Source organism: Heterocephalus glaber, unplaced genomic scaffold, assembly GCF_053883595.1.
Source record: "Heterocephalus glaber isolate CG9 unplaced genomic scaffold, H.glaber_assembly_v1.0 deba00001666, whole genome shotgun sequence".
NCBI classification, from domain to species: Eukaryota; Metazoa; Chordata; class Mammalia; order Rodentia; family Bathyergidae; genus Heterocephalus; species Heterocephalus glaber.
This window is the reverse complement of record NW_028258406.1, coordinates 18,192,125-18,336,303: the sequence shown is the minus strand read 5'-3', so window position 1 is coordinate 18,336,303 and position 144,179 is coordinate 18,192,125. Positions and strand designations below refer to the sequence as shown.

Here is a 144,179-nt window from a genome sequence, read left to right as displayed (position 1 = left end):
GTTGGTTTTTCATAGATAGCCTTAATCTGGTTGAGATAAAGACCTTCTATTCCAATTTTCTGTAGGGTTTTTTATCATGAATTGGTGTTGGATTTTATCGAATGCCTTTTCTGCATCTTTTGAGATGATCATATGGTTTTTGTCCTTGACTCTGTTAATATAGTGTATTACATTTATTGATTTACAAATGTTGAACCATCCTTGCATCCCTGGGATAAATCTGACTTGGTCAGGGTGTATGATCTTCTTGATGACCCTCTTTATTCCGTTTGCCAGTATCTTGTTGAGGATTTTTACATCTATGTTCATTAGGGAGATTGGCCTGTAGTTCTCTTTTTGGGTTGGGTCTTTCCCTAGTTTTGGAATCAAAGTAACACTTGCTTCCAGGAATGAGTTTGGAAGCCTTACTTCCCTTTCAATTTCCTTGATGAGTTTAAAGATTAATGGCATTAGTTCTTCTTTAAATGTCGTGCAGAATTCAGCAGTGAAACCATCAGGACCTGGGCTTTTCTTTTTTGGTAAATTTTTTATTACATTTTCAATTTCACTCATTGTAATTGGGGTGTTTAGAATTCTGTATCTTCTTCATTTAACTTTGGCAATTCATATGTATCTAGGAATCTGTCCATTTCTTCTGTGTTTTCCATTTTATTAAAGTATTCTCAAAGTAGGTATTGATGATTCTCTGGATTTCTGCTGATTCTGTTGTGACTTCCCTTTTTCATTCTTAATTGCATGGATTTGAGCCTTTTCTTTCCTTTTTTTTGATAAGGTTGGCTAAAGGTTTATCGATTTTATTTATTCTTTCAAAAAACCAACTCTTTGATTCATTATTTTTTTGTATCATTCTCAGCCTCCATTGCATTGATTTCTGCTCTGATCTTTATACTTTCCTCTCTTGTGTGGGCTTTGGGTTTGTTATTCCTTTCTTTTTCCAGGAGTTTGAGGTTCTGCATTAGATTATTTATCTGAGTTCTCTCTGTTTTCCTAATATGTGCAGTCACTGCTATGAATTTCCCTCCTAGAACTGCTTTCACTGTGTCCCATAGATTCCTAAATGTCATACTGGCATCATCATTTACTTGTAGAAACTGTCTAATTTCTTCTTTAATTTCCTCTGTGACCCATTGGTTGTTCAGGAGGATGTTATTCAATTCCCAGGTGTTTGTGGGAGTTTTACAGTTTCTCATGTTATTGATCTCCAATTTTATTGCACTGTGATATTATACAGGGGGTAATTTCAACTCTTTTACATTGACTTAGACATGTCCTGTGAGCTAGCATGTGGTCTATTTTGGAGAATGACCCGTGTACAGCTGTAAAGAATGTGTGTTCTGATTTTGTGCGGTGGAACACTCTGTAAATATCTATTAAGTCCATTTGTTCAATAGCTTGGTTCAGTTCTAGAATTTCGTTGTTAATTTTTTGTCTAGATGATCTGTCTATTTGTGATAGTGGGGTATTGAGGTCCCCCACTATAACTGTATCAGTGCTTATTTGGTTTTTCATGTCCATTAATATTTGTTTTGTATAGTTGGGGGCATTCGTATTTGGTGCATATATATTTAGGATTGTCATCTCTTCCTCTTGGATTGTTCCCTTCACAAGGATATAATGACCATCTTTGTCTCTCTTAATTAGTTTTGGTTTGAAATCTACTTTGTCGGCAAATAAGATTACTACCCCTGCTTTTTTGGGGGTACCTTTCGCACGGCAAGCCATTTTCCATCATTTTACTTTCAGTCTATGAATTTCTTTTTGAGTTAGGTGTGTTTCTTGTATACAGCATATTGCTGGATTTTGCTTCTTAATCCATTCTGTTGGTCTACTTCTTTTGATTGGTGAATTGAGGCCATTAACATTGATAGTTATAATTGAGAGATATTGACTCATCCTCGTCATGATGTTTTACTGTTGTTGGCTCTTATTTCTTTTTCCCCCTTTCCTTTTAGTTTCTTACCTTGTCTGGTGGCTTCCCTCTGTTGGGCCTCATGGAGTTGTGATCTTCGTTGCCTTTTTCTAGGATATTGCTTAGAATTGTTTGGAGTGCTGGTTTGATGTTCATGAAATTTCTCAGGTGTTCTTTGTCATGGAAGTATCTAATTTCCCCATCAATTTTGAAAGATAATTTTGCAGGATACAACAGTCTAGATTGGAAGTTATTTTCTTTTAGGGCTTGAAATACTTCCCTCCCGGCTCTCCTTGATTTGAGGGTTTGTGTTGAGAAGTCTGCCGTGATTCTGATGGCCTTTCCTTTATAGGTGATTTGTTTCTTTTCTCTAACTTCCTGTAGGATTTTGTTCTTCTGTTGGGTTTCTGGGATCTTGACTATTATATGTCTAGGTGTAGTTTTTTGATCATGGCTGGGTGGAGTTCTATATGCCTCGCTTATCTGTATGTCCAATTCTCCTCCTCTGTCTGGGAAGTTTTCTACTATTACTTCTGTGAACAGTTTTTTTTATGTCAATTGTACTTTCTCCTGTTTTTTTCATGGACTCCTATCAGTCTTATGTTATTCTTCTTTGCATCATCCAGCAGCTGTTGAATTGATTTCTCATGGTCCCTGACTATTTTTAAGAAATCTCTGTTTTCATGGTCCTTCATCGCAATCCTGTCTTCTATATCTGATATTCTAACTTCAGATTCTCTTAATCTGCTCTGCATGCTTTCAATGGAGTTTTTAATCTTCTGAATATCTGTTTGAATCTGTTTCATGGATTCCATTTCTTTCTTATGTTGGGCGATCATGGTTTCCATTTCTTTCTTATGCTGGGCATTCTTGGCTTCCAGCATGTTTCTGAGCTCATCTGTTTTTTTTATCAGTTTCTGTTCTAGAGCCTCTAATCATGTCTTTCCCTCTGCTCACCATCTCTGTAGTTATCTGGGAGATTATTTCTGCTTTCAGTTTTTCTATAGCCTCATTCATCTATTTTGTTACTTCCTGTGCTACCAGTTCAGGGTGTCCAGGTGGTTGACTATCAGACTTTGGTACCTCATTTCCCCCCAGAAATTGCCTTGTGTGGGGTGAAGTCTGGGTTTGTGACTTGCTTAAATGCCTTCTCTTTTTTGTTTTTTGTTACTGTCCCTGGTTTAGTTCCTGGGTTAATATTATGAAGTTGTTTATTGTAAGTATCTTTGTTAGTCTATTTAAAACCCTTATGGAGCCCGCTGCAGGCAGGCAGGTCTGTGCATGCCCTACCGAGGTCCTGAGTCGCACAGAAGACACGAAATCACCCCGCTGCAGACAGGCAGCCACCTGATTCCACAGTACAAAGACGCAGAGGACACCAAACCACCAGACCAAGGTACTGAGTCCCACTGTTCCTGGCCCAGAGGTAGGGGCTTCTGAGCCATCGTCCCACTGCTCCTGGTCTAGAGGAAGGGGCTTCCCAGTCACCATCCCTCCCGCTGCTCCCAGCCCAGAGGAAAGGGCTTTTGGGCCACCTTCTGTCTCGCTGCTCCTGGCCCACAGGAAGGGGCTTCTGAGCCGCCATCCCACTGCTCCTGGTCCAGAGGAAGGGGTTTCCCGGCCACCATCCCTCCGGGTGCTCCCAGCCCACAGGAAAGGGCTTTTGGGTCACCATCCCTACTGCTGCTCCCAGCCCCTGTCCCACCTCACCCAGCTCAGCGGAGGTAATCCGTGCAGGCACTAACAGCCCCCCGCCCCAGTCAAAATGAGAAAACACGTAAGTAAGTCTCAAAACCAGACTTCCAGATCATCTACAGTAACCCCAAAGGGAAATGAGATGGAACACTCTAATACTCAACCAGCTGGACCTACTGAACTGGCAACAAAAAGGGATCTGGAAAAAATGAAATCAGAAATAATTTCTCAGATAACAGGAGAAATTGTGCCCCTAGTGCAAGACATGATTAATAAATCTAGAGAGGAGCTGAGGAATCTGATGGAATCCCAACATAAGAAACAAATGGAATCCATAAAACAGATGCAAATAGATTTCCAGGACATGAAAAACTCCACTGAAAGTCTACACAGCAGAATGAGCCAATGTGAGGACAAAATTTCAGATATAGAAGATAAGATTGCAATTAGTGACCAGGAAAAGAAAAATTGCTTCAAAAGTATAAGGGAACACGAGAAATCAATCCAGCAGCTGCTAGACGATGCAAAAAAGAATAACATAAGACTGATTGGGCTCAATGAAGAAACAGGAGAGAGTGGAGATGACATAAAAAACCTCTTTACAGAAATAATGGTGGAAAACTTCCCTAGCAGGGGAAAAGAACTTGACATACAGATAAGTGAGGCATATAGGACTCCAAATAGCCTTGATCAAAAAAAACTACACATAGGCATATAATTGTTAAGATGCCAGAAACACAACAGAAGAACAAAGTTCTCCAAGCAGTCAGAGAAAAGAAACAAATCACATAGAAAGGAAAGCCCATCAGAATCACAGCAGACTTCGCAACACAAACCATCAAGGCAAGAAGAGCTTGGAGTGACATATTCCAAGCCCTAAAAGAAAACAGCCTCCAACCCAGATTGATGTACCCTGCAAAACTATCTTTCAAAAGTGATGGAGAAATAAGATACTTTCATGACAAAGAGCACCTTAGGAACTTCCTGAATACCAAACCAGCACTCCAAAGAATTTTACACAATAGCCTAGGAACAGACATTGAGGATCACAACCCCAGGAAGCAAAGCAGAATGTACCCATCTGGCATGACAAGAAATTAAATGTAAAGGAGGAAAACCCAACAAAAAGAAATAGTCATGGCAATGACAAGTCAATACGTTTCAGTTATAACCATCAACATTAATGGTCTCAATTCACCAATCAAAAGAAATAGACTGGCAGAATGGGTCAAGAAGCAAAATCCAACAATATGCTGCATACAAGAAACACACTTAATTCAAAAGGAAACTCATAGACTGAAAGTTAAAGGGTGGAAAACAATACTGCATGAGACAGGAACCCGAAAAAAAGCAGGAGTAGCTATCCTCTTTGCAGATCAAGTAGATTTCAAACCAACACTGATTAAGAGAGATGAAGAAGGACACTACATCCTTGTAAAGGGAAGAATCCAAGAGGAAGAGATGACAAATATAAATATCTATGCACCAAACACTAGTGAACCCAACCATATAAAACAAATACTAACGGACATGAAAAGTCACATATGCACTAATGCAATTGTAGTGGGGGACCTCAACCCCCCACTGTCACAAACAGATAGATCAACTAGACTAAAAATAAGTCATGAAATACTAGAACTCAATCAAACTCTTGAACAAATGAACTTAACAGATGTTTACAGAGTCTTCCACCCCACAAAATCAGAATACACATTCTTCTCAGCTGCACATGGGTCATTCTCCAAAATAGACCACATACTCACACATAGAACATGTATAAGTAAGTGCAAAGGAATTCAAGTTATCCCCTGTTTATTATCAGACCATAGTGCGATGAAACTGGAGATCCATAGCAAAAGAAACTCAAAAAATTTCATAAACATGTGGAAATTGAACAACACACTTCTGAATAACCAATGGGTCACAGAGGAAATTAAAGAAGAAATCAGACAGTTCCTTCAATTAAATGACAATGACAATACAACATATCAGAATCTATGGGACACAATGAAAGCTGTCTTACGAGGGAAATTTATAGCAGTGAATATGCATATTAGGAAAACAGAACGAGCCCAATTAAACAATCTGATGCTGCACCTCAAGCTTCTAGAAAAAGAAGAGCAGGACAACCCCAAAGCTCATACAAGGGAGGAAATTATAAAGATCAGAGGAGAAATCAATGCAATGGAGACTAAGAGAATGATACAAAAAAATCAATGAAGCCAAGAGTTGGTTCTTTGAAAGAATCAACAAAATTGACAAACCTTTAGCCAACCTTATCAGAAAAAGGAAAGAAAAGGCCCAAATCCATGCAATTAGGAATGAAAAGGGTGAAATGACAACAGACCCAGCAGAAATCCAGAGGATCATCAATACCTACTTCCAGAACCTATACGCCAATAAGATGGACAACACAGAAGAAATGGACAGATTCCTAGACACATATGAATTACCAAAGTTGAATGAAGAAGACCTAAAAATTCTGAACAACCCAATATCAACCAATGAAATTGAAAATGTAATTAAAGACTTATCAACTAAGAAAAGCCCGGGCCCTGATGGCTTTACTGCTGAATTCTACAAGACATTTAGAGAGGAACTGCTGCCACTACTGTTTAAACTCTTCAATGAAATTGAAAGGGAAGCAATACTCCCAAATTCATTCCTGGAAGAGAGCATCACCTTGATCCCCAAAGCAGAGAAAGACCCAACTGAAAAACAGAACTATAGGCCAATCTCACTAATGAACATAGATGCAAAAATCCTTAATAAGATAATGGCAAACAGAACGCAGAAGATCATCAAGAAGATCATACACCCTGATCAAGTGGGATTCATCCCAGGGATGCAGGGATGGTTCAATATACGAAAATCAATTAATGTAATACACTGTATCAATAGAGCCAAGGACAAAAACCTTATGATTATCTCCATAGATGCAGAAAAAGCATTTGACAAAATGCAGCATGCATTTATGATAAAAACCCTACAAAAAATTGGAATAGATGATCTCTACCTCAAACTGATAGAAGCCATCTATGAAAAACCAACAGCCAATATCATACTAAATGATCACAAACTGAAATCCTTCACACTAAAATCAGGAACAAGACAAGGATGTCCACTATCACCACTCTTGTTCAATATAGTTCTGCAAACATTAGCCACAGCAATTAGACAAGAGAAAGAAATAAAAGGAATAAAGATAGGAAATGACGAAGTCAAACTGTCATTATTTGCAGATGACATGATACTCTATATAGAAGACCCCAAGAACTCCACCAAAAGTCTTCTAGACTTAATAACCAAATTCTGTCAAATAGCTGGTTACAAGGTTAACACACAAAAATCTATAGCATTCCTCTACGCCAATGACAGACTCACTGAGAGAGAAATAGGGCAAATAATTCCTTTCACAATAGCATCCAAAAAACTGAAATACCTAGGAATCATCCTAATGAAAGAAATCAAAGACCTCTTCTCTGAAAACTATGGCACTCTGAAAAGAGAGATTGAAGATGATATCCGAAAATGGACAGACATCCCCTGCTCCTGGGTAGGAAGGATTAATATAGTGAAAATGGCCATACTTCCAAAACTGCTATATATATTTAATGCAATTCCAATTGTGATCCCAGCAGCATATTTCATAGACCTCGAGAAAACAATCCAAAAATTCCTTTGGAACAAGAAGAGACCCAGAATAGCAAAAGCAATTCTAGGTAACAGACACATGGCAGGGGGTATCACAATCCCCAACCTGCAATTATACTACAAAGCTACTGTGATAAAAACAGCATGGTACTGGCAAAGAAATAGACTTGAGGACCAGTGGAACAGATTAGAAGATGCAGAAACAACGCCAGACACACTCAGCCATCTCATCTTTGACAAAGGAGCCAAACACCCTCACTGGAGGAAAGATAGCCTCTTTAATAAATGGTGCTGGAAAAATTGGGCTTCAACTTGCCAAAGATTAAAACTAGACCTATATCTCTCACCATGCACTAAACTAAAATCAAAATGGATTAAAGATCTAAATATTAAAATAGAAACTCTGAACCAGTTGGAACAGAGGTTAGGTAGAACTGTTGAAGACATCAGTGTAGGAAAAGATTTTATGAACAAAACCTCAGTTGCTTGTGAACTAGCACAAACAATGAACAAATGGGATCTCTTCTTATTACAAAGCTTCTGCACAGCAAGAGAAACCACCAGCAGTGAGAAGAGACAACCCACAATGTGGGAACAAATCTTCACGTGCTCTTCCTCAGACAAAAGTCTACTATCTCGAATCTATAAAGAACTTAAAAATATCAGACCTCCCAAATTTAAAGACCCAATCGAAAAATGGGCATCTGAAATGAACAGACATTTCTCAGACAAAGAAGTAGAAATAGCAAATAAATACATGAAAAAATGTTCAATGTCACTGGTCATTTGAGAGATGCAAATGAAAACAATGCTGAGATTCCTCTTCACTCCAGAAAGATTGGCTGCTCTCATGAAATCAACCAATAACCAATGCTGGTGGGGCTGTGGGGAAAGAGGAACCCTGCTCCACTGCTGGTGGGAGTGTAGACTGGTGCAACCACTGTGGAAATCAGTATGGAGATACCTCAAAGAACTAGAACCGGAAGTCCCATTTGACCCCGCTATTCCACTGCTGGGGATCTTCCCCAAAGAATTAAAAGAATCATACCACAGTGACATATGTGCACCCATGTTCATAGCAGCGCAGTTTGTAATAGCTAAAACTTGGAAACAGCCCAAATGCCCATCAACTGGAGACTGGATAAAGAAAATGTGGTTTTTTTATAAAGTGGAGTACTACTCAGCCATAAAAAATGAGAAATTAGAGACCTTTATAGCTAAGTGGATGCACATTGAGGCGATACTCTTAAGTGAAATAAATAGGACACACGTGTAAATATTGAACAGTTTCTCTGGTGTGAGAAACTGAAAGTGTAAATAAGGCCTAAATGTATAATAGATAATGTGAAATAGGAAGAAAAGGGGCAAAGGGGAAGCAAGTGGGAGGGCTAATAGAAGGGAATGGGATTAATATGAGAAAATGGAAAAATAGGAACAAAATCTTTGTAAATAGGGAGGACTGGAGGGGTTGAAGGGAGGGCTGGGCAAGGGTGAAAAAATAAGAACCAAGAGAGACTATGTAAAGGTGCAAATTTCCAATGATGAATGTCATTATATTGTATACTTAAAATGTACCAAGGATTAGAATGAATAATTGATAATGTAAAATAGGAAGAAAAGGTCCAAAGGGGTAGGGGTAGTGGGAGGGGCAGGGGAAAGTAAAGAAGGGAAAGGAAAAATGATGAGAAATGGAAAAAATGGAAATAAAGTCTTTGTAAATAGGGAAGGGTGGAGGGCATGAAGGGAGGACTAGGAATGGGGAAAAAGTAAGAACCAAGATGCATTATGTAAAGGTACAATTCCCGATGAGAAATGTAATTATGTTATATACCTACAATGTACGAATAAAAGAATTTAATACAAAAAAAATAAAACCCTTATGGAATGATTGCTTCTCAGAGGTGTCTACAAGATATAGCTGGTCTTTAGGTTTTGAGTGTCTAATGATTCTGAGGCTATCTCATTTTCATTATACCAGAAAGGAAAACTGTTTAGATCAATCACGACATCTTAGCCCAAGTCATACAATCAGCAACACCATAACATCAAATACCTCTTAAAGAATGACAATTTGTGGTAGTTATTAATCTATCACCTTTAAAAAATAAAGGGCCTCCTTCAAGGTGTGTCTCTGCTGTCACAATCGACAATGTGGGCAGCAGTGTGCAGTTGTAAGTCAATGAGTCTCAATAAGCTAGTCCCAGACCCATGAGATTCAGGCAGATTTCTGGTTGCAAGTCCCAAGTTGAGCTCCCTGTCCTCCTGCAGGGTTGCACTCTGCAAGTTTCTACTGCAGGTTTCAGCTGCTTTTCCCCTGAAGAAAGTCCAGTTTCCGATGGGAGTTGATAATCCCTCCAATTTACCAATCACGGTGGTCTGGTGTGCCTTTATTGCAGAGATTCCCTTCACTTTTCCAGTGGGCTTGTTTTCATCAGGGAGCCTGAGACAGACACTCTCTCTGTTGTTCACTTCTGGAGCTCAGGACAATGGGTTTTGTCCCCCTGTGCCTCTGCAGTGTGTAACCAAGTAGCTGCACAGCCAAAAGGCCAGAGGTCGGGGGGCAGGGTGGGTGGGTATTGTTGGAGGTGACGGTGCGGCCAAGCCGTCAGCTGGTGGGCCTGCCCGGGGGGTCCTCCTCACCCTGTCCTGGTGGCTGGTGGAAAGCTGGTGGAGCAATGGAATGCAGCATTTTCTTACAAAGCTAAACATTATCTTACCATGTGATCGAGCAGTTGTGCTCCTTGTTATTTTCCAGATTAAGCTGAAAACATACCTGCACAAAAACCCGCACATGAATGTTTGTAGCAGTTTTATCCACAATTGCCAAAAATTAGAATCAACTGAAATGTTTTTCAACTAAAGAAGCTGTGATACATCTAGACAATGTTATGTTAGTCAGTAATAAAAAGAAATGAGCTGTGAAGTCTCCACGAGGCATGGAGAAAAATGTGTATTGCTCAGTGAAGAAAGCCAGTTTGGAAAGGGTACATAGTGTTTAATTCCACTGATATGACTTTCTGGAAAAGGCAAAAACTATAAAGATTGTTAAAGTCAGTGGTTTCGAAGGGTTTGAGGGGCGAACAGACAAAACAAGGGAGATTTTTAGGGTAGCAAAACTATGGTGTATGATACTGTGATGGTGGTTATATAACCTTATGTAGTTGTCAAAACTGTAGAACTGTGCAACACAAAAAGTAAACTGTAATGTAAATTCTGGACTTTAATTACTAATGATGTACCAATATTTGTTCACCACTTGTAACAAATGTTCACATTAACACAAGATGTGAATACTAGGAGAAACTGTAGTGAGTGGAGGGTAAGAATATGGGAACTTTGCCTTATCTACTCAATTTTCTGTAACTCTAAAAATGTTCTAAAAAATAAAGTCAATTCATTTCAAAAACACAAAGAAATACTAAGGGGCTAGTTTTAGATGTGTATTTTAAATATCTCTATTAAAAAACCTGGTGCCTTAAAGTTAGACATAAATAGTATAATATAATTGTGCTGCTCATAAAGTAATTGTAGGATTATAAATGCCTTAATTTATAACAGGTGACAGATGAATGGTCTGGAAACAGGAGCATGTTCAAAGCTGAATGAGAAGTGTCATCTCTCAATGCTCTGAGTGCATCTTCATAAGTATGTGAGACCTCTCTTGAAGATTACCAGCTTGGAAGTGCTTCATGATTGTGAAGCTGCTGTTAAATGGAGCAACATAACTATACCTGCTGGGGTTTAACTTTGTTCTTACAAGTCCATCCTGGCCCCAAGAGTTCTAGTCTTGTACTCCAGGAGGGGTGGCTGCCTACTAGTAGACATTTCTGTGGTGTGAAGTGTGTATTTACCTAGACTTCCAAGCCTCACCTCCTTGTGATATCTCATTCATTCCGCTCCTGAATCTGCCTGAGCCAATCACACTACTGAACAATTCAATGAGTGTAGCTACTCTTCCTAGCAAGTGTGTTTTACCTGCTATACTGGACTTTCTTCTTTATCTGGAGCACATTACATTATTAGTACCCAGTAAACATAGGACTAGTGATTACAAAGGGGAAATGGTTTTATCATGAACATGATCTTCCTACTAGGATCATTTTTGTGTCTAGCTATGCTAGCTGTATTTCTTCCATTCCCAGGATAAGTCAAGTTCTGAGACAATTGCTGACTTCACTTTTCTTTTACTCATTTTTCCTCATTATAATACTGTTAAGTATTCCTTCCAGAAAATTTGCAAGTCAAAATGTATAAAGACCAGAAAAAAAAATCTTCCCAAATCTTGTATTACCTAGAGAGAACCAGTAATTTTGTTTTATTTGTCATTTTTGGTTCTCTGTTTCACTCCTTAGCCTGATATAGTTTGGATTTCGTCTTCTCCATTGTACCAAAACTGCTCTCCCACAGTCACTGTTTATCAGAGGCAATCTTTCTGGTATACTCTGGATTTTATTTTGTCTTCCTTCCCAAGGTTTTTGCTCCTGAAATTATTCACCTTTTCTCTTATTATTAGTTTGACCTTTTTTATTGAATCATTCCTATCAGTTTTCAAACATGCCTTAATAATGTTCATCTTCCTTAACCCCATTATCTCCTGTCTGCTCATCTTCATAGTAAAACATCTCAAGAGTTACTGTGTCTGTACTTGCCTTCTTTACTTTCTCACTTCAGTTCTCTTCCATTTGAAATAGTTGTTACTGAGATCATTAATGACTTTCATTTTGCCAAATCTAATGGTCAATTATTTGCCCTTATCTTACTTCACTTCCCTTGATGTAGTTCATTTCTCCCTTCTTCCAGAAATAAGCTTGGCCTCTATCTACATGATACTGTCTTGTTTTCTATTGATTTCATTCTTCCTTTTCAGTCTTTTTTGATGATCCTGCTTTCTATGTCTGACTTCCTTCCCAGTATTGATTGATTCCAGGCCTCCTCCTCTCTACAGTCTCTTCTTGTTAATCTTACCATCTGACTTTTAAAAATATCATCTACATAGTATTGCCTCCCAAATCTATATCTCCAGTAGTAGCCCTTGGAATTAGTTTAGGTTGAACTCACCCCTCCACATAGCAGCTTAAACAGAATAAAAGTTCATTTTTATTCAGCATATAAGAAAATTAAAGGGAGGCAATCAGACTGGACTAGTGACTTGGTTGCCATCAGAGACTCTGGGAACTTCTCTTTAACCATTTATTTATCCAACCCTTTGCCTTCTATCTTCAAAGATAGGTCATTATTTCAAGATGGCTGCTGGAGCTGTAGCCATATCATTCATATTCTAGAAGGCAGATGGGGAACCAGAACCCTTACTTTCAGTTAGGTTAATTCCTTTTGATGGAGCCATTATAGTTGTTTTTCACAAAACTTCAATTTATCTCATTGGCTAGAATTTGGCCACATGATTATACCTACCTACAAGGGAAGGAAATAAATGTGATCTTTATTTCACATAGTAATGTAGCCAGCTAAATATCATTGTTCTGTTATTAAGGAAGAAGAAAGTAAATAGTATGTAGGGATAAAGCAATCTCTGCCACACCAGTCCTAACTTCCCCTGAGCTGTAGATATAACATCTACATGTCTACGTGATGTCACCATTTGGATGCACTATAGGCATATCATACTAGTCTTGGACAAACCCCATAATTCTCCCCATCCTCAAACCTGATCCTCCCAAACTTTCCCATTTCAGTAAATGGCTTCACCTCACCATTCAGACTGAAAATCCAAAGCCACACAAAAGCTTATGAAAGCTTAAACATTGAAAAGCAGAGCAGAATCTGATTATAGTGTAAATATTTTCTTTTGCTGCCTCAGTAACCTCTCTTCTGTCACACCTGGGTGGGTTCTTGTCACAAGTGCCCAAATATCCCTAAGCAATAAGCCTAAACTGGTTCCCAGAGTTATGTGTATATCCCTTCCTGCTTCTTGCCTCAGTTACATTGAAAGTAACCAGAGTAGCACATCCTGCTGTGCCTCACCCTTGCCACAAATAAAGCTATGTGCTGCTGGATCCCTCTCCTGTGGGTGGGACCAACTTATGGTGTGTGGGCCTCCCTCATGGCAGTGCTGTGTCTCCATATCTCTTTGGCACTTGTGAGTATAATGAAGTTTGTTCCACAAGTCTCACCTATATGTCCTTCTATAGTTGTATCCAACTGATCGTTCCACAAACCCACAATTTAAATAGTTTTCAGGCCGAGGATTTAGCTCAGTGGTTCTGCCACCTGCCTCACAAGTGCAAGGTCCAGAGTTCTAGCCCCGGTACCAAAAAAACCCAATAAATAAATAAGTGAATAGTTTTAACATCTCACAGAACACCCAGATCCATCATCAAAGGGTGATGTTTTCTGAGTTGTTTTTTGTACTGAAGTACTTTACTGAAGTACAGAACAGTCATTGTGGCATCTTAAATACTTCAGTCTGTGACTATAAAATGTGCATGCATTCGGTACACATTTGCAATACTATTATCACTGTTCTCAAAATGAACAATCCTCATCTCCTCCTGTTTCTTCACCCTCCACAGCTAATGTATCAGTAAGAGATGTCAGCCCTCTAATCTCTCCTCACTCTCTCCAATGCTATTCTGCCCTTGCCACCCTCATCCTTACCTAGGCTTTTTCTAGCTCCTTCTCTCCAACTGTTTCATTTGCATTCAGTATCAGATTGGTCTTTTAACAACTTAAATCATGTTCTTTCATTTCTTTGCTTAAAATCCTCCAGTGGTTGAGAACCACACTTCTTAGGACCTATTTGATCTGACTCCTGCCTTCCAAGTTCTCCTTTCTCTCCCTCCCTCCTGACTGTTTTTATTTCCTTGAACGCCCAGAGTCATTTCTTATCAGCACTTGTACTTGCTGTACTTTCTTCCTGGAATATTTTCCCTCAGATCCTCATATGACTGGTTTCTTCTCATTACTTAAGTCCTAGCTCAAATATCTCCTTCTAAGGGAGGTTTACTCAGCTCAACTCATCTAGAACATGTCCTCATCTATACTCAATCAGTTCATAGTCTATTATTCTGTCTAATTCCATGTGGCCTTCATTGCTATGTTAACTTTTATTGCTTACTTACCTGTTTATGGCTTGTCTTCCTCTCCTGAATCTAAGCTCCATGTGAGTCCCCAAAACAATGCAAAATGCACAACCAATAAATAATTTTGGAGAATGAACCAATAAGAGATCTCTGGAGGCTTACAGACCTTGCTTTGAATTTCAACTGTACCACTTACCAGATATAGTAGACAAGTTACTTACCTATGCCTTACTTTTTTCAAAATGATATTAGAATACCTGTGTCCCAAAAACATTGTAAGAATTAAGGGAGATAATTGTGTAAAGCATCTAATACCACATTTGACACATAGCAGTCAAAATATGATAGTTTTTTATTACTATTATTAATTATTAACTCTCTCTGAACCATTCGGTTGGTCCTTGTGAACATTTTCTCCTTAAGACTCTCTCTTCTTCTGGCTTTCTGATGCCATGTAATTCTAACATTTCTGTTTCTGGAAGACCAGAGCACTTGTATGACCACAGCCCACCTCAGGACTCTCTAATATTACATCCATGCTTGGTGGCATGTATGTCTGGGTCACAACTCTCTGGAAAGGAATGGCATCTGATTCAAAGTCAGCATTGATCCAAATGAATTTTTGGATTGTTCTCTCCAGCAGCATACTTCACAGACCCGGAGAAAACAATCCAAAAATTCATTTGGAACAAGAAGAGACCTAGAATAGCAAATGCAATACTAGGCAATAAAGACAAGGTAGGGGGTATCACAAACCCCAACTTGAAACTATACTACAAAGCTACTGTGATTAAAAACAGCATGGTACTGGCAAAGAAACAGACCTGAGGACCAGTGGAACAGATTTGAAGATGCAGAAACAACTCCAGATATACTCAGCCACCTCATCTTCGACAAAGGAGCCAAACACCCTCACTGGAGAAAAGATAGCCTCTTTAATAAATGGTGCTGGAAAAATTGGATTTCAACTTGCCAAAGATTAAAACTAGACCTATAGGGCCAGGGATTTAGCTCAGTGATTCCGCTGCCTGCCTTGCAAGTGCAAGGACCAGAGTTCAATACCCGGTACCAAAAACAAACAAACAAAAAAACTAGACCTATATCTCTCACCATGCACTAAACTAAAATCAAAATGGATTAAAGATCTAAATAGTAAAACAGAAATGCTGAACCAGTTGGAACAGAGGTTAGGTAGAACTCCAGAAGACATTGGTGTAGGAAAAGATTTTATGAACAAAACTTCAGTTACCCATGAACTAGCACAATCAATAAGTGGTATCTCTTCTTACTAAAAAGCTACTGCACAGCAAGAGAAACCACCAGCAGTGTGAAGAGACAACCCACAATGTGGGAAATATTTTTCACCAGCTGTCCCTCAGACAAAGGTCTACTATCTAGAATCTATAAAGAATTAAAAAATATCAGACCTCCCAAATTTAAAGACCCAATCCAAAAATGGGCATCTGAAATGAACACACATTTCTCAAAGAAGTAGAAATGGCAAATAAACATATGAAAAAATGTTCAACATCACTGGTCATTCATGAGATGCAAATGAAAACAACACTGAGATTCCACCTCACTCCAGAAAGAATGGCTGCTATCATGAAATCAACCAATAACAAATACTGGCAGGGCTGTGAGGAAAGAGGAACCTTACTCCACTGCTGGTGGGAGTATAGACTGGTGCAAGCACTGTGGAAATCAGCATGGGGATACGTCAAAGAACTAGGACTGGAAGTCCCACTTGACCCAGCTATTCCCTTGCTGGATATCTTTGCCAAAGAATTAAAAGAATCATACCACAGTGATATATGTGTACCCATGTTCATAGTAGCACAATTCATGATAGCTAAAACTTGGAAGCAACCCAGTTACCCATCAACTGGAGACTGGATAAAGAAAATGTGGGGTTTTTTTTATAAAATGGAGTATTACTCAGCCATAAAGAACAAGAAACTAGAGACATTTAATGCTAAATGGATGCACATTGAAGTGATACTCTTAAGTGAAATAAATAGGACAGGGCCTTGGATTTAGCTCAGTGGTATTGCTGCCTGCTGTGCAAGCACAAGGACCTGAGTTCAATCCCCGGTACCAAAAAGAAAAAAAAAAAAGAAATAGGACACACGTGTAAATACTGAATAGTTTCTCTAGTATGAGAAACTGAAAGTGTACATAAAGACTAAAAGGTATAATAAATAATGTGAAATAGGAAGAAAAGGTGCAAGGGGGAAGGGGAAGTGGAAGGAGTAGGGGAAAAGAAAGAAAGGAATGGAATTAATATGAGAAAAAGAAGAAATGGAAACAAAGTCTTTGTAGATAGGGAGGGATGGAGGGGTTGAAGGGAGGGCAGGGGAATGGGGAAAAATAAGAACCAAGATGGATTATATAAAGGTGCAAATTTCCAATGATGAATGTCATTATATTGTATACCTTAAATGTACCAATAAAATTAATTAAAAACAAAAACAAAGTCAGCATTGATGAGTTGGCCTTAGAGATCCCCAGGCTAATGAGTTCTGATCAGATGTTCTCTATATAGGTGAAATTAACAGAACAAAGTAGATTGTTTCTTTTGAGGAACCTGGACAGAGATGAGATAGTAAGAGTGAGAACAGTACTAAACCAAGAACAGTTGAAGGAGGGATACAAAATAGCTTAGTTACTATAAACACACCTACTCTGGGAAGATGAAAACAGAGCCTGGTCACATAAACCGCACTGTACCCTGGTGATCATTCAGGCTCCATGAGTCCTGCCTGCTTTTTGAGAATGTCTTCTAACTTATGCAGCTTTCACAGTAACCTCAATATCTGAGGTCATTTAACTTTGTTTATCTCCTGGGAAAAAGAATCTAATGCACCCCCTTAGCAATTTCTTATGTTGTCTCAACAGCCATTTATTAACATGTACTATTATTGGTCATCCACCAATCCCTCCCACAACTTGAGCAGCCCTCCCCTCTCTGCTGGTGATCTACCAACTGCAACTTCAACCTGATCTATTCCTTGAGAACAACTCTAACTTCTGGGTTCCTCTGGCACCTCAGAAGAAATATTCTCCCAACAAACTCATGATTTCTTCCTTTCTTCTCTTCCAATGTCTTCCCTGGCACAAATCTGTCCCTCCTCCTTTGTTCCTTGTCTCAACAAATGACACCACCTACTGGTAGTCACCAAGGCCAAAGTCCTTGGAGTGATCTTTGCCATGTCCATCTCTATCAATCCTCACATCTAATCAGCATTTCCTCTCTTCTTTCTCCTTGTAATGTCTTTCTGGGTTAAATATGACCTGATCTTTCCCTACTACTTCTCCCCCTTCACTCCTGTACCCTTGCTCAGTCTACCTGCGGCAATACTGAACTCCTTGCTGTTACTGAAATAGGCCAATGCAGTCCTTCTCCAGGGCCTTTGCATGTGCTGTTTTCTTTGCCCTGAAGGAAAAATAATGCTTTTCTTGATCTCTTATGCTCCACTTTTCTCATATCTTTGCTCAAATGTCGTTGTATTACCTTTCCTCATCACCTTGTTAAACTGAACCTGACAACAGGCTCCCCTTAACTCCTTTCATTGTTTGGGTTTCCCTCAGTAGATATCTAATATGCTATAAAATTTACTTCTATTTTTTTAATCTATTGTTTCTCATTTCCTTACTTTAAACTGCATACCATAGAATGTATGTATCATGAAGGCAGAAATTTTTATTTCCAAAGTTCACAATACTTCCTGGCACACAGTAGATATTCAATAAATTTGTGATTAATTAACTAACTACTTCATCTCTTCCCTGCTGCTGTTCTTCTACTCTCTCTGTAATGCTGTATTGTGGGTATATGTTTCTGATCCACATGGAAAAATTACAAGTCTGTTGATTTGGACTTGCCATCTGGAATAGCATGAGATTTTTCTTATAAACTCTGTGTGTGGGCCTTTCATGGCTACTAAAGGCTTAAATTTGTCATAATGTTCTTAGCTACACCAAATCCTTCTCTGTCCTTATCATGAAAGGTAGTATGTATATCTTCAAGTCTGTCTTTTTTTCCCTTTTTAGTTTTCTGTTCTGACAGGAGCTATCATCTCTCCCTCTTTTCTAAGAATTAAATTTCAGTATAAGATGATTTTTTTCTATCCAGAAGCCATTCTAAATTGATTTTACCTTTTAATGTATTTGCTCATTATAAAATATGCAATTATAAACATATACAGTTATAAACATATAATAACATGCAATTATAAACATATGCTATTTCATTAAAATTTTTTAAATATAAGGGAGAAAATCGCCCAAAGTAATGACAATTGATGTTTTGTCATCTCTCTTCTATAAATATTTTCCACATGGATATATATTTCCTGCTTTTTAATAAAGAATATTGGACAATATTTCAATATTAAAACAAAACTATTCATATGCATAATTCTTTCTTACTCTCACTCTTTGTTTGTTTTTTTCTCTTTTTGTGGTGCTGGGGATCCAACCCAAGGCTTTGTACATGTAAAGTAGGCGTTCTACCATTCTACCACATACATTCCCAGTCTCATAACTCTTAATAAGTATTTAGTCTAATTTGGTTAACTTCATATTTTACTTTTTTACTGATCTACATTTGGATACATATTTCCAGTATCTTGTATTATACTAAAACTGTGATGAACTTCTGTGTACTTTACTGTCTTTGGTATTACTGTTAGTGACTGGGATTCCCAAGAGGAATTGCTGAATCAAAGTGTGTGAAAGATTATAAAGCTCTTGATCTCTACAATCCAACTGCTTCAGAGGTATTTGCATTAAGCTCCTTTGGCTGCCAGGAAACACTCAGGTTACCCCAATCATTATGAAGTCGGTAGGAATGAAAACTGTAGAAATATGCAGGGCGGGAACCCAGGCTGTTAAGCCAGGCCTCATAGTAATCTCAAAGAATAAACAAGAACAAGCTGAGTGGCACAGGTTGCAACTAGAAGTGGGTCAGGATGCAGGGGAGTTGTGGGTTGCGTAGTCACTCTCCAGCAGTGGCAGTCCAAGATGTTCTGCCCCAGAGATTTGCCACTAATAACTAGTCTGTTTCATCTTCTGTTCCCATCACCAACCTTTCCACTCCTTTCATGTTTTTAGTTCATCTTCCCCACACAAGTAATTTGATTGGCCATCTCATTGTCACTTGCACAGGTTATATTTAGCTCTTCTTATGTAAGTGCTCATCTCTATCTCAATCTTTTGTGGGGTCAGGGAAGGCAAGACATGACCACTTCTATGTTGGAACATGGTAATCTCCTCATAATTATTCAAAATATTTAACCAGGCATTGAATGACAAATACCAGCTGATGTGTTATCTGGTGTATTCATGCCAGATACTGGGATAATGGCCCAGTGGGCACAGGAGTGATCCTTCTAGGATCATGTATACACCATTCAAAAAGGCAAGAGATTATATAGCAGCACCATTTACACCTGCCAAAAGGTGGAAACCACACAAAATCCATCAATAGATGAATAGATATACAATATATAGAGATATTATATATATATATCTCCAGCCATAGAAAGGACTGAAGTACTGATACATGCTATAATGTGGATAAAACTGCAAAACATTATGTTAAGTGAAAGAAGCCAGACACAAAGACCATGTATTATATGAATCCATTTCTATATGAAAGAATCCAGAGTATGTAAATCTATAGGGACAGAAAGCATATTTATAGTTGCCAGGGGCTGGCCTTGAGGAAGGGAAAAGCAATTGCTTAATAGGTACTAGGTTTCTTTTTGGAGTGATGAAAATAGTTTGAAATTAGGGGTGGTTCCAAAGCACAAGATTGCTCATCCTTAATGTACAACATGCCACTAAATATTTGCTTTAAAATGGTTAATTTTGGGCCGAGGATTTAGCTCAGTGGTTTCGCTGCCTGCTGTGCAAGCCCAAGGACCCAAGTTCCATCCCCAGTACCAAAATAAATAAATAAATAAATAAATAGGTTAATTTTGTGTTACATAAATTTCACCTCATATTTTTAAAAAGAGTACCTAAAAAGGGTCAAAGGAGAGTCATAAATTTGAGGCAAGCCTGGGCTATATATGGAGTTCCAGGACAGCCTTACTATGGAGTGAGAACCGGTCAAAAAAAAAAGGGGTGGTGGTGCTGCTGCACAGCTGCTAATGACAGGTAGACATGGGATTTCTTTTTTTTTTTAATTGCCAATTTTATAGGGCAAATTTGTGTCTGGTTGTTCTAAAGTCCATTTCTTTTATGGTCAGTTGCCCCGGCCCGGGGGTAAGTCAACGGAGACCCTAGAGGGGGAGCGAGGATGAGAGGGGACAGGGGACACGAGAGATGGAGACAAGACAGGTTTCTGATCAAGTCTCGTTTATTGCGGAAGCTGCTACAACATATATACCGTAGGGCGAGAGGGGAGGAGCAAGAGGAGTGTACTGGGGCTACTTCCTTGTTGCCGGGTAGATCTGCAACAAGCCCGGGCATGTCCGTAATGGGCACTCAAGAATTCCAGCGGGGGGGGGGGGGCAAGGCCCCACAGTCAGTGAGGTTCATTAATTGTTCAACAAATATTTACTCAGGATCTTCCACTTATCAGTCTCCGTGCCAGTGTTAAGGACATGGTAGTGGGCAACAGTGTCTGCCCTGGTGGAGTCCAGGGCAGGTCTTTTCTACCCACATCTCACATGGGGCATTAGAGTTATTCCTGTGCTAAGCACTATGAAGGAGATGCATGGATGCTTCCCAAATCTGTAATGGGTTTCCTGGGTTAGCCTAAAATGCCTCCCTAACAAACTGAACACTTAAATGTGATCAAAGGGTGAGTAGAAGCTGGCTAATCAAGGAAGGTAGGGGATAGAGCAGTAGCAAGAGGGCATACCAGAGTTTAAAGGCCCTGAAATGGGAAGTAGCCTTAAAGGATTTTAATCACTAATCTTTTTGAACCATGAGAGGTCAGAAAAGAGACTTAAAGATATGTAAGTTTGTTCAATCCCCAGTTACCAAAAAAAAAAGGTGGGTAAGTTTGAGATATAATTAAATTAGTCTTTAAAAATGATTCCACCATTGAGTTTGGAGGTGTAGCTCAGTGTAAGAGTATGTGCTCAGTATGCCTGAGGCCCTGGATTCAATCCCCAGTGCATGTGCACGCGCACACACACCACTCTAGATCTAGATCCCCACTGGATATTCATCCAATGAAGGAAAAAAAATCTGTAAGTTGAATAAGTCTCCAAACTCTCATGTTTGTGACAGCACTATTCACAATAGCAAAGATATAAAATCAATCTAAATACCATTGAAAGAAAAAGGGATAAAGAAAATGTGGTGTGCATACATAAGGGAATACTATTCATCCACTAAAAAGGATGAAATCCTGTCACATGTGGCAATATGGATGAATCTGGAGAAGGTTGTGTTAAGTAAAATAAACCAGGCCCAAAAAGAAAAATATTTAATGATTTTACCCATGTGTGAAATCTAAAAAAGTTCATTTCATAACATGAACTTGAATGTAGAATGCTGGTTGCCAGAGGCTGGGGGAAGTTGGATGGAGGGAAGGATGAGGAAAATGTTGGTTAACAGGTTCAAAATCCCACTTAGATAAAAGCAATTAAGTTGTGGTGTTCTATTATAAGTGGCTGTAGTTAATATATACTGTATATTTAAAATAACTGGAAGAGAGGATTTTGAGCATTACCACAAAGAAATGATAAATGTTTGACATGATGGGTATGTGGAATACTCTCATTTGATCATTATACTCTATATAGATGTATCATACACTATATAGATGTATTGAAATTTTACACTGCACCCCATAAAAGTATAAGAATGTTATGTGCAAATTAAAAGTAAAATAAGCTGGACGTGGTGATGCAAGCCTGTAATCCAGCACTCTGGAAGGCTGAGGTAGGAGGATTGCAAGCTTGAGCCCAATTTGGGCAATTTAGGGAGACCTTGTACCAAAGAAAAAATATAAAGGGCTGGGGATGTAGCTCAGTGTGGAGGCCCTGTTTTCAATACCCAGTACTGTCAAAAATTAAATTCAATTAATTTCAAATAAAAAAGATCTCATAGTATAGAGAGTGCAGTGCAGGAGAACTAGAGGGAGCGCAGGGAGGGTACTGCTCTAGTCTTTTTTCATAATTAACAAAAATTATACACATTTATAACATACAATATGTCTGGAAATCTGTATCCATTGTGGAAAGGTTAAATAATATATGCATTACCTCATATGCTTTTTGTGGTGAGAATACAAAGTTTACTCTAACAACTTTTAGGTATACAATACATTGCTATTAATGATAGTTGCCATATTGTACAATAAATCTCATGACCTCATTTCTCCTAACTGAAATTTTGTATCCTTTGATGGACAACTCCCCTATTCCTCTCCCTCCTGCAGTCACTGGTAACCACACGTCTACTCTCTGCTTTTATGAGTTCAATATTTTTAGATTTCTCATGTGAATAAGATCATGTGATATTTGTCTTTCTGTGCTTGGCTCATGTCACTTAAAATGTCCTCCAGGTTTCTCTGTGTTTTCATAAATGATAGGCTTTCATTTTTTTAAGGACTGAATAGTATTCTACTTTGTATACATACCATATTTTCTTGATCTATTCATCAGCAATGGACACTTAGGTTGATTCCATGTCTTGGCCATTCTGAATAATGCTGTCATAAACTAGGAGCACAGATACCTCTTCCCACATACTGATTTCTTTCCTTTGGATAGTTACTCAGTAATGGGATTGCTGGACCATATTGTAGTCTTATTTTTAATTTTTTGAGGTCCACTCATATTGTTTTCCATAATTACTGTACTAATTTACATTTTTACCAACAGCATTAAAAGAGTTTCCTTTTCTCCATATCATCACCAACACTAATTATTTTTCATTTTTGTTTTTTGTTTTCTCAGTACCAGGAATCAAACCCAGGACCTTGCACTTGCCAGGCAGGCACGGTACTACTGAGCTACATCCCTGGTCCATCTTTCATTTTTAGATAATAGTCATTCTAACAGTTATGAGGTGATAGCTCACTGTGGTTTTAATTTGAATTTCCCTGATGGTTAGTAACGTTGAGCATTTTTTTCCTATAGTTATTGGCAATTTGTATGTCTTCTTCTGAGAAATATCTATTCACATCCTTTGTCCATTTTGTGCCAGTCCTAATGAGAAAAAATGGTGGCTTTGAATAGGGCTATGATGATGGAAAACATAGTTAAAAGGTAAAATTGAAAGGAAATCACAATAAATTACTAATTTTTAAAAGCTAGCAAATATCACAGAATTCTGAAAAAATAACAGATAGCTACCGATGCACAGGTAAATTAGTAAAAATGTTTTTTTTTCCTCTTTTATCATTGCATACACTTTTTTCTTCTCTTCTTGAGACCACGATTTTGTAACGCCTCTTGAAAGAGAAAAAATAGAAAGATAATTCAGTCTCTTCTTTAACATGATGAATCAAAATTAATTATATTATTATTTATAGCTGGGATACATAAAGCATTCATTTTCATATAGATATATTTGCTATTTAAAGGGCTATTATATGTTTGTGTTCTACCACCCAGAAATTCTGATTAATTCCATTTCACATAATTCTCATTAAAATTTTAAATATATGGTGCATTTATAATTACTGCATCATTCCTGTCAGGATAAAACATGTTTTGACCAACTATCTGTAAAAAGTAAATATTCTGCTTATAATTTTGCACATCTAATTTAAAATAATATTCCACAGAATAGTTTCTTACTCTGTGTTTCAAACCTTGTTTCTTTTCTACCACCTGCATAATTCTGTTATCAAGCACCTGAAGCCATGGTTACATTTTAATACGATCGCTGGTTCTGTACCTTCTAGTCAGAATGGCAGGTGGTTGCACAGTGTGCAATAGGAGTATTTATAGCATTTCTACACCTTCTGCTACACCTAGCAAAAATGTGGCTATACAGGCAGTGATTGCACATCATATAAATATATCCTACTAAATCCAGACTTAATGTATCAAGTTGAAGTCTCTTTAAAAGTGGTTGATGCCACTCCATTGCCAAACTCCACATGAGGAAGTGTAGTAGTGGTGATGTTCAAGTGGAAAAACAGCAGTGGCCTTAACCTAACATTTTTAAAATATTTTATTTTGTAAGTTTTCAAGAACACATAACATGTTGAAAAAAATCTTGAGGCAGCTATCAGAGCCTTGAGAAGGATTTGTGCAAATCAGAGACCCTGAAGCTTATGCTTCAGTACTTCCATGTTAAATTTCCCTTTGACTATGTGCATTTGTGATTTTGATAAATATTGCTAAATTGTTTCCCATAGAGCTTGGACCAATTTACCCTCCCACCTCTAATAGAGTCTTCCCTTCCCAAGGTCTTGACTTTAGAGTATATAATAAAATTTGTTGATTTTCCCCAATGTAATAGGTAGGACAAAACAACTTAGTATAACTGTAGCATATATTTCTCTAATTAGAGGCTAAGCTGAGCATCTTTACTTAGGTATAAGAGCTATATATATTTCATTTTCTGTGAACTCTTAGTTCATTTTCTTTGCTTTTTTCATTACTGGTATATTTTCAGTGATTTTCTTATTGGTTGCTTAGAACCTTTTATATATTTGTTGTGTTTCTTGTTTCTTTTATTTTTCTTATTGTACGTTATGTTTTTATTGTTTTTTGTCTTGGCCATCTTGTTTGTCTTTTGGGGGGTTTTTTTGGTTTGGGGGGGGGTTGGTACCGGGGATCGAACTCAGGACCTTGCACTTTCGAGGCAGGCGAGGTGCCACTGAGCTAAATCCCCAGCCCTGTCTTTTGACAATTACATAAATTTTATCTCTTTTCTAACTTCAGGATTGTTAGGAATAATAAAAAGATCTTTCCCATTTCAAGATTATAAAAGAAGGTAGGATTCTAGGTACTACTCAAAAAAAGTTTCTATATTCCTAAAAACTTTACCTTTAAGAAAAAGCTTGTACTTCTAATTAAAGTTGAAATGTTAATTTACTTTTTTCATCAGGCTAATATTTATTGGACACTTATTATATGCTGAATTATTACATCTCCCTAGGTTGGAAAATACAGGACTGGAAATGAAAGAATTCTGAATAAACACTAGGCTGCTTTCAGAAATAGAAATTATAAATAAATGTCATGCTCAGTAGCTAAAAATAGAGATGCTTCATATTTCCCAGATATGTTAATATTTATGGTATTACAGATAGCTCTGTCCTTTTTTCATGGTTGGTGTCCCACGCATTCTATAGAGGAACTCAACCTTCTGGGAATGAGCAACCTTCCTTTGTAGTTCAGGTACTTATTTTCCAAGAAAAGATCAAATGCTCTTCTCAACTGGAAATGCCCACTCTCCCTGTTGTTTCAAAGAGTTTCTTACTCTCACATTCCAGACATGTCCGAACTAAATCCTGGTGAGCAAAGTAGCCCTGACTTCCAATGCCACTTATTTGTCTTCTATTCTGGAATTAGATAAAAAAATATGCCAAGTAAGGAGATGTAGGTGAAAATATATAATGGAGCAGATGAATGAGTCTAGAGATAAAATGTACCACATAAGGGCTTATGCAGAGTAATAGTGTATTGAGCTTGAGATTTTTTTCATTTAAAAAAAATTAATTTATTTTTCCCCATGCCCCCCTCAAGCCCCCTCCCCTCCCTTTACAAAAGCTTTGTTTCCATTTTTTTTCTCTTCTATTTTCACTTTTGTTTCTTTTTGCTAAAAGGGTAGGCTTTAAGTAATCTTGCCACACACACAAATGGGTAACTGAGATGCTAGAGATGATAATTTGCTTGGCTTTAGGAACATACTTTATGCATCAGAATATCATGTGGTATACCTTAAATATATACAATAAAGTAAAATAGAAACATATTCTTCATTCACAATTATAACTTAGTAGTAATGTAATATGAGGAGTGATAAAAAATATGGTGTGTTTAAATAATAAAAGATTTATTACAGTGAAAGACATTTTATTTAGCCCTTGATGTGAACACTTATCCTATTATTCTTGCCACTTTCTGAAGGAGTTCTAGAAGTCCTCCTTTGCAGTCTTTAGTAGCACTGTCATGATTTCCTCCATGTCCTGAATCAATTCAAAATGTTTGCCTTACATAGTCATTTTGAGTTTTGGGAAGAGCCAAAAGTTGCACGGTGCCAGATCTGGTGAATAAGGTAGATAAGGACACACTGTAATGTTTTTACAAACCCATCTTTCCATTGGATGGCACTTGCCAGCCCCATTTACACATTGTAAAGACACTCATGAGAGAAGAATTCCAGAACTGCCTCAGAAAGTGGCAAGAATGACTGCATAAGTGTGTTCATGTTCCGGAATCATGGAAAGAAATGTACGGAGACACAGAAGTTGGGTAAAAAAACAAAGCCTTTACTTGCTAGCAGGGTGGGACTGCCAGAAACTCATCTGATCAATGTCCACCCCCTCCTTTGTTTTAACATTTCCTTTTATATCTTCTTTTAGCCATTACCTCATTCCTGGTGGTCTTAGTACAATTTCTGTTTCTCTTTTACAACTAGTTCCTGTTAATGGTTAAAGTCACAGACATATAACAAACAGATGATGCTTAAAACACATACATTGTAAACTACCCAAACATTTCTACTTTGCTTTTCTCCAAGTTAAATGTTATCTACAGCTAGGTTACAGGTCAAAGGTTCAGTTAGCCATCACCTTAAACAATAAGAGTTACGGTAAATCTTAAAGGAATGTATTACTTATTCTACTTCAGCTACCTTAATAACTAACTTATAGTTCAAATTTTCTCTATCATTCAAAGCAAGAAGGAGTATTTTGAGGGGATTACTGGCAATATGTCTTTTACTGTAACACATTTTTAAAAAAATTTAAGCACTCACCGTATGTTTGATCATCCCATTTATATTTATTTATTTATTTATTTGGTACCAGGGATCAAACTCAGGACCTTGTGCTTGCGAAGCAGGTGGCAGCAGCACTGAGCTAAATCCCCATCCCATCCCATATATTTTTACATGAATATTCATCATTAATAAAAGTAGTCTTTTCTCTGATGCTGACTATGAATCACAATCAGCTCCACAGTTCTTCCTTTGGTACTTAACACCTGTTTGAACAAATTTACAGAATTAGAAGACCAATTAACTGCTGAGGAAAAATGCCATCTCTGAAGCATAATCAGAAACTAAAGAACTAAAGTAATGTTAGAACTAAGAGGTACCTGTGAAATCTCTTGGCTCAACTTCCTCATTTTAAAGATAAGGCAGCAGAGACCCAGAGGACTCTGAGGTTAATGACATGTTACCTGTTTATCTCGTCATCACACCCATACATAAGAGAGCTACTTGGCCCTCTTTCTTAATTTTATTAATTCATGTAGTCACTATGCTAATTTTGTTTGTTCTAAAAAATTGTAAGTATGACAAAGTAGGGGAGAAATTATTCCAAGCCTTTCTATCTGGGAACAATCACTTTTGAAAGGCAACAGCAGGGCTGAGGATGCAGCTGAGTGGAAGAATACTTGCCTAGCCTGTGGGGTTCAATCCTCAGCACTCCACTCCCCCAAAAGGCAACATGACTATTACAAAAAGAATGAATTTTGAAGTCAGTGCCACACAGAATCTCATCAGCTTCACTGCTTATTTGTTGTGGCCTCATTATTTAACCTTTCTGAGCCTTGTTTTTTCTTTTTTAATCTCTAAAAAATTAACAAGAATAGTCATGTCAAAAAAAAAGAATAGTCATGTTATAGTGAAAATTGAAATAGGTAAACCATTCAGATCATTGAGGCATAATTGCATTTAAGTTTTTAGCAATTATTAGTTCTGTAGTTGTGATAATACTCTCCAAATTTTTTATCAAGCTTTTTCCACTCATGATGTTATATACATTTTCCTAGTTATCAAATACTCTTTATTAATAATAATCTTTATTAATAAAAAATATCATGGCCATCTTTGTGGAGAAAGTAGAATTATCTTTCCTTTCAAACCCACGTTTGCATGTACTTTCTCCCTAATCTTTTAAAAAGCTGAATCAGCAGCTCCCAACAAAGGAAAAAGGAAACAAAGGTTAATTCAGAGGAACTATTTTGGAATCAACAGCTGGATTTATAAGGTATGTACATGAGAATGCTTTGATGTGCGTATTTAGAGAGTAAAGGATATAGAATAATTGATGGCTATATTGGCAGATCAAAGTATCTCAAGTGCATTGCTGGCTGTGCAGTTAAACCATTTGCACTTTTCCTGCATTTAGTGTGTGTATTTTGTGAGCATAATAATAATTTGTCCTTACACAGGACCTTTCATCTGGGGAGGAACTCAAAGCACTTTGAAGATGTTAATAAGTAAAAGACCTGCTAATTATGATTGCTTAAAAATAAAAACCCTCCTTTCAGCATGTTTACATGATTGCTGGGGAGGCTATGCCTTAAAGGGACTTTCTATCCCAGGCAAGTTGTTTTGAGTATTTCTTTTTAAATCATACTGTTGGATTTTGTATGCAGATAAAATGGCTTTCTCTGGACAGCCACATCAGATGTAAGAAGCATAATTCAGCTATCTATGGCATTTTTTATTTGGAAGTCACACATTTACCCAGAAACTTCTGGATAGAGCAAAGAACATTCTCTTATTGGATATTTATAATGAGTTTTAGATCATCAGCCAAGGTTGTAGAATAACTCAGTAAAACAAGTTTAGAAGAAGGATCTTCTGAAAATATATTCTTAGATATTCCTGAAATTATATTTGTTAAAGAAAATTCAAATAGCAAAAATTATAGAGTCCTTTGTCCCAGGGAATGGTTGAACAGGATGACTTTGTTAGGAGTTCTTCTACAAGCTTCCCCCTCTGCTTCCTTATATCAAACATGTGAAAGAAATTCCTATGTAGATAAAGTCAACTCAGTGAAATCTTCCCTAATCTCAACTGTCAGGCTAGATAGCAATTTCCTCTCTCCTACCTGTGAAAGTGTATTATTTGCCAACCTATTTACCATATAAGTCACATTTTCCTTATGTCATTTAGTTGTTTATATAATAGTTCTCCCACACAAGAATAAACTTTAAGAAAGCAAAATATATGTTTTGCTCATCTTAATATTCTGTAGAAGGATTAATACAATGCTTGAGCACACAAAATAATAATATTTTATTTAAGAATTTTATGAAACATTTTTGTAATAGAAAAAGAAGTTAATAACATAAATGTCCATCAATAGAGCCAAAGTTATGGAACATCCCTACAGTGGAATACTGTGATTTTATTAGAAAGACTGAAGCAGACCTGGAAAAGTTCCTTGATATATTTTAGGAAAAATTCACATAAAATATATTTTTTAAGATCTAATTTTTTTTTCAAAATGAAACCAAACCAAATGGATGATCTACAGATGTGTGGGGTGAACAGGTGAAGAACCAGATAGATAGGCTGATTGTTTGTTTTGTGGTTCGCAGGAAAAGGAAACCTTGCAAAATAGCTAATTTTCAACCGTGAGTATGTCTGGTGAGTGAAGCAGGGGCAAGTGGACTGGCTGGGGGTAACAGTCCTTCACTCTTTTACTCTAAGCTGGATTGTTTAATATTTTAGCTATGAGCAAGTATTATTTTTGATCATTTTTTTAAAGGGAAATTCTTGGGCCAAGATTTAGCTCAGTGGTTCCGCTGCCTGCCTTGCAAGCGGAAGGTCCCAAGCTCAATCCCCAGTACCAAAAAATAGGGAAATTATTTATTGACTTGAAGTTTGAATTTGTTGAACTTTTTTCATTTGGGCAGGTGACCTAATATCCCAGATTTCTCACCTTTCCAGCCTTTCTCTCTGACAGAGCTTCTGGCACTAACCCTCCCTTGCCAGAGAGGACAAAGTCTTCCTTTTTCAAAAGTAAGCATTTGGCCAGATTCAAACTGACTCCCTTGGGCATCTCCCTAGGGCACCTTTCCAGGGCTTTGCTTTCTAAACTTGGTAGGCTAATGGGCTGGAACAGATTCCCTGGCTAACTCTGGAATCTGTCAAAATCTCTCTGGTAACTTTCCTAGTCTCTTCTGGTCTCCAATGAGGCATCAACCTTTTTCAGTTGTAAATCAGTTTAGATCAAAATTCAAGAAGGAGGTTTTGCAGCCCCTGAATTCCCTTATGCTCTTTCCTTCTAGTGGTTGAGTTCTTGCTGGCTCGAAACTCCTGCTTCCCTGGAGATAATCAGAAATAGCTACCTGGACTCACTTAAGCGATCATTCTCCTGCTTTGATGGGCAGCAGGGGTGTAATCTGTTTCCCACACTTTGTGTAGGTTGGCTCCCTGCCAGCAGGATTCTCTCAATGGAAGAAAACACTCTGTAAAATGGGAGGACAGGGGGTTTGTATAGGAATAATGAAAATTAATCCAATTTGCTGGGATCTGGCTTGACCTTTTGTAATGGAGTTAGTTTAGGGCTAGTTTGTGGTTATACAAACTTGCCAACAATCCAAAAGAGGAAAGAATACCCCCTAGTGGTAAAATTATATTTCTGCACTCCATTCCCTTAGTTTCAGCTCAAGGCTAAGGGGCCTACTTGTGGTTTTACTAGGGTACACATGCCCACTTTCAGTCTGGGAAGTTTATATGTAAAGAAATCTATTCAGTCTTAATCTTGAATGACATATAGAGATACAAGCATCAGAATTTCCATTACCCCATTATGCCCTTTTGTTCTGAATCATTGGGTAATACATTTTGCAGGGTAAAATTCTTAACTTTGTTATTTCATTATGGCAAAAGATCTTCATCATGGTACACACTAGAGAGCTGTAATTGGCTTTTGTGTGCCATTATTAATCTGATCATTGTGCTTACTGTTATTCTTACTTCAGGTCCATTTTGCTTTTCATAATGATGTAAGAGGGAGGAAAGGGAAAGGAGAAAAAAAAATTAAGATGTGTTATGTACATGTACCAACTTCCCACAATTAATATAATCATTGTGTACTGCAAATATGTACTAATAAAAATTATAAAAATAAAGAAAAAATAGGTTTTTTGATGTTCACAAAGTCTGACTCCATTCTGCTCCAAGCTATAACATTCAGAATACATTATTCATAGTCATAGACTCTAGTCTTCCTGTTAATCTGGCTGCTCAGTTCTCAGAGTTGGGTTGGTCACACAGAACCTGACAAACACAGATGCTCGACCTCTGCAGTTAGCAGGCTTGGTGTGGAATGTTCAGTGGAAGTCAGTGTTCCTGCTGACGCTGCATGTTTGCCTTCCTGAAGCTCTGGCTTTGACTTTCCTTTAGGGAATAATGCCAGAAAGGTCACTGTTTTCAGTTCAGAATATTCCTTTTAGTTTCTGTTCTGTGAGAACTCCTTTTAAAGCTTTTTCCCTTGACCATTTGTCCTCCTAGACCTGAGATGGCTTCAGAAGTGGAGAGGTTATAAAGCCTCTGGGATTCCTGCTTGGCATATGAACACAAAGACCTGTTCCCCTACCTGTCATTGGAAAAAGTAGAGCATCATTGGGGGGCTGAGGCACTGAGATTTGAGGTGATGGAGGATAAAAAGGGTTCAATCCATTATCTAACTTGTATGTGTTTCTTGTCAGGATGTTCAATGGCCACCTACCAGAGTGAACAGATTCTCAGGTTGCCTAAGACCTTAGGGCTTCCCAAGCCTTGAGACTTCCAGTGTTAAGCCAAAGAAAATCTCAGGTAAATCAGATGAGTTGGTCCCACCAATGTTGGTGTAGGACTGTCATTCTCTTCAGTTAGTTGTTCTTCCTTTACTCCATGTCTGCCAAGTGCTATTCCTGATGCCTCCTAAAGAAATCTATGATAATTGGGAAAGGATGACACATTAAATATTTACTACATTTCACAAGTGTTAACCATGGAAACTTTTCTTTTTTTAAAATATTATTTTATTGGTACATTTTAGGTATAAAATATAATGACATTTAACATTGGAAATTTGCACCTTTACATAATCTCTCTTGGTTCTTATTTTTCCCCCTTCCCCTGCCCTCCCTTCAACCCCTCCATCCCTCCCTATTTACAAAGACTTTGTTTCTCTATTTTGATTTTCTCATATTAATTCTATTCCCTTCTTTCCTTTCCCCTACCCCTCCCACTTCCCCCTCCCCTTTGCCCCTTTTCTTCCTATTTCACATTATCTATTAATACCTATTAGTCCTTATTTACACTTTCAGTTTCTCACACTAGAGAAACTATTCAGTATTTACACGTGTGTCCTATTTAATTTCACTTAAGAGTATTGCCTCAATATGTATCCATTTAGCTATAAATGTCTCTAATTTTTCATTTTTAATGGCTGAGTAGTACTCCATTTTATAAAAAACCCCACGTTTGCTTTATCCAGTCTCCAATTGACGGGCAATTGGGCTGCTTCCAAGTTTTAGTTATTACAAATTGTGCTGCTATGAACATGGGTGCACATATATCACTGTGGTATGATTCTTTTAATTCTTTGGGGAAGATACCCAGCAAGGGAATAGCTGCGTCAAATGGGACTTCCAGTCCTAGTTATTTGAGGTATCTCCATACTGATTTCCACAGTGCTTGCACCAGTCTGTACTCCCACCAGCAGTGGAGTAGGGTTCCACTTTCCCCCACAGCCCTGCCGCATTATATTGGTTGATTTCATGATAGCAGCCATTTTTTCTGGAGTGAGGCGAAATCTAAGCATTGTTTTCATTTGCATCTCTCGAATGACCAGTGATGTTGAACATTTTTTCATATGTTTATTTGTTATTTCTACTTTGTTGTCTGAGAAATGTCTATTCATTTCAGATGCCCATTTTCGGGTTGGGTCTTTCAATTTGGGAGGTCTGATTTTTTCAGTTCTTTATACATTCTAGATAGTAGACCTTTGTCTGGAAGAAGAGGTGAAGATTTTTTCCCACATTGTGGATTTTCTCTTCATACTCTTGGTGGTTCTTGCTGTGCGAAGCTTTTTAATAAGAAGAGATCCCACTTGTTGATTGTGCTAGCTTGCGGGCAACTGAGGTTTTGTTAATAAAATCTTTTCCTACACCGATGTCTTCAAGGGTTCTACCTAGCCTCTGTTCCAGCTGATTCAGCATTTCTATTTTAATATTTAGATCTTTAATCCATTTTGATTTTAGTTTACTGCATGGTGAAAGATATAGTTCTACTTTTAATCTTTGGCAAGTTGAAACCCAGTTTTCCAGCAGCAGTTATTAAACAGGGTGTTTGGCTCCTTTATTGAAGATGAGATGGCTGAGTGTGTCTGGAATTGTTTCTGGATCTACTAATCTGTTACAATAGTCCTCTGGTGTGTTTCTTGGCCAGTACCATGCTGTTTTTATCACATAGCTTTGTAGTATAGTTTCAAGTTGGGGATTGTGATACCCCATGCCATGTCTCTGTTACCTAGAATTGCTTTTGCTATTCTGGGTCTTTTTGTATTCCAAATGAATTTTTGGATTGTTTGCTCAAGGTCCATGAAGTATGCTCCTGGGATTTCAATTGGGATTGCATTGAATCTATATGGCAGTTTTGAAAGTATGACAAATTTCACTATATTGATCCTTCCTACCCAGGAGCAGGGAATGTCTGTCCATTTTCTGATATCATCTACAATCTCTCTTTGGAGAGTGCTATAGTTTTCAAAGAAGAGGACTTAGATTTGTTTTGTTAGGTCGAGTTCTAGGTATTTCAGTTTTTTGGATGCTATTGTGAAAGGAATTTTTTGCCCTATTTCTGTGTCAGTCAGTCTGTTGTTTGTGTAGAGGAAAGGTATTGATTTTTGTGTGTTGACCTTGTATGCAGCTACTCTATTGAATTTGCTGGAGTTCTTGGGATCTTCTATGTAGAGTATGATGTCATCTGCAAATAATGACAATTTGACTTCATTTCCTATCTTTATTCCTTTTATTTCTTTCTCTTGTCTAATTGCCATGGCTAATGTTTCCAAAACTATATTGAGCAAGAGTGATAATAGTGGACATCCTTGTCTTGTTCCTGATTTTAGTGTGAAGGATTTCAGTTTTAGACCATTTAGTATGATATTGGCTGTTGGTTTTTCATAGATGGTTTTTATCAGATTGAGGTAGAGACTATCTTTTCCATCTTTTGTAGGGCTTTTATCATAAATGTGTGTTGGATTTTGTCAAATGCCTTTTCTGATCAAATGGTTTTTGTCCTTGGCTCTATTGATATAGTGTATTACATTGATTGATTTGTGCATGTTGAACCATCCCTGCATCCCTGGGATACATCCCACTTGGTCAGGGTATATGATCTTCTTGATGATCTTCTGCATTCTATTTGCCAGTATCTTGTTAAGGATTTTTGCATCTATGTTCATTAGTGAGATTGGGCTATAGTTCTCTTTTTCAGTTGGGTCTCTCTCTGCTTTGGGGATCAAGGTGATGCTTGCTTCCAGGAATGAATTTGGGAGTATTGCTTCCCTTTCAATTTTACTGAAGAGTTTAAACAATAGTGGCAGCAGTTCCTCTCTAAATGTCTTGTAGAATTCAGCAGTGAAGCCATCAGGACCTGGGCTTTACTTAGTTGATAAGTTTTTAATTACATTTTCAATTTTATTGGTTGATATTGGATTGTTTAGAATTTTCAGGTCTTCTTTGTTGAACTTTGATAATTCATATGTATCTAGGAATCTGTCCATTTCTTCTGTGTTTTCCATCTTATTGGCGCATAGGTTCTGGAAGTAGGTATTGATTATCCTCTGGATTTCTGCTAGGACTGTTGTAATTTCACCCTTTTAATACCTAATTGCATGGATTTGGGCCTTTTCTTTCCTTTTTCTGATAAGGTTGATTAAGGGTTTGTCAATTTTGTTGATTCTTTTGAAGAAGCAACTATGGGATTCATTAATTTTTTTGTATCATTCCCTTAGTCTCCATTGAATTGATTTCTGCTCTGATCTTTATAATTTCCTCCCTTGTGTGAGCTTTAGGGTTGTCCTGCTCTTCTTTTTCTAGAAGCTTGAGGTTCAGCATCAGGTTGTTTTTTTGTGCTCACTCTGTTTTCCTAATATGAGTATACACTGCTATGAATTTCCCTCGTAACACTGCTTTCATTGTGTCCCATAGATTGTGATATGCTCTACTGTCATTATCATTTAATTGAAGGAACTGTCTGATTTCTTCTTTAATTTCCTCTGTGACCCACTGATTATTCAGAAGTGTGTTGTTCAATTTCCACGTGTTTATGAAATTTTTGCGGTTTCTTTTGCTATTGATCTCCAATTTCATCACACTATGGTCTGATAAAATACAAGGGATAACTTCAATTCCTTTGTACTTAACTAAATATGTTGTATGAGTGAGTATGTGGTCTATTTTGGAGAATGACCCAAAAGCTGAAAAGAATGTGTATTCTTATTTTCTGTAGTGGAACACTCTGTAAACATCTGTTAAATTCATTTGTTCAAGATTTCGATTGAGTTCTAGTATTTCATGACTTATTTTTTGTCTAGTTGATCTATTTGTGACAGTGTGGTATTGAGGTCCCCCAATACTATTGTATTAGTGCATATATGACTTTTCATGTCCCCTAGTATTTGTTTTATATAGTTGGGCGCACTAGTGTTTGGTGCATATATATTTATGATTGTCATCACTTCCTGTTGGATTATTCCCTTCACAAGGATGTAGTGTCCTTCTTTGTCTCTCTTAATCTGTGTTGGTTTGACATCCACTTGATCTGCAAAGAGGACAGCTACTCCTGCTTTTTTTCAGGTTCCCTTTGCATGTAGTATTGTTTTCTACCCTATAACTTTCAGTCTATGAGTTTATTTTTGAGTGAAGTGTGTTTCTTATATACAGTATATTGTTGGATCTTGTTTCTTGACCCATTCTGCCAGTCTATTTCTTTCGATTGGTGAATTGAGACAATTAACATTGATGGTTATAACTGATACATATTGACTTATCATTGTCATGACTTTTTCTTTTTGTTGGATTCTCTCCCTTTGCATTTAATTTCTTGTCATGCCCGATGGATTCATTCTGCTGTGCTTCCTGGGGTTGTGATCCTCGTTGTCTTTTCCTAGGATTTTGTCTAAAATTTTTTGGAGTGCTGGTTTGGTATTCATGAAGTTCCTAAGGTGCCCTTTGTCATGAAAGTATCTTATTTCTCCACTAATTTTGAAAGATAGTTTTGCAGGGTACAACAATGTGCGTTGGAGGCTGTTTTCCATCAGGGCTTGGAATACATCACTCCAAGCTTTTCTTTTTTTTATTAAATAATTTTATTATCAAGCACACATAGAAAAAAGAAGAACAATATGGTGCCATGGCTCTGAGCCCAGAGGAGACCTCCAGATCAGCATGCCATGGCTCCCAGGCAGTAGGGGGCTTCCGGGTAGGTGTGCTGCAGCTCTCAGCATAGAGGAAGCTTCTGGGTAGGCATGCCATGGCTCTGGGCACACCAGGGCTCCCAGGCAGGAGGAGGCTTCCAGGTAGGCATGCTGTGGCTCCCAGTGTAGATGAAGCTTCCAGGTAGCTGTGCCACAGCAACAAGCCCAGAGGAGACCTCCAGATTGGTGCACCATGGCTCCCAGCAGGAGGAGGCTTCCGGGTAGGCATGCTGCGGCTCCCAGGGTAGAGGAAGCTTCTGGGTAGATATGCCACGGCTCTGAGTCCAGAGGAGACCTCCAGATTGGCGCACCATGGCTCCCAGGCAGAAGGAGGCTTCCGGGTAGGCATGCTGTGGCTCCCAGCATAGAGGAGGTAAGCCACACAGGCTCGAGGAACACACACCCACCCTACCCCCCCCCGGGTCAAAATGAGAAGACAGGTTAACAAGCCACAGAACCAGCCTTCCAGATCACCTACAGCAACCACAAAGGGAAATGAGATGCCACACTCTCATACTCAACCACCTGGACTCCCTGAACTAGCAAGGAAAGAGGATCTGGAAAAAATGAAATCAGGAATAATTTCTCACATAACAGTAAAGATTGTGCCCATAGTGCAAGACATGATTAATAAATCTAGAAAGGATACAGATAAAAAAAAATAGAGGAGATGAGGAACATTATGGAATGCCAACATAGGAAACAAATTGAATCCATAAAACAGATGAAAACAGATTTCCAGGAGATTAAAAACTCCATTGAAAGTCTATGCAGCAGAATGAGCCAATATGAAGACAGAATTTCAGATATAGAAGATACAATTGCAATTAGTGACCAGGAAAAGAAAAATTCTTTAAAATATTAAGGGACCACGAGAAATCAATCCAACAGCTGCTAGACAATGCAAAGAAGAATAACATAAGACTGATTGGAGTCAAGAAAGAAGCAGGACATAGTGCAAATGACATAAAAAAACTGTTCACAGAAGTGATGGCTGAAAACTTCCCAAGTAGGGGAAAAGAACTTGATATACAGATAAGTGAGGCATATAGGACTCCAACTAGCCTTGATCAAAAAAAATCTACACATAGGCTTATAATTGTTAAGATTCCAGAAACCCAACAGAAGAACAAAGTTCTACAAGCAGTGAGAGAAAAGAAACAAATGACATACAAAGGAAAGCCCATCAGAATCACAGCAGACTTCTCATTGCAAACCCTCAATGCAAGAAGAGATTGGAGTGATGTGTTTCAAGCCCTGAAGGAAAACAACCTCCAACCCAGATTGATGTACCCTGCAAAAGTATCTTTCAAAATTGATGGTGAAATAAGATACTTTCATGACAAAGGGAACCTTAGGAACTTCATGAATACCAAATCAGCATTCCAAAAAGTTTTAGACAAAATCCTAGGAAAAGACAATGAGGATCACAACTCGAAATTAAAAGGAAAGGGGGAGGATCAAACAAAAAGAAAAAGTCATGACAATGATAACTCAGTACATATCAGTTATAACCATCAAGGTTAATGGTCTCAACTCACCAATCAAAAGAAATAGACTGGCAGAATGGGTCAAGAAGCAAGATCTAACAATATGCTGCATACAAGAAACACACTTAATTCAAAAAGAAATTCATAGACTGAAAATTAAAGGGTGGAAAACAATACTCCATGGGACAGGAACACAAGAAAAAAGCAGGAGTAGCTATCCTCTTTGCAGACCAAGTGGATTTCAAACCCACACTGATTAAGAGAGACAAAGAAGGACACTATATCCTTGTGAAGGGAACAATCCAACAGGAAGAGATGACAATCATAAATACCTATGCACCAAACACAAGTGCACCCAACTATATAAAACAAATACTAATGGACATGAAAAACCATATAAACACTAATACAATAGTAGTAGGGGACCTCAATATCCCATTGTCACAAATATATAGATCAAGTAAACAAAAAACAAGCAAGGAAATACTAGAACTCAATCAAACTATTGAAGATACGAACCTAACAGATGTTTACAGAGAGTTTCACCCCACAAAATCAGAATACACATTCCTTTCAGCTGCACATGGGTCATTCTCCAAAACAGACCACATACTCACTCATAGAACATATTTAGGTAAGCGCAAAGGAATTGAAGTTATCCCCTGTATATTATCAGACCATTGTGTGATGAAATTGGAGATCAACAGCAAAAGAAACTGCAAAAACTTCATAAACACATGGAAATTAAACAACACACTTCTAAATAAGCAATGCTTCAGAGTTAATTAAAGAAGGAATCAGACACTTCCTTCAAATAAATGACAATGACAATACAATGTATCGGATTCTACCGGACACAATGAAAGCCGTCTTATGAGGGAAATTCATAGCAGTGAATAGTCATATTAGGAAAACAGACCGTGCCCAATTAAACAACCTGACGCTGAACCTCAAGCTTCTAGATTGAAAAGAGCAGGACAAACCCAAAGCTGATACATGGGAGGAAATTATAAAGATCAGGGCAAGAATCAATGCAATGGAGACTAAGAAAACAATGCAAAAAGTCAATTAAGTCAAGAGTTAGTTCTTCGAAAGAATAAACAAAATTGACAAACCCTTAGCCAACCTTATCAGAAAAAAGGAAAGAAAAGGCCTAAATCTATGCAATTAGGAATTAAAAGGGTGAAATTACAACAGACCCAGAAGAAATCCAGAGGATCATGAATACCTACTTTCAGAACCTATACGCCAATAAGATGGAAAACACAGAAGAAATGGGCAGATTCATAGACACGTAAGAATTACCAATGTTGAATGGAGAAGACTTAAAAATTCTAAACAACCCAATATCAATCAATGAAATTGAAAACATAATTAAAAGCTTACCAACCAAGAAAAGCCAAGGTCCTGATGGCTTCACTGATGAATTCTGGTTTGGTTTTGTTTTTTTCGGTGCTGGGGATCGAACTCGGGTCCTTGCGCTTGCTCACTGATGAATTCTATAAGACATTTAGAGAGGAACTACTGCCACTACTGTTTAAACTCTTCAACAAAATTGAAAGGGAAACAATACTCCTAAAATCATTCCTGGAAGCAAACATCACCTTGATCCCCAAAGCAGAGAAAGACCCAACTGAAAAAGAGAACTATAGGCCAATCTCACTAATGAACATATATGCAAAAATCCTTAATGAGATACTGGCAAACAGAATGCAGAAAATCATCAAGAAGATCATACACCCTGACCAAGTGGGATTCATCCTAGGTTTGCAGGGATTGTTCAACATACGCAAATCAATCAATGTAATACACTATATCAATAGAGCCAGGGACAAAAGCCCTATGATCATCTCAATAGATGCAGAAAAAGCATTTCACAAAATCCAACACGCATTTATGATAAAAGCCCACAAAAAATTGGAAAAGATGGTCTCTACCTCAAACTGATAGAAGCCATCTATGAAAAACCAACAGACAATATCATACTAAATGGTCAAAAACTGAAATCCTTCACACTAAAATCAGGAACAAGATAAGGATGTCCACTATCACCACTCTTGTTCAATATAGTTTTGGAAACATTAACCATGGCAATTAGGCAAGAGAAAGAAATAAAAGGAATAAAGATAGGAAATGAAGAAGTCAAACTGTCATTATTTGCAGATGACATGATACTCTATATAGAAGACCCCAAGAACTCCACCAAAAGTCTTCTAGACTTTATAACCAAACTCAGTAGAGTAGCTGGATACAAGGCCAACACACAAAAATCAATACCTTGCCTCTACATGAACAACAGAGTCACTGAGACAGAAATAGGGCAAATAATTCCTTTCACAATAGCATCCAAAAAACTGAAATACCCAGGAATCAACCTAACAAAACAAATCAAAGACCTCTTCTCTGAAAACTATAGCACTTTGAAAAAAGATATTGAAGGGGATATCAGAAAATTGAAAGACATCCTTTGCTCCTGGGTAGAAAGGATCAACATAGTGAAAATAGCTATACTTCCAAGATTGCTACATAGGGCCGGGGATTTACCTCAGTCGTTTCACCGCCTGCTGCACAAGTACAAGGACCTGAGTTCGATCCCCAGTACCAAAAAAGAAAGAAAGAAAAAAGAATTTTACAAAATTGCTATATAGATTCAATGCAATCCCAATTGAAATCCCAGCAGCATACTTCATAGACCTTCACAAAACAATCCAAAAATTCATTTGGAACAAGAAAAGACCCAGAATAGCAAAAGCAATTCTAGGTAACAGAGACATGGCAGGGGGTATTACAACCCATAACTTGAAACTATACTACAAAGTTACTGTGATTAAAAACAGCATGGTCCTGGCAAAGAAACAGACCTGAAGACCAATGGAACAGATTAGAAGATGCAAAAACAACTCCAGACACAATCAACCACCTCATCTTTGACAAAGGAGCCAAGCACCCTCCCTGGAGGAAAGATAGTCTCTTTAATAAATGGTGCTGGAGAAATTGGGTTTCAATTTGCCAAAGACTAAAACTAGACCTATATCTCTCACCATACACTAATCTAAAATCGAAATGTATTAAAGATCTAAATATAAAAATAGAAATGCTGAACCGGCTGGAACAGACGTTAGGTACAACTCTTCAAGATATTGGGGTAGGAAAAGACTTGATGAACAAAACCTCAGTTGCCCATGAACTAGCACAAAAAAATCACCAAGTGGGATCTCTTTTTACTAAAAAGCTTCTGTACAGCAAGAGAAAGCACCAGCAGTGTGAAGAGACAACCCACAATGTGGGAAAAAATTTTAACCAGCGGTCCCTCAGAGAAAGGTCTACTATCTTGAATCTATGAAGAACTTAAAAAAATCAGACCTCCCAAGTTTAAAGACCCAATCCAAAAATGGGCATCTGAAATGAACAGACATTTCTCACACAAAGAGGTAGATATGGCAAATAAACTTATGAAAAAATGTTCAACATCACTGGTCATTCAAGAGATGCAAATGAAAACAATGCTGAGATTCCACTTCACTCCAGAAAGAATGGCTGCTATCATCAAATCAACAACAAATGCTGGCGGGCCTGTGGGGAGAGAGAAACCCTGCTCCACTGCTGGTGGAAGTGTAGACTGGTGCAACCACTGTGGAAATCAGTATGGTGATACCTCAAATAACTAGGACTGGAAGTCTCATTTGACCCAACTATTCCCCTGCTGGGTATCTTCCCCAAAGAATTAAAAGAATCATACTACAGTGATATATGTGCACCCATGTTCACAGCAGCACAGTTTGTAACAGCTAAAACTTGGAAACAGCCCAAATGCCCATCAAACTGAAGACTGGATCAAGAAAATGTGTTCTTTTTTATAAAATGGAGTACTACTCAGCCATTAAAAATGAGAAATTAGAGACATTTATTGCTAAATGGATGCACATTGAGGCGATACTCTTAGGTGAAATAATCAGCACACACATGTGTAAATACTGAATAGTTTCTCTAGTGTGAGAAACTGAAAGTGTAAATAAGGACTAAAAGGTATACTAGATAATGTGAAATAGGAAGAAAAGGGGCAAAGGGGAGGAGGAAGTGGGAGGGGTAGGGGAAAGGAAAGAAGGGAATAGAATTAATATGAGAAAATGAACAAATGGAAACAAAGTCTTTGTAGAGCGAGGGATGGAGGGGTTGAAGGGAGGGCAGGGGAAGGGGGAAAAAATAAGAACAAAGAGAGTATGTAAAGGTGCATATCTCCAGTGATGAATGTTATTATATTGTTCACCTAAAATGTACCAATAAAAGGATATACAAAAAAATAAGAACAATGCAAGGGGAAGAAACTACAATAATATTCAAATACAGTAGAACTCAACCAAAACAAAACTGAAAAGCACTTAAACATTTTTCCATATAACTTAAAAAAGCACCTCAAGCACCAATGAGACACCAGAGGATGTGATTTGTTTCAGAAAGGTCCCCCAAACCAACATTGAACAAATAATGATCTGAAAAAAAACCTCCAGTTAGTTAGCAGACTCCACATAAGCCAAACTTCTCCCTAATTTAATTTTCGATACAGCCATATGACACGCAATGGAAACACAATCTGAGAAATATGTTATTAGGCCATTTCATCCATGTGTATCCTTAATTACACTTTCAGTTTCTCACAGTAGAGAAACTATTTGGTATTTACACATATGTGTCCTATTTATTTCACTTAAGAAGATGGCCTCAATATGCGTCCATTTAGCTATAAATGACTCTAGTTTCTCATTCTTTCTGGCTGAGTAGTACTCTATTTTATTTAAAAAAAACCACATCTTCTTTATCCAGTCTCCAGCTGATGGGCACTTGGGCTGTTTCCAAGCTTTCACTATTATGAACTGTGCAGCTATAAACATGGGTGCACATATATCGCTGTGGTAAGATTCTTTTAATTCTTTTGTAAAGATACCCAGGAGGGGTATAGCTGGGTTGAATGGGCCCTCTAAGCCTAGTTCTGTAAGGTATCTGCATACTGATTTACACAGTGGTTACACCAATCTGCACTCCCACCAACAATGGAGAAGGGTTCCTTTCTCCCCACACCCCCACCAGCATTTGTTATTAGATGATATCTTGATAGCAGCCATTCTTTCTGGGGTGAGGTGGAATCTCAGTGTTGTTTTCATCTGCATCTCTTGAATAACCAATGATGTTGAACATTTTTTCGTGTATTTATTTGCTGCTTTTACTTCTTTGTCTGAGAAATGTCTGTTCATTTCAGATGCCCATTTTTGATTTGGGTCTTTGAATTTGAGGGGTCTGATTTTTTTCAGTTCTTTATATATTCTAGATAGTAATCCTTTGTCTAAGGTACAGTTGCTGAAAATTTTTTCCCAAATTGCAGGTTGTCTCTTAGCTCTGTTGGTGGTTTCTCTTGCAGTGGAGAAGCTTTTCAATAAGATGAGATCCCAGTAGTTGATTCTTTGTGCAAGTTTCCGTGTCACTGAGGTTTTGTTTATAAAATCTTTTCCTATACCCATAGCTTCAAGAGTTCTACCTAACTTATCTTCAAGCAAATTTAGTGTTTCTGTCCTAATATTTAAATCTTTAATCCACTTTGATCTTAATTTAGTGCGTGGTGATAAGCATGGGTCAAGTTTTAATCTTTGGCAGGATGAAATACAGTTTTTCCAGCACCATTTTTTAAATAGGCTATCTTTCCTCCAATGAGGATGGTTGGTCCTTTGTCAAAGATGAGGTGGCTGAGCATATCTGTAGTTGTTTCTGCATCTTCTAATCTATTCCACTGATCCTCAGGTCTGTTTCTTTGTCAATACCATGCTGTTTTTATCACAGTAGTTTTGTAGTATAGTCTCAAGTTTGGGATTGTAATACCCCCAGTCATATCTCTGTTGCCTAAAATTTCTTTTGCTATTCTAGGTCTCTTCTGGTTCCAAATGAATTTTTGGATTGTTTTCTCTAGTTCTGTGAAATATATTTTTGGAATTTCAATCGGGATTGCATTAAACCTATATAATTTTGGAAGTATGGCCATTTTCACTATATTGATTCTTCCTATCCAGGAACAAGGGATGCTTTTCTTGACTTGAGGGTTTTCGTTGAGAAGTCTGCTGTGATTCTAATGGGCTTTCCTTTATATGTGATTTGTTTCTTTTCTCTAACTGCTTGTAGAACTTTGTTCTTTGTTGGGTTTCTGGAATCTTAACAATTATATGCCTATGTGTAGTTTTTTTTTATCAAGTCTAGTTGGAGTCCTATGTGCCTCACTTCTCTTTATGTCAAGTTCTTTTCCCCTGCTTGGGAAATTCTGCCATTACTTCTGTGAACAGTTTTTTTATGTCATGTGCACAGTCTCCTGTTTCTTCCTTGACTCCAATCAGTCTTATGTTATTCTTCTTTGCATTGTTTAGCAGCTGCTGGATTGATTTCTCGTGGTCCCTTACAATATTGAAGCAATTTTTCTTTTCCTGGTCACTAATTGCAATCTTATTTTCTATATCTGAAATTCTGTCTTCACATTGACTCATTCTGCTGCATAGACTTTCAGTGGAGTTTTTAATCTCCTGGAAATCTGTTTGTATCTGTTTTATAGATTCCATTTGTTTCCTATGTAAGGATTCCATTGTGTTCTTCAGCTCCTCTCTAAATTTATTAATCATGTCTTGCACTCTGAGCACAATCTCTGCTGTTATCTGAGAAATTATTTCTGATTTCATTTTTTCCAGATCCTCTTTCCTTGCTAGTTCAGGGAGTCCAGGTGGTTGAGTATCAGAGTATTCCATCTTGTTTCTCTTTGGGATTGCTGTAGGTGATCTGGAAGTCTGGTTTTGAGACTTGTTTATGTGTCTTCTCCTTTCGATGAGGGGGGGGAAGGCAAGGGGGGGTGTGCTGTTGGTGATCACAGGGCTCACCTCCTCTGTGCTGGGAGCGGTGGTATGTCAGCCTGGAAGCCCCTTCCTCTGCCCTGGGAGTGGTGGTATGGCCTGCAAACTTTTCATTTGAGCTTAAAAATTACACATACATTTACTGCAGACAGGCACTGAATGCTGCTACTTATCCTTGTTTATTGGTCTATGCACTGAAGGTTGACTATTATGTGCAACGGTGGTGGGAGTGAGGAGCTGAGAGAATAAGCAGATAAATGTCTTCATAAGTATCAAATGAGTAGTGCAGTAGGCCAAAGAACAAAAGGATGCCTGGGACAATCAGGAGAGGTTTAACACCAGAAGTCAGATGTAGAGAAGGCTGGACAGGAATCAGAAGAAAAGATAGGACTTAGATGAAAAGAAAGGTTATTTTAAGCAAAGGAAATAGATGCCTTCAGACCCAGGAATGTCTGGTTGTAAGCAGCATAGGCTGGTTTCCTTGAAGCTAAATAATCTTATAGGTGATTGGTTTAAAGAGGATATGAGGAAACCTTCTGTATTTCTGCACTGCTGCTTTTGTATTTGCTATATGTACATGAACATGACCTCACCCAACAGAAGAGCATTTGGTTCACCTCCTATCCATCTGCCAGCTCTTAAAGTGTTAGGCCTGCTTTCTATAAAGAATTACCCAACTGTCTTAGTAAATATTAAGGGTGCAAAGAACTGAAGCATTGTCAAAACTCTGTGTACCTACTCCACCCTTCCTTCTATTGAGTCCAGGGCAGGGTGGGGTGGCCCTAGGAGTATGAATGAGGAAGCTATCTTTCACCTTCTGTAAACAAGCACTGGCACAGATACTGGAAGCACCAGCCCTGCTGCATGCTCTTGTTCTCAGCAAATGCATGAACATTTCCACGTGAAATGAGATTTGAAATGACTGCTAGTATCCCTAATACTTTACTTCTCAATAATGGTCCTTCAGTAACAGGTGAAGATGTGTTATCTTCATGTACCAATTCCCTGTCATGAATGTAATCATTATATACTCCAAGCATGTACTAATAAAAATAAAAAATTTTAAATCACCACATGATTTTACCTAAATGGTCTTTTTCTTTAAAAATGTCACTTTTCTATTATTTAGTGAAAGGAGTTTTTTTTTTTCATTCTCGGCAAAGACACTGTGATGTTGTGTTTGTAAACCAGATAACCACTCTCATACCTGGGACCAAGGAAGACAGAAGCAAAAACAGAAACACCTTTGTTAAGGTTTGAGAAGATTCTTGTTCCTCTTCCACCAGCTTTTAATCAGAAAATTCTTTCCAATATAAAGTGAACCTTTTAAATACTCCAGGGAAGATTATGCCTCACCTTACTCTTACCCTAAGAATCTACATCAGCATTTTCCCTGTGGTGAGGGATAGGCAGGCCTTGTGTGCTGAAAGAAAAGACACTACAAATGTTTTAGGGTGAAAGCCTCTGCTCTGGGAGCCCTAACAGACTAGGTTCAATCTCTTATCCCAAAATGCTAATCTAGGATAGGAGCAGTGAAGGGTAGAAAAGGAGCATTAATCAGCAGGGCCACACTGGGGGTTCAAGGTCTGTCTTTGAGGAACTGACAAAAGTTTTGGGATTTTATAGAAAATGAGAGCAAAGGTAAGGGTTGAGGGTTTGCATAGCCAGCAGGGTAGGTCCTCTGGTCTGGTTGACTAGTATCTCAGGGTGGTTCTTTGGGGTTCTGGGAGGGCTGTCATTTCTTAAAGGGGCAGTTCCTTTCCCATTGTGAGATGACAGCTGTGGGTTGACAGCTCCTGCTTAGGAGAGGCAGCCTTGGTTCATGTCATGGGGTAATCATAATGTCAGGGGGTGACCTCCTCATGGGGCAGTCTTCGAAGCTCTGCTTTTCCTGGAATCCGAGGTGACTGCAGGCTTAGGGGAATGACTGGAAACTTCTGGGCATGGCTTAAAGGGATCTGAAACAGAATGTTGTGAAAGCTAGAAACTGGATGTCCCTGAAAATCCTGAAAAGAACTTTGGTTACACTTATCTTAGTGGTCTCAGTCTTGAAAGGGGATGAGATGGATGATATAAATTCATGGCTAATAAGCCTTCTATTACTAGTTTTTAGACAGAACTCCTTAAGTGATTAACATGCCTACTTGCAGAGCTGAGTAGGAGTCTGATCCAAATTTTTAAGGTAATAAGGGAGAGAGATACAAAAGTGAAGGCAGAGATGCCAAAGCTTCATCCTGCTTTTTACTCATTGGGCATCTGCAGACTTAGCTCTTAAGTCGCGGTTACATAGATACAAGGAAACATTGTCAGATATGGAGCTTTAGAATTGTGTGTGTTTCCTATCACTATGACAAAATATCTGAGCTAGTCAACTTATAAGTAAGAAAGGTTTACCCTTTCAGAGGCTTCAGTCTGCTTATTTAGTCCTGTTGCTTGGGTCTGTGGTGACACAGTACATGGTGGTGGGGGCACATAGTAGAGAAGGCCTGTCATAGCATCTGGGAACCAAAAGGAGACAGGAAGGGATCAGGGTCACAATATCCCCTTCAAGGACATGCCCTCAAAGAATTAACTTCCACTAGGCCCCATCTCTTCCAATAGTGCCATTGGCTGGCAACCAAGCCTTTAATACATGAGCTTTAGAGGACAGTTAAGATCCAAACAACAGCACATTGTAAAAACAAATTTCATACATCCAAATTTTGCTGAAATTTATCATAGCTTTTTTTTTAAAATATAGAGTCTTTTCTGTTTTCCAGGCTGGTCTGCCACTCAATCCTGCTTCAGCCTCTTGGGTAGCTGGGACTACAGGCATGTACCACTGAACCTGGTGCACTGTAGGTTTTAACTGAAATTGTCTGAATCACAGTAGCACTCAAAAAACCATCTGTTGTTTTCCTTGTTTTGGATTTGTAGTTCCTTTATCCTTCTATGGTATATAGTCTTGACTACTTACCATCTTATTTTCGTCTTCAGTTTCCCTCATCCCTCTCAACTCTTCCTCTAAACTGTTTTCGTCTGCCCTGTTTGTGATCTTGAATGTCCACATACTGATTGAGTTTATTAGCTCACAAGGATTGCCTCCTTTCTCAGGTCCAGGGAAGCATGACTCCCACCAGTAGGATTTTTGTCCCTCAGACACCATGAATACAAAGTTGAATTATGAGTTGAAAAACTGTATCTGTTAAAAACATTGTGGGGTGGGGGATTTAGCTCAGTGGTTCTGGTGCCTGCCTCGAAAGTGCAAGGTCCCGAGTTCAATCCCCAGTACCAAAAACACGCCCCAAAAACCAAACAACAAAAAACATAGTGATCACCTTTCTGCTTTTCTACCTTTAGTTTCTCTTTATTTGATAAAATGTTAGTAACTAATGTTGCTATGCTTGAATACATGGGAGGTAAATTGAGTTAGACTGTGTAGATTGATCAGATATATTTTACTTTTAAAAAAAACCCTGACTGTATACTTCTTGTGTCTACTGGTCTTTAATCATATCTATAACTGAGACTCCTTCCCCTATTCTACTTGTCTCAGGAATCCTTTTTTCCATCTCTTGTTGTAAATCATTATTTTTTTTAAACTCTGCAGTTGTTTTTGTCCTTGGTAGTATCAGGTAGATCACTATAACTGGAATTAAATTCTGAAATATGGTATTTGCTATTAAGTTAAAAGTTTTCTTGGAGAGGGCCCAGTTCCTTTAATCTTTTTTTGATAAGCAGCTACTTTCAAAGTCCTGACTTGAACATCCTTATTTTGAATTAGGAATTCTTATCTCTTAATATTGTCCTAGACAATATGGGCATCTCTCAAGTCTACCGGACAGTTGCCTTCCTTAGAGGCTACATGTTGTTAGGCTAGAAAAGAATTCAAGAGGCCCTAGTAGACCAACCACTGTTGTATTAAAGGGTGATTTGGCAGTTGAACCAAAAACATCTAGAGAAGGTACCAGGAGAATGCTATACCACTTCTGTCAATTTAAATACCAGTGCAAGCCATGGTGTTTTCTAAAAGTTCAGTTAGTCTTGGGTTATGGCTCAAAGCACTTTACACATACTAGACCATTACCCTTTCTTCTTTCCTCTGGGTCAGGGAACTGACAAGTAGAAATGGCCTAGTTTCCAAATGTAGGCTCAAAGCTACAGAGAACTTAAATAACTGCACTAGTTTCACTAATTCAGGAAGACAAGCTGTGTTCATGTAAGACCAGAAGGTATCAAAATGGTCCTCAAGAAAGAATGTAGAAACCTCTGCAGCATCAGTCCTTTCGGTGCCAGATACACAATGCTGCACACATAAAGCCTCTCTTCACAGAACTCTTCCTTATCCTTAACCTGTGAAAGCAAATACACTGACTTTCACCAATATTCTCCACGTAAGCAAGTTTGTCTTCCAGTAATTTTCTCTGTGAGCCAATTTTCTTTGAGTCTGAGGCCAAGAATGTGGACTCGGTCTAGAATTCAAATGCCGGCCCTACCACAATGACCTTGGACAAATTATCTTACCTCTCTGTGACACCTTTTCCTCTGTAACTTAGGGATAAATAATAGTGTCTGCCTCAGACAAAGTGCTCTGAGGGTTAGATAAGTTAATTCATATAAAGCAATTAGAACCTAACATATGCTCAATAAATATTTCACTCGTTTGCTTGCTAATTTTTTGCAGTGCTGGGATAGAACCCAGGGCCTCAAGCATTCTAGGCAAGTACTTTACCACTGAGCTACAAACCCAACCCTTGTTTTATTTGTTACCATTTAATATATTTTCTTCTTTCTTTAGAAAGCCTTGCTGTGCGAGGGTGGCACATTCTCTTACTTCCTTTTTCACTCAAAATAGCAGACGATCTAGTGTCAGTCATTAACATGCAGTGAGAAAGTTTCTTGTTGCCTTTGCCAGTTAGTTTCCTTGTCAAGCTTCATCTCTAATTGTGAAATGAAAAACCTCTCTGTTTAAGGAATTTTTGGTACCACAGATGTTTTTAGGTAGGTGGGAGAAAGTGGAAACAGGAATATAGGAAAATTTTCAGTTACCTTAAACTATCCAAAAGAAATCTGTTCAAGTGTTTTTTAAATTGCTTCTTCTACCAAAGCTTAGGCCTGTTTACCTGACTAGAACCCCTTCCCATCTTTTATTATAGCTCCCTCATTTCTATTTTGTTCCTCCTTGCCTTGACAAGAACAACATTACCTTAGTATTTTGCCATCTTTCTCTCCAAACCAAGACCTCTTATCATCAGGAATGCAGGGTCCATTTTTATGTGTTTTCTGTTCTCCCCAGGACGGCTGACTTAGTTCTCCTCACCCCAATTCTGCTTTGCTATGATGATACTATTGTGCAGACCCAAAGTGAGAAGATAGATGCTATAAAAGTATGATTTTCATACATAAAGGCAACCCTAGATACATGTGTGATTGCTTACTATTATGCCTGATGGCCTATCAACTTATATTGTCTATACTATCAAATATATAAGATATTTACTTTATTTTGAAATAGTAAAGCTCTGTTTTCATACAGTCAGCCTTCTTAATTAATTGGTTTTGTACCATTACCATTTGGTCATAGCCTTGCCCGTCACATTTTTTATTCCAGGTATGTGCAATTAAAGACATGAAACTCAATTCTCAACTCTGCTATATGGCAGCGATATGGGATGAGGGATGGAAAGAAGAAAGAACTAGGGAGAAGGGTGAATGTGATACAAAAAACTCCTTAAAGTGAGATGACTCTCTCTGGGGCCTTTCCCCAAACTTTACCACCCAGAAGTAAGCTTTTAAAACCACAAGGCTTAAAACAGTGATTCTTACCTGTAAGTCCCAGTCATCCTTAAGTGACTATCTACTTTTTAAAGGCTTTAAAAACTGAAATATATATAAGAGCTTATTTAGCAGTTTTAAATGACATACATAACTTGCCTCATTAGAAACACCAGCCAGTTTTTCTTATGGCTCCAGGAAACTTTGAGGTGGTTGTTAATCTCTTAGTCTTTGCTTTCTTGCTTTCTTGCTTTCTTTCTTTCTTTCTTTCCTTCCTCCCTCCCTCCCTCCCTCCCTCCCTCTCTTCCTTCCTTCCTTTCTCTCTTTCTCTCTTTCTTGGTATTGGGGATGGAACCCAGGTCCTTGCATATCCTAGCCAAGTGCTTGACTGCTGATCTATATCCCCAGCCCTTTATTGAAATCCCATTATTATATTTTTTTCCATTCCTGACTCTTTCCTTGTGCCTGCCTTCAACCACAGTGACAAGGAATCAAGTACTCTCTTTCCCAACACCCTTTCCTGGGATTGGTCCTATGGTTCCATCACATGCATGTGAGGGACAGAAACTGGAGGCCAATGAGAAGTTGTCTTCTTTTCTGTAAAATAGAGGCTGTGCACCACCATGGCACCCCTGTTTCCTGCCTATGCAAGGATGTGATGCAAGGAGATGTGGAAGCCACTACGTAATCATGAGAAAAAAAGCAGGAGAATAACAAAGATTCTGGCTTAGGTCCTACCATTATGGAGCTGCTGAGCCAACTTAGTTTAGGTCCAATTTAGATTTATCCATAAAGTTCATAGACACTTAAATTTTTATTTATTAGCTCACCAACCACTCTCTTATATATGTTTTTAAAGCTTCTTTGTCTATTCATGGTAACCCCCAAAATAACAGAGTTTCTTTCCTAATGTCCCCTATTAACTATTTTCCTTGCACTGTCAATCACATGCCTTTCAAATAGGATCAGGATCATTCCTGTTTATGTAGATACCAAAATGTTAGAAGGAATGCCCTCAGTGGGAGCAGCTTTATAAGTTATCTATGGTTATTTTTAGCATGGGTGAGCCAGAAGTAAAGTAGTTAACTTCGCCATTATCATTTTAGAACATATAGCTTTTAGTTTTTGGCCCAATAGTGTTATGGGTTCCAAATTTTGTTCCCTAAACTTTTAAGGGTTTAACAAGGGATCGATCTTGTTGAGAAACAGAATATATCGTGGTATATGTTTTTGATTGTGATCCAATTCATCCTCCCTAATCAGCCCCCAAGACAAATAACTACTGTACTAGCAGTTAAGTAGGAAACTTTCATATGCTTGGCCAAACGTGATATGATTTAAATTTTATAATTTAAATTCTATTTTATATATATAACAGTATTTATAGAATCTTATTATATGCCAGCACCTACTTGAGTTACTTAAATTAGTCCACTTAGCAATTCTATAAGGTAGATTCTTTCATTTTCTTCTTCTAAGGTGGAGACTTAGAGGGCTAAAGGAACTTGCTCAGGTCTCAGAGTAGAAAGAAACTGAGCCATGATTGGACACTTGGCTCCAAAATCCACACTGTTGATACCATATTCTACTACCTCCTGAATAGAGGTACTATGGTAGGATAATCTACAAAATCAAGCTTCTCTGGCCTCTCCCCTCCAACATACTCCATTTTGTCAAATGTATAAATTACAAGCTTGGAATTTCAGGTCTCTGAAATTAATCATGAGCCAGGGGGATACCTGTGCACTGAGCCCTGGGGCTGTTTTCCATTCTCAAGCTCTACTGGCCAGAAGAATGGCAGAGACTGTCTTCTCTGCTGAAGTACAGTCTATGGTACAGTCTCCTCCAAAAGGCCCTTGAATCAGCATTGCTCAGGGAGAAGAAACACAGTTCTATGTCCAATCAGTTCTTTTAGCTCCTGGCCAACAACCTGCCCGCGAAGGCTGCCCTCTCCTTGCTGCTTATATGTTTGCAGGGCTTTCACTGGGGGCCCTTTCTCCAGTGCTTGGAGAGATCGATGGATTGCTGTGCTTTTATTATCCCATCTTGTCAGCCTCATGTTTGAGATATCATGAACGCAAAATAGCTTATACTGCTGGTGCCTTATTGTTACTGGCTCAACCAAATCCCCAGCTACCAAGTGCACTCCCCTGGAACTCACCATATTACTCTGAATCCTGCAAACAAGCTTGTGCTGACTCCATTCCCAAAACTCCTCTACCCATCTCTTCATGGTCCATTTCTTATGGGAAGTGGCCATTCTGAAACTGTTATTACGATGACTGCACAGTGACCCAGAAAATTCCTAACTCTGTCTAACTCGGGCAGATGGAGCCCTTGCCTACACGGGCAAGAATGAGGGAAAAAATCCTTTTGTCCTTCTGAGAAAGTGCTGGAGCTCTTACTTATTCTTTAGCACCACAAGGAAGCTTTGTTTATCTAGTAGCAGCTTTCTCTATTAGAGGTACAGACTGGCCTCCTAGGAGGATGGATTAGAAGAAATTGGAAAAAAAAAACTGATCCAAGTTTTCTTCTTCCCAATAACTCTAGGGTTAAATCCTCCTCAGTGACTCTTTGTCACAAGTCAGTCAATCAATCAATCTTGTCTTCCCTTCACTTGAGCACCATTTTCTATACTGTCATGATTTTTCTTTAATGCCAAGAATTCAGGATTCATCCATTCATCTACTCAGCCAACCATCCATTCCCGTATTCATTGATCCACTTACTACAAAACATTTATTGAACCCCTCCTGTAAATGGCTTTTCAAGTAGCTGGGGGGTCACTATTATTAATAATACACAATCCCATCACTTGAAGACTTTATACTCTGTTGGAAAAGATCGAAAACTAAATAGACAATTGTAGTTATCACACATTGTAATGTTACTGCCTTTCTGAGCACTGAGGAAGCAAATGTAAAAGACCTTGATCTTCCCCTTCTCTTCTTGGGGATTAGGCATATTCCAACCTGTTGTCTTAATTACTTACTCTTTGCTGAGATATGATACCTGATACAGTTTAAAGTAGGAGAGGATTATTGGGCTTAGAGGTACAGTGCACAGTCAATCAGCTCCAAGGCAGAATGGCATGACAGAGGGGCATTGCTGAGGAAAAGCTCCCCGCTCTTGGCAGCCAGGAAACAGAAAGTGAAGGTATGAGCCAGGAGGTCACACCACCAGCGACCTACCTTTTCTGACCAGGTCCTGCCTTCTAACAGCAAGAATGGTTCAATCACCTTCCAAAAGCCCTGCCTATGAGTGCATGCAGCTTTGGGGGACATTTGGATCTAAACTATAACATCTGGTATGGCTTTTGACCATCCTCATTAGACTTTTAAGGATCTGAGCTAGAGTTTAATTTGTAAAGGGAAGTGGAAGATGCTATACCTTTTGTTAATGAGACAATTAACTTTAGAAGCAAAAGTAATACATCAGCGATCCTTGGAGAAAACATATTATCCAGCTTGAGTCAGCCTTTTCTCCCTTCCTTTTTAAAAGCAAATTATTCAGAGCACTACCAAATGCTAATACCTAAAGTGTCAGGGCCCTTATCCAGTCAATTCAAAATATTTACTTTGAATTGCAAATACACTTTCCAGGTTTCAGTGGATGCACTGCTGTGTTTAAAGTTAAAAATATTGCACATGAACAATTATTTTGTTATGCATCTTGACTCTGAATGTGTTGAAAAAGCAACCTGCCTTGTAGATCTAATGTTCTAAACCCAGTAGCACATTCATGTTTTCAGTGAGTCTGGACTCGGAACAACCTTGATGCTTCATTGCATCACCTGCAAACCTCCCAGAGTAACCTTGATGTAGACCTATATTACTTGGCCCTTCATCCTACTGCTTCAGAAAAAGGTGTGAAGACCTTTAAATTAAAGGTCTTTTCACTTTTAGACTCCTTAGTTTAGTCAATTTTTCCCCTTGCAAATACCACAGTATTTACAAACACTCTGGGTGTCTGGTCTATTGTTGACCTGATCCAATAATGGCTTGAATATCCATCTTATTCCAGTCAAAAAAACCTCTTATGTCCACTATCACCACTCCTGTTCAATATAGTTTTGGAAACATTAGTCACAGCAATTAGACAAGAGAAAGAAATAAAAGGAATAAAGATAGGAAAGGAAGAAGTTAAACTGTCATTATTTGCTGATGATATGATACTCTACATTGAAGACCAAAAAAACTGCACCAAAAGACTTCTAGACTTAATTGAAAGATACAGTAGAGTTGCTGGATACAAGGTAAACACTCAAAAATCAATAGTCTTCTTGTACACAAATAATAGTCTCACTGAGAGAGAAATTAGGGAAACAATCCCTTTCACAATAGCATCCAAAAAAAAGAAATATCTAGGAATCAATCTAATGAAGCAAGCAAAAGACCTCTACATTGAGAAGTACAACACTCTGAAAAAAGAGATCGAAGAGGAAATAAGAAAATGGAAAGACATCACTTGTTCCTGCGTAGGAAGAACCAATATAGTGAAAATGGCCATACTTCCATAACTGCTCTATAGATTCAATGCAATCCTGATTGAAATCCCAACAATATATTTCACAGATCTAGAGAAAAAATCCAAAAATTCTTTTGGAACCAAAAGAGATCTAGAATAGCAAAAGCAATTCTAGGCAACAGAGACATGGCTGGGGGTATAACAATTCCCAACTTGAAATTATACTACAAAGCCACTGTGATAAAAACAGCATGGTACTGGCAAAGAAACAGACCCAAAGATCAGTGGAATAGACTACAAGATGCAGAAACAACTCCAGACATACTCAGCTACCTCATCTTTGACAAAGGAGCCAACCATCCTCACCACAGGAAAGATAGCTTCTTCAATAAATGGTGTTGAAAAACTGGATTTCAACTTGCCAAAGATTAAAACTAGACCCCTATCTTTCACCATGCACAAAACTAAAATCAAAGTAGATTAAAGATCTAAATATTAAAACAGAAACACTAAACTTGCCTGAAGATAAGTTAGGTGGAACTCAGACCTTAGGATAGGAAAAAACTTTATGAACAAATCCTCAGTAACACAGGAACTAGCACAAAGAATCAACAATTGGAATCTCATCTTATTAAAAGGCTTCTGTGGCCGGGATTTAGGTCAGTGGTTTTGCCACCTGCTGCGCAAGTGCAAGGACCCAAGCTCGATCCCCAGTACCAAAAAAATAAAAGCTTCTGCACTGCAAGAGAAACCACCAACAGAGCTAGGAGACAACCTACAATGTTGAAAAAAATTTTCACCAGGTGTCCCTCAGACAAAGGTCTACTATCTAGAATATATAAAGAACTAAAAAAAAATCAGACCTCGCAAATATAAAGACCCAATTCCAAAATGAGCATCTGAAATGAACAGACATTTCTCAGACAAAGAAGTAAAAGCAAATAAACATATGGAAAAATGTTCAATATCACTGGTCATTCAAGAGATGCAGATGAAAACAATGCTGAGATGCCACCTCACCCCAGTAAGAATGGCTGCTATCAAGAAAGCAACCAATAACAAATGCTGGTGGGGTTGTAGGGAGGAAGGAACCCTTCTTCATTGTTGGTGGGAGTGCAAACTGGTGCAACCACTGTGGAAATCAGTATGGAGATACCTCAAACAACTAGGATTAGAAGTCCCATTTGACCCAGCTATTCCTCTGCTGGGCATCTTCCCAAAAGAATTAAAAGAATCATACCACAGTGATATATGTGCACCCATGTTCATAGCAGAACAGTTTCTAATAGCTAAAGCTTGGAAACAGCCCAAATGCCCATTAACTGGAGATTGGATAAAGAAGATGTGGTTTTTCTACAAAATTGAGTACTACTCAGCCATAAAGAATGAGAAACTAGAGACATTTATAGCTAAGTGGATGCATATTGAGGCCATACTCTTAAGTGAAATAAATAGGACACACGTGTAAATACCAAATAGTTTCTCTGGTGTGAAAAACTAAAAGTGTAAAGAAGGATCAAAATATATAATTGATATTGTGAAATAGGAAGGAAAGGTCTAAAGGAGTAGGGGAAGTGTGAGAGGTAGGGGAAAGAGAAGAAGGGAAAAGAAAAAATATGAGAAAAGGAAGAAAATGTAAACAAAGTCTTTGTAAATAGGGAAGGGAGGAGGGGGTGAAGCGAGGGCAGGGGAATGGGGAAAAAATAAGAACCAAGATACATCATGTAAAGGTACAGGATCCTAGTGATGAATGTAACTGTATTGTATACCTAAAATGTACCAATAAACTTTATGAAAATAAAAACCAAACAAAAAATCCTCTTACTACAATACAATTAGCACCTGAGAGAGTCTAGACACAGTGCAAAAGATTTTCATTTATGGTTGTTCATTTTTATTCTCAGATTTACTGTATTTTGGGTAGTAAGCAGTGGGTAGAATAGTGCTGATGCATAGTAGATGCTCATAAAGAATTTTCTGAATGAATAAAGAAATTCCATTCAACAGACTAGAGATGAAGGAAGTCACATCACGTAAGACTATTCAGTGGCCAAAGCAGGTCTGTTTTCGTTCATTGTTTGTGCACTCTGTATTACCTGCCCTCTAAGCAGTAAAAGTTAAGTACACACTCCATAAAAGCTTACAGAGCATCATCATATGACACCTTCAGGTTTTTTTAAGTCAGTGGTGACACTTAGTCCCCTCAAATAATTTAAGTCCTTTAATCCTCACATGTGAAACCAAAAGGCAGGGTGCTCTCTTTGTGTCTATGTTGGGTAACAGTCCTGCCTTAACCTCATCTGTCGTGGATATCATTATCCAAAGAACTGGAAAGACTCTTAGGAAAATTCAGAGGTAAAATTAATTTTAATGACTGTAAGTTATGTAAGAACCCACACAGTAATTGTTTCTGACTGACTAATCTTTACCACATCACCCTTTGTCTGCCTTGTAGCATTCAAGCTCCCTTGCAAGCTGCAGGGGCCCCAGAGTCTCTTCACCTTCCTCTCACCCAGCTGCTCCTGGGGGTCCTGATCCTCACCCTGTCTGTGGGCCACTATTTATAAACTGCTCCTGCAACTCTAAGCCTGCTGTGTCTTCTAAGATCAAGGCTGTTCCCTTTGCATCACCCAGCATCCTGTCTCCTTTTCCGGAATTGCTATTGCCTTAGTGGAGATTTGTGACATTTGTTGCATAGACCTTAGTCTTGTGTTCTTAACTGTTGCTCTCATCTGATGCGTACATTTAGACTTGTCTTAATTGTTCCCAGGCAATCATGGCTATAAGAGGTGAGTGGTGTACCTTCCTCTTATGTACTTTTCGTAAGCTAGTCTCACCCTCTACCAGGCACCTGATAAAAGAGCAACTCTGACACATTCACCTTTCATGACCTTACATCTGAATTTCTTCTGTAAAACAGAAGAGTGTTGCTGGTAATGGCAATTTACACAGCTTTCTTTTTCTCCACAATTGGGATGAAAGTTGTGTCCTACAAGCCTGAAGCTGAACTTGCCATTACTCTCAAGACTTGTTCTTCTGTATTTCTCACCTGAATTAACGACATTGCTTTCCCACACTATCTAATCCTTTCACTTTTCCCCAGTCCTTTCAGTTTTTCCCTCTTTCTAAATTCCGCCAACCAGTCTTGTTATTTTATTAAATATTTCTCAAACTGTCTATTCCTTTGTATTCTCCAGTACATTGCTTTCTTGGTTTAATACAATATATCCTTAACTAATTTCCTTTTTCTTTATTTCTACCCACACCCCTTTAACTATTTGCCTCATAATATTACTCCTTTGCTTAAAAATCTGTTGATGAGGGCTGGGGGGATAGCTCCGTGGCAGAGCATTGCTTAGTATGTGTGAGGCCCTGGGTTCAATCCCCAGTATCACCACCACCAAAAACACTTTCAGTGACTTATAAAAACCAAGTCTAAGATTTTTATCTTGGTAATTCAAATGTCTTTCATGCTCCGTCCTTTTCTTCTTCTGTTCCCTATTTTTCACTTCGTGTTCTAACAGCACAGCCTGCTTCTGGTACTCCAACTCCTTCCAAACATATCTAAAATTTTATTTTTTCTGAAATTCCTTGCGTAACTGTGACTCAGCGCTTACCTCTGAGCTCAGGTATTATACCTTAAGCCACCAGCTTCATCTAAATGTTCTTTGTCAAACCATAGCACCTGTGGTTACCTGTCTTCTCACCACATTGTATCAGTTGGTAAAAAATTAAATGGGAAGCCACTAGACTGCAGTATCTCTAAAGATTTGGGTTTCTGTGTAAGAACCCCAACTCAGTCATTTCCTGTAATAGAAAATGAAGCTTGAACCCAGCCTAACTCAGGTAGCTAACTGGGCCCCTCTCTCTCTCTCCCTGTCTCCCTCTCTCTTTTTCTTTCTTTCTTTCCTTCCTTACTTCCTCCCACTCTCCCTTCCTTCTTCTCCATCTTCTTCTTGGCAAGGATGAAAATCAAACCTAGGGCTTTGCACATGCTAAACAACCACTCTACTACTGAGCTATTTCTCCAGCCCAAAGTTATGTTTCCTTGAAATTCCCATTGGCATAGACCATATAAGGCAATCAATCAAATCACTCATTTGTTCAATTTCTGCATTTATCCTCAGTTTCTGCTCCTTTGGTAGAGCCCCAAACCCCTTCTGATTTAGAGCGGTGCAATTCATGAGCCTTTGCCTTTTCAAATAAACTCTTCAAAAACTTAACTTGTCAAAGTTCATCCTTTAACACTGTGTATGTGTCTGTATTTCTCACTAGACTGTAAGACCTGAGGAACATGGACCAGACTCTCATCTTTTTATTGCTCCCACACAAGGCCCTAGAACCTGGTAGATTCCTCAATTTTTTGCACTATACTCATCCAAACTCATTTTCAGCCCTTCCTTGAACTTCCTTTTTTCTCTATCTTCCTGATAGCCAACACCATTAACTATCTGGGATTTCCACCAGCCCTTCACTTCTCCCTTGCTGTGTAACTCAACTTCTACAGAATATACTGGAGCCCTTCTTAGCCAAAAGTCAGCTTCTCCCCCTTCTTCAGCCTGAGACTTTTTTGGCAACTGCCTTTGTGTTTGTGTTCTCCTGACATAGAAGTGGGTCCTATGGCTCAGCACCATTCCCCAAGAGAAGATATCCAGGAGACATCAGGGACATCCAGTACTTTTTCTTTTGAACCTGTTTTCCAAGACACTTTTTGGTCATCCTTCAGCTTATCATATTGAAAAACAGTTGATACCTACATATGTACATCTATGATCACTCACAAGTTACATTTCTTATTATAACTGTCTTAATTTGCATTCTATTTTATTAACTTCTTGAAGAATTGGTTTGAATCCAGGCATGCTGTGGCAGACCTGTAATCCCAGCACTCTGTGAGTCTGAATCAGAAGGATTGTAAGTTTGAAAACAGCCCAGGCAACTTAGACACAGTCTCAAAATAAAAAATAAAATAAAAGGGGGCCGGGATTTATCTCAGTGGTTCTGCTGCCCGCCTCTCAAGAGCAAGGTCCTGAGTTCAATCCCTGGTACCAAAAAGAAAAAATAAATAAAATAAAATGGCTGGGAATGTAGCTCAGTATGAAAGCCTCAGTACCACAAAAAATATATAAACAAATAAGAAATGGTTTGGATAAAAATAAAATAATTACTGTTTTTCTCAGATTCTTTACACTGTAAGAAAAATAATCAAGTTAGCTTGTATATAGAGAGAAAGAGACTCTCTTATATGGAACAATAAGGAAGATAGGGGTCATAGGAGTTCATGAATAGAACGCATTATAAAGCTAAACATTATGGAAATGAACCTAGAAAAGTTGTCATGAACTAGTCAGTTCCAGGAACTGCTGCCACTCATTTCTCTGTCTCTCTCTCTCTCTCTCTCTCTCTCTCTCTCTCTCTCTCTCTCAATGGTCTCTTCCTACTATCCTTATCTTTCCCAACACAGTACTCTCCATAGCTGTTCTCTTAGAACATCTACATACTCATGGGTTTTACCTCTTTGTAAATTTAGTGCACACAGCCCATCATAGTCTCTCCAACTTTTCTATATCAGTTTCATTTTGTGTATATTTTGTTGGCTCAGTTTCCTTAAAGAGAGAATTCGCTCCAGGTCATTGTTTTAAGCCATGAATAAATACATAGGTAATCAGTCAATTTTGCTTCATCTCTATGGTAAATATTATGGTCAAATTGCTATCATCTCTCACCTGAATGAGTACAATGCCTTTTAATGATTTTTCCAGCCACCATCTTTCCTACTCCTAATTCACTTTCCATACCCTTCTGAGGTATGGAATATTATCATCAGGATAGAATACAGATTAACATCCTTACAAGACATTCAAGATCTAACCTTATAACTTGGTCTCTAGGTAGAATCTAATTTCCAGCTTCGTTTCTCATCTCTCAATCTTGCACTATGCTCCAATCATAATGAAATTATTTAAATTGCTTAAATATTTCAGGTATCCACCCTCATCTATTTGTACATCATTCCTTCTACCTGGAAAACTCTTTCTCTTCCTTGACAATCAGCATTCTCCTATTTAATTTTCAGCTCGGCTTAAGCATCATTTCTTCCAGGAAGTCTTTCTTCACAAGGTTACTTGATTATTCTGCTATAGGCTTTCAAAGCAATGCATTTTTCCTGTCATATCAAAATAAGTTAATTGTCAGTCTTTTGGTAGATTTTAAGCTCCATTATAGCCAGGACTATATCTGATTTGCTCACTGTCTCGTTGTATCTCTCACTTGTATCTCCACTATCTATCTCACTTGTATCCCACTGTAATCAATAAATATTTCATAAATTAGTAAAGGCCCCAGCATTGGTCACTTGTGCTATTGGATGTTAGAGGTGGGGCAATTTATGACAAATAGATGTACCTTAATCCTAACTGATGCACCTTAAGCAAGACTGTGAGAAGAGAAGCATCTCTTAACAGGATTGTGAAAGAGAACATGATTGAAACTGTAAAAGTCTTTTTTGAGAACTGGATATAAAATGAGTTTACTAGGATTGAGGTCTCCCACAACACTCAACCCAAAGCAATATACTGCTCTCTCCACTCCCATTACAGTAAAAATGAAATACCAACCTTTTGCCATGATCTGCAGGTGAGGATGCTCAACTAGTCCTATCTAGTCTCTGTCACTATGTTCTAGCCCTCTTGCTTCCTCAGACATCTCCAGGTCATCCCTATTTCAGGGCTTTTACTACTTGCTCTTCATTCTGCTTGGAATTTTCTTCCCTAGATCTTTACACAGGGAGGTCCTCCTTTATTTTCTTTATTCTTACCTAAAGATTGGTCTCTTCAGAGAGGCCTTCTGTGACCACTCTATATAATGCAGCCCTCACCCCTTGATAACATTTATCAACTAAAATTATCTGGTATATTTACTTCTTAATGCTCTGTTTTCGTCTTAGAAAGTAAGCTCTAGGAGGGCAAGGAATTATTTGGATCATTCTTTGCTGTATCATTAGAACATACAATAGTTGTTCAATACATATGCTAGAGGAACAAATGAACAACCAGAGAGCCTTATGCGCAGAGTTGGGCACAAGATTTCCTTTTATCTGAACTGTCTTCAGTTTTTTACCACTATGTTCAGTTTTCTAAGAGAAATGCATAAAAGAGACCATAAAGCCAAATGTACACCAACTTTCTCTGATAGATGCTGGTGTGGAGTCTTCCTTGCCCTGCAGACTTCTCCAGTAGCCTTCAATCTCTCCCTACCCACATTCAACCTTGACCCTTTCCTGTGACCCCAGGGCAGTGGCAATCCCAGTTGCCTTTTTTCCTCCCTATTTCCTGGGGTCACCTGAACCTACTCAGGTCTCTAGAGGACATGCCAAACACAAACTGTAAAAATACCAAGTGTTACTTGTAATAATAAGGATGATTAATTAAAATTTTGTAGTATCTGGACTTTTCCTTCCTCATTGTCCTTGATGATAGACATGGGCCAGCTCTTCACTCATGCTGGGATATAAAATTTACTGACCCACAACACCTTAGAATGCAAACAAACCAAAAAGGCATAGTGTTTGCAAACAGATTTAAATATGCATCTGCCAGAATGGTCACTTGCCAAATGATGTCTGTGTTCCATAATTCCACTACTCCACATCCAGTCTGTCATTTAATGCTCTGTAGGTTTGATGTCCAAAGAGTTACAGAAGAACCACTGACACTTCTAAAATCAAATTACCTAAACTCCATTTGAAATTGTAAGGCCTTTGTTGAAAAAGTCATGATAGTCCTGCCAGAACCCGAGAAATACCTCTGGGGCACTTGCATAGCACATTGACGAGGCAGAGCATTGTGTACAAGCAGATCTTAGAAATGGATTGCCTGGCCATCCAGCAAGTGGAGCATTTTGTATTTGTCTGGGTGAGAAGAGATAAAAAGCCTGGATCAGATGGAGTGAAATGTGGCCAACAATTGGCAAGGACTTTCCAATGAAAATAAAAGGTCTTAACAAAAAGCAGAGCATTCAGTTTCAGATCTCCTAGGAGAGAGAATTTGGTGCCTGTAATTAGAAATTTTATATCAGGTGTTATATTCACAAAATGGGTGGGCAACTTTCTAGACACTTAACTATTGAGGATAGGGAGTCACTGTGTTCATCTCGGCATCCAGGCTGCCCAAGGGGAATAATTTATGATAAGGTTTGAGAGCCAGACCTGGCAGAAGCCCATTATGTTGAAGAGCAACATGTTATCCAAGAGGAGGCAAGGGCCAAGCCCCAGAGAATCTGAAAAGACAAAGAAGCCACTGTTCTCCTTTGACAAGTGCCAAGCAGCCTCCTTTAACCACATTGCTTTTACTCAAACATTTAACAGTAAATTCCTCTTTGTGCCTATAATGGCAAAAATTTGGCCAGAGTCAGAATCAGATAATATGAGTTTGGACACATTTGAAAGTAAATGGAAAAATGGGAAATGTTGATGATGTAGCTATCAAGATGGTTAAATGGACTAGGAGTTCGGTGGTTTTGAGGTGGGTTCAATTCCTCATTTCGTGGCACTTGGATGTTTATCTCTGTGCCTTTGTGGGGGGATACAGTGACTGATTTGCACACAGAATTGTGTAGTACTTTCTGGATTGTGATAAACATTCAGCAACAAGATTAAGGCAAATCTGAAGCAAATTTTGCCAATTAAACAATATTGTTTTGCTCATAGTGCTTTTTAAAATTAAGTCAAATCAGTAAACATTTATCAAGCAAATGTCTATCATATGAGAGGCCAGCACACGAAAACCAAACAGATTTAAAATCTAAGGAAATGAAAAGCAAACAAGCAACACAGAGATTATAGTCAATCTTTTTTGAATTGTCTCCACAGAGCTAGAGAACAGGAAGTAAACTAACTTACTAACAGCCAAAAGGAAATTTTTTCTGGGAAATCTCCTTTAATATAGCCAAAACAAATATTTTGATCTGGAAGAAAATAAAGGTTGAAATGAATATAAAACTGACCTTCACATCAAAACACTAGATAAGTTAAACAACTTCAATAAACTACAGAACACTTACATGGTGATAGGTACTGATTGTACTAAGTTTTTAAAACATGGGTGACATCCATGAGGACAAATGCACCATTTTATGCAAAACAGTTATTATTCTGTGCAAAATTTTTTTCTTTACTTCTTTTTTCTTTGTTTTGTTTTCCTATTGCTTAGGAATGTTAGAATGAGAATAAAAAAATTGTATCTGAGGTTCATGAATTTGAATTTGGCAAATTCTGTCATGAATTCCTTGTCTATTACATGAAGAAATGTGGACTAGGCAATGTTACTGTATCAGTTAATCATCTGTACTCCAGTATCATTAATTTTTTGGTTGACAATTGCTAAGAGCAGTCAGATTCTACCTTGAGTTTCTGAATCCGGAGATTTTGAAGGAATCTAGCATATTGTAACCATCTTAAATCATTTTGTGCTTCTACAATAGAATACCACACATAGGAAATTGTAATGAACAGAAATGTATTGGACTATGATTCAGGAGGCTGAGAAATCCAAGATGAAGGGGAGAGTCCTTCTCTGGTGAGGACCTTCTCACTACACATTTGAATTAAGAACTTGATAAAATATTTTAGTTCTCTTGCTGATAAATGATTCTTTCCTCTCTCTGTATCAATCTTCAAGCCTATGTCCAATGCTTAGCTAACTTCTATCCTAGGAGTTTCCACTTTCACCCTTCCAGGAAACTTTTCTTGACCACTATTGTATTGTTCACTTCTATGTGCTTGTCACTCAGTGTAGTCCCTGGCATATAAATGGAGTTTAATAAATATTCGTTGAAAGAATAAATGCATTCATCAAAAGAGGCCACCTCTTTCTTTTGAGTTATTGACGAGTGTTAATGATGTCTGGAAAATTGCAGGGAGAATATAAAACTTTCTTTTTAGATAAGATTAATTCTAGAAGACCTTTCTATTGAAATCACACCACAAATATTTGAAGGAAATGAAAGGTTTAAGATACTGTTTTTCTTTTTTTCCTCAAGGCAAAAGAATGGAGGGAGTTAAAGTCAAATACTACATGTACCACAGGGGTAACAACTTTTATTAACACCACGATATTTTGGACAGTGGAAGTTTTTTGTCATATTGTTTTTGAAATAAGGAACATGGGGATCTTCTGATACAGCTTCAGAGTGTAACCGAGATTGGAGGGTAAAGTTAACAAGGGGTCTTATTCAGGCGGTGACACTTCTCTTGATGCAGAGCAGTGCCAATTGGATTTAACCAAAATAATGTGGCTTATTAAAAGCAGTTTAAATAGAATTATAGTTGTTTTAAAGACTGGATTTGCTGCTTTAAAAACAGTAACTTGCAGTGAACCCACTTTGTCCCCAGTAGCTTTTTGAAAGGTGACATGTTTCAGAAACTATAAATGGTGGTTCTTGATATCTAGTCTGATCCAGTACCAGGTGTTATTTCTACCTGGGATTAGGGTTTCTGAAGCCCATGCCTTGAGGGGGCATGTATAGGTTTTTTGATTCTTGGAGAAGGAAGCTAATGAATTTGGAGGACGTGTTCTCCTTCTTCTGCTTGGCTACAAGGAGGAGAATGCCTGATTCTGAACCACCACTTCATCCATGACCTTGAACATGGGCCTTTAAATTTACTTTGATAACTCACTAGGGAAATTTACTTTGATAATTCACTAACTCACTCCAGATCAGAAGCTTAATTGAACGTGTTTCTTGAATTGCAAGGTTCAGAGACAGTACTCACCACCATAGCTGTGAAATATTCCATTTTTAGTTGAGGATTCTATACATTTTTGAAGTTGATTTTAAGGTTCTCAAGGAGAGTATAAAGGAAAAACATTGAAAGTAAGGCTTTGTCCTTTAAACTATAGATAATTACAATTTGTTTTCAGTGCCTTTTTATCCCATTTTGTGCCCCACCTTCACTGATTTCAGCACCTCACTCAATAACAAATTCAACATTTATTAGTGCCACTTTATTTGTTCACTACATTCATATATAGTAAACATACACCTGTACAGTAAACAGCAGAATTTCCGAAGGCAATGCCAGTTAGTAGGTAAATGTGAAGGTGGCTGAGCACTGAAGCTATTTCAGTGTCTTGGTCCATCTTGTGCTGCTATAACAGAATACCTGGGACTAGGTCATTAGTGAACAAAAATGTATTTGGTTCATGGTTCTGGAGGCTGAGAACTCCAAGACTAAGGAGCCCCATCTGGTGAGAACTGTATCATCTCTTGACAGAAGGGTGGAAGGGCATACCTGCAAGAGGGAAGGGCCTTCTTTAACAATGTGATCTAAAGTAATCACAGCATCAATCCATTGATAAGGGGTCTTAGTCACCTCTGCAAGGCCCTACTTTTCAGACCTGTTGCAGGAGACATTCATGTACAGAGAGGAGAGCAGAACTTGTGGGTGCAATGTGGGTGGGTGGGTGGCTGGCTGAACATGATGGCAACAGGCCATGGATGAGAGAGAAAATCCTTATTCATCATGGTAGTAAAACAAATTTATAAAAAATTTGAATGGAAATATAGAATACATACACATTATTAAAAATATGGTAGCAAATAGTAAAAGAAACTTAAAATTATTGAGAGTAGCTGCTTCTAAGAGGAGAGATTTGCTAGGATGTGGGGGCTCTGGGAGGGTAGGTGGTGAGAGATACATTTTTTTGTTTTTGTTAGAAGCATTTGAAGACAATCAGGCTCTTTTTTTCTTTCTAAAGTTCAGAATTATTTATCACTTTTAATTAAATTGAGTTTTGGGTTTTTTTGGAACTGGGGCTCGAACTCAGGTCCTTGTGCTTGCGCAGCAGGCAGCGAAACCACTGGGCTAAATCCCTGGCCCTAAATTGAGTTTATTTTTAACTGATGTATAAAAACAAAAAATTATATACATTAATGGGATAATATGCAATATTTCAATATATGTACACATTGTGTAATGTTTATCAGGTTGTACATATTTACGTCAAACATTTATCATTTTTATGGTGAACACTCAAAATCCTTTTCTCTAGCTTTTTGAAAAATTTGACTTTTAAACTATGTGTATATGCTGCTCAATGAAAATTAAAAGTAACTTAAAGAAACAAAGAAAGAAAAAACAAAAATAACAAACAAAAATTACATAGTGGTTCCAGCCATCTATTGTGCTGATTCTTAGGGACAGATTTGGTTCAGTTTCTTGTTGCACCCCTAAAACTCCCCATGAAGCATCTGTAGCTGTTTGCAACTCAGAACTCCAAGCTGAGAATTTGACAGTTTGTAAGTGAGAAGTTCTCAATTCTTTCTCAGTATACAAAGACACTTTTTTTTCCTTTTTTTAAGAATCAAGATAACCAGTGGTAAAGAACACAGACCCTGGAGTCAGACTCAGTTCAGATCTCAGCTTTGCCACTTACTGCATGACGTGGGCATGTCTTTAATCTTTTTGTCCTTATTTTGAATTTTCTTTTCAGTACCGAGGGATTGAACCCAGGCATGTTTGGTAAGCATACTACCATTGACCTATATCCTCAGCCCTTTGATATGTTAAATAAATAAATTTTTACAAGACAGTAGCATCCTCTTTGAATCTATAGATTAAGAAAATACTTAACATGAAGTTACCATGAATTCAGTAATGCTTTATAAAATAACTCATATTTTGTTCATCATACCAGGCTGTGTACAATTTGCATGAGAGCATATCTGTGGGAGATGATATTACTTGTGAGTCTACAGATATTCTTTAGTGTGCATATGAATTTGCAATTAATTTGAAGTCTAGAGTTTACAATACAAATATGTTTCATACACTGATTCTCAATGCCTGCAAAGTAGCACTTGTAATTTTAATTGTCTAGAATGTTTCTGGAGAAGCCACACTAATACGATTTTTCCCTCCACCAGAATTATGATCCAAGATGATCCTGTAAGTATTGAATAAACAAAACCAACACATGCTGCAGGAGTTCAGCACCCTGGAAACTTAACATAAGTAATTATTGTATAGAGTAGTGAGAGGCATGTTTAGAATGCAATTGTAATTAGGAAAGCTTAAATCTAATTTATTCCATTGTATGAGAATTGACTGCATTAACAGAAGTAGTTCACAGAGAATAGAAGTTGGCAATGATCAGACAATAAGAGGCATCAGTGGATCTCTTGCACTGTGTAGGGGAGAAACCACCTTGACCTATGAACACAAGCATTTCAATCTCTGTAACACAAATAACTCTACACTGTGGAGATAGCCTTACTGTTGCAGCATTAGTTGTTTTTGTTTTTTTTAAGTCTATCTTCCTTCATTCTAATTGAAGTTTGCCAAACAACATTCCAGTGATAATTAGCTTTCCATGTAAGTTTGTCTGTGGGGGAAAATGTGGTTAGCACTATCTCTTTTCATTTTAAGCAAATAAATTAGCATTCTGGATTATACAGCTGTTGCTATGAATGAATTCATTCAACATGAGTTTGTTATGGAGTTCTAAATTCTGGGAGCCCAGAAAGAGTCAAGCTCCAAAGGACAGATGAAAGGTTGAGGCTTGAAATGAAGGGAGCATAGGCACCGCTGCTATGTTCCCAGCTGGTATCTGTAGGTGGCATCATAAAAGCAACACGGCACAGTACAGAACCCCTCCCAACAGGGTTGCAACTCTGGATTTTCCTGGCAGGAAAAGTTACATGCTACCTTGCTCTCCCCAGGAAAAGTGGGCTAAGATGCATTTTCTACTTTGATGCCTAGTTCTGATTTGGAATGTGTTATGGTTTAGGTATGGTATATCCCCCAAGGCTCACATGTTAGGCACTAGTTCCCTAATGCAGCAGTGTTCAGAGGTGGTGGTTTGGAAAGTGAAGAATCAGGAGGGCTCTAACTTCATCAGTGTATTAATTCATGGATAAGTTAATAGGTAAATGAGGTTATTAGAAGGTGAGACCTAATGAGATAAAGCAGGTCACTGAGGGCCTGGCTATAAAGAGTATATTTTTCTCTAGCTCCTTCCTCTCAGGCACTCCCTGCTTCCTGGGTGCCATGAGGTGAGCTGTTTTCCTCTGCCATGCCCTTCTGTCATGAAGTTTCTGCCTCACCACAGGCCATAGCAATGGAGCCCACATGTACTGAAACCTCTGAAGGCAGGAGCCAAAATAAACCTTTCCTTCTTTAAAATGTTTTTCTCAGGTAATTTATCATAGTGATGGAAAGCTGACTCACACAGAATGGGTGCTACATCAATTCTTTACACTTTCTTTAACTGCTATTCACATACTATATTGACTCATTCAGTTCAACAATCATCTTGAGCAATAACATTTTATTGCAAGGTGTAAGATACAAAGATGAGTTATAAAAACGGTGGAAACGACTCAAGTGCACATCATCAGATGAATGGATAAGCAAAATATGATAATATATGTAAAATGGAATGCTATTCAGCCTTCAAAGGGAAGGATATTCTGGCACATGCAGCAACATGGATGAACCCTAAGGGCATTATGCAAAGTGAAACAAGCTAGATACAGAAAGACAAATATACTGCAACTCCACTCATACAAAGTACCTAGTCTAACTCATTAGAAACAGAAAGTAAAATGGTTGTTGGCAGGGGATTGGTAGGAGACATTAATGGGGAGTTAGGGCTTCATGAGTTCAGAATTTCAGTATGGTATGATGAAAAGTGTTTTCGGAGATGGATGGTTACTTGAGTTATACTTGTGGTTAATAAGTATGTTTAATTCCACTGAATTCTGCACTTAAAATGGTTAAAATAGTAAACTTTATGTTATATGTACCTTGCTACAATAAAGAAGAGGAGAAAGCGGGGTTTTGGTTCTTGTCCTGAAACGCTTACTATAGTTTCTATAAGAGGTGAACAAGAAAGTGGAAGAACATTATGGAGATATAAACTAAAGGGAGGTTAATACTGAAGAGACCCCAGACAGGGATGGTGAACCTTTTAGAGCTTTCAGTGATAACAAACAGCCCGCTGCAGCACATGGGCCATAGGTTCACCACCACTGCAAAGATCTCACGACAAAACTGACACAAAAGGTAGTTCATTATATAATTAGCTCAGGTACTTAGAACCCATTATTAGAAGCCTCCTGATGCTGCTAGAAAAACAGAAGGCTCAGGAGGACCCTACTGCGCTGCAATTCTTGTTCTCTGTCCAGCAGTCTCTCCCAGAGATTGTACCAGAGAAATCCTCTCTGGCCCTAGCAAATGTCGCCGGCGCCCGCAGTGCACCTCCAAGAGCTCAGAGGGCGCGCTAGGCAGTCCTCTCTTCCTCCCGCCTCGGTGACTCTTCCTTCCGCCTCTCCAGCCCGCCTCTCCGTGCCCCAGCATGCCCTGTGCAAGCACAGGTTGCTGGTCTGCCGGAAGGATGGCGGCTTCTTCGAGTGGTGAAAAGGAGAAGGAACGGCTGGGAGGCAGCTCGGCATCGGCAGGCAGTAACAGTACGCGGGAGCGTCTGTTGTCTGCGCTTGAAGATCTGGAGGTCTTGTCGAGGTGATGCTACGGGCCTGGGTACCCGGCTGGGGCCTTTCTGGGGGCGGAGACTGACTCAAGAACAGACTGGCTCTGCCTTTGGGTTGATACTAGGAGCTCGGCGGGGAGGGTCGAGCTCGGTGTCACTTGGTGCCTTCCTTAACGCTCTCAGCTTGGGTGTTAAAATGCATTGGTTCTTCCTCTTGAAGTGTTGCTCAGATTTGCTGTCTCGTTCTTATCCCCTCTGTCATAATATTTCTTCTTTTTTTTTGGTACCGGGGATCGAAATTGGGACCTTGTGCTTGCAAGGCAGGCAGCAGCACCACTGAGCTAAGTCCCCAGCCCTGTCATAACTATTTCTTAACTGCAGGCTTCCAGCCGTTTTATTCGCCTTCATGCATTTGTGCTTTGTTCACCCATATTGCAGAATAATGGAATTAATGTTTTAAAAGGCATCTCGTAACACTTTTCTGCTGAAAAAATATTTGGTAGGTTCCTGTTGTCCAAGGAGATAAAGTTTGAATTTCTTAGCTGAATGTGCAGTAAAAACATTCTTTGTCTCCTCACACTCCATCCTGTTGTCTTCATTTCCTGCTATACCTCTCTGCCTTCCCCTCACCTCTGTGAGCACAGTTATACAGCTCTACCGAATGTGTGCATATGCAATGGTGGTCTCATAAGATTAAAATAGAGCTGAAAAGTATCTATGGTCATTATAACGTTGTAGCACAATGCATTGGTGTAAACCTACTGTAATCCCAGTTGTAGAAGAGTATAGCATATACAATTATGTACAGTGCATAATTAATAATAATGATAAAGACATTGTTACTGGTTTATGTATTTACTAGACTTTTGTCATTATTTTAGAGTGTACTCCTACTTGTAGAAAAACTTCTCTGTAAAACAGTATGCTGCTTTATACTAGCAGCAACCTCAGATATCCTGTGCTTGTTTTTTGATTTCCTCTCATACAGTGATTACCCTATACCATTGATGCCGACCCTTTTAGAACTTTCAATGATAACAAACAGCGTGCTGCAGCACGCATGCTATAGGTTCGCCACACTGCCTTATATCATCTAGGTTTGTGTAACCTTCTATGAAGGTTCAACAATGACTAAATCGCCTAATGACATACTTCCCAGAAGTTTTCTATCCTTGAGCTAGGTATGACTGTACTTCCACACTAAAGCCAGCTGTACTTCATGTTCAGTGCCATTCTTACTCCACCTCCAGCTTGGTGAGTGTTTGAATCCCTTCAGAATCCAGCTCAAATATCACCTTTTCTATAGTTAAAACTTTAGCATAAATCTATTGTGTTTTGAACTATACCTGATTTACTTAAAATGAGCATTTTATCTGTGCTGTAAATTGAGTCTACAGCAGAATTATTGACCAAAGTTACTAGATCAGAATGATATCATAGATGTGAAAAAATAAACAAGTTAATGTGTTATGCATTTAATCCATTGTTTTGTTTTTGTTTGAGTTGAGGTCTCATTATATACCTCCCCACTAGCCTCAAACTGGTGATCCTTCTACCACAGCTCAGTTGCAGGTATAGCTACACCTGGCTCCAGTCCATTCTTTAAACTATTTTAGAGTCAAATACCACCAGATGTGGAATTTTCAGCCAGCCAGTGGTCAATATGAACAAAAAACTTAGGCTCAAGGCACCTGTTTTAATACATTGCCTGTGTACATGTTTATACAGATTTATACAAGTGCTGTTTTCTTCTTTATCTTTGCTGTGTTTGTTGTTTGTAATGGAGATTTTGTTCGTTCCTCATTGGCTAATCCTCTTAAATGTGTGCCTGCATTATTTTTTAGTAAAAAGACACCAGCAAGATGGAGTATTCATCTTAATTTATTTTTTTCTGGTACCAGGAATTGAACTCAGGACCTTGAGCTTGCAAGGCAGTGCAGTGCCACTGAGCTAAATCCCCAGCCCTATGATGGAGTATTCAAAGTATGATGTTTTCAGTTAAATTATTCATGTCTTTATTTCCTGTGACATGACCATCTTTGGTACAACTAACTGAAGCTTCATTTAGTTCATGTTGAGTTATTCTTTATCAGTTATTAAAATCCAAATTAAGATCCCATTAATGTTGCCTAGCCCACTGTTCTTCTAAATAGGACTGACTTTCATTTGAAAAAGCCCAAATTCTTATACTCCAACCAGTGCTTTTATTTTTTTATTTATTTATTTTTTTGTATTAAATTCTTTTATTGGTACATTGTAGGTATACAACACAATTACATTTCTCATCGGGAATTGTACCTTTACATAATGCATCTTGGTTCTTATTTTTTCCCCATTCCTAGCCCTCCCTTCACGCCCTCCACCCTTCCCTATTTACAAAGACTTTATTTCCATTTTTTCCATTTCTCATCATTTTTCCTTTCCCTTCTTTCCTTTCCCCTGCCCCTCCCACTACCCCTACCCCTTTGGACCTTTTCTTCCTATTTTACATTATCGATTATTCATTCTAATCATTGGTACATTTTAGGTATACAATATAAGGACATTCATCATTGGAAATTTGCACCTTTACATAGTCTCTCTTGGTTCTTATTTTTCACCCTTGCCCAGCCCTCCCTTCAACCCCTCCAGTCCTCCCTATTTACAAAGATTTTGTTCCTGTTTTTCCATTTTCTCCTATTAATCCCATTCCCTTCTATCCTTTCCCCTAGCCCTCCCACTTCCTTCCCCTTTGCCCCTTTTCTTCCTATTTCACATGACCTATTATACATTTAGTCCTTATTTACACTTTCAGTTTCTCACACCAGAGAAACTATTCGGTATTTACACATGTGTGTCCTATTTATTTCACTTAAGAGTATTGCCTCAATGTGCATCCACTTAGCTATAAATGTCTCTAATTTCTCACTTTTTATGGCTGAGTAGTACTCCATTTTATTAAAAAAACCACATTTTCTTTATCCAGTCTCCAGTTGATGGGCATTTGGGCTGTTTCCAAGTTTTAGCTATTAGAAACTGTTCTGCTATGAACATGGGTGCACATATATCACTGTGGTATGATTCTTTTAATTTTGGGGGGAAGATCCCCAGCAGTGGAATAGCGGGGTCAAATGGGATTTCCAGTCCTAGTTCTTTGAGGTATCTCCATACTGATTTCCACAGTGCTTGCACCAGTCTACACTCTCACCAGCAGTGGAGCAGGGTTCTTCTTTCCCCTCAGCCAGCATTTGTTATTGTTTGATTTCGTGATAGCAGCCATTCTTTCTGGAGTGAAGTGGAATCTCAGCGTTGTTTTCATTTGCATCTCTTGAATGACCAGTGATGTTGAACATTTTTTCATGTATTTATTTGCTATTTCTACTTCTTTGTCTGAGAAATGTCTGTTCATTTCAGATGCCCATTTTTGGATTGGGTCTTTAAATTTGGGAGGTCTGATCTTTTTAAGTTCTTTATAGATTCAAGATAATAGACCTTTGTCTGAGGAAGAGCAGGTGAAGATTTTTTCCCACATTCTGGGTTGTCTCGTCATTCTGTTGGTGGTTTCTCTTGCTGTGAAAAAGCTTTTTAGTAAGAAGAGATCCCACTTGTTGATTGTTTGTGCTAGTTCACGGGCAACTGAGGTTTTGTTCATAAAATATTTTCCTACACCGATGTCTTCAAGGGTTCTACCTAACCTCTGTTCCAACTGGTTCAGAGTTTCTATTTTAATATTTAGATCTTTAATCCATTTTGATTTTAGTTTAGTGCATGGTGAGAGATACAAGTCTAGTTTTAATCTTTGGCAAGTTGAAGCCCAATTTTTCCAGCACCATTTATTAAAGAAGCTATCTTTCCTCCAGTGAGGGTGTTTCGCTCCTTTGTCGAAGATGAGATGGCTGAGTGTGTCTGGCGTTGTTTCTGCATCTTCTAATCTGTTCCACTTAACCAGTGCTTTTAGAATCATTGGTCAACCAGACTCAGTCTCTGAAGTGCCTTGAAGAGACTATGTAGTTCTGATACAAATTTGTATTTCACTGGAGTCAGAGCAATTAGCGAGTAATTAGAAAATACCTCTGTTGCTCTTGCATGAACTGTCTTTTCCAGTTACTCCTTTGAGCTATTTCTTCTTCTGGAAGAATTCTTATCTGAAGGCCATATCTAATACTTGTTTGGCTTCTAACATCTTTGCTAAAGAACCTTGATGATGCAGCTCAGTGTGTTGTTAGTGGAGTCAAACTATTCTTTATTCTTTGCTCATTTTAACCAACCATATGGTATGGATAGTTGTGGTTAATTTTTCTGTAAATATGTTGTCTTTTTGAGGAGGTAACACCCTTTTTAGGAAGTAGCAGTTGTCTTTTATTCTGAATGTTGTTCTTATAATTTAAAATCTCACCTTACTGTATTCACAAAGCTATTACTTCTCAAAGGGTTGTTCCCCTGTCTTATCCCCTTGTATTGGGAAGTTGAACTCAGGGCCTTCTCAGTGAGCTACATCCCCAGCCTTTTCAAAACAATTTTTTTTTTTTTTTTTGAAGACAGGGTTTCTTTCACTAAGTGACTAAGTTGCCCAGGCTAGGCTGAAACTTGTGCTTCTCCTGCCTCCGCCTCCTAGAACCCAATAAATTCTTTTCTGAACTTAACATGCTGTACCATAATTTATCTTTCTGTTTTGCTGAATAACTTTTAATACATCTTTTATATTCACCAAGTTCAGGAGCTATTTTTAGGAGCCTTCTTATTCAGGGTAAAGATTTTGAGAATCTTTTGATATTTGACAATTCACTAGTCAGTTTGAGATCTTGCCTTTGATTAATTGATTACTGGGCTGTGTATCTGGACTGTTTTTCTGATGCTGTTGGTACCTGTAGGATCGCATATACTCGATCTTCATGTACTTGAGATGACACAATTATTAAGTAACTCTTCAGTTATATTAGGCTATATTGAAAATCTTGTGTTTAGATTTGACCAATTTATAGCTCTCTATGTTTGATTTTTTTTCCCCCTCTTTACTGAGAATAGTATGTCCGACTTGATGAGATGTATTTTCCCATGGAAGTAGTAAATCATCATCTAAATATTCCTCAGAAACCTGTGTTTCTGAAACTGTCTACTGTGCCTCTCTAGTTGTACATAATCATCTGAGGTGCTGAGTTCTCTTTTGTGTTCTGTGAAAGAAGCTGTACTTACGTTGTCCTTTCTCCAAGAGTAACAAAAAGACTGATTTATTGTAATTTATAGTCTTTATATATTGACAAATTGGTGATAGTCTTAATTGAGGCACTTTGCATTCTGTAGTAAAAACCATTGTCTTGGTGGTTTGTTTTCTTTTTTTTCAATTTTCAGATGACTTATCTGATATGTTATTTTATTTGTTTATCCATAAAGGCTGATAGTAGGTAAGTGAAAATTTATCTCTCGTGATCCCAAAGATGGTTGGTGGTAGGAGTAGAAGAGATAGAAAATGATTTGCCACCTAAGGATCTCTACAGAATGAAGCTGCTCCATTGTATGTGACTTTCAGCAGGTTGCATTATGTGTTCACTTAAACATATAGTTACATGCACTGATTCTGTGATCTGTGATGTTTGTCATTATCTTCTGAATGAAGTTTGTATATGATTTATGTTTTAAGAAAAAATGAGGGCAGGGAATGTCGCTTAGTGGTAGAACAGTTGCCTAGTATGTGCAAGGCATTAGGTTCAATCCCCAGCACTGAGGAAAAAAAAGAAGAGAAAAAGAAAAGCTTACTAATGTACCTTATATATTTTTATGTTGAGCCTTGACTTTAGAAAATAATGGATTTGAAATTTAGGATGTATTTTTACTGTTAGCTGATTATATATATAGCCTTTCAATATTTTTAGTACTTTGTAAAATGTAATAGAATGAGGTAGTCTTTGAAGGAATTTAAGAAACAGAGACATAGATTGTAGACTTTGCTTTCTTTTTGTTTTTTTGAGTAAGTTCTCTATGTAGCTCAAGTTGTTGTTGAACTTGTAGCTTTCTTGCATCAGCCTCCCAAGTGCTGGCATTTAGACTTTGATTTTTAAATCTGTTTATAACTCATTGTCTTGCAGAAACCACATTGATAGGAATCTCAAGGTAGGTTTCCAAGCCAGCCAGTTATTCTCTTTACCTATAATTTACCTTAAGTGTAGTGCCACCAATAATATGGGTTCTAACGCAAATGTAAGTTATAGTTCTCTCAGGAAATGTGGCTGGATTCTAGTTAAGAATACCAAGTTAAAAAAAAAAAATAGAAAGAGAATATCAAGTATATACCTCCTGTGGCAGAATAGGGCTTTTTATTTCCACACTTGTAGTCAAAGAGTAGGCCTGGGGTTCCTTTAGCCTCTTCCCTCAGTTCAGGAAGACAGCTATCTTCTTTGTCTAGAGACTGTTACAGAGCTGCCTGAATCTTAAAGACTTTTCCCTCCCCTATCTTACTTTGCCTAAAGCAAACCTTGTGTGGCTTTCTGTGAATTTGTACTCAGACTTGTTAAGAAAAACAAAAGACTCCATTCATCCCCATGCCCTGTCACTATCTCCCTTTCCTATCCTGAAACCAGCTTTTACTTAGGCCAGAGGTTCCTGCCCATGTCCCTCTAGGGTCCAGAAAAAGGTTCAGATTGCTGCAGGCTGAGCCTAAAGATGGCCCTTCACCTAATCCCTACTCCCTTTCTCCTCCATAGATTAGAAAGTCAAACAGACTGTGTCTAAGATTGTAGATACTAGATGGCACAGCCCCAGGAGACAGTTACATTATGTATCCTTGTTCCTTTCTGCGCATACCCAGATCACTAGACAATCACTTTCAGCCTAGGCCATATGGGCCATGTGGCACTAGTTACCCTGCCTTCCTACACTATAAATAAAGAGCATTCTGGATCCCAGGTGGCCATTAACTCACCTGGTCCCAGCTATCAATAATCAATGTATATCAAGAATAATCTTGGTCTCTTTGTCGTCTTTTCTTCATCTCCCACTGCTCTCCCTGGCTTCAGACTCTATGCTCTGTGGATCTCGGCATCAGATGACATGCTCTTTCATGTAATGTCCATTTAATTTATCAGCAAGTTCAGTCAGCTCTACCTCCAACATATATCCCACATCTGTTCAAGTTTTCCCATTTCCATTACTGAATCCTAGAGGTGAGGACCTAGGCAAAGCCCCTGTCATCTTTTGCCTGGAATACAAGAAACACCTAACTTCCTACCTGTGCTGGTCCTCTTAAAATCAGTTCACCAGATAGCTCAGTGGTTGTTTAAAAATGTATATCAGACATTTCCACCTCATTTCCCCCAGAGTTTGTCTTTGGTGAGCTGGAAGTCTGGGATAGTGCCTTACTTAAATGTCTTCTTGTTTCTATTTTTGTTGTTGGTACTGTCCTTGGTTTAGTTCCTGAGTTTATATTTTGATACTGCTTATTGTAGGTATCTTTGTTGATTTTATTTAGAACCCTTATGGAATGATTGCTTCTTAGAGGTGTCTTCCATATATAGCTGGTCTTAAGGTTTTGAGTCTCTAGTGACTTTTGGGTAATCTCATTTTCATTATACCACAAGGATAACTGATTAGATCAATCACAACACCTTAGCCCAATCAGCGATCACAACAGTTTAAAGTACAGCTTAGAAAAATGACAATTTTTGGTAGTTATTAATCTTATCACCTTTAACTGTGTGAATTAAATAAAAATTGAGGACCAGCCCAAAATATGTTTATAGTGAATAAACTCTTCAATATAGCAACTTTACCCTTTGGGATGGGGACTTAGAAGAAGTTGGGGAGGGAGGGATGGATAGGTAGAAGGATAGGGAAGGGTTAGAAGTTAGGCCAGAGGAGACAGGAAGATCATGCAAACTCTAGAAAACTGTTGAAGACAAGAGGAAAAGACAGAGTGAAAAAACAGAAGAACAGAACAACCTATCAGCAATAGGGAAACTAGAAACTGTATTCACGTTCCTTTGAAACTAATGACAATCAGGAGAAGGAAAAAGAGAGAAGAAAAGAAAAAGAAGAAATCCAAATGAGGGCAGGAACAGGAACAAAAAGGAAGATGAAGAACAATGTGGGAGAGCAAGAAAGAGAAAGAAAAGGGCTGGGGATTTAGCTCAGTGGTTCCGGCGCCTGCCTCAAAAGCGCAAGGTCCCGAGTTCGATCTCCGATGCCAAAAAAAAAGAAAGAAAGAAAGAGGAAGAAAAAAAATTGAAAAGAATAGAAAAAAATAACGACTAAAAATTAAAAACTAAGAGAAAAAAATAATTTTGAAAATAAAAATGAAGGGCCTCCTTTAGGGTATGTCTCTGTTGTCATAATAGGCAACGTAGGTAGCATTGTGCAGATCTAAGTCAATTAGTCTCAGCAAGCCAGCTGCAGACCCCTGAGATTCAGGCTGATTTCTCACTGCAAGGCCCAAGTTGAGCTCCCTGACCTCCTGCAGGGTTGAACTCTTGCAAGGTTCTACTGCAGGTTCCAGTTGCCCTTCCCCTGAAGATAGTCCAGGTTCAGATGGGAGGTGGTGATCCTTCCAACTTACCAATTATGGTGGTCTGGTGTGCCTTTATTGCAGAGATTCTCCACTTTTCCAGTCGGCTACAATTTTCATCAAGAAGCCTGAGAGGGCCCTCTTTCTGTTGTTCACTTCTGGTCTATCTTCTGGAGCTCAGGATAATGGCCTTTATGACCCCCTGTGCCTCTGGGGTGTGGATCAGCCATGAAGAATGAGAAACTAGAGACATTTATAGCTAAGTGGATGCACATTGAGGCCATACTCTAAAGTGAAATAAAAAGGACACATGTGTAAATACCAAATAATTTCTCTGGTGTGAAAAACTAAAAGTATAAAGAAGGATCAAAATGTATAATTGGTATTGTGAAATAAGAAGAAAATGTCTAAAGGAATAGAGGAAGTGCAAGGGGTAGGGGAAAGAGAAGAAGGGGAAAGAAAAAATACAAGAAAAGGAAAAAAATGTAAACAAAGTCTTTGTAAATAGGGAAGGGAGGAAGGGATGAAGGGAGGGCAGGCGAATGGGGAAAAAAGAAGAATCAAGATACATCATATAAAAGTATAGGATCCCAATGATGAATGTTACTGGTACTGTATACCTAAAATGTACCAATAAACTTAATGAAAAAAAAAAATCTCATGACAAAAAAAAAAAAGTGTATATCAGGTCATGTCATTTACTTGTTTAAAATGATCCAGGAACTTCTTACTGCACTTAGAATGAAACACTAATCCTTTACTTTGACCAGAAGATCCTACATACCTACCTACCTTTGTCTCACTTTGTATCCCTCTTCTTGGTACCTGCTGTGCTCTGACTACAGCTCCTCAAGCCCATCCTTGGGCCACTGAACTAGTAGTACCTGTGTCTTTTCCCCAGCACTCCTTCGTCCTAGAGCTCATGTCTGGCTTCTCATTTCATTCATGTCTTACCTCAAAGATGTGTCCTTAGGGAGGCATTCTCCGACCATCCAGTTTTAGTACCCACTTTACAAACAGTCTCTAATGTAATGTTCTGCTCTTTTTTTCTTACCAACTCTTACTACTCTGGTTTTATTTCTTCTCATAGTTATTCTTGTCTCTTGTATTAGAATTTATGTACCAGTGTTCACTTGTATAATCTAAGTATCTAGAAAATGCCTGGCACATCAGAGCTAACTCAATAAATATTTGATGAGTGAATAAATGAAGACCTTGCATTCCCATATCTACTTTTTTTTATCAGTTAATTTATTCATACATACATAGTGGTATGGAAAAGAAGTAGAAGACAGTTGTCACCATCCAGAAAAATGATGTGGTGCTAGCAGGAAGGAAGATAGAAATACAAAAGTAAAAATAACATAGCAGCCAGCAAGAAGGTGTAAACACTGGGTCTCACTAGACCATTGTCAGGTATGTAGTTGTGAAGCTTTCTTCTCTGATAATATTTGAAATGTACCATCTAACAACAAGTTTGAAAGTGATATGTAAAAATCACCTGCTATTTTTTTCTCTGATCCTATTTCTTCATCAGATTTTCCTAATCTGATACTAATTTTCATATAGGAAAACCACATATCAGATATTCTAGAAAAATGGAATTTTATTATGTATAACAATCCCTGTTAGCTGGTAGATATTAAGCTAATAAATGAAAGTGGAAAATGATTAAATCATTAAAAAGGACTCATGCATTCCTTAATTATTTTGTTTTACTTTGAAACATGTGTTCATTCACCAATCTTCCCATTAATGAGGAAGCTTTTCTGTAAAGGGTCAGAGAGTAAATATGTCTGTCTTTTTCAGGCCATGTGGTTTCTGCTGTGACTACCCAGCTCTACCCTTGTAAAGGAAAAGCAGCCATCAACTTAATTTACAGAACCAATTACAAACTTAATTTACAAACTGTGCTGGATTTGGCCTACAGACCATGATGTAGGAGTTTTCCTTGTGTAAATCACTCATAGTCCATTGTCTGCATCTTCTACCTAGGCTGCTTTGAAGTGAAATGAGAACTTACCCTTTCATCAAGTAGTCTTAGGCCTTCCTGTGTTTTTTCAGACTTTTTCCTGGTTTTTTATAGTTGTCCTCGCAAACCTCTGTTGAGTCTGTCCATGCATTCAGCTTAGGTTTTTGTAGAAAGAATTCTGTCCCTATGCGGTAGGTATTTATATAATGATGGTAATAAGTAAAACTCCGTATAAATAAATTTGATGTCAAACACAAGCAAGTCTCATTGAGAGTGCGGCACAGCTGGGAGAGCTGAGGTACACAGAGAGGACTGTAGGGCAGTAGCTGTGACCAGCCAGCGTGTTGTAAGCACCATGAATGGACCCAGCAGAGAGCAGTTAAGAAAGTTTCTATTATATTTATTTTGTGAAAGGTTTTGTTTGTTGGTTTGTTTTTCTTTCAGGGAACTGATAGAAATGCTGGCAATTTCAAGAAACCAAAAGTTGTCACAGGCTGGGGAGGAAAACCAGGTAAGTGGTTTGGTTTTTAATTAAAATAACCAAAACCCAGGTGGGGCTAGTGGCACATACAGTACTAGGAGTCCTAGTACTCTGCGGAGCTGTGGTAGGAGGATCACAAGTTGGAGCCCAGCCTGGGCAACTTCGCATGATCCTGTCTAAAGATAAAAAAAGAAAAAGGACTTAGGGTATAGCTCAGTGTGAAAACTAGATTTAATCCTCAGTACTATAAAAGCAAACAAAAGGGCCAGGGATTTAGCTGAGTGGTTCCACTGCCTGCCTCGAAAGCACAAGGTCTCGAGTTCAATCCCCAAATTAAAAATAAAAGAAAAACCTCAATAATTTCTGGAAGTTTCCTAAAGGTATTACCTGAAAGTAAATTTTCTATATCACTTACGTAGGATAACAGTGTGCTTCAGGAAATAGTTTTCTAAGGGTTTAGCTATATTTTATTATTTCTTCTTATAGTTCTAGTCATAGTTACACATTTATTCATTTTTGTCTTCTGAATGAACCAATGAAGTCTTGGTAAATAAAGATTAAAATAGTGTGTTGAATTAAAAGTTAATATTCTTATAAACTTAGCCCTTTATTGTAGGTTTGGTTTCCCTAGTTCAACTTGAAAACAAATGGAAATAAAAGAGCACTGTTAATAGAAGTTCTCTTAATGGGTATCAGATTTACAGGTACTTTTTATTTTCCTTATACTTTCCTGTTCTGTTTAATTTTGTTCTGTGAACAGGTTTTTTTTTTCCCTGACTCAGAAAAATTTTAAAGACATTTAAATGATAAACATTATATTAAATGCTTTTACCATAATTTTTAAAAAGAGAAAATGAGCCAGGCATGATGGTGCTCATGCGTAGTACCAGCACTCAGGAAGTTGAGGCAGGAGGATCATGGTGAGTTTGAGGCCAGCCTGGGCTACATAGTGAGTTCAAGGCCACCCTGAGCTATATGGGGGCGGGGGGGACAGAAGATGAACTGGGAAGGTTAAACTTTTTAATAAAAAAAAACTAGACAAGAAGACAATACATAGTAGACTTCCCTATCATCTACCTCATTATATTAGTTTTCTCTTGGTGTATATTTTGAGAGCACAGAAATCTGATCAACTGAATAGAGAATTCTTAGAGTCTTGTTAAATTGCCCAGGCTGAGCTTGAATTTGTAATCTACCTGCCTCTGTTCTAGGATTACAGATGTGTACCACCATGCTTGACAGCTTTATTAACAAAGATTAGGAATAATATTTTGGAGGTGTTAAAATTTTATAGCCTAGCCAATTCGTGTATGAATTCTTTTGTCTCGTTGGAATGTGGTCTCTCAATATTCTGGTTTCTGACTTAGTCAACTATTATCTGACAGGTCCTTGAGTTGTTAATTCACCGAGATGGGGAATTTCAGGAACTAATGAAATTGGCACTTAATCAGGGAAAAATCCATCATGAAATGCAAGTTTTAGAAAAAGAAGTAGAGAAGAGAGACAGTGATATTCAGCAACTACAGAAACAGCTAAAGGAAGCAGAACAAATACTGGTAAGTTGATTCCTTCCTAAGGGGAAGAAGAATAGTATTCAAACTTTCTGAAAAATAAACCTATTACCACTATTTTGAAGAGCAGAAAACTAGACTTCTGTGTCTAAAAGGGACATTCTGTCAGCAGTTTTTTAAAATTTTTATTAGTATTTAGTAGATAATGATGACATTCATCATGGAGATAACACACTATATATGGAAATAACACATGTACATAATACACCTTAATTCTTTTTACTTCCTCTTTACCTTCCTCCCCTCTTTCTCCATCTCTTGGGATATATTCAGTAGTAAATGAAAAGCCATTGCTTTTTCACATTTTATTTTCAGATAGCCTATATTACTTTTAAACTACATTTCCATATTTAATGATTTCACAATATTGAATTTTAGAAATGTTTGCTTTTATCTTGATGTAATACAGGTTTTAATTATTAGTGGTCTGAATCTTCAGGTTTGAAATCATAAAAAATGTACTAATTTCATAAATTGATTAAAATTTACATTATTTATTTGTTATTCCATCTTAAACCAGGTGGGATTAAGATACACGTTAGGGAACCTAGTTTTTTTTTTTGTTCTTGGTTACTATTTCAGAGGCAATTTATTAGCCATTATTGGCCTAGTTATTTTACTAAATACTAACTGCTAGGTGATCTGAGAGACAGAAACAGCTGAGTTTGTTTTTCTTATGAGCCGACATTTCTGACATCTTATCTCTAATGAACCTCTTCAAAATGTGCCAGAATGGGCTCTAATAAATGGGAGGCTAATGGTTCAAAATAACTTAGCAACTCTTTACTGGGAAAACAATATCAAGTAAATGCTTTCCAAAAACTATGTTTATATTAAAAATTTTTTTAATGAAAGTAATATTTGCCTATCAAAGGGAAATTCAGAAAATACAGAAAAGTAGAAAGGAGAAGGAAAAATGACCTTTAGTTCTAGTGCTCATACAATGCCAATATTTACAGTTTGGTCTTTTTGTTTTTTAAGCCTCAGGAGAATGTATTTTTTTAACCTTACTGTAATCTAGAAGAATACAAGTAGGCTTTTTTATTGTTGTTGTTATTATTTTTGGTTTTTTCCTTTTTTTTTTTTTTTTTGTACCAGGGTTCAAACTCTGGACCTTGCGCTTGCGAGGCCAGCAGCAGAATCACTGAGCTAAATCCCTGGCCCCCACAAGTAGACTTTTAATTATTATTTAATTTTTAAAACATTTTCCATATAATTATATTTTCTTCCAAGTTTGTATTATAAATAATGTTTGGATAAATATCTTTGCAGATAAAATTTTTTTCTTCTGTGTTTTGGATTGTAATCTTCAGATTTCCAAAAGAGTGAACACAAGGACCATTAGAAGGAAATTTGTTATTAGATACTACCTTTATATGCATTATCGCAGTCTTCATAACAGTTTTTGTAAAGTCAATGCCATTAGTAATGTGAAGAAACCAAGACTTAAATGAATAGCTAAATTTCTTATGGAAACTACAAAATAGATAGAAATTAAACCTAGATCTCTCTGACTTCATATTCTTAACTATTCAAGAATGTTTCTTTTACTAGAAAAACATTATTTTGTATACTTTATCCTTGAACTAGATACAAGAATAGGATGCTTTTAAGTGATAAATGGTCTGGATCTCTTCTGCATATTGTGACAAAAAATTAGTGAATTTATAGTTTATAAACAACTATTTGTGAGTGTGATACTGGTGCATAAATATAATATTTCTTTCATTAAATATAACTGATACAAATGATACTACCCAAGTAGTATATCAGACCATTAGAGATAAATTGGGAAATTTCCAAGTTCTGTAAATTGTTCTTGAGGATAAATGTTAATTAAGCCAAAAGCTATGCTTGATGTGTGTAACAATAAATTATGTATTTACATATATATATATATTTTTAATGTTGTTTAAATTAGGCAACAGCTGTTTACCAAGCAAAAGAGAAACTCAAGTCAATAGAAAAAGCAAGAAAAGGTTAGTACCATGGAAAAACTGGAAAAACTTCTGAAAAACCTAAGTACTTATTTCAAGAAGCTCATAAGAATATTACTGGTAATCCTTTTCTGCTGTTGAAAAGAGTCCAGTAAATTTTCATTGTGAATGTGTTCTGTGTTAGTATTGTAGTAGGCATCCCTAGGGATGTAGCAGTATCACACCCTTTTCAGGTTATAAGAAGCAATAATAGAAGCCAATTGTGTTTATGTGCTTGAGTGTACAAGAGAATGGTTTATAAAAGTTATTGGGAGAAAGAAAAAGAAATGAGATTTGAATTGGCTCTTGAAGGCTAGGATAGAATGAAAGAGAACGTGCATTGGACAACTAAACAGGGGAAAGAACATCATAAAATCAGTACTAGAAATACTTTGGGATATTGAGCACATTGAGAAGTGCAGAGGCTCAGCATACCTGCCTGTCTGGCTCTTCCTTTTTAAAAGGCTTACATCATGATCTTACTGGGTCTTTCAGTTTGCAAACCAAAAGTGGAATTGTAATTAAAAAGTGATTTGTAGATTTGAATTACTTTTAATCATCTCGAATTAATTGTTTAATTTTCTTTCCTCTTTCCTGTTTCTTTAGGAACCTACTTTTTGATTGTTACATGTGAAAAATAGCTAATATCCTCTGAGAGATGAACTTGGCTTCTGGAGCAGTAAATAGGTCTCTAGGAGAGATGACTGAGGCTGGCTATTTGAAATCTAAAGCAATTTTTGTTTTGTTATTAGCCCTCAAATATTTTATACTCTTATACACAGTATTTTGTTACATCGAGACAAATCCAAAGAAAAATCAATTATTAAAAAAAATCTCACATCTCAGAGGCAACTACTACTGTTTGATATATGTCCTTCTAGATTTTTTTCTAGATTTGAGAATATGTATATAATAAAAATACCCATGTGTACATATATAAGTCATGGTATACATATCCAACAGCTTTTTTTACCTAATGAATACATTGTATACATCTTGAGGTCTGTTTAGATCCTAGGCCATGTTAATCACACAGAATAGATTTGATGTCATAACTTGATTTCATAACTTGGATGTCATTAGGAAGTGGAACACGATTTTCTTTGTTTTACTTACTATTGCTTTCTGAAGAGTAATGGTGTTTAATGGTAGTTATTGATTGAGATTATTGAGCAGCATACTAGTTTCCCAAATAATGTTTCTTTATTTCAGCTGATTTTGCTGAATGAGTGTCATCTTTAGTTTAGAAATATATACAGTTTAGGTTTACAATATATATGGAGGTATTGTTGGGGAAGGTAAGTGGCTGAGATTATTCTATTTTCAGATCATTTAAAATTAGCTGTGTGTAGTGGTACAATCCTATAATGCTAGCACTCTGGAGACTGAGAGAAGAGGATCTCTAGTTCAAGGCCAGCCTAAATTACATAGAGAAACCCTGTATCAAAGGAAAACCAAACCAAACAAATAAATAAAATTAAGTGTACTATGTAACTATGATGCATGCACTTCTAAACTTATATGTTTATTCAACTAAACACTGTTCCCTTAACTCTCTCAGGTGCTATCTCCTCTGAAGAAATAATTAAGTATGCACATAGGATTAGTGCAAGTAATGCTGTGTGTGCCCCACTGACCTGGGTTCCAGGTAAAAATACTTCTCTTTGATATGTAGTTTTGAAAATTCTTAGGTTTCTGTATACAAAAATAGATTCAAATATAGAATATATATTTTAGAAACATCTGCTAATAAAGATATTTTCACAACTTTAATGTCATGAGCGATGATATATGCCATGGTTTTTATAAATTTGGTTTTCTACAAAGCCAGTGGCACTAAGGACTATGTTTATTTCCTTTTTTTAATACAAAAAGTTATCAATTTTAGCTGGGGATTTAGCTCTGGTTCCGCCACTTGCCTTGCAAGCACAAGGTCCTGAGTTCGATCCCTGGCGCGCACGCACACACACACACACCCGCAAAAAAAAGTTATCAATTTTAAAAGGTTTAAGTTAATATGTAATACATCTAAAACAGTAGGTTTATGTCTTCAAAACCCCAGCTGGCCAGAAGCCAGCTTTTAGAGCCATTAGGATTTCCACAAATGAAGGAACCTGAGAAGCACACAGTCCCAGTGCTCTTAGGTGCTAAATTTAGACAAAGTGCTTGGCACCCAACAGCAAATACACAGGCCTAGGAAGAGCTGGGAGGATTAGAAATAGCAAAGTGAGAAACGATCTACCAACTGTATTCACAGTGACTAAAAGACAGGAAACCTAAAGTGGAGCAGTAGCCTATTGGGAGGAATGAGAGAATTATCTCAACTCCCATCACTCCTGAAGGTGGATTTTACTATCGCTAAAAGTACTAAGGAGAACTACGGTTTTGGAGGTGAGTAATCTGGAGCTGGTGAGAAACATTACCATAAAGTTGGTCCAAACCTGGCCATTTTTTATCAGCCCCAAACTGCTATTTAGTTTGTTTTCATGATGGGAATGAGAACACCTGCTCCTAATATCCACTGGAAATTTACAGGAATTTACCTTTTGACAAGATCAAAAAGGTTGGTTAGAAAAAGGTTTTAATCTAGATAACTCTTTCAATAAACATTCCATTCCTTTCTATCTTATGTGTCCTGATCTTTGTTATTTTTCTTACTAAAAGAATGGAATTGAGTTAGAAGAATTGAAATCATAATTTTCTCAAATTGTCATTTGAAATGTTTGCTAAATAACTATCTCCTCTCATCTTAGATAATAGTGTATTCTTGAGACGTTTGAGAATAAAAGTACCTTTATTTTTTAAATTAATACATTATGCTTTTAATAACAATTGATAAGATGAGCTACATATTCCAAAATTTAAAATGTAGAGTTTTTCAGTGTGCACCAAAGAAAATTAGTACTTCGAAGAACATTGATGTTTTTTGTTATTGTTAAATATGATTGACCTAAAAGCAGTCTTTATGGTTTAGGAGACCCACGAAGACCGTACCCAACTGATTTAGAGATGAGAAGTGGGTTGCTGGGTCAGATGAACAATCCTTCCACGAATGGTGTGAATGGTCATTTACCAGGGGATGCCCTTGCAGCCGGTAGACTACCAGGTAATATTAATCAGAAGAATGTTTCCAATCAGACCAAGGTTTTGATGACCAAGCGGAGATGACAGTGATGGGCTTTTGGGCTTAAAACATTTGAAATTCCAGAGCCAACTCATCTTAATAGCTAGGTTCTTTGCCAGTATACCTTGCTTTCTGGTTACTCTATTTAAAGACTTCCAGATGGAGGTTATGAAATTAGGTAAAACTGCTTTTATCTTCCTGACTTACTAATATTCTCCCATATTCCTCAGGCATTGGGCTTCTCCCATGCATTTTTTTTTTTCTGCTTTAAACCCTGCATTTATACAGTTGTGAAGCATGCTATATAAATAAAATAATTAATGTTAGGCCAGGGATTTAGCTCAGTGGTGCCTCCGCCTGCCTTGCAAGCACAAGGTCCTGATTTCAGTCCTGGTTCAAAAAAATAAATAAATAACGTGTATTTTGCAGGTAATTTATTTTGTTATGGTAGGACATCAGAACATCTGTAAGATACATACAAGGAAGAAATTACACTTTTTTGAGGCAGTAACTAAATATTTTAGCTTATTTTCTTTTTACTCTTTGTATTTTTACATTGTTAAAAATATGCTGTATATTTTGCTTGACATTACATGTTAAGGATGTCCTTATGTTATTAAAGAATGCTTTGTACGCATCATTTGTCTTAGCTACCTAAATTTACAAACTGGGAGTCTCAGTGTGCACATACATTAATTTCCTTCAATACTCCTCATCTTTTTCATTATGATTGTACTGAATTATATGCCATCCTCAATCTAATCATTAGACAAACCGTACCAGTAATTTGAACAGGAAAATTGAAATAATTATTAACTAGTAACAATGTACTTACTAAGGGATAAAAACTATTTTTTTTTAAGTACAGGAATAATGGATATGGAGAGCTGCTACTACACCTAGGCAGAGGCAAGGGACCCAAGGTGAGGACAGACTAGAAAGGGGCCCTTCTCACCCCATCCCAAACCTGATATATGGGGTAGCCATGGCAACTCTGTGTCAGAGAAGATGAGGTATCAGAGGCCAGTGCTGGCAAGCAGGAAATTGTGCACTGGGGTTCTAGGGAGACTTACTAGACAGCCACCCTTTAGGATTATAGTGAAATTGACTAGGAAACCATTCTCAGGGATGCTACAGATGTTCCTGAGAGGAGAACCAATTGATGATTTGCATACCATCTAGCCCTTCAGGAGTGAATGCAAAAAACACCTGAGCCAGGAAATGAAGGCCATCCCCCTGCAGGCTCCCATCAGTGCCTTCTACTGATAAAAGCTTGACATTGTGGAAGCTGGTGGAGGAGACATGGTTTCAGGGTCCAAGAAGAAGGGTAGATTTGAACCAACTTGCACTTCTATCTGGTTAATACTATAACTCTTTAGAAATCTGCCTTCTCTTAGTCTGGAACTTTTTTATATGATAGTTTTTATCATATATTACTAGTCAACTTGTCTTAGAATCACGTATAGTAGCATATACGTACTTTACAAAAGAAAACTTGTCAAGAGACTATGTGAAAGTTTCTTAGGGTAGTATAGTTTTATATATATATGTATAAAATCTTGCTAAAATATTATACTTTTCATTCATTGATCTTATTATAATCTTTCTTAATTTGGCCAAATGAATATTTTTATTTCTAGCCTTAAAAAAACTTACTTTGAGGGCTGCAGATGTATCCCAGTGATAAAATACATGCTTCGCATGTATGAACTCCTTTGATCCCCAGGACCACAAAAAAATTTTTTTACTTCAAATTATTTATAAAAAGGAAAGAATAATTAAGTAGATTACTTAGAAAGAGAACTATTCTCATATATGCTTCTTTGTTTTCTCCAGATGTCCTTGCTCCACAGTATCCATGGCAGTCAAATGATATGTCAATGAATATGTTACCACCAAACCACAGTAATGACTTTTTGTTGGAACCTCCTGGGCATAATAAAGAAAATGAAGATGATGTAGAGGTTATGTCAACGGATTCCTCAAGCAGTAGTAGTGACTCTGATTAAAAAACATGTGAGACAGCCTACAAAACTGAAGACCATAGAATTCTGTTTCTTACACAGTAGCAAGGAGGCGTAAACTGCAAAGGCATAAGGAGTAGCCACATAAATATTAGCTGTGATGGAATTGTGCAGCCCCAAACCATGGTGTGTGTTTTGTTTTTTTAAATCCACCAGGCAAATGTTTGGGGATTAGTCAAAATTTATTCAGTAGTTCAGTGCTTTTCTGCTCTGTTCTGTTCCTGCTGTGATATATTTGTGCATAGTTATGAAAACAAGATTTGAAGGAAATGACCCCTGCACATATCATTAATAGGGTTCCAGGAATTATTTTTTTTAAACATTTTTTAAGACAGGGCAGTGGATTACTGAATATGTGTCATATTTCAGAATAAAAACTCTCATTTGAAAGTGAAGTCTCTTGGCTTTTGTTGCAGGAACAGAAGAACCTATCTCAGTTTGTATTATTTGTAATTATTGTAATTTTTGTAAATAAATTTGCTCCTGTTTGAGTATTCTTTTTTAATTTAATTATACCTTTAGTGCAAGTAGGACATTATTTCTGTAAACCATTTGCATTTTATAATCCTTAAATAGAATTCTGGAGTGAGAATGCATGTGCTGTAATGAGTATATCTGAACTAGTAATCACAGCTAACAGGTTTCTCAGTAGCCCACACTCTTATTCTTTTTTTTAAAAAGTTTTAAAATAATTGAATAAAAGGTATGTCTGCTTTTAAGAATTAATTATCTGAAAGATTTTAGAAGAGAAAGCAATCACCTGTTTCCCTCACACATTCCTTTTCTCTTTTTTTTTAAATACCTGCCTCAGCCTTCCGAGTGCTAGCATTGCAGGCATGAGCCACCACACCTGTTTCCTCCAGTTTTTTCCCTCTTCTCACTGTAGTTTCTGAGAATGAATCACATTTAACTCTGGTACTTTCATTTTTAAATAGTATGTGTGTACAGTATTTCTTCATTTATCAATTTTAGACTATCACTTTTTTTCCCTTATTGTACACATGATATATCCATTTTGAAACATTTAGGAAATACATTAAAAGCACAAAGAAAATTAAAAATTTTAACATTCTACATGGAGTTAATACCAGTTAACATTTCAATATAGATTCTTTTTAAAAATCCACATGTATAATTTTAAAAATTTTCCTAAGATTCTGCTATATTTTTTAATTGTTATCTCTTTGAAATGAGTTGAGAATTCCATTTTTCTCTTGTTTTTCCCTTTTGATTATCTTTGATCTTTAGAAAAGTTAGAAGTTAATATTTAAAGAAATTAATCTTACAACAATGCATAGAATTAAAGGCATTTAGTATTTCAATGTCTTCTAGGTTTATATTTGTGAATGGAGAATATAATATCTAATTTAAAAACCTTGCCCTGTCCATACAATACTAGGAATATTTTTCCACATGGGTACATTCTTTGAAAGATTTAACTTAATGACTAACATTCCATTATGTGGATGTGCTTTACTGTATCAGGTTTTTTATTATTGGATACTTAAATTTTTTTTTTTTTTTTTTCCGTACTGGCGATTGAACTCGGGACCTTGAGCTTGTGAGGCAGGTGCTGGAACCACCGAGCTAAATCCCCGGCCCTTTTCTTATTTTTTTATTGTAACATTTGTGTGCAAACTTACTGCAAAATGTTTAGGATAGATTCAGAAAGAATATGTGGTTTTTCAAGTTATTCAATATTGTATTAGTTTTGAGTTGCTGCTAGAACAAATTATGATAGACTTGTTGGCTTAAAACAACATTAATTTATCCTACAATTTTGTAGGTCCATAGCCCAAAATGGGTTTCACCAGGTTAAATTCAAGGTGTGGTCGGGGTTGCTTTCTTGGAAGCTCTGGCAGAGAATGTTTCCTTCCTTTTCTTATGTTTTAGAGATTGGCTTAGTTCCGTGTCTCTGGGCTCCTAGTTTTTAAATTCATATTGCATCACTGACATTCTGTTGCCCACATTTTCCAGGTTAAAAATCCTTGTGGGCCCAGGCTGATCTCCTTCAGTGTGCCCCCTCTAGCTGTCAAGCTGGAGCCCTCCTTGCTCTCGTTTGTTAAGTAAGGGCTGGCCTGATCTTGTCAGCTCCTTAAGCCCAAGTCTTAGGATTTTTCATCTCCCAATTTTCACTTCTTTGTTAGGGGCTGGTCTGATCTTTGTCAGCAACTCGAGCTAAAGTCTTAGCATTTTCTCTTTCTAATTAAACCTCTTTCCTGTTTAAAAAAAAAAAAAAGGAGTCCTTTTGATCATACCAGGCCCATTAGATATCCTAGGCTAATCTTTTTATGTTAAAATCAATGGGTTAGGGACTATTCTATTTGCTACTGTGTTGCTAAACTATGATGTTCAGTAGGTTGGGTATATTAAATACATTTTTCATGTACAATATTTCAAATTATGGTGGGTTTACTAGGATATAACATTACTAAGTCCAGGAGCATCTGTCTTTACAGTAGTCAAAATGTGAAAGCTGGTATGGTGTTACACACTTGTAAACCCAGCACTTGGGAAGCTAAGGCCAGCCTGGGCTGCATAGTGAGACCCTGTCTCAAAGAAAAAAAAGAGTGGTAGGGGCAACCCAAGTGTCCCTTGATGGATGAATGGATAAAATGTGGTTTACAGATACAATGGAATATTAGGCTAAAAAGAAAAATTCCAGGGCCAGGGATTTAGCTCAGTGGTTCTGGCACTTGCCTTGTAAGTGCAAGGTCCCAAGTTCGATCCCCAGTACCAAAAAAAAAAAAAAAAGAATTCTGAAACAAGAAGCTATGAATGAAACTTAAGAACAATACAGAAATAAAATCATTAACAAAAAGACAGATGCTGTATGATTTCACTTGTATGAGATACTGGAGTAGTCATATTTATAGAGACAAAATGAAAAGCTGGTTACCAGGGCCTGGGGGAAGTGAAAGTGGGCAGTTAGCACTTAATGGGTATGGAGTTTCAACATGGAAAAATGAGAAATATTTGGCAGATGGATGTTGATGATTACACAATAGTGCTATAATAAAGATAATTGTTGGCTAGATCTGGAGAAATTGGAACCCTCATACATTGCTATGAAATGGAGCAGTCACTTTGATAAACCTTTTGGCCAGTCCTCAAAAATTAAACAGTTAAAAACTATATGTCCCAACAATTCCATTCTTAGGTATGTGTCCAAGAGAACTGAAAATATGTCTACAAAAACTTGGACACAAGTGGTATTAGAAACAGTATTCATAGTAGAAAGTAAAAACAACCTAGTTGTCCAACTGATAAATGGATATATGAAATATGGTATATTCATAGAACAGTATTTAGCTGTAAGAAGGAATGAAATATTTATACTGAGCCGGGGATTTAGCTCAGTGGTGCCGCATCTGCCTTGAAAGTACAGGGTCCTTGCAAGTGCAAGTTCAATCCCCAGTACCAAAAAACATATTTATACATCTTACAACATGGATAAACCTAGAGAACATTAGGTTAAGTGAAAGAAGCAAGATATACACAGCCACATGTGATTTGATTTAATGAAATGTCCAGTGTAGACAAGTTTTTAGAGCTAGAAAGTAGATTAGTGATTTTGAGAATGAGAGGGATGGGTGCGTGGGGAGTGATGCTAATAGGTGATAGGTTTTCTTTGGATTCAGTGAAAAAATTTTAAAATTAGCCAGTCCTTGAATAATTCTGAATATACTTAATCCTGCTGAACTTTATACTTTAAAAAGTTTTAATGCTGTTTGCATCATATTAATATTGGGGGAAGGAGATGCCAGGCTGTCTTGAACAATGGAGAGAGAGAGCGAGACTAACGGGTGAGGTTTATGTGGGGCGGTGCAGTGGGGAGAGTATCGTAAGTGTTGAGAATTGGTTGGGTTGTTGGCCAGGCAACAGGACATTGGGTGATTGGAAGGGGAGGATCACATGCGTAGCAGGATGGAGCAACAAATTAGATTTTGCTTCTCCAGAAGGGGTAGGTTTCACTTTTCAAAGTGGCTTATTTCCGTAAGCAGGAACTATTTTAGGAACAGGAGCCATTTTAGAATGTAGGACTGTTGGAGCCGTTTTGTCTGGGAGAGAACTCTATCATTCCAGACTCTTGTTATTATGGAATAGGGGTGAAAGTCTCTCTGTAGCTGCTTCCTGCTGGCAAAGGGGCATTGTTAAGTGGGGGCTTTAGACGGCCGAGGCATGGTCTCCGTAGGTGGAACCAGCATCAGTAGCGAGGGGCTGGTAGCTGGCCATGACAAGTTCGTTGACCATCTGGTTGGTAAAGGCCTGTGTGTGTTCCTGTAAGAAATTCTGAAAACAGCAAAACAGACAGAGTCCGAAAAGCATGATTATGGAGAGGATGGTGAGGGGGTCCTAGGAAAGGAAGAAGCCATGGAACCCACTGGTCAAAATTGTAGGGAGCAATGCTACATAATTTTAGGGAAAAATCATTTGATTAGGCCTAGTTCTCCTGCCTACAGGCCAGCTGTGGCATTTCGAGACATAATTCCGTTTTGGCCTCCGGTCACCACTGAGACCTCAATGATCCGGTGATGCTGTGATGCTCCAGGACAAGATTACACCAGCTGAAGACATCCTGGGAGGAACAAAATCTTCATCTACTCAGTTCCTCATTGTTCTTGGATTTCCACAGCCTCCCAGTCATTTGTTAAACTTTGTTTATCCCGCTGTACTGAACTCTCTGGAAGTCAATTGTTACACTTTATTTATTCCCATGTACTCAACTCTCTGCAAGTCATTTGTTACATTAGTTTCTCCCGATGTACTGAATAAAAGGTGTGGCAAACTCAGGGCTTTCATCTTTGCTGCCCAGAGCAGCATTGATCAGGCCCAAAGCTCAGTTTCTTCTCCAAATCTCATTTTTTCTACCTTTACTGTATAATAAGTTAATTTGCCTTGTGCTGCCGTAGCTCACAGGAGACTAGGACTCACTGCAGAGGTTCTAGTAACGTCCCCTTTCCCTGCTCCCTACACAAAGTATCCTGACAAAGGATGTTGATGTTCTAGATCTCGCCTGCGCTTTTCTATGTATTCCCTCAATTCTCTAACACTTTTGCCTATGATGTCTGACTGATTTACAAAGTAACAACATTTTTCTCCTAGCAAGAGACAGGTCCCCCCTCTCTGCTGTGATTATATCCAGAGCCTGCCTGTTTTGAAGTACCACGACTTGCGGTAAATTGATCTGTGATTGTAGGGTGACCAAGGAATCTGCCACCTTTTCCATATCCTCATTTAGCTCCTGAGATAGGGAGTAATAGAAGTGTGTTGATGTTGAGGCAGGTGGCAGAACCACTGAGCTAAATCCCTGGCTGAAGTGTGTTGATGTTGAAATTCCCACAACCCCTGTGCCTATTCCTACTAGAACTCCAGCTCCCATTAGCAAAGGGACTACAGGAAGGGCATGCTTGTTAAGATGGTGGATATTGGTTAAAAAATGTTTAGCACATTTGTTGTTGATATTATCTGTATGATCACTTTGAATTTGGCAGCCTATAGGCAAGAATAAACAAGATTTTTAAAGAAATTAGAGCATGTATAGTCAAGGTATAAGCATTAACATAAAAGGAGTGGTTTGGGGAAATAGCCATGTTCAGAAACTTTTTAAGAGACTAAAGTAGTGAATGTAACTTATCAACCTTTAGACCCTTCCATTAATGGAGATTATCTGTAAGTCTGATATCTTGTTATGATTTTTTCAAATTGTGGCTATAAAAGGACTAAAAGTTTAATAATTCTGAAAAACAATTTTAGTCAAAAACTTTTAAAAACTCTTGTTGAGTTTGTATAAATTTTACCATTGTGAGACCTAAATAACTCCATTTTAAAATTTGACTCCATCTTAAAATAAGGCAGTAAAGTGGCCTTGACATAAATTCCACTTCACTGAAGTCAACTATTCCCCTAGTCTCCTTTGTGCCCATAAAGTAATGATAAAATGTCCTTGCTCTGGGACAACAGATAAAAAAAAGGACACAGCTCCTAACTCAATCCTCTGTTTGCCCAAAAAACAGACGCTCCCATGCCCATTATCTATGTGCTGACCATGAACATTCTGTCAATGAGCTGATTGTTCCTTTTTTATAAAATCTACATGTAGCCGCCCCTCAACCCCCCCCGCCCCCCCGTACACCCCATACTTGCTAAATATCAACCAATCATGTAACTGCTGAATGAAAAATCCCGAAACCTTGTTGTAGCCACAATTAAAAGCCCTGCTGATTTAAAATTCGGGGCTCTCAATCCTGATCCGCTGTGCCGGTAACGGCTGTGAGTCCCTGCTCGAGCTTGAATAAACGACCCTCGTGTGTTTGCATCGGAATCGGCTCCTTGGTGGTCTTTGGGGACTTCGCGATCTGGGCACAACACCATGGTTTTATCCAATGACCCATAACAGTGGTTAGCTACCAGTATATCTGGAAACTGTCAGAAGGGGTCAGCAATTGGAGCCTCGTTTTAAGTTTAGCTATGTAACTATGTTCTTGATTTTACATATCTTTAGTTATGCTTTTCTACTGGGTGTTTAAGACCAAGTTTCAGTGAGACCTACATTAAATAAAATTAACCTCTTGCTATCTGTCAAGGGCAATTAGGTCTTCTCAGGCAATGCCATGCACAGAGCCTCTCAGCTCCTGTCAGTGTCAGCCATCAGGATATGTCACGGCCTTGCTTGACCATGTTGCTTTCTCTGAAAGCATGGGAGGTTTTTTCCTCCAGGTGACATTACTTTGGTAAACTCTAGATGTTGTTTTGGTGTCCAATAATCTCCCTGCTCAGGAGGTTGGGTAGATTACCAAAAAATATAAGGTCTTGTAGAAAATGTTCCTTCATTCCCTGGATCTTTGTTGGCCTTGGAGGGCCAGGGCCAAAATATTGGCAGTTTTCTTAGCCCAGTTACCTTTCTAGTATTGGTCTCTGGACTTTGGTGGTTGAACACCCAGAAGAGAAGATCAATAAGATTAGCATTGCAATAGGAGTAAGGAACTTAACTATTATAATTTTACCTGGATAGCAAGCATTTTTGAATCTAATATATAGTTAGAGGACTATTTTTTTTTTCAATCATGGTTGTTCTAGTAGTTGATTTCCTGTAGAATATTAACAGAAAAAAACTTTGAATCAGAAGCCCCACATAATACTTTGGCATGACAATCATGATGACATTATCTCTGTAACAAACTTAGATAAAATAGCCATTGTTAAATTAACTCGCTCCCCTCCAAAAACACATAAAAAACAGAAAGCTCTTACTTAATACCTTTTTTTGGGGGGGGGGGGTAACCAGGGATTGAACTCGGGACCCTGTGCTTGTGAGGCAAGCAGCAGAACCACTGAGCTAAATCCCTGGCCCACTTATTACCTTCTGATAGGATGCCATCTAAGAAAAATGTACAGCCCTATAAATGTACTGTTATTGTGAGTAGCTGGAACATAAGAGTAGAGTGAATACCTGGATCAAAAGAAAGTTATTACCATAAACAATATGTTGGAAGACTTGTACGGTCAGAAAGTATGAATACATTTTGTACACCAGAAAGGTAGCAATAATAATTATTACAATTATATGAAACCCTACGTCCTGTAATGTAGCTTGGTACCAAAAGGATCTTTTTAATAACACCTTATTTTTCCCATAGAAAATTTTATATTTTGAAGATGACCAATATAAACATATCACAATAACATATTTAGAACTTATTTAGAACTCAACCGTTTGATGATAACAAATGCAAACATGTTATAACAACCTATTAAGTGATGTTTATTGGGAATGTGTCTTCCCATAAGGCTATGAAAATTAGTGAACAAAGACCAGAAAAAACTTTTCTGAGCAGCTGCTTCTTTATTCATCAAGGGGAGCCCCATCATCCAGCCATCTCCCCCAACCTAAAAGTTTTTATTTAATTATCTTGACAATTTCCTTTTTATATAACCTGTAAAAACCATATTGTAACAATAAACAATTTATTTGTAACCAATAAATATATGTATACTTTTTGAGTTATAGAATGTAGACAGTAATATGCATTACAATCAAAATTAATCTTTGATGTCATTTTGATCAGCTAGCAACCTGGGAGAAAAGGAAGGCATGCCTTTAATAACATTTATCAAAAATACAATTGGACAAACACAAATAAACAATTGGACAGACACAAACAAACATATAAGACAATTTATGAAACTAGAGTGCACTCAAATATATTTGGCCAATTGAATTATAACATCTCTTTTAATTAAGACTAGTCAAAACTTTTGTAGGTCAATTAACAGAAATCTCTTGTAATTAGAATCAGAAGGAATAAAAGTGCTTTATAACAGTAATATAATCGTGTTATAGTTATTGTCAGAAGTCTGTAAGCAGAAACTAGAGAGGTCAAGTTAATCCTATAATTACAATTTAAGAATTTACAATGTAAAAGAAATGTTTTAAATACATCAATTAAACATCTGGAAACCAAACACCAATTAAACATCAATTTAAATTGGAGACTAAAGGTACATTTGTCAGTTAGCCGAAATTTATAATCTGATATTTTATTTTATTTTTTTAAGTTTCCTTGCCCAGCAGAACATCACCGCTGATTTTAATATAGAGCAAGCAGTCTGTAGCAGGCACTGGGCTAGAACCTAGCATTTAGTCTTTGAGCTCCAATCTTAAGCATTACATTTTCTTCGAATTGTTTTTAAAACCTTACATTTTATTTTCCAATATTTATGTAGAGAACAATAGGGCCTGATAAAATTGTTTGGTAATGTAGCCTGCCAAACAAGTTGTTGATATGTAAATAGGCAGGGCCAAGGGAGGATTTACTTTCTTTTGTAGAGTCTTGCTTCTCTCTCCTTAGGGGAAGCTGAGGTGGGGAGAGCAGGCAAAGCAGTAGGTGTAGGCACCTTAAAAATCTCACCTATCTTTGCAGCCTTTTGTGTAACATGGCAATAGAGGGTAAGAGGAAACATAGAGGTAGAGGGTCACCGCTGCCCCTGAGGAGGCAGTGGTGTTAACGCACTCTCCCGTTTGGGAGGGGCTGGAGGAGCAGGGAGAGAGCAGGTGTGCGGTGAAGTAGGGGGACTGGGCGGCTTTGGGAGCGGCGAGTGAGATCGCTGTGGGGCTGGTGTGGATTCAAGGTGTCAGCAACGGCAAAGGTGAAGGCCAACCCCTGGTTGGGTGCTCGTCCAGCAGGATTCGAGAAGGACGCCCCAGAGACCAATTGATCCCGACCAGTGGGGGACTGTCACTAATCTGGGCTGTACCTTCCTGGGTTTTGGCACCAGAATGAAAGAGGTCCAGCCGAAAACAGGATACCCGAGGCAGGACTTTATTAGGGGAAGGAGCTGCTGGGCTGTTTTGAACAATGGAGAGAGAGAGCGAGCAAAGTATTTTTACTGCATCTTCATTTTAACACTTTTAACACAAGGTTTGTTTTTTTTTAGCAGTTCTTATGAGACCAAAATCTTATGAGACCAAATATTTGGTTAGTGATATCTCCCTTTATTTGCATGGGAAAATGATTTTCTTTGTAACAACTGGTTTTTTTTCACTTTTATTAGTACATGTTTGCAATACAAAGTAATTACATTTGCTGTAGGAAACTGGTACATGTGCATAACACATTTCAATTTTGTCCCCCCTCCCATCAGATAGCCCTCTGGGCCTCTCTCCACCCCGCCCCCTTATTTTTCCAGGATCAGACTCATTTATTTATAAGACTGTATAAAGTTAATTCTCATATGTACACATTGAAAGCCAGACCAATAGGCCAAAGAACATGTAAAACATGTAAAACAATTATATAAGTCAAAGTACAGTTTTAGATACATTGTCCTCACTGGTTTACAATACCGAATTTTTCATAGAAGAGATACAATGCAATATTAAGCTTAAGTGTCTGAGTTACTTCACTTAACATGATTTCAAGGTGCATCCATTTTCTTACAAATGACTCAGTTTATCCTTTATGGCAGAGTAGTGCTCCATTGTGTATAAATATCACATTTTCTTTATTCATCTGTTGCAGGACATACGGGCTTTTTGCAAGATTTAGCTATTATGAATTATGCTGCTATAAACATGGGTATGCATACATTACTGGGATATGATGTCTTTAACTCTCTGGGGAAGATACCTAGAAGGGGAATAGCTGAATCAGATGGAATTTCTATTTTTAGTTTTTTCAGGAATTTCCATACTGATTTCCATAGTGGTTGTATCAGTTTACAATCCTACTGTGAGGGACTTGAATTTCAGGGCAAAAGCACACAGATTCTGTGAGGAGTGAATGTTTAAAACACGAGACAAAAACACACAAGTTCTTTGAGAAATGAATGGTTAAACAAGAAGCTTAGGTTAATGAAGCATGTTCTGTCTGCCCATTGTCTTTCCCCTTTTCCCAAGAAAACTGCCTAGCCTTGAGACAGCTCATTTCCCAAACCGTTTTTCTTCTGCTTTTTTTTCACTTCCATTGATATTCTAAATAAAAGCTGGAGAGTTCTTGGCTTTGGGGGTTCTCCGGGAAGTCTCCCTAATACTAGGTGCTCTCAGTCAAGATAGCCCCTCTGGGCCTCTCAGTGATTGAACTAAGTCTTGTCTCTGAGTAATCATTCATCCTCTACATTGCCATGGTTGCACACTGCAACATCCCACTGACAATGGAGAACCATTCCTTTCTCCCAACAGCCTCGCCGCTATTTGTTATTGGTTGATTTCTTGATGGTAGCCATTCTTTCTGGAGTGAGATGGAATCTCAGTGTTGTTTTAATTTGTATTTCTTGAATGACCAATGATGTTGAACATTTTCTCATGTATTTATTGGCCATTTGTATTTCTTCATCTGAGAAGTGTCTGTTCATGTCAGATTCATTTTTTAACTGGGTCTTTAAATTTGGGGGTTCTAATTTTTTTGAGTTCTTTGTATGTTCTAGATCTTGGTCCTTTGTCTGAGGAGTACCTGGCAAATTTTTTTTCCCATTCTGTAGGTCTTTACTCTGCTGGCAGTTTCCTTTGCTGTGCAGAAACATTTTAATTTGATGTGATCCCATTTGTTCATTCTTGGTATTATTTTTTGTGTAATTGGTGTTTTGGTCAGAAAGTCTTTGCCTACACCTATGTCTTCAAGAGTTTTACCTAGTTTTTCTTCCAGCAGATTGTCTGTTCTAATTTTAGATCTTTGATCCATTTTTATTTTAGTTTAATGCATGGTGAGCAATATAGGTCTAGGTTAAACATTCAGCATGTAGATACCCAGTTTTCCCATTACCATTTTTATTGTTTGTTTGTTTGTTTGTTTTTGGTACTGGGGATCCAACTCGGGTTCTTTCGCAGCAGGCCCCAAAACCACTGAGCTAAATCCCTGGTCCTCCATTACCATTTTTAAAGAGGCTATCTTCCCTCCAGCAAAAGGATTTGGCTCCATTGTCAAAGATAACATAATTGAGTGTCCCTAGAGTTGTTTCTGTATCTTCTAGTTTGTTCCACTGATCCATGCATCTGTGTTTTTGCCAATACCATGCTGTTTTTACCACTGTAGTTTAGTAGTAAAAGTTAAAGACTAGAATTGTTGTGTCTCCTTCCTTGTCCTTGTTGCGCAGAGTTGCTTTTGCTATTCTAGATCTCTTCTGGTTTCATATGAATTTTAGGATTGCTTTCTTTGGTTCTATAAGGAATATATTGATTGGCATTTTGATTGGGATGGTATTAAATCTATACAACAGTTTTGGAAGTATGGCCATCTCCCCCCCCCCCATTAACTTTATTGGTACATTTTAGGTATAAAATAGTTACATTCATCATTGGGATCTTGTACCATTACATGAGTCTCTTGGTTCTTATTTTTTTTCCCCTTCCCTTGCCCTCCCTTCAACCCCTCCACCCTTCCCTATTTGCAAAGACCTTGTTTCCATTTTTTTCCTCTTCTCATATTTTTTCCTTTCCCTTTTTTCCCTTCCCCTACCCCTCCCAATTCCCCTGCTCTTTTAGACCTTTTCTTCCTGTTACACAGTATCAGTTATATATTTTTTAAATTACAATATTAAGATCTAAGAGACATTACCACAGATTTTACAGAATTTAAAAGGATATAGAAAGCACATTACAAAAATCTTTTTTGAAATAAATTTGACAACTTCTAAGAAGTAACTTAGAAGGCAGATTAATGAAACTAACTCTGGAGGAAATATAAAATTTGAATAGCACCTATTAAAGAAAGTATATTCCGAGCTTGAAAACCTACCTATATGACAACAGCAGGCTCATAAATATTTTAACTGATAAATTATACAAAACATTTAAAGCAGAAAAAAGAAGGAACACTTCTCTCCTCATTTTAGGAACTCAACATTGTGCTAATCCTAAAACTGGATAAAGATAATAGAAGAAAAAAGTATGAACATAGAAATTTGTTTAACAAAACAGACTCTTAGAAGTCAGATCTGGCAGTATGTAGAAAGTGCTTTTATTATAGGGATGGCAGTGTTGGTTCAGCATTGGAAGATCCACCCCCAAAAGTCATCATTTTAACAGAGGAAAGGAGAAAGCCATATGATCCTGTCAGTAGTTGGAGAAAGAGTATTGGACTAAATTCTACAGCTGTTCATGGTAAAAGCTATCAGGAGACTAGAAGTAGAACAGAACCTTCTCAACAGATCAAAGACATGTACTCCATACTTCCAACAAAAACTCCTTCTATGAATGGAGATGATACAATGCTTTCTCCTTAAAGTGGGGAACAAGGGCATATATGCCTACTCTTCGTCTGTCCATTAGGCTTTGAAACATAGGTCTAAACCAAAATAGTCTGGCAATAAAATGACACAACTAGGATAGGATTGGCACGGCAGAAGCAAAATCTTTATATGTAAATGAAATGATCACCTACAGAGAAAATACTAAGAAATCTCTAGGAGCCCCTAGAACTTGTACTTGAATTTAACAGGATTAGAAAACACAAGGTATATATAAAAATTCAGGTCTGTGTATACTTGCTATAAATGAAGAACTGGATATTGAAATTTAAAAGTTATGCAGGAGTACAAAGGACCTAGAAAAGTTAAAAACAAAAACAGTGTTGGAAGACGTTTAGTACCCAATCTTAAGACTTCCTCTAAAGCTACAGTAATCAAGGCAGTGTTGGTGTAAGGAAAGACATATAGATCACTTGAATAAAACAGATAATCTAGAAATAGAATCACACATGTATGGTCCACTGAGCTCTGAAAGACCATTCAACATTAGCATTTTACAGAATATAAACTCAATTCAAGAGCTGAGGAAGAGATAGTGTTTTCAGCATATGGCACCAGAACACCTGGTATCCATATATAAAAAATTAACCTCAACCCTTTTTTCCATACATGAAAATAACTTGAAGGGATCTATGAACCTAAATAAGAAAGCCTAAAAGTATGAAACTTTAAGAAGAAATTATAAGGGAAAATATTTATGAATTCAGGGTAGGCAAGAACTACCTAGGATACAAAAAACATAGTGTATAAAAGAAAAAAATTGATAAATGAGATTCCATCAATGTTTAGAACTTTAAATGACATCATTAAAATGAAAAGTAGTCCTTAAACAGGCCATATTTCCAATGCATATAACCTATGACCAGAATATATAAAGAATTCTTAGAGCTCATTAATAGACAACCCAATTAAAATGTAGACATAAGAAGATGATAAATAGCCAGTATAGCACAAGGAATGGTGTGCAACTCTAGAATCAGAAAAATACTAATCAGTACAATAATAAGATTGAATTATACACTCATTAGGGAGATGAAGTCAAAAGTTTTAAAAGCCTTGTCATGACTTTTTCTTTTTGTTGCATTCTCCCCCTTTGTGTTTAATTTGTCACGCCCAATGGATTCATTCTGCTGGGCTTCCTGGGGTTGTGACCTTCGTTGTCTTTTCCTAGGGCATTGTCCAAAATTTTTTGGAGTGCCAGTTTGGTATTTATGAAGTTCCTGAGGTGCTCTTTATCATGAAAGTATCTTATTTCTTCATCAATTTTGAAAGATAGTTTTGCAGGGTATATCAATCTGGATTGGAGGCTGTTTTCCTTTAGGGCTTGAAATACATCACTCCAAGCTCTTCTTGCCTTGAGGGTTTGCATTGAGAAGTCTGCTGTGATTCTGATGGGCTTTCCTTTGTCTGTGATTTGTTTCTTTTCTCTCACTGCTTGTAGAATTTTATTCTTCTGTTGGATTTCTGGAATCCTAACTATTATATGCCTATGTGTAGATTGTTTTTTTGATCAAGGCTATTTGGAGTCCTATATGCCTCACCTATGTGTATGTCAAGTTCTTTTCCCCTGCTTGGGAAGTTTTCTCCCATCACTTCTGTGAACAGTTTTTTCATGTCATCTGCACTCTCTCCTCTTTCTTCATTGACTCCAATCAGTCTTATGTTATTCTTCTTTGCATCGTCTAGCAGCTGCTGCATTGATTTCTCGTGTTCCCTTACAATTTTAAAGCAATTTTTCTTTTCCTCCTAATTGCAATCTTTTCTTCTATATGTGAAATTCTATCCTCACATTGGTTCATTTTGCTGTGCAGACTTTCGATGAAGTTTTTAATCTTTTGGAAATCTGTTTGTATCTGTTTTATGGATTCCATTTGTTTCCTATATTGGGATTCCATCATGTCCCTCAGATCCTCTATTTTTTTATCTGTGTCCTCTCTAGATTTATTAATCATGTCTTGCACCATGAGCAAAATCTTTGCTGTTATCTGAGTAATTATTTCTGATTTCATTTTTCCCAGATCCTCTTTTGTTGCCAGTTCAGAGAGTCCAGGTGTTTGAGTATCAGATTGTTCCATCTTGTTTCCCTTTGGGGTTGCTGTAGGTGATATGGAACTCTGTTTTTGAGGCTTGTTTATGTGTCTTCTCATTTCCATGGGGGGGGGTTGCTTCTGGCGCCCACGTGGCTCACCTTCTCTGCCCTAGGAGCTTGGGATGGCAGCGGGGGTGCTTCCTTCTGGGTTCTGGGACTGGCTCAGCTTCTCTGCCCTAGGAGCTTGGGATGGCGGTGTGGGAGCTTCCTTCCGGGTGCTGGGACCGGCTCACTTTCTCTGCCCTAGGAGCTTGGGATGGCAGCATGGGAGCTTCCTTCCGGGTGTTGGGACCGGCTCACCTTCTCTGCCCTAGGAGCCTGGGACGGAAGTCAGGAGCTTCCTTCTGGGTGCTGAGACTGGCTGAGCTTTTCTGCCCTAGGAGCCTGGGATGCTAGATTACTTCTTGAGCTTTCTTGATAATCCCTATTTACTAGGATCCTTAGTATCTTAAAGAAGAGAGTATTTCATCTAAAAGTATTTACCTTGTTTGGAAAGCTGGCAGTCAAGATGACAAAGAAGTGTCTTGAAAGAGGGGCCTAAGCCCAGGCAGGGGGAGTCATGTCATGCTTCACTGGGATGACTGACACCAACATGTTGCCTATCTTGGAGCAGACAATACCTCACAGCCTTTTTTTGACTTCTGACACCCCAGGGCTTAATTTAGCAACCAGCAACCTGGTAGAATGCAGTACTCCTTGAGAACTCTAGCTGACATTTAGTTTTATGAGAATATTGCTAGTATTCAGCATTATTTTTCTTCTGATTATCAAACTAAGAAGTTCAAGGAGTATACATTTATCATGCTTGAACTCTTCAAATATTCTGGCAAAAATACATAAAGATAAAATCAATAAAAAATGATATTTATAAGTGTTAAATTATATAATATACATATATAATTTTGGAAAAGCATCTTTCAAAAGAACTGAAAAATGATATTCACTTATTGGGAAAAGATTCCTTTACAATAATACCAGAGCCTTTTGGAAAAGCAAAATTAAAACCTAAACAAGAGAAGGATAGAAATTTATCAAACTGGGATTATAAAAAAAAGATGTGAGTTTATTGTCTATCTAGCAGGTCTCACATTTTTGGTCTTGGCCCCTGTTATGGCTTGTATTTAGATGTTCCCACAAAGCCTCATGCACTCACAGGTGGGAGTTTGAGAGGTGGCTGCATCATGGTGATACTGGGATTAATGATGTGTGGTACTAAATAGTCCACTGATTGGAATTAGCATAGTTCTGGGCACAGTTGAATAGAGTTACTGAAGACAGAAGCCCCACTCTGGGTGTGGATGGCACCAGCCAAAAGGCTTGTAGCCTGGTTGGGATAAAAGGTAAAAGCGGTCTTTTTTTTTTTTTTTTGTACCAGGGATGGAAATTGGGACCTTGTGCTTGTGAGGCAGGTGGTGGAACCACTGAGCTAAATCACGCCCCCCCCCCCTTTCTTTTTTGGTACCAGGGGTCTAACTTGGGACCTTGTGCTTGCTTGCAAGGCAGGCTGCAGAACCACTGAGCTAAATCCCCAGCTAGTAAAAGCAGTCTTGCTGATTGCTCCTTGCTGCTTTGCTGCTTCCTGCCTGCCTTGCAATGAACTTTTCTCCTCTGCCATGTCCCTCTGCCATGCTTCCCCGCCTTGGAGCCAGCTGAATTTGGACTGAAATCTCTACAAACTGTGAGCCAAAATAAACCTTTTTTCCTTTAACTTGTGGGTGCTGGGTATTTTGTCTCAGCAATGAGAAAAGTAACTAAGACAATTGCCTTATACTCTTAAAAATTACAAAGAGATTTTGTTATTGCAGAGTTTATCTAGTGATATTTATATGAGAAATTAAAACTGGCCAAGCATGGTGGTGCACACCTGTAATATCAGCTATTCAGAAGGCTGAGGCAGGAGAATCACAAGTTCAAGGACAGTCTGGGTTACATAGCAAGACTCTGCCTCAAAATGCAAAATAAAAAAGGTTGGGTATTAGCTCAGTGGTAGAATGTCCCTGAGTTTGATCCTCAGTATCTTTCCCCTCAAAAAAAATAAACTGAAAAAATTTATTAGGAGGCTGAGGCAGGAGGTTTGCAAGTTTGATGTCAGCTTGGTCTAAATAATGAAATCCTATCTCAAAACAAGAACAAAAAATTGAAAATAAACTTAAATGTTCATTAATCATTTACAAATGAAAATCTAATGCCTGTTACAATTTTCTGAAAAAGAAACTATTTTTCTAAAAATATTCATTAGTGAGAAGAGTGTCATTGTTATAATTTTTACAGATCTCTTTAATGTCTGACTTAGTAGAAGAAAGCTGGATTCTCATATCTACTATTGTATTCTGTTTGATATGATATCATATATCAGGCAGCTTCTGGAAAACTCCTATATATGAGGATGAAGGAATGAGAGTGGAAAAGTTAAATAATGTTTTAGGATTATAAAAATATGTACCTTTGATCTTGAATACCCTGAAAGGGTCTTGAGGAGTCCTTCAGACCACACTTAGAGGACTGCTGCCCTAGAGGTACAAAGACACTGTATCTCAGGCAAAGTGAGACATTCAGAGTGACCTGGTCTGTTGATGGTGGGATATGGATCTTATATGATTTGTCTCTCTTCTCTTAGTTTAGGGTATCACTCAGAAATCTGGGAAATATATAGCATACTGACCTGGGCTGTTCTCACTAGTTGTAGACCGTCACAATATATTGCCAGTTCTCTTATAATAAAAAAGGAACATCAACAAACATGATAAATTCTGTAACAGGTAATGGTTTAAATCTGCATTATGATATCTGGAGTAGGATCTTATTTGAACTGAAACACTAGAGCAAATCCTATTGCACTCTACCCGGAGTAAGCTGTAAGGACAACTACACAGCAAACATCATAGATAAATATGGAAAGCAGATTAACCACAATATCCTTATTTATTATATATTCTATGCCCGAAATACAATGCAATGACGTATTCCAGAAAGATTTTCTTGAGGTGGTGAGTATATTAAGAGAATCCAAATAATCTACAATCACATGGAACTTTTGATAAAATGGAGTTGTTCTGAAATGTAGGTATTTTTTATTCTCTAACTTGACCTTATTTTTGTCTTTTTATTATTTTTTTTAATCAATGTATCTTCTTGGTCATATAGAGATGATTTCCTTTGTATCCTACCAGATGGTTCAGATCTTCTTTAAATGGATCATAGCCTTGCTCCTTTAAACAACGCAATCCCCAGAAAAGCTGGTCTAGTGGAGGAAATTCTTCCCATGGAACCCACTCCCAACCTAGAAAAGAGGCCAAATCCATGTGGTTAGCTGGCAGAAAAAAAGGGGTATTTAGACAAGCTAATCAATATTTAGAAAAAATAACTAAATTTAAGTGATCTATTACTAATAAAATAAACCCCAATAGTGATGCTTCTTTGCAAGAACTTAGTTATACAAACATAATTTAAATTTAGAATGAAGATTTTAAAGAAGAGAATGGTGATCACATAAAACACTGTGTTATTTGGATAGGAAACCAGGTTTACAAAGATCATATGGTGATTTTTTAAAAACCTTTGGATTTAGTATTATTAAATGTTCACTTAAATATTTATTTGTCTTAAAATGCAAAGGACTTTATATACTAGAGGCTATATGTCATAAAAATAAAATAGTTTCTTCACCTACAAAATAAAGTAGATTACAAAATTTCCAAGGTATCCTCCACATCCTAAAAAATGGAAGCTAAACAGAGACAAGCATACTGTGCCTTGGTTTATTTTACTGTACTCTAGTACCATACTGGTTGGATTGGATTTCTGCACCACTGGAGATTGAACATAGGTCCTTTGCACTGAGCTAAATCCCCAGACCTTTTTTTATTTTTTATTTTGAGATGGGGTCTTGCTAAGTTACTAAGTTACTCAGGCTGGGCTTGAACTTGCTATCCTCCTGCCTCAGCTTCCCAGAGGACTTGGATTACAGGTTTGGGATACCATGCCTGGGTGTACCTTGGTATATTTTAGATAGAAGACAAAGAAGGAACTCATTTAAAAAAATTCATTGAAACAACAAAGCCTTAACAGTGCGTATCTATTATAAAAATTTGTGAAATCCTAGAAAAAGTTTTGCTTTATTTGATAATTTAAGTATGGATAACATAAAAGCACAGATGGTTGGGCTGAGGGTATAGTTAGTGGTAAAGTGCTTGCCTAGCATATGCAAGGCCCTGGGTTTGAGCCCCAGAACTGTAAAACAAAGTGACAAAAGCACAGATGCTCATGATTGGTGAATATATCATTATTATATATGATTATATTGACATATACTCCATGTTTTAAATATGTTTCTTTATGTTTACATACATTTACCTTAGTATAAGTACCATTTCTCTTGCTAAGTATTCTCTGCCTATAAAATACAGGTACATATTTTCACTCTGAGAAGGCAGGGGTGTGGAGCCAGAGTGACTCCATTTTGGAGCTGTCTCCTTTGTTCTCTCAGAATGACTCCATTTTGGAGCTGTCTCCTTTGTTCTCTCAAATTTGTGCTTATCCACTCAAAATTCCTAAGTTTATTACCCAGCCATCTGTGTACTCAGGAAGGACATTCCGGACACACTACCTATAAGGTAAACAGTTAATGGCTAACTGCCCACAAAAGATAGATGTGACCATTAGTCAGTGGACCTGCTAACCATCAGCTTATGACAGTCGACCCCTAACCTTTGCCCCCTTCTCCCTTGCAAAAATCTATACGTAACCCCCTTAACCCCCCCCCCCGAGCCTAACCAATCAAAACCCTACACTTCATATGTATTTAGCATTAACCAATCACCTGGCTACTAACAACCAAAGCTTGATGTATACTCAATAAAAACCCTGCTAGTTTCGAGGCTAGGGGCTCTCAATCTCGATCCGCTGCGTCGGTGACAATTGAGAGTCCCTGCTTAAGCTTGAATAAACGACCCTCGTGTGCTTACATCGGAAACGGTCTCCTGGTGGTCTTTGGGACATCGCGATCTGGACACAACATTTGGGGGCTCGTCCGGGATCCCAAGACCTTCAGGACTCCCGTACCGGAGGGTCAACGCCGGCTGGTGAGTGGTTTTTTTTTGTGCTTATAAAGTCTGGGCCTATTTTCTGGGAAGGTCGGCAGACGGTCTAGGCGGACGCGCTGCAAGGGCCGCCGACCCGGAATCCTGGAAGACGTTCCGGATTCCACTGGTGGGGACGGAGTGCCCCAAGAGTACGGGTCAGTGAGACTCCTGGAGGGACGGTGCGGGTCGCTCCCGGCACGGCAGGAGGCCGTCGTCCCATTTACATTGCCTCCGATCGCGCGGAGGACGGTTTTGTCTCACCTTGTGCTTCTCTGTTGCGTTTGTGTGTCTGTTTGTGCTGACTTGGACCGAGACGATGGGACAGACTGTGACTACCCCTCTTTCCCTTGTAACAGACCATTTCAAAGAAGTTAGGGAGAGCGCTCATAACTTAAGTTTAGAAATTAAGAAGACTAAGTTCATCACCCTCTGTGGCTCAGAGTGGCCCTCCCTCGGGGTAGGATGGCCCCCCGAGAGAACTTTTGATTTGCAGATAATTCGCAGAGTTCGTAAAGCCATCCTCCCCCCCGATCAGATACCCTACATCGCCGTTTGGGAATTTCTGGTTTCTAACCCGCCCCCATGGGTTAAGCTCTTTTTGCCTTCACAGCAGCAGCAACCGGAGTTAATCCTGACGGCCAAAGAAAAGGCTCCTAAAAAGCGCTCGGATGAAAAACAAACCGAAACCAAGCCAACCGCGCCACTTTACCCTGTCCTCCAGGGAGGGACCGAGAAAGATCTTATATTTCCTCCCCCCTATTCCCTCCCCTTTCTTCCGCCACAGCAGGCTGGAGGAGGTGACCCAGTCCCAGCCGGGGCTGGGGAGCCCGCCCCGGGCCCCGCCGACAACCGTGATGGTCCCGCCCAAAATACTCGTCACCGGCGCGCCGCCTCGCCGGCAGGACCGGCAGATTCAACTGTCTGCCCGCTGCGAGCAATAGGGCCCCCTGATGAACATGGAAACCAGCCTCATCATTACTGGCCCTTTGCTACCAGTGATCTTTATAATTGGCGCCGACAACATGCCAATTTCTCTGATAACCCTAGAGATTTGATTAACCTGTTAGAAACTGTTTTGTTTACCCATCAGCCCACTTGGGATGACTGTCAACAGCTTCTGCAGGTTCTGTTCACCACTGAGGAACGAGAGAGAATCCAGAATGAGGCCAGAAAATTGGTTCCTGGTGACAGTGGTCAGCCCACCACCAATGCAGACACCATCAACACTTCTTTTCCTCTGTCCCGACCTAACTGGGACTTCAATACGGCAGAAGGTAAGGAGAGACTTCGAGTCTATCGCCAGACTTTATTAAGAGGTCTCAGAGCAGCGGCGAGGAAGCCCACCAATTTGACTAAGGTAGGAGATGTACAACAAAAGTTAGATGAAAGCCCTGCTGCTTTCCTAGAAAGAATTCAGGAAGCTTTTCGTAGGTACACTCCTATGGACCCAGAAGCAGTTGAGACAAAGGCAGCTGTAATAATACATTTTGTCAACCAGGCGGCACCAGACATTAAGAGAAAGTTACAGAAAGTAGATAGGTTAGGAAAAAAGAGTATTCAGGACTTAGTGGCAGTGGCAGAGAAAGTGTATAACAATAGAGAAACCGCAGAGGAGAAACGAGAAAAAGCTGATGACCGCCAGACCCGAAACTTAGCTCGGATCCTTCTGGCTGCCACTGCGGGAGAGCAGAAAGAATGTGAACGTAGACTAAAAAAGATTGTGATGGAAGGAGAAAACAAAGAGAGACGCAGAGAGCGCCCCCAGTTGGGGAAAAATCAATGTGCTTATTGCAAAGAATACGGACACTGGGCCAGGGACTGTCCTAAAAAGAAACAGCGAGAAGGACGCCCCAAGACCCCTATTCTGGCTGCGGATGAATCAAATGATTAGGGGGGACGGGGTTCGGCACCCCTCCCCGAGCCCAGGGTAACCCTAAAAGTGGAGGGGAGACCTATTGAGTTCCTGGTGGATACAGGGGCTCAACATTCAGTCCTACTCAAACCGTGTGGCCATATTTCTGATAAAACCTCCTGGGTTCAAGGAGCTACAGGCATGAAAAAGTATTCATGGACAACCCAAAGAACAGTAGACTTGGGAGTGGGCCAAGTAACCCACTCATTTATGGTTATACCAGACTGCCCCTACCCCTTATTAGGAAGAGACTTACTTACTAAATTAGGGGCTCAAATTCATTTCCAACCCGGGGGCACAAAAGTCCTTAATCAAGAGAGAAGGCCCATTCAGGTACTAACCATAAACCTGGAAGATGAATATCTACTACATCAAAAGAGGGCCCCTCCTGATCCTGATATGGAACAATGGCTCTCCATGTTCCCACAAGCATGGGCGGAAACTGGAGGCATGGGGCTAGCTATACACAGGGCACCGGTGTTTATAGAAATAAAACCTGGAGCAGATCCGGTACGAGTTCGCCAATATCCTATGCCCCTGGAGGCCCAGAAAGAAATAACTCCACACATCAGGAGGTTACTTGCTCAGGGGATTCTCAGACCTTGCCAATCGGCCTGGAACACCCCCTTGTTGCCAGTACGAAAACCTCATTCTAATGACTATCGGCCAGTGCAGGACCTCCGGGAGGTAAACAAGAGGGTTATGGACATCCACCCCACAGTGCCTAATCCATACACCCTATTGAGTTCTCTTCCCCCGAGCCATCGCTGGTACACAGTCTTAGATCTCAAAGATGCTTTTTTTAGCCTTCCACTGGCACCTAAAAGCCAACACATCTTTGCGTTTGAATGGAGTGATCCAGAGCAAGGCATCAACGGACAGCTGACGTGGACCCGATTACCTCAAGGATTCAAAAACTCTCCCACCATCTTCGACGAGGCCCTACATGAAGACCTGGGTGAGTTTCGCCTCCAGAACCCCCAACTAACTCTGTTACAATATGTAGATGACCTTCTTGTGGCAGCTGAGACACAGAAAGACTGCTTAAATGGAACCAAGAGACTCTTGATGGTCATAGGAGAGCTGGGGTATCGGGTGTCCGCTAAAAAGGCCCAGATCTGCAAACCCGAGGTAAGCTACCTGGGGTACGTGCTTAGAGAAGGGCAGAGATGGCTGTCGGATGCTAGAAAAGAGACAGTTCTTAAGATACCCACACCAGATTCCCCTCGAAAAGTCAGAGAATTCTTGGGATCGGCGGGCTTCTGCCGCCTATGGATACCAGGGTTCGCAGAGCTCGCAAAGCCCCTCTACGAGGCAACTAGAGACAGTCAGGCTTTTCAATGGACAGAAAAGCTACAAAAATCTTTCGATCAAATTAAAACAGCCTTGCTGACGGCACCAGCCTTGGGCTTGCCTGATATTACTAAGCCATTCCACCTTTACATTGATGAAAACAAAGGAGTCGCTAAGGGCGTCCTGACCCAGTATCTAGGGCCATGGCGCCGCCCAGTGGCGTACTTATCAAAAAGACTTGATCCAGTTGCGTCAGGATGGCCCCCGTGCCTAAGAATGATTGCAGCAGTAGCTCTAATGGTCAAAGACGCTGACAAATTGACATTAGGCCAAAAACTATGCGTGACCACCCCTCACGCCATTGAGGGAGTCCTAAAACAGCCTCCAGATCGATGGCTCAGTAATGCTCGCCTGACCCACTACCAGAGCTTACTCCTAAATCCAACCCGAGTTGTCTTTCAGGCCCCGGCTGCTTTAAACCCAGCCACACTGTTACCAGACCCGAACTTAGAGGCTCCGCTTCACGACTGCACAGATATCCTGGCCCAGGTACACGGAATTCAAGCAGATCTGAGTGACCAACCATGGCCAGACGCAGGCAACACCTGGTACACTGATGGAAGCAGCTTTGTTCGTGAGGGCCACAGGTATGCTGGGGCAGCTGTGGTGACAGAAACTGAGGTCATTTGGGCAGAACCATTGCCCACCGGGACCTCAGCACAACGGGCAGAACTCGTAGCCCTGACCAAGGCATTGACTTTAGGACGGGGCCTAAAGTTAAATGTATACACAGATAGCCGGTATGCCTTTGCCACTGCGCACGTCCATGGGGCCATCTACAAAGAAAGGGGACTCTTGACAGCTGAAGAAAAGACTATTAAAAACAAAGAAGAGATCCTTGCCCTCTTAACAGCCCTCTGGCTACCGAAAAAATTAGCCATTATCCATTGCCCAGGACACCAGAAGGGCGACACTCCAATTGCCAGAGGAAATAATCTAGCTGACCAGACGGCCCGAAAAATAGCTTTAAAGGTTGATCTGACACTGGCCACTCAGCTGCCCGATCCGGGAAGTGCAGCCCTACCAGAAAAACCCCAGTACACTAAAAAGGACTTAAATTGGATAAAACAATTACCTACGCCCCAGTGCCTCAACGGGTGGTGGAAATCTTCTGATTATAAAGTCATCCTGCCTAAGACACTGGGAAAACAAGTTCTCTCCAAGATACACCGGACCACCCACATGGACACTCGGAAAATGCAAGATCTCCTGAGACATGCTGAAATTAAGATCCGTGATGCTAATTCTACAATTGAACATATTGTTGCTACCTGCAAAGCCTGTCAATTGACAAATGCCACCCACAATAGGGCCAACCCAGGAAATAGGCTGAGGAAAAACCGACCTGGAGCCTATTGGGAATTGGACTTCACCGAGGTAAAACCTGGAAAGTACGGTTATAAATACTTGTTAGTTTTCGTAGATACTTTTTCAGGATAGATAAAAGCGTTTCCTACCAAACACGAGACAGCGCAGAGTGTGACTAAAAAGCTGCTAGAAGACATCCTGCCAAGGTACGGTTTTCCAGTAATGCTAGGATCAGATAATGGACCTGCCTTCATTTCCAAGGTGAGTCAAACCCTAGCACAGGTGTTGGGGACAGATTGGAAATTACATTGTGCATACAGACCCCAAAGCTCAGGACAGGTAAAAAGGATGAATAGAACCTTAAAAGAGACCTTAACTAAATTAACCTTAGAGACTGGCGGTGACTGGGTGACTCTCCTTCCCTTCGCCCTTTATAGGGTGCGCAATTCACCCTATAAAATGGGGTTGACCCCCTTTGAAATCATGTTTGAAATTCCCCCTCCCATTATCCCCAACCTTCACTCAAATGTACTTGTTGCATTTGATGACCAAAAGTTGTTACTTTCTTTAAAAAGCCTCCAAAGTGTACACGAAGACATCTGGCCTAAGTTAGAAGCCTTATACCAGACCGGACCACCTCCTGAGCCCCATCGCTACCGACCTGGAGACTGGGTCTTCGTTCGGAGACACCGGCAGAAAGACCTTGAGCCCCCTTGAAAAGGACCCTACGTCACAGTCCTGACCACGCCCACTGCTCTCAAGGTCGACGGGATTGCTTCGTGGGTACACTACACTCACGTTCGCCCTGCAGATCCTCACACTGTCCTAGAAGACTTCGTTCCATCATGGCAGGTGTCCAGAGACCAAGACAGTCCCCTCAAACTCAAGCTACGTCGTCGACGATCGTGATTATGGTAACTGTACTTTTGACACCGACACTAGGAGGACAAAACCCATATGCTCCCTTAAATTTAACCTGGATGATCATTAGTACGTCTACGGACAACATTGTTAATAGTTCATCCGAAGTGGCTCCACTACTTACCTGGTGGCCAGACCTAGACTTTGACCTGTGTTCGCTCGCCACAGGGACTTGGAACACTGGAAACTGGAAAATCGGGCCTAGAGGAGAGCCAATATGTAAAAAAGGCATAGGCCAATGTAATACTAATAAAACATCCCTGCCCATGGCTCCAGTACCCATGGCCCCTCCTAGACTTGACCCTGGGTGTAGCCATTCTCTTGATAGAAACATCCTACAAAACACCCCCTTTTATGTTTGTCCGGGAGAAAGGCGCACACAGTCTCAGATAAACAAGTGCGGGGGACCTGACCAGTTCTATTGTGCCAAATGGGGATGTGAGTCCACGGGCACCGTCTCCTGGGCCCCGCCTGTCAAGGACGATTTTATTTCTTTAAAAAGAGTCCCTGGGCCCCCTGGCCTGCAGACAAATCAAAAGGGTGGTAATTTCTTAGTTCTTAGTGGCCCCTGTACCGGGTTCCTCTGTAACCCGGTCAGACTTTCATTCACGGATTCAGGTAAAAGGTACACTAAATGGGAAACAGGCCAGACTTGGGGACTCCGTCTATATCAAGATGGTTATGATACCGGGTTGTTATTCACTATAAAACTGAAGGCAGAGCCGCTCACCATAGGGTCTCCCCAATTGATAGGGCCAAACTTGGCGCTAGCTCCAATAGCCCCTTTCAGACCTATTAAGCCCCCTCCCCCAAAAAGCTCGCCTATGTCACCAAAACCAAACGCCTCCGTACGGCCATCAGACTTAACCTCCGCTTCCACATCCCCGCCCTTGATTCAAATGATCACCCAGATTGATAAAGTCGATCATAACCGGGACCAGGACCCCCTTTGGAAACTGATGGTTCACACCTTCAAAGCCCTAAATGCATCTAGGCCAGACCTCACTCAGTCCTGCTGGCTATGTTATGATACTAAGCCCCCATACTATAAAGCAGTAGCTTATCTAGACAATTTCACTAAGTCAGACAGCCCGACTCAATGTAGATGGCAACAAAAAGGGACAGCTAGGCTGACCCTACAATCAGTAACTGGGCAAGGAACTTGTGTCGGCAGTGTCCCGGCCTCCCACCAACACCTTTGTAACAAAACCATCCTTAGACCTAGGCCTAAATATCTCATTCCCCCTTATGACGGGTGGTGGGCCTGTTCCTCTGGACTTACCCCTTGTGTACATGGGCTAGTGTTAAAACAAACAAGAGATTTCTGTGTACTTGTACAATTAGTCCCCCGGTTGTTATATCACTCAGAAAAAGACATCCCCAGCCGCCTGGCTGAAACCCAGGTCAGAGTTAAGCGAGAACCTGTAACGGCCATTACTTTGACCGTTCTCTTAGGATTAGGACTAGCTGGGACAGGAACGGGAGTTTCATCGCTACTAATACACAATAAATATTATAATGACTTAAGGACAGCCATAGATATAGATATTGAAAGGCTAAAAAGCTCCATCTCCCACCTCCAAGAGTCTTTAACTTCACTAGCAGAGGTAGTCCTCCAAAACCAAAGGGGGCTGGACTTAATTTTCCTTCAACAAGGAGGACTCTGTGTTGCACTAGGTGAAGAATGCTGTTTCTATATAGATCATTCAGGAGTAGTCAAAGAATCCATGGCTAAAGTTAGAGAAGGCATCGCCAAACGTAAACAAAAAAGAAAACAATCTCAAACCTGGTTCGAATCTTGGTTTAATTCTTCCCCTTGGCTCACTACCCTAATTTCTACCCTGTTGGGCCCCTTGCTTATCGTGTTGCTACTATTAACCTTTGGACCTTACATACTTAATAGACTAGTTTCGTTCATTAAAAAGCGAATTAACGCTGTTCAGTTAATGGTACTCAGGTCCCAATACCAGCCAATACCTATTGATTTGACAGAATTAACCCCCAGAGGCCCATGATTGGCCCTCTACAGCACCCTGAGAAGGGGGGAATGTGGAGCCAGAGTGACTCCATTTTGGAGCTGTCTCCTTTGTTCTCTCAGAATGACTCCATTTTGGAGCTGTCTCCTTTGTTCTCTCAAATTTGTGCTTATCCACTCAAAATTCCTAAGTTTATTACCCAGCCATCTGTGTACTCAGGAAGGACATTCCGGACACACTACCTATAAGGTAAACAGTTAATGGCTAACTGCCCACAAAAGATAGATGTGACCATTAGTCAGTGGACCTGCTAACCATCAGCTTATGACAGTCGACCCCTAACCTTTGCCCCCTTCTCCCTTGCAAAAATCTATACGTAACCCCCTTAACCCCCCCCCCCGAGCCTAACCAATCAAAACCCTACACTTCATATGTATTTAACATTAACCAATCACCTGGCTACTAACAACCAAAGCTTGATATATACTCAATAAAAACCCTGCTAGTTTCGAGGCTAGGGGCTCTCAATCTCGATCCGCTGCGTCGGTGACAATTGAGAGTCCCTGCTTAAGCTTGAATAAACGACCCTCGTGTGCTTACATCGGAAACGGTCTCCTGGTGGTCTTTGGGACATCGCGATCTGGACACAACAGGGGAAAAAGGGAAGTCAAAAAATTGAATAACGACAGGAAGGGCTGATTAGTAACTGTGATGATGCACAAATGAGGGAGAGACAGTAAGAGAGAAAGCCAGAGAGAGAGAGAAAAGGAGGAGGAGGGGGGAGTGGTGGTGGGGGAGGCAGGGAGACACTAATAATGTACTGCAAGAGGCTGAATTAACCAGGTGTCAAGAGAGCTGTCTGTGAAAGGTTTATCTGTCTCCTAGCAAATGAGATGTCTGGATGATCCCCCTAATCACAATCAGAAAGCAGGATGCAGTTAACAGTAAACGGAAGCAGGCTCTCCAGGTCTAGGCCCTGAGGTACCCAAAACAAAGACAGACTGCTTAGTCCGGGTGTGACCTGAGTGTGTCCACCAAAGGTTCTCATGCCAGAGGCTGATCCTTTGCTTGGTGATGTGGAAATTGATAGGTGGGGCCTAGAGGGAGGTGATTAGGTCTTAAAGTACTCAATAAGTATTGCTGGCTGACAAGATTCTTCCACACTTAATGAGAAATTAAATGTTTAGGGGAAAAGCAGGCCAGCACATGAGACCACTTGGATAAAGTTTCACATCTTCAAAAATTTTGATAGTTTCACTTTATTTCCTTTTCCCACAGTCTTATGAGACTCTGAGAAAAGATGATAACTTGTAAAACCTTAAAGCAACACTACTGTCATTAAATCATTCAGCATATTCATTTCAACATGAGGGTAACAGACTTTTACCAGCATACTCATTCTCTGTAAAATGGAGGCTTACTCTCTCTGTTACAGGTGAGAAAACACATGAAATATTTTTCTTAAAGCCACAACCTTAAAAAAAAATCAAACACTAACAAAAAAAGATTTACTGAGCATTTACTGTATTTACTAAGTTTTTATAAGTATGTATGAACTCATTTAATCCTTACGAGAACCTATCTAAAGTAGTTACTAAGACTACAGATGAGAAAAGAGGCCCAGACATTAAATAACTTGCCCAAGGCCACAAAGTACAAATGTAATGACCAGGACACAAACCTAAGTAGTCTGGTTTCTCAAATTCCTCAGGATTTAAGTATATTTACATATCTATATTATCTTAGTCTGTTTGGACTGCTGTAACAATTCTTTACACTAGGTATTTTACAGACAACAGAAAATTTTCTCAGAGTTCTGAAGGCTGAAAGTCCAAGACACACAGGCCAATTCAGTGTCTGCTGGTGGCCCATTTCCTGTTTCATAGACAACCATCCTCTGTCTTCATCTTTATATGGAGGAAGGGGTGAGGGTCTACCTGGAGTCTCTTTTATAAGGACATTAATCCCATTCATGAGGCCAAAGCCCTCATGATCTGACCACATCCCACTGGCCCCATCTCTTGTACCATCACCTTGGGGATTAGGACTTCAACATATAAATTTGGGGAGGATAAATATGAAGAGAATCTAATTCTTTTCATAGTTATCATAATATAATACTCCTTCTGACAACATGGTCCAAATATGCATTATTATATATAGTTCTCTTACTTTCGTTTTTTTCAGGTTCGACATTCTTTGGCTCTGAATCATGAGTCACATCTACTTCTCCTTTCATCAATATAGTAACATAATGATGATTCTCTTTTTCAACAAAAGAATTTACCACTGAGGCAAAGCGGACATTTTTCAGGTGAAGAGCTGCTTCTTCCCAGGTTTCCCTTTGAGCACATTCTTCCCAGGTCTCACTGGAAAATGGAAATATATCATTGTTTTCAATTCTAGTTACATAATTTTTTGCCATGAAATTCTTAGTTAGAAATTTATAATGCAAAGCAAAACCCAGCTATAATTAGTTTATGCTTTAAAACATAAATTAACAACCCCACTTTTGACATTCTGTATATCCTATATCTAGTTAAAACCAAAGGATACATATTGAGCAAAAACAAACTGTAAGACTGCATAACTCTGTAATCATAAAACTCCCCTAGCCCCACCTGTGATTGAATGTGAGTAAATAGATAAAGATGCTTCTTAGTTCCCGGACACTAGATAAGATCCCTATCAGTCATAATTATCCAACCCTTTGTTCCGGACACCACTATCTATAGACCAATCTACAAAGCATCTGCTGACTAACAGTACATCTCAGGCTAATTAACATACAAATGTAAGACCACTAAACCTTTGTTCCTTCTTCTGTAAATTTCGCCTGTTAACTCCCCCGGCAAGCCCCTATAAAAAGAGCCTCGGACTCTGGACTATGCCTCTCTAAGCTACTTTGCTTTGGGAGTGCTGTCTGGCCAGACTAATGTCTGTTTCACTTTCCAACTTGTCCGGTGTGTTCCTTCCCGGGTGTTCTTCGCTGCAGCCAGCTACTTGGAGCATTTGGTAAGGCCCTCGGTCTTACATTCTGGAGGCACCGCTGGGATCCCCGGGTGTGCTCCACTCCAGCTCCTTGGAGCATTTGGTAAGGCCTTTGGTCTTACATTCTGGAGGCACCGCTCGGATCCCCGGGTGTGCTTCACTATAGTCAGCTCCTCAGAGCTTTTGGTAAAGACAGCGGTCTTACAAAACAAACAAACACACATGTAGCCAATTTAGCACTAATTCACAGGCTTGTGCAACTAGGGGCAGTTTATCATATTAACTAAGAACACAGGCTTTGCAGCCAAGTAGACCTAGGCTGGAGCTTGAAGTCTATTACTTTCTACCTTGGACAAGTAAAGTGAAATGTTACTTTCTAATGGAGTTGTCAAAAATGTATCAAAGTATACTATGTCTTTTCCAGTAGGCTCAGAATTTCAGTTTAAGCCTCAAAATTGAGAAGAATGGGCCATAAACCCCTCTAAAACTCTTAAGTTTATGGCAAAAGCGCAAACAGATGTCATCTGAGCTCAAGGGTTTGCTAGGGAAGACCAGACAAGTCCTTTGATCCTCATCTTGCCCAGGCTACATAAAAAAGACAGGAGATCTCTGAGAGGGAGGAAAGTTGTTTTTTCAGTTTAGTAGAAATGTTTCCTTTCCTCCCTGTGAGGAGCCAACTCTTGTCCCCTAAGCCAAGCGAGAGGGAATCAGTCCTACAGAGAATCAATCCTAGAGACTGGGTGTGGCTCCCAGAAGGAGATACTGGTATGTTAGTCCCCTGCCCAAGACACACCGAGCTGCAGAAACTCACAGGCCTACACAGTGCACTGAGGCAGTGGGGACAGGAGGGTAAGAACGCTTGCACAAATCTGAAATGTGTCCCTAGCAGTTTCAATCTGCACTTGAAGACAGAGGGAGTTGCTTATTCCCATCTTGGGAATTTAAAAGCTAGGAGACTGGCTACACTGGCCAATGAGGATTGAGCAAGCAAAAAGGGCAGCAGTGGAAAAGCATGATTTCTAACCCGGCATGGGGGCATATGCCTGTGACCCCAACACTCTGGGAGGCTGAGGCAGGAAATCACAAGTCTGGGTCCAGCCTGGGCAACTCAGCAACTTCATGAGACTTTGTCTCAAAATTTAAAAAATAAAAAAGGGCTGGGGATGTATCTCAGTATGAAGCCCCTGGATTCAACCCTCTTCTACTCCATGTTTCCTTTGGATTAAGCAGATGCTGCAGGAGACTGCTGGATCCCAACAGGGACCCCAACAGGAAGAATACGCAGAGTAGTATGCTGGAACAAGAACTAGAGCAGGGGACCAATTCCACAAAAAGCCAGATGCCCACAACAGGGACAGAAATCTTTATGGGACTTCCAAACAACTGACAAACAGACCCTGAGAAAAACAGCACCCACTAGGATAGTGGATATGGCACACAGAGGGCATCAATGGACAGCAGCCCTCGTTACATACACAGCTCGACCCTTCTTCCCAACACAATGCAGGAGGAAAGAAAGTCAGAAACAAGAGTGAGGAGAGGAGGAGGTGGACAAGAAGCAAAACAATGCCTGTACCTCCACTCCACATCAGAGAGAGAGAGATCAGAAACTGGGAGACTGAAGGTTTAAACTGGATTGTACTTTCAAATGCACAGACTTGAATTGTGATGACCAATATATAATTTATTTTTATAAAATAAGCAATATATAGAAAATATCATTGAAGGAAAGAGAAGGGAAAAGATGACTCATGTTTGAAGACAATGGAAGGAACAAAACCATTTTCTGTTTGCTTTCCTATCATACCCCACTGTACAGTTATGAGAAGATCAAGTGAAAGGATACCTGTGAGGAGCTTCATGTATTATCTAGCACTAGTAAAAACTTCATTAAAGTTCAAAGCTGGCTATGATCATTCAAAAACTGAGTCCGTACTTTCTTGTATTCAGACCGCTATTTCTAGCCATTGCTCTACGAAGTATATATTCTAATTAGTGCTTAGTTTGGCTAATTCTCACTAACAATCAACATAGTACAATATATATGGCTGTGTGGGCAGTGTGTGTGTGTGTGTGTGTGTGTGTGTGGTATTGTGGACTGAACCCAATGGTATTCTACAACTAAGGAACATTCATAGCCCTTTTGATTTTTTCATTTGAAATAGAGTTGTCCAGCTGGCCTGAATCTTGTGATCTTCCTGCCCCAGCCTCCCAAGCAGCTGGGATTATAGATGTGTGTCACTGTGCCCAGTAGCAATTTGGTTCTTTTTCTAAGAAACTGTTTAAAAGATTTATTAACCAATGGTTTACCTTAATTATCAGAAAATAATAAACTTACTGATGCTATTTTTTTTGGTACCGGGGTTCAAATTCAGGTCCTTGTGCTTTCGAGGCAGGTGGCAGAACCACTGAGCTAAATCCCCAGCCCTACTTACTGATGCTTTTATAAATTCTGAAGACCATTTAAAAATTCCATGTAAAAGTGCCTATGAGTTACACATTTCCAGGACAAAGTCTGACTGAAAGGCACAAGAATTAAGCCTTACTTCTAACTAGCCATACAGGTGCTCTAGAAAAACATGGTAATAACGAGGTAAATTCTCCTGGATAAATGACCCATGTTCTTCAACAAATAAATGGCATGAGAAAAAAGGGGTGAAAGGAGTACTACTAAACTGAGAGGCAATGCAATGTATGCTCTACCTCTGATCCCCATTGGTACAAAACAGTACAAAGATCTTTTAAAGATAATCTGGCGAGACCATACAGACTATCAGGTAAGACTACAAAATTGTTAGGTAGGAAAACAGTATTATGTGTTTAAAAAGTCTATTTGAGGTATATACTTAAGTATTTAAGGGTGGTGTAATAAGATGTCTCAAATTTCCTTTAAAATGGTGTAGAAAACCAGGTGTATGTATCTATTTTGGATGGGTGAGGGGCGAGCAGTGAGGAGAAAAAAGAACAAGCTCTGAGGGGGTGGGTGGAGATTTACTACTTTCTCCATTTTTACGTTCCTTTGAAATTTTAAAATACAGCACTAAAGGAGAAAGCATGAGCTGAAGTGGATGTTTTATGCTTTTTAAAAAAATCTGTTATTAATTTTAACCTTATTCTCACCTCAGAATCTACTTTTTAGCAAAATCCCAGGCTTTCTTCATTATGGTGAACTGTCTCTTGTGAACTGGCCGACTGGTTTCGTGGGCCTGCTATTAGCCAATCACAGAGGGCCAAGGCACAAAGGTACGAGAACCTTGGAGTAGTTCCTCTAACGTCCCCATTTTAAAGACGAAGAAACTGAGACACTGTCAAGCTCATCCGCTTGGTTAGAGTACAATTTAGCCAGTAGGTGAGACAGGGATGGATGGATGGATGGATGGATGGATGGATGGATGGATGGATGGATATCCCAAGGAAACTGTGCAAACATGGCAAGGCGGGATTGCTCTTGATTTAGAAACGCGCATTTTCCTTCTCTTGGATGTAAGCACTATTAACACAAAATGACTCCCAGGTGCGGCCGGCCCTGGGAGAGCGGAGGTGAGGTCCAGTCAGCACAGCCCGCAGGCTAGTCCTTCCTTGCTTCGCACAGCGCCCCCGCCCGGCCAGAGCCTGCGCAGAGAAAGCGGGAAAACGCGCGAGACGCGGCGCCAGCGCTGCCGGGCGCGCGTACTCACGCACAGCGCGCACTCCGCTCCGTCCGCGTTCGGTTTGCGCTGGGCGTGCGGAAGATGCTCACCCGAACTCCAGGTGACCCCCAGGAAGCTGGAAGCTGCCGGCTCCAAACGACCCTTTCCTCTTCCCCAGCAGGACGCAGCGGGGATGCCTGCAGCTGGTCACCACGACGCCGACCCCGACACCGGGCCGTCGCCCCCGGGGCTCGGCGCTAGCGGTCATCGCGCGAGCGCCGCCCTGCCGCGGCAGGAAATGACGTGGGTCCTGCCCTCGGCAGCCTCCAGTCCTCCCAGAGCGGCTGCACCGGCCCGCGCGCGAGCCTCTCGCCCCTGCCGAGCTGTCTGTCAGCCGGTGAAGCGTCTGGAGTCCTCCCGAAGGACAGCGTGACTGGAATTGCGTTTTAACTACGAGCACTTGCTGAGCACGTTCAACACTCACCTGTCCCCTCCCAGATCCCTCCAGACCACGCACCAGTCACTTGCTTTTATGAACTTCTGTATCACCGCATTTTTTTTTTCTTTTTTCCCCTGTAATGTTCTTCTACACCACAGTGAACTCATTCTTACTATAGATCAAATCAGTGAGGTACCAGGGCAAGCGCAGATAGTGTAGAAACATCCACTATAAATAGCTGTGAGTGAAGAATACCCGCAACTTTGGAGAGTAAATAAGAACTAATCAATAAACTGCCAGGACAAGTTACTTATTTGAGAAGAAATCACACCACTGCCAATATTGCACACCATAACCCAAATTAAAAAACTATGGGCCGGGGATTTAGCTCAGTGGTTTCGCTGCCTGCTGCGCAAGCGCAAGGACCCGAATTCGATCCCCGGTACCAAAAAATAAAAAACCCAAAAGGAAACACAAAAGGAAAAATTCCAGCTAAATCAAAGAAATGTCAGTAAAACGAACAAGATCAAATAAATGAACAATCTTGGGAGGGCTTTGTGTTTAAATTTTTTTAAATCCTATTAATGATTGTGGGTCAGAAGACTCTATTGTCTTTTCATTCTCTTAAATAACATCTTAGTTTGGGCCGTTACAACAAAATACTATAGATTTTGTGGCTTAACAGTCTGGGGAATCCAAAATCAACATGTCCAAAGATTTGGTTGCCAGTGAGGGCTTTCTTCCTGTTTTGCAGATAGCCTCTTTCTGTGTCCTCATTGGTGGGATGGGGAATCTCTTTATTAGGGGCACTAATCCTGTTAAGACTCATGACCTTATGAGCTCAGCCTCAATTTGGAAAGAGAGCAGTTCCACCCATAGCAGTTTCTTTCAACAAGAACCAATTTTTTAATTTAGTTGAAGTCCAAATTATTAGTTTTTCTTTTATGGATCATGCTTTTGGTGTCATATCTAAGAAATATGCCTAACCATAACCCAAGATCACAAAGACTTTCTCTAGAAATTTTTATACTGTTAGGTGTTTTCATTTAAAACCACTATCTATTTTGAGTTAATTTTCATATATGGCCCCAGGTGTATGTGGACCCTTTCTTTGGTGTGAATCCTCAAATTTTCTCTTGGCATTTCCACTTAAATTTTAGACTCAGCCCATCAATTTATACTGGGAAAAAAATCTTCTGATATTTTTATTGAGAGTGTAATGAAAAGACAAGCTATAGAATTCAAGAAAATATTTGCAGAGCACGTGTCTCATGAAGGATCTAGATAGATAAAGAATCTTCAAAACTCAATCATAAAGCAAACAACCTGAAAAAAAATGTCCAAACATGTTGAATAGCTATTTTTATCTGAAAGAGATATGGCAAATATGCACATGAAAAGGTGCTAAACATCATGAATTGTTAGGAAAATGGAAATTTAAACCACACTATCACTGTACATATGTATTAGAATGAATATGATGAGAACACATACAATTTGGCAACACCAAGTGCTGGTGAGGATATAGGGCAGATAGATAAGAATTCTTATGTATTGTTTAAGGGAATAGAAAATGGAAAACTAATTGCTGTTTATAAAACATTATAAGCACTGGGGATGTAGCTCAGGGGCACCATGCCTGCCTGGCAAGCGTGAGGTCCTGATATTGATTCCTGGTACTGGAAACAAAATAAAAACATATAGTTTTCATAAAACATTAAGTATGTGTTTATCATAAGACTCATCAGTCCTACTGCTAGATATTACCTGAGACAAATGAAAGCTTATGTTTATATAAAGATCTGTATGGAACTATTATAGTGGTTTTATTCATAATCATCAAAAACTGCAAATAAATATTCTTCTACAGGTGAATGAATAAATCAACTGTAATACAGTCATAAACAGAACATTACTCAGCAATATAAAGGAACACATTTCAAATAACTTCAACATGGATGCCAAGTGAAAGAAGTCAGATGTAAAAGCCTGGATGCTAAATGATTCCATTCATATGACATTCTAGAATAGGCCAAACTCTACACACAGAATAAAGATCAGTGTTTGTTTGGGACTCGGGGTACAGGGAAGAGTTGACTGCAAAAGGACGTGGAGACTTTCTTGGGTGAGTGAATGGCTCTGTATGTTGATTATGGTGGTGGTGACTATGTGTTTGTAACTCATAGGGCTGTATACTTAAAAGAGTGAATTTTACTATATGTGTATTAAACCTTAGTACAGCTGACAGTTTATTTATTTATTTATTTTTATTTTTTTTGGTACTGGGGATCGAACTCAGGTCCTTGCACCTGCGCAGCAGGCAGCAAAACCACTGAGCTAAATCCCCAGCCCTAGCTGACAGTTTTTAAAAAGCCAAAATAGAAAAATGCAATGTGTATTTACAGAAAGGAAAGGTCAAAATGCAGTTAAGCAGTGAAGAGCACCAAGGCAGTGCACAACTAAACTGCTCTACTTAATATCAAAAGCTGTGATCAAAAGTTGTGAAGATTATATTTTTAGAGAGGCTAACATTAGGCTGGCGTTATGGGGAGGCAGTGTTCTTCTCTCACTGGACTTTGGAGGACTCGGGGGCCCAGTGATGGACATGGCCAGGATCAATCCCGTTAAAGAGATTTAATAGGATTTTAGGCTGTCCCTAAAACCGAGTAAGAATTTAGAGGATAAAAAAAGGTGGGAGGGGCCGGAGATTTAGCTCAGTGGTTTCGCCGCCTGTTGCGCAAGCGCGAGTACCCGAGATCGATCCCCGGTACCAAAAAAAAAAAAAAAAAAAAAAAAAAAAAAGTGAGAGGTGAAGTCAGAGATATTTGGTATAAGTCACATTTTGTAGTCTGTTTTAAGTTTTCCTTTATTGTACTGTAGTTCTATTTTACTATCCCCAAGCCTGCAGCAAAGTGTAGCTACATGTTACAGCCTGGTATTAACTGTGCTTTGAAGAATTGTATGTGGGTCTGCCTTCACATAATGGAACAACCAAAAAAAGAGCATCAGCTTAGAGAAGCCTTGAGGTCAAGAAGGCGATCTTTGATCTCAGTACCCTTGGTACCTAAATAGCAACTAACGTATGGGTGCTTTATAAGTGAACACTTCAATGAAAGCTGCTCCCTTCTATATCAGTGTAACAAAATAGTTTCAATGTATTTACACAAACTAGAACATGATTTTTCCTGGAAACTTTATGATATATTTAAAACCTTATGAGCTATCTATATCTATATCTGTATCTATATATCACATGAAGCACAGGAGGTTATGAAGGCAAAAAGACACCGAGTTGACGTTTATGAATCAGATAAGAGAAATACAAATCAACCCACTTAGATCTTACGCTGATTGGAGAATCCACATATCACATTCACTTCTGCAGATTCCCAACCAGTTCAACAAAATGTACCAGTAGCTATTGCAACAGTAGAGCCTGACATAGCTTTGTAAGACTATGTCTCCTTCCTAGTTCATCCACATTTCCTGCTGGAAGGTAGGGAACCCAGACGCATAAGTCCTCTTCTGCCCAACTACAGAACTTTTCCAAGAATGCAGCCTTTTCCTCTCTTCCTCCAACCACTTCACACAGAAACATTATACTAATCAATCTGGAAGATGCTGGGATTCCCATCAAGCTGGCTATTTTGTCCTGCTTAATATATCCTTATTTTGATGACAGTTTATTTATTTGATGGATTTTCCATATCTCTTCTATTTATCTATTAAGTCAGCTTTTAACCTAAAACTTACCTGATCTCACTTCACAATTTACAGTAAAGCTGAATATATCCCTAACAATCGATTATGAATAGGTCTTCCTTTATATTCTTGAAAAATACCTAATAGTTGGAGAATAAGATGAAGTGGTGCCATTAACTGCTCCCTTCACCTATAATGCCTTCTCAGGAGCTTATTTGAGAGAGAGCCCACTGCAGTGGAGTCCATTCCTTCAATACACCCTTCCTTTAATCCATCCAGCAAAACTGTGCTGATTGGATGTGTGTGGTTCTTTTCCGATTTAAGCCTCTGGTTTGAATTCATCTAGTTTCCGTTTCCTCTTTCCTCTTGGCAGTTCCTATGTATGACATTTGAAGCTCCATGTACTCAAAACCTATTTTAAAGTTTTATGTAGTACTGTATGGTACTTATCATAGTCAAATCACAAATTTAAACCACACTGCCTCTCAGATATCCAAAGAAAATTCTCTCCCTCCCTCCCTCCCTCCTTTCCTCTCTCTCCACCCCAACACTCTATCACTGGTTGGGATGTGGGTCTATGTAGAATTAATTAAATGTTCAACATGGTTCTATTTGGACTAATCCAACAATTTACTCAGTCCCTTTAGATTGTGTTCAGTCTGTCTTGGTTGAATGTCCAGTCAGCTTTCTTCCTAGTGTGCATCTTTACTTAAGATGTCCCATGTGTATGAAGCTTATGTTGTGACTCATTCCACACTGTATCTTTGGGAAGACAGAGTCTTTGAATTCATGTGGACTCAGCATGGTGACAACGGACTAGCAAGAGATCAGAAGAGTTTGCCCACAGGAACCTTCTCCTCCCAACCCTCCTAGAGCCTGCCCAGGCTCCCAACCATACCATGTTGTCAAGTTAGTTCTGGTACAGATTTTTCTGGGTGATCTCAGTCTAAAATAGGAAGGGTGAAAGGCTGGGGAAGAGCAAAAGTATCTTTCTCTGCCTACTTTGTCCTCACTTATCTAATGTATTTTCTTTCTTCAGGATGAAAATCAAAGAGAAGAAAAACTGACATTTCACTCACTTTCTTCTCTATTAACCACTATCCTTATGGGACAGAAAGGAGATGGTTTGCCTCCATTCATTCTTTAAAATCTATAGTTTAGCTGGGTGTGGTGATACCCACGTCTAATCTCAGCACTCTGGGAGGCTGAGGTAGGAGGATCATAATTTCTAGCATAGCCTGGGGAACTTAGTGACTTAGTAAAATGGTGAATCAAAATTAAAAAGTGTAAAAATAGGGCCTGGAGATTTAGCTGCCTGCCTTGCAAATGCAAGGTCCCGAGTTTGATCCCTGATACCGCCCCCCCCAAAAGTGTAAAAATAAAATGCAACAGGAGCAACATTATGTAGCTCAGTGTGAAGACCCTAGGTTCAATCTCTAGTAACACACACAATAATTATGGTCTACCATTAGTCTTTCTTATTCTTAAAGGAGAGACACCAAGGTCTGATGTTCAAGCATATTACCTTGCTACACGAATTTATTTTGAGTGTTAGAAATGAAGTATTACACTAATCTGTCTTGGTATTTTTTTCTATATCATATGTAAATCTTCCCTCATTAACATATTAGTTGGATATTAGCTGGTGGTTAATTAAAGATTCCATTAGCCACACTCTTCTCTACTCCTTCCATTGAGAAAGAGTTTAACTTCCCTTCTTTTCAATCTGAGCTACTCATAGTGATGTTCTTGACTAATAGAATGTGACAGAAGTCACAGTATGTGACTTTCCAGGCTACAACTATAAACAGAGTTACTAACGCAGTAATTTGCCAAGGTTCCGAAAAGAACTAACCAACCAAAAACACATAAAATAAAAAAACGCCCAGAAAAATATCCACCCAAACCTATACTAGAGTGTGTGGCAATAATTAGTATATTTCAATGGAAATTCACTCATGCCTTATAAGCTCCTAAAATAAAATCAAGGTCACTATGTGACCAATAATAGTATGAAGAAGAAAAAAAATAAAAACCACTGAGGGCTGGGGATTTAGCTCAGTGGTTCCGGCGCCTGCCTCAAAAGCGCAAGGTACTGAGTTCGATCCCCGGTACCAAAGAAACAAAATAAAAACCACTGAAAATAAAACAGTCTTGGCCGCACCTATCTCTTCAAATCAGCATTATTTATATCAGGTACAACATTCTTGCCTTGTCAGACCAGTGAAACATGTTTTGCCACTGGCCAAAGGCAGCTGAAAAAACAACTACTTGAACAAACTAAATGCTGTGACATGAAACATTTGACTTCTAAGTACTTAAAATGATCAGTGAACATCTAACTGGACAAAAGAAATTACATCCATCACCCAATCAGGCTCATTTACCCAAGCCCCCAAAATAGATAGTAGTTATAGGAGCAAAAGAAACAACTCCCCCACCCCCCATTTTTTCTTCTTTAGGACCAACTGTGAAAGGGGTCAGAAATTATTAACAGTAGCAATGGACAAGGAAGAACAAAATAATGGATGAAAGAATTTTGCTGGATATTTGTTTATCTTTTTCTGTATTAGCCAGAACATTGTAACAGCCTTATTTGGAAATTTCAGGTTGCCTTAGTGACTTTTGCTGGAACAAAATACCTGACACCTGCAATTTAAAGAAGGGGAGATTTATTTTGTCCCCTAGCTTGTAGAGGTTTCAGCCCATAGTTACTGGCTCCAACATAGGGTGACACAGCAGCAGGGCATAGTAGAGGAGAAACAGCTTATGGCATGGCTAAGAAAGCAGAGCTCTATAAAGGAGAAGGGAAGGAGACAGACCCTTCCAGGCCACACGGCCAGTGTCCCACCTCCTCTGACCAGGCTCCACCTCCTAACATCACATTTAGCTATAACCTCATCAGTGGACTAATCCACTGATGAGTATCACACCCCATGATCCAGTTACCTCCCCCAAACCCCACCTATGAGCATATGAGGCTTTGGGGGGACATCTAGATATGAACTGTAATACAAGTATACATATCTTACCTTGTAGGTGCTTCATAGATTTAAAATTCAGCCTACCTGAAGGATCTATAACCATGTAAAACAGCTTTATTTAGCTTGGTGGCAACCAAAAAATTCCATGTTATTAAGGATATCAGAATTTGAAGCTTCCTGCAGACTGGGCATCAGCTCCTGTCCTTCTATTTTCATTCCATGTCCTTCCAGTGTTCCAAAGTCCGCATTTGTACCAGAATGGCTTCAAGATAGTCTGAGAAACAATTCTGCTGTGAGGGCAGGGTGCTTTGGCTGATAGTATCCTGCATCCATTTCATCAACACTGTTCAGGAGGTGAGGGACACTGTAGCTGCTCATGATTAGTCCACTGTCTGTACTCTCATCTCAAGAGTGATAGGTGCCACTGTTAAGAAATGGATCTGAGCTATATTGGTCATCATTGTTCTTAATTCCTGAGACATCCTAGAAGAAAATACTGGGCTTTGAGTACCACCATCCTGCTCTGGTATTGGTAAATGGCCATGGAAAGCTAGTGCCTGACATTTTGAGGAATTCCCTATGCTGGGATTAATATTCCCCACTGCCTGCAGAAGCAGTTCTTGCTGTTTCAACCAGAATCTTTCCTCCTCCCTCTGCTGTTGTTGGAGACACATCTGTTGCTGTTGGTTGGAGTTACTACCACCCATAAAGTCTCGCGGTGGGCTCTGGGAGCCAAGGGAGGTGGCTGTTTTATTGGAGCACTCTGATTCTGTGGTTCATGGCTTTACCAAAATGAGGGTGAAAGCCTTGGGTCCAGCTAGCCATGAGGTGGTCTTGTTCTTATGGTTTACATAGTAAATTTCTCCATCCTGAGTTATGGCTTGTTCCCATCCATCAGGAAGAGGACCTGAGGCTGAATTCATCAAATTCTGCTGCAGTGGTGGACTGCTGGAGGCCATAACATTCATCTAAGGGAGTATGGCCTTCCTGGGGTCCTGCTATGTTGTCTGATCGATGTGATTTAAGAAGTGTCTCTGGCCAGAAGATGTACCAGCCTCTTGGCTATCTCCCAGCCTCTTGGCAGAGGTACGTAGTCAGGTATCTCAAAAGAAGACTATCAGAGATGTTGAGTAGTGGGTGTAGCTTCTTGGCCAGTGACTACTTGTGCGGGGGTGGTCAGTGTCCCAGGAGAAACAGCTCCCAGCTACAGGGATTCTGGAGAAGATCAAGATGGAACGTGTTGTGAAGTTAGGGCTCCAGCAGTGCCTGCATTTGCACTCCAGCAGCTTGAAGGACTAGGAGCCACATGGGGAAGGTCTAAGGCACTTTGGGGTTCATGATGAAGCTGAAGAGTGCCTCCAGGTTGGTCTCGAGTACCCTCAGACATGCAGGAACCTAGTGGTCGGTGGGGGCCGGAGTGCTGTGGCACAGGGTAGGATGCTCTGGGAGAGGGGGTGTTGCTCGGTTACTGCAGATGGGAACGACTATCTGCTGTTCATATAGCTTTCTCAGTTAAGTGACTTTTCAAATCTTTAGTCTTTTTTTTTTTTTGGTACCAGGGATCGAACTCGGGACCTTGTGCTTGCAAGGCAGGCAGTGGAACCACTGAGTTAAATCCCTGGCCCCTCTTTAATCCATTTTAAAAACTAGGCCTTCTGTCTTCTTCTTTTGGAGTTCTTTATATACTTTAGATGTCATTTATTGTATTTGTTTTGTAAATATTTTGTTTCAGTGTGTAGCTTGCATTTTCATTTTTTCAGTTATATCTTTTGAAGAACATAACAACCAGGAACACAAACAAGCTGTGTGAGCAAGGATCTCAGACCACCAAATAATCCAGGATCCTCCCATTGGTCCACATTTATTGCTGTATGACCAAATAGTGGGACAGAAGAAAGCTCAAGCTTGGTTTATGAGTGGGTTATATCTTAAGCCCAGAATGAATGGTGGCTCCTTTACACCCTTCTTCAAAGGTGGCCATTAAAAACAGTGGTGAAGCAAATTTTCCCAATGGGCACAGAACTTTAGTCATCCATTTTGTGAGGGAAAGAAGGTATCCCAAAGGTATAACATAACATTTGACTCTATATTCAGATTTATGGGGAATGCTAAATGGCCTGACCCAAAGGTCTTGACACTGAAAGGACAAAGACAGGAGGACTGGAGAAAAGGAAATCTGAGAATTATTACCCTGACTAAGATACAGAAGAGTGACAGGATCTATAGGGAATGAGGAAGGGGACATTACCAGGACCTCTGTTGTGAGTCTTGGCCTGTCAGCCACCACAGCACAAGGCAAATTAAAGAACAGACAGGAAACGAGACTTAGAGTGGAGAGGCTGAGTCTTGGGTCCTGATCAGTGATGCTGATGGCAGCAAAGACAAAGGCCCCCAGGTGCATCCAGTATTTATTGAGTACAATTGTGGGAAGGACTAGGGAGCAGGGTATGCTTTGAAGGCATCTAGTGAAACACTGCCGAACACCTGGCATGCTGGCTCCAGGCAGGGCTGTTAGGGAGTAAGCACTGCTTATCTTGCTGGGATAGAACAAAGTGGTACTGTGACCGGGTGTAATTAGCAAGCATCCCATTGGGTCAGTGAGAAGCCATAGTTCAGGGGAAAGGGTTTTAATTGGGATTATGCTGACTTCAGCTGCTTGTAACTCAGCAGAGCCCTGCCACTTCCCAGACCAGGGCCTAGGTTTCCATGGCAGCCACTGAGGAAGGGGCTATACTTGCCTAGTCCGCCATCTGACATGCCCATTTGAGTCACAGAGAGCTTTGGTCTGCCTCCTGAGGAAAAACAATATAGCCAAATTATCAAAATCAAGAAGCAGGTGCCACTTCTAGCCTGCTGGTACTGGGCATGGATGTCTGCTACATCGATCTAAGGAATGCTTTGATAGGATCACTTTGGCTGCTAGGAGGGCAGTTAGGAGGAGGTGAACAATGGTGGTAGCTTGGATAGTAGTAGCATTAATGTAATTATTGAGAAGTGGTTGGATTCTAGATAAAAATTCAGTAGTATTTTCTATTCGATTGGATTGCAAGAAAGTATGGGACATAAGTAACTGGAAAAATATAGTTGATGTTTACTTTCAAAAGGAGCAGATTTGGGAGGAAAATCAGGAGGTAAGTGTTGGACATGATAAGCTTAAACTGCTTAATTCATGCTTTGACACATAGTGGACATTCTCACTGGGTGGTGAGCAGATGTTGAATAGCTGAGTTTAGAGTTCTGAAGAAAGAAGTGTTTGATTTGGAGGTATAAATGTGGATATAATGAGCATACTGATGATATTTAAAACCAAGAGACTAACAAGGTCACCACAGACATGGGTGCATTTAGAAAAAGGAAATTTAAAAGACCAACAAAGAAAATAAGACACCAGAAATATGGAAAGAAAACTAGAGGAGTATAGCTTTCCAGAAACCAAGTGCAGAAAGTGTTTAAAGAAGCTGATGATCTGTGTCAAATACAGCCAATAGGTCCAGTAAAATGAGAATAGAGAAGTGATCATTTGATTTAGCAATGTAGAGATCAAAAGTAACTTTGAACAAAGTTTTAATAAAATGTAGGGGAGTTAGAAAGGCTCTTTTGTGGGTATTAAAATAATAAGGAATTATGACTGGATTACTACTGGGGAGAGGAATAGTAGGCTTTAAGTGGAGTTCAAATCTTCAAGGAACAGAGGTGTATTAACCAGCTTAAAATTTAGTTGTAACAAAAACATGAAAGTGGCTTAAACAACAAAGAAGTTTGTTTCTTTCTTATGTAACAGTACCAGTGTGAAATGTCTAGGTTGGTTCTGATGCCTGGGGTCTTCTAGGGACGCAAGTGGTACAACAGTAGTTGCTTGTGAACTCCTAGGGCAATGATGGTGAATGTTTTAGAGACTAAGTGCCCAAACTGCAACCCAAAACCTACTTATTTATTGCAAAGTGCAAACACTACAATTAAAACTGAATACTGAGGCGTTCATTTAGAAAAAATAACTCACACACTTGGCTCATTGCTGACAGAGAAGGCTTTGTGCGCCCACTGTGGAATGTGTGCCGTAGGTTCAGCACTACTGTCCTAAGGGATCATCATGATCTATATAAAACAGCACTGAGACGTCTTCTGCTTACTATTTACCATCTTTATAGTGGCAATTTTTGTTATATACTTTCTTCCCTTTGGAGAAAATTTCCTAAACCTTCAACACCATGCATGAGCCAGGTTTTGAAATTACTTATCCTGTCCACTATGGTAAGCTTTCTGTAAAATTAGCACAAGTTAGAGTTCAGGGATGAAGATCATCAGATGACAGAATGCAGACATATTAAGGAGGAAAAACAAGAGCAGATCTTTCTCTATTCCATGAGAAGGCACAGAGGAAAAGTCGTCCTACCATCTCAAAAGTGTTACAAAGAAAACATGAGGTAATTTATGAGAAATTAGGTGGTAATTTACTACATAGAAACAAATTTTATTGTTATCAGTACTTACTTACGGTTTGACTAATTTCTTTCTTTCCACAGTGTTCAGTCTAGCGGTTTTAGAAATGTGGTCCACAAATACGTGGGAACCATGAAACTCTTTCAAGGTATCCATGATGCCAAAACTATTTTCATAATAGTACAACTATATTTTATATTTTGTTTTGGTTTTATTCCATGTTGGTATTTGCACTGATAATTAAAAGCAGTGGTAGTAAAATTGTTCAACTTAGCAAAAATCAAGAATATGACACCAAACCATAAGGACAGTAACTGAATTTTTCACTATGGTACACAAGCAATATAAAAAGCAGGCTCCTTTCTACTTAAGATTTTCTTTAATGAGGCAGTAAAAATTAATTTCATTAAAACAACCTATGAAAACATGTCTTTTTAATATTCTATGTGGTGAAATGGGAAGTAGAGTATTCATAAAACACTTCTTACTGCAGTTGAACGATGATAGATGTCTTATGGAAAAGTGATTGTGCTATTGAGTTGTGAGCTGAGCTGGCTGCTTTTCTCATGGAAGAACATTTTTATTTCAAAGAGGGACTGACAGACAAACTGGTTTTCAAAATTATCTGTTTGGTAGGCTTTGTCTCAAAAATTAATAAGGTGAGCCCGTCATATCAAGGTAAACAAGTGACATTATTTGCATCAAAATGGTATACCTCAACGTTTTAAGTAAAAATTAGAATTTTTGAAAACCTATCTACCATCCTGAGCTTGACCAAGGTCCCAATATTTAAAAGCTTTTCTGATGAGACAAGTGGTCATTTTAAAGAATACCATTTTTGAAAATCTCACAATGAAATGTGTCCACATTGGCAAGATCTATATAACTCAATGAGCCTAGTACATTTCCCCCCAGATGATCAATACAGATGGATGCAAAATCATTCATGGGTAAGGATCTACTCAACATTCATAATAGACCAGTGGATTTTAAAATAATGGAAGATGAGAAGTTCCTTGATCTGGTTTCAGATTCTACAATGCATCAAATTTTTAAGGAACTACTACTTGTCAAAGAAAAATATCTGTAATTATCTGAAAGACTACATATTCCCTCCTTTTTCAACTATTTTCTTCATATACTTTAACTAAAACACACATTGCAGCAGATTGAATGTACGAACAAATATGAGGATTTAGGTAGCTTTTCTTAGAGCTATTTGTAATAAGCTCTTTGGGGTCTTCAATGAATTTAAGAGGTGTAAAAGGATCCTGAGAGCAAAAAGTTTGAGAATTTCTGGCTCAGCTATCTGGCATTTCTAGTCTTACTTACTTATAATGATTACAGCCTTTCCTTATTTGGAGTTCTTAATGCTTACCAGGACCCAAGCCAGAAAGCACTGTTACTATTCATAGAAGATAGTGTGGACACTGGAGCATTTTCCTTAACTTTTATATCCTTCACTTAAGGTGCTAATGGGTCAGAGATTAGAATTGCTAGTCTCTATGCCCTGTAGCCAAAGGGAAGCTATCCTCTTTTAATATTAATAAGATTAATATTTTCATAAAACTATCTGGAACTGTCTTATGAAGACTTTTTAGATAAGCTTTCCTAAAACAGGAAGAATTTAAAGGTATACTTAGAATTAGGATTTAACCACAATTTTGATTTGCCATATTCCAGTTAAAGCATAATGTTGCCCATTTATAAAAACTGAATTATTTGCCTAGTCCTAGATCCTGGACATTTTAAAATATTTTATCTAAAAGTTTATAGTTTTATGTTTCACCTTTAAGTATGCAAACCACTTTGAGTTGACTTTCTTTTCTTTTTTTCTTTTGAGACAGGCTCTTGCTTTATAGTTCAGGCTGGCCTTGCACTCACTATGTAGCCCAATCTGGCCTTGAACTTGTAGTGATCTTCCTTCCCCAGCCTCCTAAGTGCTGGGATTCCAGGCATATGCCACCACGCCCAGATGTACTTTGAGGTGATTTTTGTATAATATGAGAGGCGCTGATGGAAGTACAAGTACTCTGGCACTATTTGTTTAAAAGACTATCTTTGAGGCGGGGATTTAGCTCAGTGGCACCACGCCTGCCTCACAAGCATAAGGTCCTGAGTTCCAACCCCGGTACCAAAAAAAAAAAAGACTATCTTTTCTACGTTGAATTGTTTTTGCCTCTTTGTAAAAAAAATTAGTTTGCTTTATTTTTATTCAATTCCATCAATCTACGTGTGTCTGTCTCTAATATCACACAGTATTAATATAGCTATATTTTTTAATAGTTTTCTTTTTTTTAAATTCTTTCATTGGTACATTTTAGGTATACAACACATTTACATTTCTCATTAGGAACTTGTACCTTTACATGATGTATCTTGGTTCTTATTTTTTCCCCATTCCTAGCCCTCCCTTCACGCCCTCCACCCTTCCCTATTTACAAAGACTTTATTTCCATTTTTTCCATTTCTCATCATTTTTTCCTTTCCCTTCTTTCCTTTCCCCTTCCCCTCCCACTTCCCCTACCCCTTTGGACCTTTTCTTCCTATTTTACATTATCAATTATTCATTCTAATCATTGGTACATTTTAAGTATACAATATAATGACATTCATCATTGGAAATTTGCACCTTTACATAGTCTCTCTTGGTTCTTATTTTTCCCCCTTCCCCTGCCCTCCCTTCAACCCCTCCATCCCTCCCTATTTACAAAGACTTTGTTTCCATTTTTCCATTTTCTCATATTAATTCCATTTCCTTCTTTCCTTTCCCCTACCCCTCCCACTTCCTTCCCCTTTGCCCCTTTTCTTCCTATTTCACATTGTCTGTTATACCTTTTAGTCCTTATTTACACTTTCAGTTTCTCACACTAGAGAAACCATTTGGTATTTATACATGTGTCTCCTATTTATTTCACTTAAGAGTATGGCCTCAATGTGCATCCATTTAGCTATAAATGTCTCTAATTTCTCATTTTTTATGGCTGAGTAGTACTCCATTTTATTAAAAAAAACCCACATTTTCTTTATCCAGTCTCCAGTTGATAGGCATTTGGGCCGTTTCCAAGTTGTAGCTATTACAAACTGTGCTGCTATGAACATGGGTGCACATATATCACTGTGGTATGATTCTTTTAATTCTTTGGGGAAGATCCCCAGCAGTGGAATAGCGGGGTCAAATGGGATTTCCAGTCCTAGTTCTTTGAGGTATCTCCATACTGATTTCCACAGTGCTTCCACCAGTCTACACTCCCACCAGCAGTGGAGCAGGGTTCCTCTTTCCCTACAGCCCCACCAGCATTTGTTATTGTTTGATTTCTTGATAGCAGCCATTCTTTCTGGAGTGAGGTGGAATCTCAACATTGTTTTCATTTGCATCTTTCGAAGGACCAGTGATGTTGAACATTTTCTCATGTATTTATTTGAATATAGCTATATATTAAGTGTTAGATTCATACAGATTGTTTTTCTCTTTAATTGATTTATACTTTGATGAGTTTCTCATAGAAGAGAAGTCATGCAACATTTAAGATTCCATGCCTGGTTTATTTCACTTAACATTATGGGCTCAAGGTACTTCCATTTTCTTATAAATGACTCAAATTTATCCCTCTTTATGGCAAAGTAATACTCCATTGTGCACAAATGCCACATTTTCTTTATTCATTCCTTCATTTATATGTTGATGGACATATAAGGCCGCTTCCAAGATTTAGGTATTATTATTTGTGCTGCTATAAACATGGGTATGCATTATCATTGTAATATGATGTCTTCAACACTTTTGGGATGATACATAGGAGAATAACTGGGTTAAATGGAATTTCTATTTTTAGTTTTTTGAGAAATCTCTATACTGATTTCCATAATGGTTGTACTAGTTCACCTTCCCACCAAAAATGTAGAAGGGCTCCTTTCCCCCTGCAACCTCATCAGCATTTGTTTTAATTTGATTTATTGATGATAATAATTCTTTGTGGAGGCAGATGGAATTTTAGTGTTGTTTTAGTTTGCATTTGTCTAATGGCCAGAGAAGTTGGATACTTTTTCCACATATTTATTGGCCATTTGTATTTCTTCTGAGAAGTGTCTATTCATTTCAGTTGCCCATTTTTTGATTTGGTCCGTTATTTTGGGGAATCTAATTTTGTTGAGTTCTTTATATATTTTAGATGTTAGTCCTTTGAGGAGTAACAGGCAAAACTTTTTTCCTATTCTGTAGATTGTCGCTTTACTCTGTTGGCTATTTGCTTTGCAGAAGCCTTTTAATTTGATAAAATCCTATTTGTTGATTATTGATGTTATTTCTTGTGTAATTGGGGTTCTGTTCAGAAAGTTCTTGCCTATGTCTATGTCTTCAAGAGATTTACCTATTTTATCTTGCAGCAGATTGTGTTTGTTTTAATATTTAGATCTTTGATTAATTTTAGTTTTAGATTAGTACATGGTGAGAGATATTGGTCTAGATTCTGCCTGTGGATAGCCAGTTTTCCAAGCACCATTTGCTAAAAGAGGCTATTTTTCCTCCAGGGTTGTTTCTGGCTCCTTTGTTAAAATGATCAGATAACTGAATGTGCCTGGAGTTGTTTGCCCATCCCCTATTCTGTTCCATTGATCCATGTGTCTGTTTTTGTGCTAGTACCACGCTGTTTTTATTACTAGAGACCTCTGCAGTAGGTTCCAGTCTCCTGTCAAGTGTACCACGTAGGGTTGAAGAAAGTCTCAAAGACAGAATTAAAAAAACAGAAAAATTAGGGCCAGGGATTTAGCTCAGTGGCACCATGCCTGCCTTGCAAGTGTAAGGTCCTGAGTTTGATCCCTGGTACCAAAAAAAAAAAAGAAAAAGAGAAATTAGGAGCCAGGATGGCCAGTGCTGAGCAACCAGCAAAGGCCCTGATCAGTCCAAGCCACTGATTTTTATTGGTAATCAAATTAGGGTAAAGGGTAACTATGTGCAAGGACATGCAGTTGTGTACTTGCTATGGATACTAATGCAGGAAGGCCTATAAAGGAAAAGACAAAGCATTCTTGAATTAGGAACAGAACAGACAAAATACAGGGTTGTAATTAGAAACTTGTCCTTTTAGTTAAGAAAGTTTTAGCCATGGGAATGGAATTTGATGCAAGTTACTCTGACCTGGGAGGCACACAGGCTTCATCTGGACTTGCTTCTCAAAACAAGCCAATTATGGGGTTAACTCTTTATAGCCTGCACTGCTTACAGCCTGCTTTGGGTATAACCAATTAAGGGGTCCCCAGCAACTGTAGCTTTATAGCATAACTTGAAATTCAGGATTGTGATGCGTCCTGTTTTCCTCTTGTTGCTTAGGATTGCTTTTGCTATTCTGGGTCTCTTACAGTTCCATATCAGTTTGAGGACTCCAACGAGGATATTTTTCTAGTTCTGTGGGGAATGCTGTTGATATTTTTAATAGGATTGCATTAAATCTATATAACAGTTTTGAAAGTATGGTCATTTTGACAATATTGGTTCTGCTTATATGGGAAAAGGGAATATATTTCCATTTAGGGGTGTGGGAGTGGTACCGGGAATTGAACTCAGAACCTTGTGCTTGCCAGGCAAGGCACAGTGGCACTGAGCTACATCCCTGGCCCTCCATTTTCTGATATCTTCTTCAATCTCCTTTTTCCAGAGTACTGTAGTTTTCATTGTAGAGGTCTTTCACTTCCTTGGTTGTGAATTTAATTGACAACCCTATGCATTTAATTTCTCTTGATGCTTGTACATGATATATTTTTTCATAATTTCTTTCTTGGTGAGTTCATTATTGGTGTGCAAGAACATTATTGATTTTTGTGTGTTGATTTTGTATTCTGCTACATTGTTAAATGCCATTATTAATTCTAGGAGTTTTTTGGGTGGAATTTCTTGGGTCTTCTATGTAAAGGATCATGTCATCATGTTATTAGTACTGTATTGAACAGATGTGGTGATTGTGAATATGTTCATCTTTTTCTGAATTTTTAGAGGAAAAACTTCCAGCTTTTGCCCATTTAATATGATGTTGGCAGTACATTTGTCATAAGTGGCTTTTATCAGATTGAGATAAGGTCCTGATATACTTGTTTTTTTCAGGGTTTTTATCATGAGTGGATATTGTGTTTTGTCCTTGCTTCTGTTTATGTGGGATATTACATTATGGAATGAAGCCTACTTAATCATGTTGTATGACCTTTTTGCTGATTTGTTGTTTTCTGTTTGCTAGTATTTTGTTGAAGTTTTTTGCATTTATGTTCATTAAGGAGATTGGCCTGTAGTTTTCTCTTTCAGTTGAAGCCTTATTCTGGTTTTGGAATCAGGGTAATACTATCTTCTAGGAATGACTTGGAAGTACATCTTTCCCTTTTGATTTCATTAAAGAGTTTGAGGAGTATGGCATTTAATCTTCTCTGAAGTTCTGGTAGAATTCAGCAGTGAATCCATTAAGTTCTCAGCTTTTCTTTTTTGTAGGTTTTTAATTATTGCTTCAGTGTTATTACCTGCTATTGGATTATTATTATTTTTTTTTAGTATCTTCTTGGTTCTGTTTTGTTAATTCACATGTTTCTAGGAATCTATCCATTTCTTCTGCATTCTCTTAATTTATTGGAGTCCAGGTTTTCAAAGTAATTACTAATAATCTGGATTTATGTGGAGTCTGTTGTGTTTTTGTTTTTGTTTTGGTAACGAGATCGAACTCAGGTCCTTGCACTGTGGAGTCTGTTGTGATTTCACCTTCTTCATTTCTTTTTCCTTTTTTGGGCAATATTGGTTAAGGGTTTCTATTTTATTTATGCTTTCAAAGAACCAGCTCTTTGGTTCATTGATTCTTTGTATTTTTTTTTCAGTCTCAAATTCATTAATTTCTGCTCTGATTCTTATACTTTCCTTCCTTGTACTAGGTTTGGATTTGGATTGTTCTTATTTTAATAGCACCTTGAGATGCATCATTAGGTTATTTATTTGGGCCCTCTCTGTTTTTCTGATGTGGGCATTCATAGCTATAAAGTTCCTTCTTCAGATTGCTTTCATTGTGTTCCTTAATTCTGGTATGTTGTATTGGCATTATTGTTTGATTCTTGGAATTGTCTAATTTCTTGATTTTTTTCTATAACTCATTTATTATTTAAGTGAGTATTGTACAATTTCCATGCAATTGTATAATTTTTGTGGGTTTTTTGATATTGATTTCTAGTTTCATTGCATTATGACCTGATAATATGCATGGGATAATTTTTATTCTTTTGCTTTTACTCAAGTATGTTTTATGGGCTAGCATGTGGTCTATTTTGGAGAAAGTTTTATATGCTGCTGAGAAGAATGTGTATTCCATTGTTGTTTTGTTTTTGGTACCAGGGATTGAACTTGGGTCCTTGTGCTTGTGCAGCAGGCAGGGGAAACCACTGAGCTAAATCCCTGACCCTGTATTCCACTGTTGTTGAGTAAAACATTCTGTAGATTATTAAATCCTTTTGTTCAAAGGTGTGGTTCAAGTCTGATATTTCTTTGTTGTTTTTTTTGTGTAGTTGATCTGTTTGTTTGTTTGTTTTTGGTATCGGGGATTGAACTCCGGACTTTGCGCTTTCGAGGGAGGCGCCAGAACCACTGAGCTAAATCCTCGGCCCAAGTTGATCTATTTGTGATAGTAAGGTATTGAGGTCCCCACTATAACTGTGTTGATGTTTATCTGATCTTTTTTTGTTTTATTAAGTTGTGTGCATTTGTGCTCAGTGCACATATATTTATAATTGTTCTTTCTTCTTATTGCATTGTTCCTTTAACCAATAAATACATCCATTAATTTGGAAATGAAAGTGCACAGTAATTGGCCTAGTACCCAATTGTCTGGAAGTGAACTTCAGTATTGTTGATAACAAAGACAAACCAGACTTTGGTATACAGTCAAAACTACTAATTAGCAACAACTATGCCACCCAGGCAATAGCAATAAGCTTAGCAACAGTTATTAATAGAGTCAAAGACAAACTGGATATTGACATACCATAAGAACCAATAAAAGCTACCACTGTACCATCCTTAACAATAGAAAAAACATCTATAATTACGATATAGATACAAAACCATAATATGATACAGTAACTGTTATTTATCTCCATCTATAAAGACTGTGAATTTAAACTAACAAGCAATAGCTCTGTTGAACACCAATGTTCATTCCAATTCTCTCTCTTTCCATCTTTGTACTTCCCTTCTTCAAGAGAAACCTGGTTCCCACTGTTTTAATAAATT

The 144,179-nt window shown here is 38.7% G+C and overlaps 2 protein-coding genes and 1 pseudogene across 5 annotated transcripts; 1 reads left to right on the top strand and 2 right to left on the bottom strand.

Moving 5' to 3' along the window:
* Positions 1-70,569: 70,569 nt before the first annotated feature.
* Med4 (mediator complex subunit 4) lies at positions 70,570-90,853 on the top strand. The gene is made up of 7 exons (XM_004844188.3): positions 70,570-70,770; positions 81,628-81,694; positions 83,050-83,220; positions 85,157-85,214; positions 86,773-86,859; positions 88,186-88,317; positions 90,172-90,853. Exons 1-7 carry the CDS (start codon positions 70,607-70,609, stop codon positions 90,342-90,344), a joined length of 852 nt encoding a protein of 283 aa, XP_004844245.1. The 5' UTR covers positions 70,570-70,606; the 3' UTR covers positions 90,345-90,853.
* A 10,685-nt stretch (positions 90,854-101,538) lies between these two features.
* On the bottom strand, positions 101,539-125,718 carry Nudt15 (nudix hydrolase 15). 4 transcript variants are annotated; one of them, XM_087197347.1, is made up of 5 exons: positions 124,474-125,718; positions 120,031-120,112; positions 118,344-118,383; positions 115,892-115,968; positions 101,539-108,472 (listed from the first exon to the last, which is right to left on the bottom strand). In XM_087197347.1, exons 1-5 carry the CDS (start codon positions 124,629-124,631, stop codon positions 108,434-108,436), a joined length of 396 nt encoding a protein of 131 aa, XP_087053473.1. In that variant the 5' UTR covers positions 124,632-125,718; the 3' UTR covers positions 101,539-108,433. The 4 variants fall into 4 exon arrangements, with proteins under 4 accessions (XP_087053473.1, XP_087053472.1, XP_087053471.1 ...); XM_087197346.1 differs by having other exon boundaries at positions 119,916-120,112; positions 124,474-125,356; XM_087197345.1 differs by lacking the exon at positions 118,344-118,383 and having other exon boundaries at positions 119,916-120,112; positions 124,474-125,634.
* Positions 125,719-131,261: 5,543 nt separating this feature from the next.
* LOC101699083 (transcriptional coactivator YAP1 pseudogene) lies at positions 131,262-132,582 on the bottom strand (annotated as a pseudogene).
* Between the last annotated feature and the right edge of the window lie 11,597 nt (positions 132,583-144,179).

Coding starts and splice junctions, on each gene's coding strand:
- Med4 (XM_004844188.3), top strand. CDS start 70,607: ATGCCCTGTGCAAGCACAGGTTGCTGGTCTGCCGGAAGGATGGCGGCT. Junction 83,221..85,156: donor AGGAAGCAGAACAAATACTG/GTAAGTTGATTC, acceptor TGTTTAAATTAG/GCAACAGCTGTTTACCAAGC. Junction 86,860..88,185: donor CCCACTGACCTGGGTTCCAG/GTAAAAATACTT, acceptor TTTATGGTTTAG/GAGACCCACGAAGACCGTAC.
- Nudt15 (XM_004844189.4), bottom strand. CDS start 124,631: ATGACCGCTAGCGCCGAGCCCCGGGGGCGACGGCCCGGTGTCGGGGTC. Junction 120,113..124,473: donor GGGGGTCACCTGGAGTTCGG/GTGAGCATCTTC, acceptor TCCATTTTCCAG/TGAGACCTGGGAAGAATGTG. Junction 108,473..119,915: donor CGAACCTGAAAAAAACGAAA/GTAAGAGAACTA, acceptor CCTCTTTTCTAG/GTTGGGAGTGGGTTCCATGG.